Source organism: Equus quagga, chromosome 2 (assembly GCF_021613505.1).
Source record: "Equus quagga isolate Etosha38 chromosome 2, UCLA_HA_Equagga_1.0, whole genome shotgun sequence".
In the NCBI taxonomy this organism is placed as follows: domain Eukaryota; kingdom Metazoa; phylum Chordata; class Mammalia; order Perissodactyla; family Equidae; genus Equus; species Equus quagga.
In genome coordinates this window covers 135,731,961-135,876,139 of record NC_060268.1, presented here as the reverse complement: position 1 = coordinate 135,876,139, position 144,179 = coordinate 135,731,961, and the positions used below count along the sequence as shown (strand labels likewise).

Sequence of the window (144,179 nt, the reverse complement as noted above, 5' to 3'; positions counted from 1 at the left end):
AGAAACTTGGCAGGTCAGGCTTATGAGGCACAGAACTGGACAAAGTGAACTTTGACTGAAAACAAAAACATATGCTTTGTCACAGATGGTCAGTCAGCAAGGTGGAGTGGGGAGAGAGTAGGTTTTGGAGCCAGATGGAACTGGTTTTAGGTCCTGATTCTGGCTGATCTTCACTCTGTAGCCTTGTACCCTGCACTCAACCTCACCTACTACCTCATCTGGAGAACAGAGATAATATCTGTTTTGCAGGAGTTTGAAAGGATTTTATTTGTAACTACAGTTAAGACGGGCCTACAGGTGCTTTGATTTTAATCTCATAAAACCTTATGAGGTGAGTTATTAACACTCCTATTTCCTTAGATGGAGAGACAAGACCAGAGGGGTTAAGTGAGCTCTTCAAGATCACAGACCCAGAATAACCAGGGATTTAAGTGGAGGTCTGTTTGGCTCCAAAGTCTTAGTCACTGCAGTATCTCAGGATTGACAAAAAGGTAAGCCAAGAGCCCAGCGTGCTGCCTGGTACTGGACAAAATAGTGGTTGGTACGATGAAGCAGCAGAATCAGAAAGATGCCACTTCTCTGCAGCCCAACTATCCCAAAGAGAGAAGAGTGACTCAGACGGATGAGAGGAAACAAATGGACTTAAGAGATGGAAAGCCCTGAGAAGCTGAGGCAGCTACACAGACATGGGGACAGCAGGGCGCTGGCTCATCTGGCAGCACTCATGAGGGTCCACTGATCACCCCATGTGGAACCACTCTTCTTCTCTTATCTTCAACTGTCCCTCTCATGCGTCCTTTCTGTGTCAACACCTGTCCAGTTTGGGCCTTCCTAAGCCATCTATGACCATAGCTCAAATGCTTTAAGTAAAGATTTTGGCCCTACAATGGACTATTTTTCTACACATGAACAAACATTTCCTTTTAATCATCTGCTACCAAGATGCCTAAAGGCTGAGATTTCCCACCAACCACATACCTGCCCCAAACAGGAGACTATGTGTCACCCCTAAGAAGACATCACTCAATTACCGGCACTTAACATTAAGAAATATTCTGGAACCAAATATTTAAAATGTTTTCAACCTTCTCCCTGCCAAGTTCCCCAACCCTCTCCATGAATCACAGCTGTAATGCACTCTTACAAGACCAAACCGGAAAGGCCCAGAAGCTCTGGAACTGCCCAGAGCCCTGGCTGGGGACCAACCCTGAAAGGCTTCAACCGGAAGCCCTAACACAGCAGGGTCATCCAACACTGGTCGTTTCATGATGTGAGGAAGCAGGAGTGGCACTGAGGGTGTTTGTTTGTTAGGTTTTTGCTTTTTATCTGCAGAACTCATACGTCCAGACAAGTGTCATCCCAGGTTTGGGCTTGCTGAGTAGAGGAGCATGGAGAATCTCCGGACCTGCTTGAGTTCTGGAAAGCAACTGGCAAAACCTTTTAAACTGTCCTCTTATTCTGTAACACACACTTCTCTCCATAAATTCATCAGCGAAGATTTTTTAAAATATTAAAGTGAAGATTTGATTTTTGAAACCAGCTCAATGTTATTTGGAGTTGTTTAGCTAAGGTGGATTGGAGGCTAGATTGGAGAACAGAATTTCAAGTTAAATAAAAGATTTTGACCTCTTTTGAGGCAGAATTATATTTCCAGCATTTAGCATAGAACTTGGAACAAAATAGGTGCTCAATAAAAAACATGGGGGTTGGTGGGAAGGATGAGATGTGACTTTAAGGTGCTGTTCTATGCCTCACAGGCTCATGACTTAGAAGGTGAACCCAAGGAGGAGCCCTGAAGATCACTGAATCGTTTTCCAAGAAAGTACACGCTTCCAAGGGGAAGTCTGACCTATAATGCCCATTTTCAGTGAGTAAGTTTTGGGTGTGAAGGCCCTGTGGAATACCTACAGTATCCTGTCTATTCTTCTCATAGACCATGGAACAAGCCCACTCTGACTCCCAATCAGACTTACCCATGAAATGACTTCTTTCTCCTACTACATTTAGAGTTTATTGTCTCTTTGTTAACCTAGCACTGTGACTTGCACACAGTAGATATTAAATAAACATTTGCAGAACGAAAGCTCATAAAGGACAACAAAAATCTCATCGTACCTCCTGAGTTATAGGGTAGCACTTTGGGAAGCAGATCTTCTCTGAGACAACCTTCCTTTCTGTTTCATCCAGATAGAGAATCGAATCTACCAGTCCTTTGGAACCATAGAAACACACAGGAAAAGAAAAATTTTAGAATGCTGATCATAGTCAAGAAGATAAGTTTATTAAGACTAGCTTATGCTTTGAAATTGTTTTGGGAAATTCCCCATCATCTTGGATCTTAGCTGTAGCCTAATATCCTGAACTGCTAACCACACACTATCCTCCAAGGCTCCCACCCTCAGCACTCACACAGCTTCCACCATCCTGAAGATGAACTTATTAAAAGTAGTAAAAGCCAATCATTGTCTCTACAATTTAGATCAATGTTCCCCATCAAAGACCACATTGGGGGCTCTAGATTTGAATTTGAAACAAATGAGCGATGATTAAGAAGATTTAGGAAAAATTCAAATGAAGGATTTCATAATTAATGTTACCATACTTGACCACTTATATACGGTAAGATTAAACCCCACCATGCTGTAAAACAGTTTATGACTCTCATTTCACAAACAAGGAAACTGAGGCTCAGAGAGATTGAGTACTTATTTAAGGGCATACAGCTTGTTAGTGGTCCAAGCCAGGGCTCAATACCAGGCCAGCATCTGCCTCCTTCCCATTCACTGTGATGCCTCCCTCACACATTTCAACAGAAGCCTAATGCGCATGTTCAAGAGAGTTGAATGTACGTAACCACAGCAGAAAACTATATGAGCCCATTGTCCTGAAGAAGGACCAAAGCATCAGGTTTCATCTCTGCCCACAAGGACCAAGCAGGGCATCAGTCTTTCTGAGCTTCAGGGTCCTCCTTTTCCAGACAGAAAACACAGTGACCTACTTTGCAGGACTCTCAGAAGCAACCATTATTTTTTAAAAGGCTGCAAAGACAAAGCCTTTGGCTAAACAAACAAACAAACAAAACAGAAGGCAATGAATCCGTGGAGCAGGACAGGCACCATCTTCCAAATCTCAAGAAAATGACAGAAAAATGACACAGCCCGCGTCTCCTGTTGAACACTCCCCTGCAGATACTTTCCGTATGTGAAATTTCTCTGAAATCACTGAAATCCTCTCTTTGGAGAGGAAACACCAGGAGACAGGAATATTGAGCACAGCCACAAGGTTTGGTCAAGTACTTTAGATATTATTAACCCCTTGCTTCTCCTCCTGCTTTTTTTTAGCCAGAAGGAAATGGAAGGAATAAAATTCTAATTCATTAATCTATCGTATAATCAGCCTTATAAAAATTGGAGAGATGTTGAAATGCAGGGAGGGGAAATAAGCTTTAGGAGTCTAAGTGTTGTCTTACTATATTCTCCCTCTACCAGAAGCAAACAAGAGTCACACTAAACTTCCCTCCTACATCAACATTTTAAAATGCCACATTTTTTAAAAAAAACTTACTGTTCAGGCGTTCAAAAAGCGAAGTTCAAAGTCAAGGAGATGATCTCTCTCTTTCGTGAAAACACCATATGCTCCTAGATGGATCAGGAGACTCACTGGGCTGTTATTAATAACTGGCTTAGAGCTTTTTGAAGAAACATGAGCCAGACTGTCACGGGAGGAGGCAAGTGGAAAGGAATTGACAGACACAGGTGGAATAAATTATGACAAAAATATACCTAGGCCCACAGAGGAGCTCAGATAACCCACGAGGAGGAGATCAGCCCCTCCACAATCAATAGACCCCATGTCAAATGTTCTAAGAGTTAAACAATCAACTCATAAAAATACGCTTACTTTTACTCTCTTGAGAAAGGCCATGACTCATGTAATGTTATACTCTGCTTTGTTCTTCTGAGCAATTCTCTTCCATGGATATCTGAATATCTCTCAAATTTATACACTTTTGTCTTCTTTGCTTTGACTTCCCCGTTTTTAAAACATATAAACAAATGGATTTTCAAATGTACATTATCAACTTTTTGAGATTTGTTTACCTGTGAGCATTATTGATCTCTCTCCCTTAAGATCGCAAAACAATTCCTGGAAGTACCTGTATGTGTTGGGGGGAGGGGTGTGGGTCTTGGGATTGTAGCGAACATAAAAGGGAACCTGTAGAATCGAAATCTGAAGAACAGAAGCGTGATGATGACCTGGCTCCTGGTGTGTGGTGGCTCTCCTCTTTTGAAAATCTCTATTTCAAAAAAGTCCATGTCTATGCCTGCTCTCCCCCAACAGTTGACATCAAATTGTTCAGACCATTAACAGCATGTCTTCAGACCTAAATTATATTAAACACTAGCTCTGTTTGAAGTATCAAAAGAAAACTGATAGGGGCCAGCCGGTGGCATAGTGGTTGAGTTTGCGTGCTCTGCTTGGAGATCCTGGGGTTCACAGGTTTGGATCCCAGGCATGGACCTAGTGCCTCTTGTCAAGCCATGCTGTGGCAGCATCCCACATAAAATAGAGGAAGAGTGGCACAGATGTTAGCTCAGGGTCAATCTTCCTCACCAAAGAAAAAGAAAGAAAAGAAAGAAAATTGGTGATTAGACAAAAGCTATTGAAATATATAAAGATACAAATTGAAGGGAACAAATGCTTGTCAAATTCCCTCGTTCTTAAAGTTCCAGCTGCCTATCTCCCTGGTTCAGGCCTGGTAACTGTTCTTTTTTCAAACTAAACCCTTTTTCAAGTGTTTAAATACTACAAGTGGGGAAGCCAGCACACCTTACTACAAACGTCACACAGTGGAGTGTTATCCTGCTGAGGCAGTTGATTAAGAGAGAAAGTAATACACCAGTCTACTAGATGGGTGAGAGGGAGAAGAGTAGGTACAGAGCCTTAATTGTTTTTTTCATACTCTGATCAGTTTAAAATTTTTGAGTATCCCCTGAATATATATGTATCTGGATAGAACATATTCATGTACTATTGTAAATATATTATGGGCATTGTAAAACATAAGTAGAAATTTTTAAAAGATATAATTTAAAAATAGACATTCTAATATTCTCTTAACACTCCCAGTGGGTCATTTTTACTGGTTCCTGGGGCATGAACACCCCGCTCTGCAGATGACTAGGGGGTGTTCCAGAACCGTAGCTCCACCACTTATGATCTGTTGTGGGCTGAATTGTGTCCCTCAGAAAGATATGTTCAAGTCTTAACCCTCCGTCCTAACCTGTGAATGTGGCCTGATATGGAAACGCCATGTGACGAAGGAAACAGACACTGGAGTGATGTGTCTACAAGCCAAGGAATCTCAAGGATTGCTAACAACCACTAGAAGCTAGGAAAAGGCAAGGAAGGCTCCTGCCCTACAGATCTCAAAGAGGGACGGCCTGTTGACACCTGGATTTTGGATTTCTGGTCTCCAGAAATGAGACAATAAATTTCTGTTGTTTTAAACCAGCAAGTTTGCGGTCATTGGTACGGCAGCCCTAGGAAACAAATATATTAGCTATGTGATGTTAGCAATGTGACATTAGTCATGTTGTTTGCTCTTCTTGTGCCTCAGTTTCTTCATCTGTAAAATGGCAATTAAAACCTCTACCCACTTAATTGGGTTATTTCAAGCAATAAGTGACAGAAGGCACACCGCGTCCTCAGCATGGTGTCAGGAACACAGAAACAATAACACATTTATTAAGCCCTTATGAGTAGGCTGAGGCTAACCAACTTTGGTGGAGCACTCCTTCAAAGACTCACAGCTGAGGAACTTGCTGTCAGAGTGAGATTTGGGCCAGGGAGGGAGAGCAGTTGCAGTGGGGGTGACAATGTTGAACTTACCTGAATCCTGTTCTCCCAGAAAACAGCACTGTACAAGAAATCTCCTACCCATTGTGTTCCAGGAACAGGCTTACAGAAAAGGACCACGCTTCCTCAAAACCATGCTTCCCTGGATTACCTAGGACGAGGCCAGACACAGACCCTCTAAGTTCTCTTTCTTTGTCTCATAAACGAGCAGCTGAACTGTTTGTCCTCACTGGTCGATGTGGACAAAATACCCACTAACGTGTCTTGACCAAACTCTACTCAGGCTTCTCCTCTCCAGACAGGCCCCTGAACTTTGACCCACCTTCAACCTGAGCCAGCATCAGAACACAGAGCAGCCCTTCCTTAACGACCCCTCCCGAAAATAAGCTGACCACAAAGACTTTCCCTGATCAGTTGTCCAGTCACACACTCACTCACTCCACTCCCAAAATTCAGTTCCTTCTAGCCTTATTTACTCGTTTTTATAAAAGAAAAAGCCATTTTGTGCCTGATTTTTGAGATGCTTGCAGATCTTGTGGTCAGAGTGTTCTCTGTATTGCAATAGGCCCCCTCCTCATCTTATAAGTCTTTTCTCTTTTTTTGTAATAATTTTTTTAATTGTGGTAAAAAACATATATCATAAACTTGACCATCTTAACCATTTTTAAGTGTGCAGTTCAGTAGTGCTAGGTATATTCACATTGTTGTGCAACAGATCTCCAAAACTTTTTCAGCTTGCAAAACTGAAACTCTGTACCCATTAAACAGCAATTCCCACGTCCCCCCTCTCCCCCATTTCTTGGCAACCACCTACCATAGTCTTTTCAGATAGTCTCCCCTTACCAAAATCTGGATTTGTTTTTCTTTGACAATTTTCTGGTGCCATGGCTCACGTGGAGTGCTGACTGTCCCCTGGACCCTGCTGTCTTCCCCCAGGTATTTGTGCCCTTTGTGTCCTGGGGATATGGGATCCACGATGGTGAGTCACAGCTCCTGAATCCAGCGCTCTGGACATTTGTCTGTTGTAACACACTAAGAAGTTACATTGATTCTTTCAGGCAGGCATTTCTCTGGCTCTCCTGCAAGGGTTCCTCTAGTGGTGTTCCCTTGGCTCCTCAGTTAAGGATTGAATGAGGGAGGATTCTTTCGATTGGGATTAGGCAAGGAGCATTAAAGCAGTAATGCAAGGAGTGTTGTCTTTCTGTCTTCTTGAAGGTTTTATGTCTGATTTCATTATCTAATCCCACGGGTTACTAACTGTATTAGTTTCCTAGGGCAGTCACAACAAAATACTACAAACTGGGTGGCTTAAAACAATAGTGATTTGTTGATTCACAGTTCTGGAGGCCGGAAGTCTGAAATCAAGGCGATAGCAGGGTGACTTTCCTCTGAAGACTCTAGGGAAGACCCCTCCTTGCCTCATCCTGACATTTGGTGTTTGCTGGCAATTCTTGGCATTCCCCAGCTTGCAGCTACACCACTTCAATCTCTGCCTCTGTCTTCACATGGCCATCTTCTCCCTGTGTGTCTCTATCTTCTCTTCTTAGAAGGATACCAGTCGTATTGGATTAGGACCCATCCTAATGGCCTCATCTTAACTTGATTAGACCGGCAGACTCTATTCCCCAATAAGGCCACATTCACAGGTACCAGAGCTAGGACATCAACATAGCTTTTGGGAGGGACACAATTCAATCTGTCACAGTAACTCTTTCTCTGTCTGGCACTCTCCCTCCTCTTCTCCCATACTTCGCTATTATGGCACAATTCAGTTCAGTATGTTCAGTAAAGGCCAAAGTTTACTAAAGACCACTTGAAACTTCAGCGGCCTCTTTGAGAAACTAGGAAACTCCCCAATCTGGGTCTCACCTAGAATCCCTCCCTTCCCATCACACCCTGCCCCTCGCTGCTCCTTCTCCCTCCTTCTTACTGAATCTCCCCTTCCCCTAAACTCCCTTGAACTGTTTGATCTGCTCCCCTTCCTTCCACCCGTCTATCCATCCCTGCCATACTTTCCCCTTCCCACTCTGGCCCCTCAACTCCCTAGAGTCACTTGGGCTCTAGGTGGTCCTCCCCTTGTCAGGGGTTCTCAAGATTCTCAAGGACCTCAAGAGCAATCATCTGAGGCTGGAAAAACTAATTGGAAACAGTTGGATATTTTATCCACTTAGATGCGCTTTGGAGACACCTGGATGGCCACTTGGTCCTCCTCAGCTCCTTACCCAAAATTCAGTTCACAGCTTCCATCAGAGCACACATCAGGGCAAAGGAAATCTTAAAGGAGCTCCTCTACAAATACTGGTGGGGACACTGCACCTCTCATGTCGAGCAGATAACTTCAGCTTGCCCCATCTGCCAGGAACACAATCCTGGTAAAAATATAACGGTGGGACAAAGATAGGAGTGCACTCATTTATATGATGAGTTGAATTGAAGCTATAAGCCCTCTATCTGTGTCTGTATATATGTGTGTATGTTATGTGTGTGTAGTATTTTTCTATTTCCAGATAATATTACCAAATTACATTATAAAATCCTCTAAAGAAGCTTTATTTTGATTGGTTTGAAGTTAAATAAGCCCTTATATAAATTAAATATTCCTAAAATTTCCAGAAACTAAGAAAATTGAAATTCTAATGCTTTCAAAAGTATTCGTATAAAAACTAACCTAAATGTATTAAGAATTTAAGTTCACAAAATTTAGATAAATCTTTGGCAAATAAGACTAGTTTAATATTGTTGGCTTAATAAAAACAGTCGTCTTCTGAGTTAAAGTATGATACAAGCATACATTATATTCTTCCTAAACTTATACAGGTTTATTAATTAAATAAATTAGCATTATGTCTACCAAATGTTTAAGATTATGAAAACTGGGGGCCAGCCAGGTAGCATGATGGTTGAATTCATGTGCTCTGCTTCGGTGGCCCAGAGTTCACCGGTTCGGATCCCAGGCACAGACTACACACCACTTGTCAAGTCATGCTGTGGCAGGCGTCCCACACATAAAATGGAGGAAGACGGGCACAGATGTCAGCTCAGGGCCAGTCTTCCTCAACAAAAAGAGGAGGATTGGCAGCAGATGTTAGCTCAGGGCTAATCTTCCAAAAAAAAAAAAACGATTATGAAAACTGTAAATTTTTGTTTAACCAAATTAAATCATTATTCAGACAAACCTTGTTTCAACAGTAATTATGTTTTCTAATATGTGTCAGCTTGAAGATAGTCTCCAAGATCTTTTGGTAATGAAACTTATGCTAGTGACCTAGATCTTTTTTAATAGGACAAAATGCTGCAATATTAATTGTTAAGCGTAATTTTAAGGCTGTACATATTTTGGTCTGTTAATGAATGTGTTAATTTTTGCCACATTGAGAAGTTGTACTGTAAGGATATATATGGCTATAAAAAGTTGTGAGATGTAGTTTCATAGGTGCTGCTACAAAACGTTGGTGTATTACACACAGTTGACAATTATCCACTTCATAATTATCTCTGCAAGCTACAAGTTACTGTGGTTAAGAGTTGTGATCAATATATGTGAATGAGAGTCTCTGGGAAAAATAATTGCAGAGAAAAATAAGTGCACGCAAGGTGTTCAGGATGTGCTTTTGTTAACAGAAGGAAGAGTAGCTTTGTCCTAAAGTAAAGTGACTGGATGTTCCAGAATGAGGAAGAGGAATGCGTAGGATAAAATCTGAATGGATATAGAAAGTCGTAGAAGGTTCAGAGAAAGGGAATTTTATTTGTCGTGGTCAATGTTGGCTAAGGTTTAATGGGATTCTTATAAGGTTTTCTTTAAACTATTATACTGATGCAAATATTCTACTGACACAAAAGTAAAATTTTATTTTCTCTTTGCTAAATGACAAAATATTTTTAGATTATTGATCTGCTTCTTAAGAGGTTGTAAACGGTTTTTCTTTACCTTCTGAGAAATCTGCTTAAAAAGGAAAGATTGTGTGTTTTATCAGGATACTTTCCTGTGCTTTCTGTTGACTTTATCATGTCATTGATTGCTTAAAGGAACAAACTTCTTACTTTTGGAAGAACTAAGGTTCTTTACAATCATGTTATCTCCCATTTTTTTTAAATCTTTTTTTGTCACTTTGATTTTAGATTGATTTTATTTTGTTTTCCATGCCACGGAAAAGACCATATTTCCTTGTCAACTGCATTATTTTTGTAATGAACTCTTATCAGATCTTTCCCTTTTGAAAATCACTAATAAGCTAACCACAGTCATTGTAAGTCTTTCGTCATCTATAGACGTTTTTTTTTCACTCTGATGCTTCCCTGAACACATTTGCTTTTTTGTTTTTTGGGGGTTTTTTTAATTTTATTTTTTCCTTTTTCTCCCCAAAGCCCTACGGTACATAGTTGCATATTCTTCGTTGTGGGTCCTTCTAGTTGTGGCATGTGGGATGCTGCCTCAGCGTGGTTTGATGAGCAGTGCCATGTCCGCACCCAGGATTCGAACCAACGAAACACTGGGCCGCCTGCAGCAGAGCACGCGAACTCAACCACTCGGCCACGGGGCCAGCCCCTCCCTGAACACATTTGTAAATCTGCGACCGGGCAGAGTGCTTTGACTTTAACAAAAGATGGTCTCAGAGCCCCAAAGGAAAGTGCCGTCAGGTACTCCTGAGCATGGGCTTCTGATGGCATTGCCTAAACAACTTTGAGACCACACCACTAGACTGAGCCAGGATTGCCAGCAGTCCAATGAAGCAGCTCATGGATTCAGGAGACAGCTAACCCAGGTGGAGCAGAACAAGAACTACATAGAACCGAATTAACTGACGAGGGGTGATTTGGGTTTTCTTTGGAATGTTGCTGATACTTAACTATTCTATTTCTGAATATAAGAAACTCCTTTCTCTTTTCTCTTAAGCTATCTATAACAATGTTGATGACTAAGCTTTCAAAAATTAGAAATGAAACATTTATCATTTTCTCCCTGTCTGATTCCTCCAGAATTTGGAAACTCTTATGGAGCATTCTTATTTTCATGGGAGTATAATTATTTGCATAGATTCAATGAGATTCTGACCTCCTTATTAACAGGATATAATAGAAAATATCGTTTATACAACAAAGACTTTGTCCAGGATGTAATATTTGAGAATGGATTAGATATGACCAGTCAGTTTTAAGGAAATAAGGTTGATTTTATGGAGCCAATGCTTACAAAGCCCCCTTGGGAAAACCAGTGTGGTACCTGGCTTAAGGTTTCCCAGCCTTACAGGGGAGTAAGATGTTCTCTTCCTGGCAGGCCAAAGAAACTTGGGCTACGTGAGGGACCTCAAGAAGAGAGGAAATCACCCAAATCTTTGGGTAATACAGGTGAAACCTGATGGTGAGTTCTTGGCTTGGCTTCCCAGCCTCAAGAGGCTTTTATAGATCCATTCTGAGATTCCTTATGAAAACTTACAGCAAAACAAACTTTAAAAGGCCTGTGTGTTAAATCACCATTCTTGCTGTACCTGTGTAAATAATCAGGCCATATCTAATGAGACCAGCTTCATTTTATGAGCAAGAATAATCTTTCTTTGTGATTATCTTTGGTCAAAAGAGGGGTAACTGTAGAGAGAATTTTTGTGTTCCACTGGAAAACTATAGCACACCCTTGTGAGCTATCAGATTCTAGCCCTGTTCATCATTTTTGAGCTAGCTTGAGCCTCTTTGTAAATTGCAGGTAACTGATGGATATGAACACCTATAAACTGGACAAGATCCTGTCATCTTGCACACATTGTCAAACCTTATTACATTTTCAATTCTTTCTATTTTCCTTCAGTATCTTCCTACAAGCATCCAAACTAACATTTCCAATTTTTCTCTCTCCCTCTTGCGTTGGGTTCACCAAGAACTAAAACATGACTGCCAGATCCTTATCGGGACTCTAGGTTGCCTTGTAGCTGGCTTTTTCCCCTAGCATCTGAGGAAGTACTGCAATCTAAAGCCCCATTGACTTGATATATGCCTCAAAGGACTCAGCCTCACAGCAGCCCAAGCAGGGGCCAGATCTTGCCCTGGAAAAGGCACTGTCTGGGCTGCCACGTGAGAGGTAACCAAGACCCTGGACAGCATTACCAAGAGCCCTGACATCTTAAGTCCAGCAAATTCAATGCACGGTGCTGCATTACGAAAAGGTTTTCATCCCCCTACTTCTTGAAATCTGCTAGACTGGATACCCCCAGGGTCCAACTCCTGGCTCTTTACTTTAATATAATCATTTATTCTTGTCATCCCTCACATAAGGCGCCTAATCCATAGGACTCTAAAACAACTGATCTTAGCTACCACCTCTCAAAAGATGGTTCAGCTGACTTTGCAGGAACAATACCAATAAGAGTCCTCAGGATACTATTTCTTAGAAGCTTCTTCACACTCAGGAGATTTATGATCACTTCTGAGTTGTTCAGTGATGAATTCATCACTGAACAAAGCGGGGACTGACAATGCTGAATTTTTAAAGATTTTTAATTGTGGTAAAATACACATAATGTTGCATTTACTATCGTAATCATTTTTAAGTGTACAGTTCAGTAGTGTCAAGTACATTTACATTGTGCAACCAATCTCCAGAATTCTTTTCATCTTGCAAAATTGAACTCTATACCCATTGAAGAATAACTCCCCACTCTCCTCTCCTCACAACCCTTGGTAAGCACCATTCTACTTTCTGTTTCTATGAATGTGACTACTTTAGATAGCTCATATAAGTGGAATCACACAGTATTTGTCTTTTTGTGACTGGCTTATTTCCCTTAGCATATTGTGCCCAAGATTCATCGATGTTGTAGCATGTGTCGGAATTTCCTTCCTTTTTAAGGTTGAATGATATTCTATTGAATGTATATACCACGTTTATCCATTCATCCATTGATGGAGGACAATGTTGAACTCTACCTGAGAACTACATTCCTAGAAAACAGCAAACAAGAAACCCCTCTATCCTTTCAAAATGGCTTACTGCTAAGAACCACCCTTCGTGTGACTCAGCTAACACTTGTGGTTGCTCTTTTGTTTACGTAGGACATGACCAGACACAGACTCTCCAACTTCCTCTTCTTTGTCTTGTAAATGATGAACTGAATTGTTTGTCCCCAGTGACCAATCTGGACAAAATACCTGCTAACGTGACTTGACTACACTTTAGTCTGACTTCCCCACTCCCCACAGGCCGCTGAATTTTGTCACCTTCACCCTGAGCCAACATCAGAATACAGAACAGCCTTTCCTGACTACACCTGTCTGCAAAAAGGTTTCGAGACTCCTGCAGTTCTTGTGTTCAGAGTGTTCTCCGTATTGCAATAGTCCCCCTCCCCCCATTGCAATAGTCTTTTCAAAGAAAGTCTCTCCATACCTTAGTCTAGATTTGGGGTTAGTGAGAAAGTGCTGAGAGGTGCCTCACTCTTTGCAAATCTTGAGGACGTTGGGGTGTGGTCCCAGCACTTAGCAGACAATAATTTCTTAGTCCCATTTTACAGGCAAGGAGGTGGAAGATATAAGAAGGCTAAAGGACTTGCTGACTGTCACAGCACCAATGGCAGAGTGGGGAAGCCAGGTGCTATCTCTGATCTCATAGATGACAGTGCTCTTTCCAGCACAAACGTGCCCAATCCTGGTCATTCTTTGGGGTAGGTTTGAGGAAATTCTTTAAAAACTTCTCCAATGTTCTAAGAAAAGGAAATTGGATCCAAGAGTTAAAAAAATAGATGGAATACCCAGAGGTTCAGGGAACCTCTCGTAATCTGTGGGAAAGAATAGAGAACACCCAAATGAGAAGAAGCAAAGGCTATTTATTCCGAGCTTGCTCTAGCAAGGGAATCTGCCACCATCACATACATTTGGCAGAGACTCAAAGGCAGGGAGAAGACTGGGAAAGCTTTTCAGCAGAAAAAAGGGAAGGCTTCAGGCATGCCCTGATTGGAGGCTGTTGGCATGGGGAAGCTGTAGGTGGGCTAACTAGAAGTGGGGCATCCTATGTGATTTGTTAGGGGTGGATGTTGGCTTTCTCCTGTTGGTCCTAAATTAGAAATGGATGCAAAAATTAGGGAAGCTGTCATTTACTAATCAAGTCCTGGCTGTTTTGGGCAGATTGTCACAGGGGTTATGATTTGGCTTCCTGGGCTGATTAGAGTTGCTAATAGCTTGGCTTCCTGGGCTGGTTGCCCCAGGTTGTGGGTCAGGGTTGTGTTTTCATGTATGGTCTGGCCATTGTATATTCAGTCTTTCAGGTCTCTAATAGGGACCTTGCCTCTAGAAGAGGCTTCAGACATCTGATCAGCCCTCAAATGATTCCACACTCAGGCCAGGGATGACGGCAAGAGGCATTCCCATTCCACTTCCCCTCTGTAGGAGAGAAAGTATGTAGTGGCTAAGTTTATCTCAACTACCATCCTCCCATCACCCTCTTTTATTCCCCAATAGTTAAAAATCAGGGCCTCAGCATCCTTTCCAGCTTCCCAGGATTCAGAAAATTCTGAGACTGAGGCCTCTTGTCTGCCTTCTTTTCCTTGTGTGGTTCATAGAATCTCAGAAAATCCAAAGGACTTTAGTAGTATCCTCACGTGGCCCTTACATTAACAGATGAGGAGACAGGGACCCAGAGAGTCCACTGTTTGGGTTCTAGTCTAATGTCCACTGAGACCTCCTTGAGCCAGGCAGAGTGGATTGACATCCGTAAGGAGCTCTGCCAAGTAGGAGAAGCAAGTACAGATCTTCCTGGACTTATGGTGGGATTATGTCCCAATAAACCCATCATAAATTGAAAATATCGTGTCAAAAATGTATTTAATACACCAAATCTATACACCAGACATTATGACTTAGTGCAGCCTACCTTATATGTGCTCAGAACACTTACATTAGCCTACAGTTGGGCAAAATCTAACACAAAGCCCATTTTATACTAAAGTTTTGACTATCTCATGTAATTTATTGAACTGTACTGAAAGTGAAAAACAGAATGGTTGGATAAGTACAGAATGGCTGGAAGTGTGTCAGTCGTTTACCCTCGTGATCTTACGGCTCCTTGGGAGCTGTGGCTGCCACTGCCCAGCATCACGGGACAGTATCATACTGCATATCACTAGTCTTGGAAAAGATCAAAATTCAAAATTCAAAGTACAGTTCTTACTGAATGTGTATCCCTTTCGCACCATCTTAAAGTTGAAAAATCTTAAGTTGAACTATCATAAGTCAGGGGCCGTCGTAAATAGATGAACACACTCGACAATTTCCCCAAATCTAACATGGGTTGTCTTCGCTCTGAGCTTGCAAATGCCATTCCTCCTCTCTAGAAAACCTTTCCTCTCCCTAGTTCCTCACTGTGACTTTCTTCCTTCCATGAGTTCCTGGTTTAACATCACCTCCTCTGGGAAGGCTTTCCCCACCCTCAGGCCTGGATTCCTCCACCCGAGGATGTCCTCCCAGAGTGCCCTGCGTTTATTTTCCTGGACTACTCATGTTCTTCTACTCCAGGATTTTTTGCCTCTTTTCCTCAAATGACCATAAGATGCTTAGTACCATCTCTAGTTCTTGGTTTCCATTGTCATTGTCTGTCTCATTCCTACCACAAAGCAGCTCCTCAGATGTTTGCAAGGGTGCATAGGAAGACTGACTGAGGGAGGAGCTGACGCCAGAGCCAAGTCTGAAAGGACAAGTAGGAATTTGCCAAGAAGTCAACAGGGAAAGGCATTCCATAGAGATATTAACAGGAGCCAAAGCACAGGGAGGCAGGGGAATGGATAGGGGTGGGGAGAGAACAGCATGTAGCTGGCCTTGCTGGAGGATAAAGAGCGAGATAGAAGTGGCCAGAGATAAGACTGAGACTAAGCAGGGATACAGAAAAACTTTAATATTCTGCTTGATCACTTACTAGCAGTTTAACTCCAAGCAAGTTATTTAACTTCTCTATGCCTCAGTTTCCTCACCTGTAAACTGAAAAGCATAATAATGATCCTCATGGATACTTGTTTCAAGGATTAAGTGAGTTAACATGCGTGGAACATTTAGAAGAGCACAGAGTAAGAACTATGAGAGTGCTTGTAATTTTTATAGACTTCATCCTAAAGGCAAGAGGTGGCTAATGATTCTGTTCTAAGTAGGGCCCAGATATGGTCAGCTTTGGTTTAGAAAGATTTGTGTAAGAGGTGTTGGTGGAAAAGGCCCTGAGGCCACGAAAGCAACTAGGAAACCATTTCCTACAACAGTCCAATGTGCCGTAAGGACTGAACTGACCTGAAGCAGGAATAGAGAGGACGAGCAGGAGTAAGCAGCACTTAGCAGGTAAAATTGGCAAGATTTAGTGCCTGGCTAGAACTGGATGAGGAGAGACTGCAAGAAGTCCAGGACACCACCCAGATTCCTGGTTTAGGCAATTTGGGTGGGTAAGATAGAGAAACACAAGGGGTTTGTGAGCGCTTCCTATGTGCCAGGCACAGAGCTAGACAACTGATGCCAAGAAATGCTGAGCAACTGGTCGCAAGTGAGTGGCCCAAGGAGACTTGAAACTCTGTCTCCCAATGCCCAGTTGATGCCCTTTCCAACACACCCCACTGCAATCCGAGAATTAGGTCCTTCCCAGGGAGAGGCATTCTGCCTCTCACATCACAGCTCTTAACCTTTAAAGAGGACCAACAAGGAAAATGCAGGCACCAAGGGAGGTGGGAGCTGGGACTTTTGAGCTGCTGGGGCATTGGCATTCCACACCAAAAATAATCAAATAAAAGTGTTTTACCTCAAGCCACCTCCCATGGCAAATTCCTCTTATTCCATTCATTTTGATGTAATCTGTGTTATACAAACTTAAATACTTTGCTTCTAACATCCATTTTTATTGCTGGAGGCGGATCTCTCATGTTTATTTCTTAAATTTCAAAAAGGGTTGTAGGTAAAAAGTGTCACTGAGTATAAGAAATGAAAAAACATCTTATGGGGGCCAGTCTGGTGGCACAGCAGTTAAGTTCACATGTTCTACTTCGGTGGCCCAGGGTTTGCCAGTTCGGATCTTGGGTATGGATCTACACATGGTTTGTCAAGCCATGCTATGGTAGGCATCCCACAAATGAAGTAGAGGAAGATGGGCATGGATGTTAGCTCAGGGCCAGTCTTCCGAAAAAAAAAATCCTATGGAGTTATGTATTCAAACTGGTTTTCAAATGTTTTTTCCCCAATTTCATTTCAAGACACTGGTTTGGGGTTTTGTTATTAAGTAGAACCTGGCTTAATAAATGTGTGTTGAATGAAGGAGTCAGCAAAGCTAGTAAGTAAACTAAGCAAATCCTCAAACAGTAAAATTCAAGAACCAGCACATTCCTTTCTCACAAACCCACGGCCCCTCCAATCGCCCTCAGAGCAGCGGAAGTGTTTACTGAACTCCGGCTCTGAACATCCCTTGACATACTGTCAAAGTCCGAGAGAGCCTGTTGGTGTTTTTACTTAGCGGAATGCACAGGGTCCCATGTCAGTGCAGCTTGGTTTGAGGAAGAGAGACTGGCTTCTTGCAGAAAGGGTCATCCAAAGTGGAGGTAACCGGCCACACGCACGTAAAGCCCTGCCCTTCAGTCCCTGATGATATTTATCAGGAAATTAACTTCCTGTCCTAATCAGCCCAGTATTTTTTTAAGGGATGAGAATGATTTGGGCATGGAGGGGGACAGTAGGGTGGAAGTGACAAAGAGCAGGAATCAAAAGCTGTTGCCCAGTGTCTCTGCCCCGTCCGGCTCAATTTTGGCCCAGTTTCCATTTCTGGGCAAGTTGGGGAAAGCTGTGTAGCTGATGCAGGCAAGAGGTGGAGAGTTCCGCTCAGTTTTCCAGCCTGACAGATATGTCATCACATTTTCAAGGTGGGAACTTGATAAGAATCAAGCACGTAAGTAATTCTCAGGAAATCACAGCGTTCTGAAGGAGATTATACAAAACTCAGAAAAATTCTGAAAGGTAACCTTGTATATTTTAGATGTGGCATTCACGCACCACTGCCAAGAAAAGTAAAATAACTCGGTTTTGAAGAATGCAATTTTCTTCCTTTTTTAATTGAATTTTCAGAAAGTGAATATTGGAAAAGAAAAACTTAGAGATATGACAAGCTAAGGTGATGTCTATCATCATCAAGCTCAATATTATAACACTCCTGGTGCGGTAAAGCCAACAAACACAGGAATATATAATAATAGCTCTCATGTATTGAGAGCTTAACTTGTCCTAAATTCTAAGTCCCTGTTCTAAGAGATTTACATATAGTAACACATTTACTCCACACAACTCTGTGAGGAAGATGAGAAAACGGACTCCGACTGGTTATGCAATTTCTCCCGGGATCTAAGTGTCAGAGCCAGTACCTGAAGTCAGGCGCTCAGGTCCCAGTGCCCATCCTCTCACCCATGCTCTCAAAACATACACAAGTAGCTACAACAAAAGCGTGAGGGTTTTTTGTTTTTTTTTAAGATTGGCACCTGAGCTAACAACTGTTGCCAATCTTCCTTTTTTTTTTCTGCTTTTTTTTCCTCCCCAAATCCCCCCAGCACATAGTTGTGTATTTTTAGTTGTGGGTCCTCCTAGTTGTGGCATGTGGGACGCCGCCTCAGCGTGGCCTCACAAGCGGTGCCATGTCAGCGCCCAGGATCTGAACTGGCGAAACCCTGGGCTGCCCAAGAGGAGCACGCGAACTTAACCACTCGGCCACAGGGCCGGCCCTCAAAAGCGTGTTTTGATGTGGAAAAAAAAAGGGGAGCTACACCCGATATCAACTGAACCATTTACTCTGGTCTCTCTGTAGCCAGATTTGACAAGAGAGTAAATCTTGGTGAAGTAAAATTCTCAGAAACTGATTAACTTGGAGAATTCTAGATGGATAAGTGCTAGCGCCCTCTTTATATATAGGCTAACTTTCTTTCAGAGACACAGGGCTGATCCAAGCTTACAGACAATTCCACTTATCATGCAAAAACAAACAAAAATGCAGCTCAGGGTATGGGTTCATAGATACTTCGGAGTTTGAAATGTGCGTATTTCCCCCTCACCTTTGGAGGGACTCAGTGAAGAAAAAAGGCCAAGAACATGAATAATCTGTACTTGGTCTGAATGGTGATAAAGCTGATTTAACAACTGAGGATCTTAAGGCCAGTTTAAGGCGTTTGTTTTCCTGAAGCACGCAGAGAGCACGTAACATTGAAAAACACTTGGATTCTAATTGCTTTACAAACAAAATCACTCCTTTCTCCCTCCAAGATCGCTGAGCTGAACGGGTCTCTGAAGAATATTTTCTTTAGGGCCAAGGAAACCAAGGACCTCTTTTCTGACGAGGGGTTGAAACTTCAAGACTGGGTTCCTCCGATTAGGAAAGTGGCTGGAAATCTGGGTACCAGTTGAATCTAACCGAACCTTTGGTGGTTCCATAGCTCAGTTGTCACCATCCTGGACTCTAACCCAATCAGATTAACAAATTCTACCTTTGTGGGGAAGTTAGGAGGAAAATAGAGAAGTTGGAGTCTTCCTCCACCCTACATTTCTTTACATTTAGTTCTGTAAAACCATTTGGTTTAACAGCCGAGACTAAAGATATGAGATCCCCTTGGAGAGGGAGCTCAGAGTATCTGAAATGTGCTGCCCATACCCATGTGGCCATTCAAAAAACAATTAATTACTATTCCTAAGTACTGACCTAGTGCTAGTGAGAGAAGCAAGTTAGAAGCCGCTTCAAAGGTCTGAAATTGGTCAACAGGACATTAAGCACACCTCAGAGGACTGACCCCCTTATTCTGCATTTCACCTTGATTTATGCCCAGTTGTGCTTCCCACCCTGGGGTTATACATTGTATCACCTGAAAGGCTTATACAATGAGCCATGAACCTCTACCACAGAGAAAGGCCAGCAATTTAAAAGCACCCAAAAGTTGAACCGTATATTTGCACAAAGAGATTGAACAGGTAAAGCAAAATAAAGCCCAGTGACCTCTTCTCCCTCGTCTCATTCTTAAACTCAGGCATACCGATGGCGGTCTCACTCAATACTTGGTTAAGGATAGACTATTTCTTTAGAAGCCTCATTACTGATGGACCTTCTTCAGGACTCTCAAGCCTTTTATGGTCCCAAAGTTCCATAAAGTCATTCCAAAATGTAATGCCAGCAACGTCACATCTCGACAAAAAAATTAGAACCCCATGGGACAAATGCAAAGAGCAGCCTTTCCCAAGCAAAAGGGAAGCCCCCACCATGCCAGCCCTGTTGTCTGTTAAAATCTGTGTATGGGAACAAAAAAGAGAGAACATTCTCTTCTGTTTAACTTTACCAGGATATCAATCACTCCAATCCAGATGCCCAGGGTCCACAACTCACAAACCCATAAACGTATGCTCAGTTCAGAGCAAATTCGCATCATGCTTCTCATTTTGGAGGGTGATGTATAAAATACTCCTGCCTCCTTGCAAAAATTAGAATTTTCTACGGTGGCATCTCTAACACTATCTTTCCCATGACTCCTTTTTTCCTTAAAATCTGTTCATCCCCTCCCCTCCATTTCTGAAAATTTTACTGTGAAAATCTTCAATATACAAAAGCAGAAAACAGTATAACAAACTCTCAGGTATCCATCACCTAATTTAGGCAATCGACATACTGCCCGTTTTGTTATCTCTATACCCACATCTACCTCCCCATCCCCTCATGAATTATTTCAAAGCAAACCCAAAATATCATATCATTGCACCTGTAAATAATTTATTTATAAAATTCTAAAAAGCCCAGATCTTTTAGAAATATCATTTTTATTTACAGATAAGAAGTAGGCTGAATGCACCTTATATATCAATGAAAAGTAGAAAAAATTAGTTAAAGAGGGTTAGAGAGATTTAGGAACTCCCATAAAGCCATGAGTCGGGCAAGAGTTAATCCACCTCAAACCCTCGTCTGCTGATGCTTGGAGTTCTGCCTTTTCCAGCCATACTCTGTGACCCCTCAGGCAACCCTGTCATCTCCCTGATGGATCTGCTAAGTAAGACTTTGAACTCACGTTTAAGGACAAAGCTCCCCCAGATAGATAGTCTGCCTAAAACCCTGGAGAAAGGTTTCATGGTAAACGTGGATTTCTGTCTTTGTGGCCTTCCCCAGTGCCTTCATTCCAGGGTCCTGACATTTCTCATAGATCTGGGGCCCGGGTTCTCAGGGAAACAGCCATTGACTAGGATAAAACACTTAAAAAAAAAAAATTAACAATAATTCTCTAATACCAACTATCCAGGGAGTGTTCAATCCACTTCGCCTTTGATCTAGGTGTCCTGGCTCTCTCAGGTGATGGGCTGAGCGTGGAGAGAGGCAGACCTCTCCTTTGAGGGCACCACACACCAACACAACATATACACATGAGCAAGTTGGGTGGCTCTCCAAACAAAATTCACAGGCTTCCTTTCCCTCCCATCTGAACCAACCTGCCTGCACTTCTTTGCTCCTATATCCCCAACCACTTCCCAAGGATTTTGTGGCAGTGCCAATGACCACTGGTCTGGAGTTCCTGAAGTCTATGAGGCCTGCCTTGTTACCACACTTCTTTCCCACAAAGGGGTTAAGATCACATGTTCTGGAGCCAGATGATCTGGCCATGCCACTTACGACGTGATTCTGGACAAGTTAGTTAAACTTTATGAGCCTAACTCAGTTTATAGTCCAACCAAGACAAAGAGGAACAGGATGACGGGCAGCCAGTCTAGTCTAGACTCCTTCCCAGCAAGTACAGTCGAGGGAAAAACAATCACCCGGGAGAGCTCCTCAGCCCCCCCTTGCAATGCTGATACTTCTGCGGAATGAAGTTCTGGCCTCTTGTCCCGGCTGAAAACCAGGCTGATGGAGAAGGAAAGTAAAGGCAGAGTGGGTGGAAAAACTGTGGTTGCAAAAACTGTGCCGCCTGAGCGTGCCTGAGAGACTGCATGCTCGAGCTCCGGAGGGGAGCGGGCCCAGCTCCAAACAGCAGTCTTGCACTTGACTCACGCAATCCTTCCCACGAGAACGGCTGCCTTGAGATTCCTAAGGGAGTCTCACCTGACCTCTTGCCCTCTGCCAAGTCCAGATCCAACCTTGCTCTGAGCCTGCAGCTGTGCTTGGGGTCTGAGGGCCCAGAAATAAATCACTTTCCTCACTGTCACCACTGCCCTTGCAATGGGAGATATAAACACCAGAGGCCTCTGATATAGGAGCCTCCGCTGACCGCCGGCGCAGAAGCATCCTTGAACTGGGTCAAAAGGCTCACGAGAGCTGATTTTTCAATTTCCAGGAATTTTGTGAGCTGGTTGTTAAACACGGACACTACTAAAAACTAAATGACATAAACTTGTAATTTAAAAGATTCTATTAAAAACAAAGGTAACAAATACTGAAACCACCGCACTTCCTATTTTACTATGATTATGCTTTCAAGGTTATTTACATGGAATGTATCTGTGTGGTAGAAATCCTATATAACGATGTGCTACTGCCCATCTCTCTCCAAGGGACTTCATCTTGGTGGCTTGAAATCAATCATGGCGGGGCGTACTTATACCACGAAAACTGGCAAACAATACAAATCAGGGCTTATTCTCCCACAGAGGAGATGGATAAACACTAAGCAACACACCCCTGTCTGACTCATCTCCTCTATAATTCTAGACCCAGGGACACATCCTCCTCTCAGCCTGCTGAAACCATGCTGTATGTTGAATTTGGGGAGAGCCAGGGGCAAATCAGACAGTAACAGAGCTAGGGGAATCCAGGGGCACTTTAATCCTATCTCAAATCTTGGCCAATTTTCCATATGAGGCTCATAAGAAAGACGGATTTACCACAGTCCCTTGCATGTTGACATACCACTTTCTTCTTCTTAGCTGGACTTGTGCTAGGAACTTCTACTGTAGGCCTCTCTCCAAACGGGGCTTCGATTTTCACCTCTGGCTCCTCTACTCTTTCCCCCCCTCTCTTTTTCACACATACACATTAGCTTAGATCAAACCTCCTCCACTCCTCAAATACCCTATGGCAGGGGTTGACAAACTCAAAAGGCTGCAGGGATCACACTGCAAAAGCCTGAGTGGTGGGCAGAGTGAGCAGCAGGCTCTCAGAGGGGCAGGTGTTTTCTGCTCTCCCAGCACAGCTCCTGTTCAGCCCCAGCTGATGCTGCAATGGAGGCAGGAGGCCCTGCTGTGACCTTCTTTTTCAAGAGAAATTAGGAATCCGGATTTTTTAAAATAAAAATCTCCATTTTAAATTAAAAAGTATTTCAGATTTTCATAAATTCTAACTATGCGAGGTGATGGATGTGTTAACTAACTTTAGCGTGGTAATCATCTCACTATATACATATATCAAATCATTAAGTTGCACACCTTAAACTTACAAATGTTATACATCAATTATTTCTCAATAAAGCCAGGAGAAAAAGAAAAAAGGAAAAAATAAAACATTATATTTTTCCACCCTTGGGAAAAAAAAAATTTTTCATGAATACTTCAGGTGAAACCAAATGATGGTGATTTAGCCCCCAGGTCACTTGTAGCAGCCCTGATGCAATGCATCCCACCCCTCTGGCCCACCTGATTTCACTATGAACACTCACACACCTTGCCAGCATCCCTCATCAAACATGGGGTGGCCACTCTTGGCTTTGCTGCCTCAGGTCTTCGAGGAAGCCTCACACACAGCCCAGAAGATCTGAATGTGGGAGTCCTTCTCCCCAGGGGCACCTTCAACCAACAGGTGAATGGAGCTGGTGAATCCAAGTCCTCGCATTCCTGTCCTCTGCTGGGACAATTCTGAGGCACGTTCTAGATTATTCCTTGGGGAGACCCCATGGGATTGAGCTTCAATTGCCCTCAATGCTAACAGGCTCATCAACACACCTTTCCCTGGTCTCACTTTCTCCACGTCCTCCTTCTACTCCTGGAGTCACCTCCCAAGTAAACTTCCTGTACCCAAGTCCTTGTCTGTTTGCCTTCAGGGAACCCAAACAGTCACCTCCTGGATCGATGCTCTTACTTACCTCCAGGTTTTCTCCTGTGCTGTTCCCTCTGTTCCAAACACTCTTCACCTAATTCTCACCTGTTCTTCAAGAATCTGCTTAAAGGGCAGTTCCTCTGGAAGTCTTCTCTGCCCCTTCCTCTCTTCTAACGCTGTGGGGTCCCCTGTGCAGCTTTCCCCCATCACAACACGTAACCACCCTTGTAAACTGTCAGCACCCAAAGAGAAGGAACTGCCGTATTCTTGCCCCGACAGCATTCTCAGTACCGTACACAGTGGCTGGCATAATTTGTATTTTAAAAATATTTGTAGGGGCCAGCCTGTGGCCGAGTGGTTAAGTTTTCACGCTCTGCCCAGGGTTTCGCCGGTTGGGATCCTGGGCGCAGACATGGCACCGCTCATCAGACCATGCTGACGCGGCATCCCACATAGCACAACCAGAGGGATCCACAATTAGAATATACAGCTATGTATGGGGGGCTTTGGGGAGAAGGAAAAAAATATATAAATATTTGTAGAATCAATGAAATGATATTAGAAATAGTTAAGTTACAATACAAAGAACTTATACTCCCTGAAGTTTTTACATTATGTTCACTGGATCCTAATGACCCTAGTCTCTCATTCCTATTTTATAGGTGAGGAAATAAAAGCTCAGAAAGCTGGCCTTAGACCAGAGTCGAACTCACACGACTTCCTACTGTACCTGGCTGCCTTAAACCTGAGGCTTCATGCCCAACATTAAAGAGACTAATAGGAGTAGTCCCTCAGTTCCCAGGGTTAATAATTTCCCAACAGTGGTTCAGCAGAACCCAGGCAAAGCTGTCCCCAGTGGGGCAGGGGAGGGCGAGAAGTACCTCAGCTAGGTTTAACTCGAATCTCAGGAGCTGGCTTTTAAAGGCACAATTAAAGAGCACAGATATAAATCCACAAAAGACTTAAAGCCAGCTTTTTGTTGTTTTAAATTTCAGAAATGGTATTATTTACCTCTGGAAGTTCAATTTGGGTCATAGTTGCCATTTTTCTCACGCTTCCTTCTGACTTCTTGAACACACAGAGAATGTTTATAACAGCTGTTTTCACATCCTCATCTATTACTTCTATCATCTATTTCATTTCTGAGTCTGGCTTTTCCTTTTTTAAGATGAAAAATTTTAAGATGAATTACTAAGATCTCTTTTTGGGATAATTTAGTAACCTTGAAAGTTGCACTAAATCATTAGTAGGGTGCAGAAAATAAGATCTTTAGGCAAGATCTAAATATACTTAGTTCAATAGCATTCAGTGTATTATGAAATTAGGCATGGTATGCCAGACAGAACAGAAAACCTGAAGGGACAGGAACTCAATCTCTTGTGTCCACATAAACATCACACACAAACTATAATTTACCACGCACTGACTTCTTCCTCTCCTTCAGAGGATGTCAAAAAGTTTGGGCTTGGATTAGACATTAGTGATTGAATACTACTGCATTTTCACAAGTATGTTTTAAATTTAAACAGCCTATACATTAAAACAAGGACCCAGACTTACACGCAGAATTTTACCTAAACACAAAAAATTTTCTAAACCAACTGTTTCAATTTTAGAAGCACCATGGGGACACACAGAGCCTCTAAAAGGTATTAAAAGAAAAAAAAAGAAACGCATATGCAGCTTAAACTTTACTTCTTGTTAAAGTACTTTGTTTAAACTGTTTTCTTTCAACTCTACCTGAAATAAAAATGGCTATCCCCATTACACAGATTAGAAAATGGACGCTGACAGATGAAGCCAAGACTTGAACTCAGAGGGCCTGGGTAATTTCTTAGTCAAGATTTTCAACAAGTTACAACTGAAACCTACCTGCCATGAGGAGAGAAGCATTTTCCAATTTGGTCCTTTCACCAAATGATTAATCAAATCAAAAACTCTTCAACTAATAGTTAACATGGAATCTTGCTTAAGTCAGACGAGTCTAGACTCATTCCAGGTTTATTTAGCCCTTTTATAGAGAAAAGGGTCCAGATTGAGTTTGCACTCTTAAGATAGTGTCACAACTGGGTTCTCGAAGACTAACTCCTAAGACAGGATCCTGTAAGTACTGTGCTCTTTCCTCTCAGAATGTGGACTCTTAATTGCTAGGGTCTTACTATAATGCAAGCGACGAAGCATATACCTCCCAAAAAAGTAAAAAACATCACTCCAAACATTCATTCTAACTTTCTTCCTAAATAAATGGATGTGGAAGGCACTAGTCTGTGTCCTACTGTGTGTGTGAAGGACTGTCCTAGAGGCTTTCATCTCAACTTTCTCACTTTAGCAAGGCATATAATATTGCTATTTTACAGGTAAGGAACTTGGGTTGCAGAGAGATTAAGTAACTGGCCCAGTGAAAAAACTGGTACTCGAACCTAGAACTGATTCTAAAGCCTTGCTTCGTACAAGGTAGGAAGAGAAAACCATACAGATGAATTTAAAAATTGAAGAGTAAGCTCACTAATACAACAAATGTAATATCCAGGGGGGCTGGCCCGGTGAAGCAGTGGGTAAGTTTGCACCTTCTGCTTTGGTGGCTGGGGGTTCGCCAGTTTGGGTCCCGGGTGCGGACCTACATACCTCTTGTCAAGCCATGCTGTGGCAGGCGTCCGACATATAACATAGAGGAAGATGGGCGTGGATGTTGGCTCAGAGGCAGTCTTCCTCAGCAAAAAGAGAAGGATTGGGGGCAGATGTTAGCTCAGGGCTAATCTTCCTCAAAAATAAAAATAAAAAATGTTTCGAAATGTAATATCCAAAACCTGAATATATATATAGATGTCTATACATATTTGCTTTTATGTAACATGGTGGCAATGAGTGTGGCTTTCCTTTCCTTCTGATAATCTCCTAGGTTTATGATTTTAAATTGAAATACAATACAGATATGAAACAGTGCACAAATCATAAGCATACAGCTCAATGAATTTTCAAAAACTGAATACATCCAGATAACCCGCATTCTAAGAAACAGAACAGTACCAGCTCCTTTTGTGTCCTTTTCTTAAGTTTTTCTTCTAAGGCAGTCTTTAGTAATCAGAGTCTAAGTCAGACGTCTATCAGAAGCAACAGGGAAACAACATTCATTGTCCAACTCAAAGACCAGAAAGAAAGAGATGGGGTTTAAGACTCAAGAGGTACATTTTAAAAAATTATCTTTATTTAGGTTTCTGATTCAGCACATGTATCAAAGACTAATCAACATAAAGAAGTAAATAAGACATTAACTGGAAGTCTTACATCTCTCTAAACTCTGACCAAGAATGTCAAGATTGCCACTATTACCAGAACTCCAACCTAGTCAAGTTGTAGACAAGCTACCATGAACAACATACAGTGTGCACGGATATGCAGAGGCAAAAGACATGCTCGCCCTTGGCTCTCCTCTCTTCCTTGTTGATGTCTTTCTGTTTGACAGTCCACTTTTGCTTTCCATGCTAAGTTCCAAATAAAGTCCAAAGAAGGCTCAAGGTCAACCTGATCATAGACTCTTCCGGAGGAATGCATTCTTAGACTGTTATGCCTGCAACTTTGTTTTTGCCAGGATGAAGTTTAGATCGAGATGTACAATACAATCTAGATGACGGTGCAGACTAAGTCAAGAACTAAAGTTGAGTAGTAACCCGAGTTAAGGCATGAATGCACACACACAAATGCACACACACAGCACCCACGCTATCATGAACATAGGATTCCTTCCATTGCCTAACAAAAGGCAACCAGGGCTTGGCAGTTACCACAACCCCGGAGCACTCTGGAAAATGCTCCCTATAATCTAACACTAACAGCTGTGTGTGTATGTTTTATCAAAAAAAATTAAAGAGGAAAAAAGAAAAAAAAACAAAACAAAAACCTAAAAACCCCTTAATCTCTTACAATGGCTCTTGAGCATGGAACTCATGTAGCAGCGTCAATGGCTGGCTCTTTAATAATTTGGAAATAAAAGGTTGTTTTACTATGTATTTCTTTGGTAGTCATCACTACAGAGTTTTCAGTGTTGGTTACCTATACGACAAGTACTAGACAGAAGATCAAGTTACATGGAAATATTTCTTCTGTGCTGATAAGATAAAAATATTGAGCTCTCAAAGCACAAGTTAGTATGCTTTTTCTTGCCTTATTGGGCATCCTCTACAAGCAAGGCTTTGTGCAGGAAAAGTTCATGTCTATCTAACATAAGGTGGTACATATTCTATTTTCCTACAAGTGAACGGTTAACAAAAATTCACATTATTACTTATTTCTGGTCAAATCAGTTAGAAGCCAATTATAACCAACAGCAGCACTTGGTGTCAAAGCCACATTCTGGTCACACATTCATTCCATGGTTGTGGTCAGTACCTCAGGAGTTCAGAATGGAAAACTCCTTTCAACCCACAATGAGTGAAATAAATTCAATCTTAAATACTTCCATCATCTGCCAAATCTCTACAATTCTGTCTAGAATGCCAGCATGCTTGATGAGAGAAAGCAGTTCAGAGCCCAGAGAGGTGTCAGGTATTAGGTGAGTTAATTTGGTTCTGTACAAAAGGCATGGTCATCTGGCAATGGAGTACTTATCCTATTAGCAGCACAGTGGTACCCAAGGGTCTCTGTCAGCAAGACAGGAAAATGAAGCTACTGAAGGTACTGTTGCTCCCGCCTGCCTTCGGGATGGCTACTGACTTTACAAAGGCCTTCTGGGAGTCAGTCCAGGGTTACCCTGGGCGAGTGGGCAACAGGAACAGCAGTAACCGCATTCAGTCCCCATGAGACGTGCCAGAGGTAAGTCAGCTTCCCCTAGGTGAGGGGGCTTTTGCCTCTATGGGCTCAGGGTCTGAATCTTACGGGTCCCTGGTGGCCGAAGAATTGCCCTAGCAGGTACAGCCCAAGTGGGACGGGGTTATAAAACACTTGAAAAGGACATGAAACAGCATAACTTCAAAATAGTAGTGTTTGATCTATCGATTCTGAATGTCCGCAGGGAGCAAGTAGATCTATGTTGAAAAAGTGCTGTTTGGAGGAGCTGGGTTTTATTTTGAAATGAAATGACGAGTCTAGGGGAATGAGCACTACATTCTGCAGAAGTCTGGATGTCAAGAACCTGTCTCTAAAAGGCTTTTACCAGGGACTGTTTGCTCACTGCAAGTGCTTTTGGATTCACCAAATGGTGATGTTTCAACTTTTGTGCTTTCAGGAGGTAACTAAATTGACAGGAAGCGGAGGGAAGATCATTACATTACAGACTTCCTTGTTTGAATGCAAGACACTGTCCAACAGCACTGAAATCTATAATCTCGTAAAAGAGTCTTGTAAACATATACCATATTTCTCCTATTAGAAAAACCAAGAACTGTACCATGAAGGCAGAATGCGTTTGCCTACTCTCAGCATTACTTGGAAGGGCAATGGACCAGGAGGGACAGTGAGCTGTGGGTGAAATCCCCGGGTTTGATACGACCCCATCTGGTCGAATTGAAAACCTAAAGCCTCAATAATTACGTGCCAAACTTCTTCCTCATAGTTGAGAACTGTACTATGATTATGTATATTATACACACATTATAAATAAGATTTATATAGACATGATTTCTTCCAAACAATGGAGGAGTGACGTTCTCAGTTTGGGGCTGGAAGCAGGAAGAGGTGAAAAACCCTATTGTTGCTTTTACTCTCAAGTTCTTAAAATGCTAGTCAAACACTATTATCCAACAAGACTTTTTTTTCATTCTGTAACTCTTAAATATGCATTCGAAGGCAAAAATGGAGGTTTCTAGACTGTACAATATTAAATATCTACAATGTCGTGGTTCCTTATTTTTAGGAGTGTGTTCAATAAAGAGCTAGCTAGTAGAGATGGTTGTCACAAAACATGGTCTCTTAAAAATTACCGATAAATTAATTTTCAGTTCTCTGATTATATCCAACAGATACACATTCTCATCATAAAATATACATTCTCTAGGAAGTTATTTTCGTCCACAGCATATATAAATATGCAAACACAGGTGGTAAAAATCACTTTACTACCAAAGTACAAAGCAGGAACTGCTAAAAAGCAAAAATAAAGGTGTTGCAAGTATTAAGAAAAGAGTGACTCACAGTGTTCCACTTCAAAGTGAAACCAAACGATTTATTTGTGCTAAATGAATGGAAATAACGTATTCAGAATATACTTCTTTGTACACTGCAATTGCTTATACTGGGCGAAATAAGCAGTCATCAACCTAATGTGCTACTTTCCTCTACGCCTCTTTTCTTTTCTGCCAAGCAATAAAGTATTTTGTGGTCATTATGCCAAGATATTCCTATAATGCTCATTTCAAATAGTATTTGCTAATAGTATTTTGCACCTTTAAAATATTTGTTCGAACTCTATTCGAGGGGAACACAAATAAAGAATGCAAAGGGAAAATAGCTGTTTTTGTTACAATCACATTGCCTTCTGCAGCAGAAATCAAATAGCACGTTCTAATCAGCCATCGCAACCACTGGTGGGTAGGACAACATTTATCGACTCATGTTAGAAGGGGTCAGTTTGGGAAGATTAACATTAAGGATAAAGAAAGAATCACACTTCAATATACAATAATTATCCATCCTACGTATGCGGAATAGAGACAGCCATATGATCCATTACTTTAGGCTGTTTTACAAGAGACACGGATGTTGATATATACTGAAAATAACCTATAAAAAGTATATCTGTAGAAAGCTCTATTAAACAGTATATTGTGTTGGGCACTGATCCATCTAACTTTCCATTCTACACTGAAAGCTAGATTTTCAAAGGTCTGAATTGTAGTGCTAAATTATTGGTATGTTTGGTAAACACCATTATAATGGGGGGAGGGGCAATAACAGCTCAGTAATTTTCTGCAAATTCATGGAAAAAAATATAAAAAAGATATCCCTTTTTATTTTACAAACCTAAAAGCCAGGAAAATGAAGCTCTGGGGCCAAGCAAAAATTGCACACTGCTGCTGAATTACCAAATATTGAATAGCGAATGTTCCAGCCAGGGAATGGACGTACGTGTAGATTCAAGTAAAACACTGATGGAAAAAGTCGTCTGTTTAGTGTTGCTGACCCACAACACTGGCTGCGTTTCCGACAAACATTTACAGCACAATTAATAGTGAAGCTTAGATAACCTCAGTGCAAATAAGTCAGATCCAAATATGCCAGGGAAGGAAGCCTTTGGCATTGAGTAGACGGCTCCACTGTACGAGTCCCAACGTGAGATTCAGACTAAGCACATGCATTAAGGCTGGGAGGAGGGGTGCACCGAATGTTGCGAGGGGGCGGGCTGCGAAGTGGCTGCTGAGGGGACCGCAGGCTGCATGGGTGGCGGAGGCGGAGGCGGAGGCGGCTGGACTGGGGTCTGTGTGTTGGGAGATGGAGGCGGCGTGGGCCGCTTGAATTTGTCAGGACTGTTGCTTCTCCGTGGTGAAGGCCTCTGGAGAGAGGACAGAAACAGCAGGTCAGTCTAGGTACAGATAGCGCCTTTCTAACACAGCCCTGACCTGGAGCTGAGGCTAGTGGGAAGCTGACCAACAAAGACAAGAAGCAAGTGATTTCCTTGTCCATTCCTACAAGATTCTGAACTAGTCATGAAAGCTTAGACAAGGTGGAGTTTACACCCGCACCGACGCAAAAGCCAGGCAACATTACTGTGAAACTTGCATTGACCAAACTGCTGGACTTGGGCCCTTCAATGAGACAGCACTAAAATTTAAAAACAGCTGTCACATCCTCCCCTGAAATCTTTTCCATCCATTGTATGTTCCCCCGTTCCTTCTATCACTCAAACAAGTTTTCAATATTCTGAAAGCTACAGCTCACCTGAAAACACTCCTGCTTTTACACTAAGCCCATTAAACCAGCAAAACAGCTTCAGAAACATCTTACATCTTCTCTTTTAAAGATTCCCTTATTGGGAATACCCTCAATTCTCACCTATTCTCAAACCTCTTTTAGCTACATTTCCAAGTGCTCTATTAGCCAACTAAATAACCAGCTCTAAAGAAAAACCTCCCACTGAGTGGAGTTTGAACCAGATGCACTTAAGCTTCCTTCTAATTCCAGGAGAGAAAGTCCTGAGTAGAACTAGCAACAAGGCTAATTTCAGGAAGAATATCAAGGGCCAGTGAACTGTGAAGGTGCAGACAATAAATACTTTAGACATTATGGCAACCAACAATAATTTGTTATGGCAAAGAGCTGGCCAGAGTTCAAGAGAGGCATTGGCCAGGGTTCAAATTACATTTCACAAAGGGCAATTTTTCTCAGTAACTGAAGTTGAAGTTTCGCCTCCTGGGAAGGATTTTAGTTTCAACAGCAGAATTCAATAGCAAACTCTTGGGAAGTCTGTAGTTTTAAGGTGAACTGATGGAGGGAGGGAAGAAGACAGGTTAATGTCTAAGGGCATCAATCTTAGTCTCCCAAGGACCAGTTGCTGCCATCATCAGGAGTCAAGTGCTGCTTCCCGCACCATGGATACTTACTGTGATACCATGGGATGCTCCCATATGCTGCACATGAAGACCTGGGGAATTGTAATAAGACATTCCGGCTCTAGTCAGTGAAGTTGGTGGCGTGAAACCAACTGTGTGACTTGCATACGATAGACCTGAAATAGAACAGCAACTTGTAAGTATTATTCCAAATTCATTTATCTGGTGTCTTCAACCATCTAGGCGGCTTTAAAATGCAGAAGTTCTCAGTTACCCACAAAAATGAAAACAGATGAGAAGAGTAGCGGGCTCACCAAATGACCTGCTGGATAACACGGGATAAAAATGTCAAGCCCTGGAACAGAAAAGAGAGCCCAGAAATACATCCACGCATAAATGGTCAAATGATCTTCAACAAAGGTGCCAAGAATACACAATCGGGAAAGGATAGTCTCTTCAACAAACAGTGTTGGGACAACCGGATATCCACATGTAAAAGAATGAAACTGGACCTCTTTCTCACACCATACGCAAAAATCAACTTGAAATGGATCAAAGACTTGCACATGAGACCTGAAACCGTAAAAGAAATTGTTGAAGAAAACACAGGGGAAAAGCTTCAGAATACTGGTCTTGCAATGATTTCTCAGATATGACACCAAAAGCACAGCCACAAAAGCAAAAATAGACAAGAGGGATGATGATATCAAACTAAAAAGCTTCTGCTCAACAAAGGAAACAATCAACAGAAAAGTAACCTATGGAATGGGAAAAATTATTTACAAACTGTATATCAGATAAGGGATTAGCATCCAAAATATATAAGGAACTCCTACAACTTGATAGCAAATAAACAAATAACCAGATTAAAAAATGGGCAAAGGACTTGAAAAGACATTTCTCCAAAGAAGACATACAAATGGCCAATAGGTACATGTAAAGATACTCAATATCACTAATCATCAGGGAAACGCAATTCAAAACCATGATGAGATATCACCTTGCACCTGTTAGGACGGCTATTATTAAGGAAAAAAAAAGATAAGCATTGGCAAGATGTGGAGAAATTGGAACCTTTGTGCACTGTTGGTAGGAATGTAAATTGGTACAGCCACTATGGAAAACAGTATGGATGTTCCTCAAAAAATTAAAAATAGAACTACCATGCGATCCATCAATCCCACTGCTGAGTATTTATCCAAAAGAATTGAAAGCAGGATCTTGAAAATTTGCACTCCCATATTTACTGCAACATTATTCACAATAGCCAACATGTAGAAACAACCTAAATGTCCATCACAAGATGAGCAGATAAAGAAAAGATGGTATATACATCCAATGGAATGTTCTTTAGCCTTTAAAAAGACGGAAATTCTTTTTAAAGAGAACATGGATGAACCTGGAGGACATTATCCTAACTAATATAAACCAGTCACAGAATGACAAATACTGCATGATACCATTTATATGAATGTCTAAGTCAAGCTCATAGAAGCAGAGAGTAGAATGGTGGCTGCCAGGAGTTGGGGGTAGGAAGAAATGGGGAATTGTTGTTCAATAGGCATAAAGGATCAACTATACAAGAAGAATAAGTTTTAGAGCTCTGCTATACAACATTGTGCCTACAGTTAACAACACTGTACTGAACAGTGAAAAATTTGTTAAGAGGGTAGATCTCCTATTAAGCGTTCTTATCCCAATTTAAAAAACAAAGTCAAGCCCTGCCAGGAGTCCAACTGAGATGTAGGAAAGCAGCAGGAAGATATGAGAAGAAATGAGAATAAATGAAAAAAACAGAGCAAAGGGGTAAAAATCAGATCCAAGAAAAGAAGTGTCAAAAGATACACCAACAATCACGAGACAAAACTACTGTGTGTGTGTGTGTAGGAGCCATAAAGACAAACAAAAACCACAAGGGAAAACTCTGCAACTTCAGGATATTCAATGAAGAAAATAAAATCCCTATGTATGCCGATGTTCCCCAAAAGAAACTGATAGTTAAGAAACAAGCCCCAGCCCACTAAAAAGTTCTAAGACCCTAGGATCACCTCCAAAGAATTTTAAAAGTATACATGCCTAGCCTCTCCCGACTATTAGAGAGGTCTGGGTTGGGGTCCAAACAGCCATATTTTTCAAACATTCCAAAAGCGGACATCACCCATGCGTAGCCTAAGCAGCCTTGGTCTCTGCCAGTTCAGTGCTGATGGTCCAGCGGTCTGGGGCATTGCTTATTTATCACTGCGTAAATGTGGCTATCTTACCATCTTTGAGTTCCTGGGTTCTACCAGGGTATCTAGCAGGCACTAAATTCCACTTGAATGAACGGAGTGAAAATGGAAACAAACGAGCAACTTGGAGAGTTTGGATAGAACTCTCTCTTGTCAATCACTTTGTATCTAAGATCAGCTGTTAGGGCTGCTTTTTGATTTGACATATTTCCATTTCCAATTGTGGATTTTTGGTGCACATTTACAAAATGGAGGTCTTAGCTTTGAGAGCTAAGCGGTTATTTACTTGATGTTTATCTCACAAGGACTTCGTTCACCTGGGGAAGCAAGAAAGGGTTTTCTTTAAACAGCTTTGGGGAATACAACCCTAATCCTATTTCTTATGAAAGTGATGAAACTTAACAGAAAGGCTATGAAAGTGGATCCTTATCCCCAGATAGAGAACCTCAGGGAGTTCAATTCATAATAAAGATAAATAAATAAAAAGATCTAGCCTACTTTCTAATATTACAAGGTTAATTATTAGTATGTTAAACTGCTGATCAAGAATCTTCAGGCTCCTTACTGCCTACCTAATAGAAAAAAAAAATCCCTTCCCTGGCTATTATAAAGGCCTTCTGCATTTGGCTCCAAACTGCCTGCTGATGTTCCAAGTCAGTGGTTCTCAACACTCAGTGTTAAAGCCCTCACCCAACCCCAAATCAAATGAATCAGAATCTATGGGGAGCAGGGCCCCAGGGCAGCCGGTGGTAAGAACCACAGTGACCTTATCACTCTTGACTCTGACCTCCAAGTCCTAGTTCATGCCGTGCCCTTTGCCTGGGATGCCGTCTCTTTACCACAGGGCTTGCTTCTTCCTTCCCCCACCCGCGTGTCAGTCAGGACCTCACTCAGCCTTTGAGGCGGCAAACAGCCCAGACTCTAGAGCCGACTGCCATCTTATCTCGGACTCAGTTCTGCCACTTGGCACTGAGTGACAGTGGACTTTAGATCCCAAGTGTAAACGGGATTACCATAGCGACGTCACAAGACTGTTGTGAGAATGAAATGAGTTCATATCACAAAGTGCTCCGAGAGTGCCTGGCACAAGTAAGGGCTCAGAAAGTTTCAGTTCATTAACTCCTCCTTCAAGGCCCATCTCAAAACTCTCTAGGCTGCCAGCTCTCCTTTGAATCTCAATTTAAACCATTTTTTAAATAGTTCTTTAAATTATAATAATTTAAAAATTACAACTTTTTATTTTGAAATAGTTTATGATTCACAAGAAGTTACAAAAATACTATAGTGTTTCCATGTATGTACCCTTCACGCAAATTCCCCCAATGATATCTTAAATAACCATGGCACCTTGTCAAAACGAGGAAGCTGAGAGCAGTCCAATACCAGGGCCTGAGGTACAGACTTCATCTGGATTTCATCAGTTTTTCCTGTACTCTTTGTGTGTATCACTGCATACAGCTCAATGCAATTTTATCACATCTGAAGATTCAAGAAACTGTCACCACAATCAGGATACAGAACTGTTCCAGCGCCACAAAGAGACTCCCTCACATTAGACCCTTGAACAGTCACACTTTCCCTCTAATCTTAACCCCTGGCAATGACTGACCTGCACTCCATCACTCTAATTTTGTCACTTTGAGAACGTTCTAGAAACGAAATCATACAGAATATAACCCATCGAAATCAGCTTTTAAATTCATCATAATGCTCCTGCAATCCATCCAAGGTGTTGCATGTATCACGTTAACTCCTTTTTATTGCTGAGTAGTATTCCAGCAGTAGATGAGTGGATGCACTGTGGTTTAACTACTTAACTTTGCAAGGGATTTAACATACATAAAATTCATTATATTTGGCCCTGTATTAAGAGTTTCTTGATTCTTGTACTTTTTTCCCCACTTCCCCAGGTCCTATTGTTGATAAGCAATTAGAGGCCAGAGACCGTCTGACTAATTGTTGTTTTTCCTTAAGTTGGCCCAAAGCACACAAAAGCTGCCACGCTTTGTGTTGGACTTTCTTTTGATTTCTCCTCTTAAAAAAAACCAAAAAACAAAAAACAAAAAAATAGTCACAGCAGCGTAGTCCTGGGGTGGATCCTGACCTCACAAACTCAAGTCACTTCTACCTCACACTTACTCTATGGCAACCTGCATTACTGCAGCATTTTTCTTAGTCAACCTGAAGGGCACCCCTCGTTTTTAATTATTGTAACAAACAAAATGAGATGTCCCTAACATGAAGCTATTTTACTTTCCAAAACCACAAAGCCTTTATTGCTGCCACCCTTCCAAGCAGTCCCTTCACTTCATTGTGCTGTGAAACGCTCCTCCACCCCCTCCCCCACACACTTTTTTCCCAACTCTGTTTCAAATCTGTTTACCAGCGAGCACAAGAACATCAGTCTCATCCCTTCGGTCACAAGACGCAATCCTTGGCCTGCTACCTTTTCTTTCCTCCCTCCACTCCACTTGCCAAGCCCCTGCCCCCGGCTTCCTCCTTATTCCTCGCTGGATCATTTACTTGCCCTCCTGGCCTGGGAGCCCCACGCTGTGCTGCTGCTGAGCCAGAGACCCCAGGGAGAGAGTTTTCGGGGTCAGATGAAGACAAGCATGCCTTTGAGGGAAAGGTTTCTAAGGAGCGAAGCCAGGAGCAGAAGCAAAGCCAGTTCCTTCTTGCCCGGACTGCCTAGCGGGGCCGAGTGCCACTCACCAATCACTGGAAGGATGAGGAGGCAGCTGGTGCTCGAAAGAACACAAATTTTAGAAACAAGACACGCCCTGCCTTGCCACTTCCTGGCCATGTGACCAGTAGCTACTGAACCTCTGAATCACTGCTTCCTCAATTTTAACATGGGAAAATTATTAATTATTATATTTATATACATATCATAACGTAATAATACATTAATTATTCTGAGGATAAAAATGAGATAATGTACATACAACATAATAAAAGAAGCATAAGAGATGTGCTGTGATGCATCTTAAATAACCAATCTACCCAAGGTTGTTGTCAATCAATTGGCACTTAAAATCATTGGCAAAGACAGTCTCTCTCTCTTTTTCTTGGTTGAGGAAGATTCGCCCTGAGCTAACAACTGTGCCAGTCTTCCTATATTTTGTATGTGGGTCACCACCACATCATGGCCGCCAATGAGTGGTGCAGGTCCGTGTCCCAGAACTGAACCTGAGCCGCCAAGTGGAGCATGCTGAACTTAACCACTAGGCCACTGGAGCAGCCCCAAAGACAGTCTTTTTAAAAAGGTTTTTCAGAGTTAAATTTCTTTCAGGTTAAAAAACATTTAACGAAAAACACCAGCTGGCACTATAACATTTATGCTTAAAATTTTCAAGCTCAGACAGTCTTCGTAGTGATTTGTTTTTGTGTTTTTGATGTTTCTGAAAAACACATGACTGCCTTCTCTGTTTACAAGATTCTTACATGCTAGCAGGGAACACATTTGTGGATGCCTACTAAATGCATCAGAAACGCGTCGCAGAAGTAGCAGAAAGCATGTACTCACCGGGTGATATAGGCCTGCTTGAACTCGGAGAAGGCGTGTAAGGGATCGGGCTAGACACAGTGCGAGGTCTTAATCCTTGTGCAGACATCTCGTTAAAATACCTAAGAGAGACAGGGGAAAGGATCAGAACCGCCTGCACATCAACAGTTCTTTTTTTTTTAATTTTTTAAAATTATTTATTTTTTTGAGGAAGATTAGCCCTGAGCTAACATCTGCTGCCAATCCTCCTCTTTTTGCTGAGGAAGACTGTCAACAATTCTTAAGAGAGCTCCTTTGAGAAAATGTTTGGGGTTCACCCCTTAAGGTCAAACTCCCGAATGTTTAGAGCGTGATGCGGTTGCTAGGAGACACATACAAAATGGACTCTGGAGTTACCCTGCTCCAGTGCTCGGCAAACTCCTCTCCCCAGAGGGTATAGATCAGGGAATATGGGATGTTCTAGCTCAGGATGGAGGCCTAGTGACAGAGCTGTGCCACACAATAGAGAGGACTGAGCTTTCCTCCATCATGCAACAGCTGTGCAGAAATTCACCTCCACTATCCCAAGAACTACAGACACAGCCACATTTTAATGGCTACATTTCAATTGTTATTTGAAACTCAAACCCAAACAAGCCCTGTGAGATTTATGTCATCACATTAAAGCTTAAAAATAGGTATTGCTGTACACTGGATGTCACTGGTTTACAAGACAAGCCTTGCTTAATAAATAGTCACACGTTGGAAAATCATAAAAGACAGGAGCACTGAGCATCTACTGCAGGTCACACTTAGCCACACCATGCTGGGTCCTGACTTCGGAAGTCACATCACACCTGAGAATGCTCAAGTGTGATCATCAGGAACACCAACTCTCACCTTGGGAACAAGCACACAGCGCTGACGAGGAGAAAAATCGCCTTGAAAGACTTCCTAATAAAAGCTGTCCTTCGCAGGCCTTATGACCAAAGGAAGAACGTCCACACATGCAGACACGTTTGTCCCAGCGAAGCCCTTGGCCCTGACAGCCAGTCAGTTTACACAACACAGCCATTTCGACGCTGGTTTATTCGACTCGAAGGAAACCAGGCTCCCAAATTTGACGTGCATCTCTCATCTAGATACCCCACCACTGATTCTTCCTCCTGTCTTTAGAGCAGCCCACCATGGTGGTACCAGGTGGGACCTCTCCTTGTGTTCCACATCCAGGTAGGCAGCTAAGACCACCTCTTGGTCTTTAAGGAATAAACACACTTACAGACATCTCAAGTGTCTGACTATTTTCTTTCTTTCAAATGTGACATCATTCCCAGGAGGGAGAAAAGTCTTTATTGGGTGGCTGTACCCTACTGGGATAATCTGACCTACGAAAGGTAAGGCAAACCTTCTCAAGTAACTACGAGTTCTGTTAAAAAATAGAAGAAGTCTAGAAGCCTGAAGTAGTTTCGGTATTGTCACCACGGTCAGAAGAAATTGTCCCTCAGAGCGTGTCTTACCCAAAATCAAGTACAGGGTGCTGTGTGTGTTAATACACCATCTGCTCCACGTCTTAGGTAGTTAATAGAGTAGTTAGTAAGTTATTTAGTATTCTAGCTGACGTTTTTAGTCAAACGGTTTTCAGAGGTTAAGGATTTCAAAGAGAGTGGGACACTGTCAGAAAGATATAAGTGAAATTCAGAGTTAAGGATGACAATTTTATAGTACAAACTTTTGAGAAAGCATAATAGTTATTCTTTTCAAATGAGGACACACATATACAGATATTTTAAATAGGATGACCCATTTTCCTATTTTATAAAGTCTTTCAAATTATAAAAAGACCTTCATTATAGAAAATCTCACTTTTCTTGAAACGATAATACCACTTTCCAGAGCAAATCGATCAAAAGCCTTGTTAGCCCACTGGATCTATTCAGCAACAGAAACAAAGTGCTGATCTGCTAATATTGCCCACATGTTTCTAAAACGCATGTTTTGGCATCAATAGCCAGTACTACTCGTCACAGCCCCTAGGAGACCCCGGTCTCAGACAGTGGCTGCCTGGTCCTCTCGGCGGGGCTCCCGAGGAAGCTCTGTCTCACCTCACACTGAGATACTGAACGTGTAAGGCCAGGGCAACCTTGATCCAGAACAGGGAATTTCCCAGCAGAAATGATATGGTTCAGAGAAGGCTAATTCCCTAACTGCTGGGTTTCTCTACTAATGGAACAATCTTTTCAATTTGGATTTGTTGCATATCTTAACTACCTTACTCCCAAGTATGGGGGAATGGGGGAGAGGAAGGAGGAGGAAGAGGAGGAGAGGGAGGAAAATTTGGATGAGAGAAATACTGAGACCGTTTCCTCTAGTTAACCAAAAGATAACTGTCCTTTTCCAGCCCACTGCTCAACGTGACAACGAGGGGGTTTGGTGTGGAGGCTTGAGCAGATAAATGCCCTGCATTCATTTTGTTTTTTAAAAAGTGGCTGTAGAAAGGCTCACAAGTTACCAAGCATGTTAAGGCCAGGCTTCTGGCTTTCAACACCCTCCTAGTGTCTCCTGCTGATTCTTTCAACCTCTACACGCATTTGTTCCCTTAGGCTGTACTATGGCTTGCTTATTTGTATCTATGAATTAAGATGCTGCCATCCTTTAAACAGACCTAACACAGGATTAGACTAATACAACAACAAATGCAAACTCTGCCTCTTTACACGTAGCCCCACCTCCATCTCTCTCCCCACCAAATAATTTTGGATAGGCAACCTTTTCACCTTTTTTGTGTTGAAAGAAAACAATCAACTTCTTCATTTATCCCATTCTCAGCATCTACTTTGATGCAGTGGTATTTATCATCACGATAAATAACTGTTTAAGCATCACCTTCCATATCTAACAGAATGTGAAGAGAGGCCTCTTAGAGAACCTGTTGTGGTGGTGGTTGTTGTTCTGAGGCTTGTAAGACTGCACACACCTTTCATCATCCATTTCCAAGCTGGACTCGCTCTCAGAGAGCTGTCGACAGAGGGCTTCTCTTCTCTCCATCTCCCTCTGCAGCTTTCTCTGCAGCCTCAAGTTCTCTTCCCTCATGTGACGTTCCTCCTCCAGATACTGGGCCATTTTCTCTGAATCTGAAAAACCAGAGTTCTCAATTAAACCAAGTTTCATATTCAAATTTTAAAAACAGACTACAGTCCAGCTCCTATACCACAATGGGAACTCTTGCAAGACAGGAATTGTCACTCTTCCATACACGATGAGATCTGAGTTTAAAGTTTACCCCAATTACCAAAGTTTACCAACGATTTGCACTTAAGGAAAAAAAAAAAGCCATGCTGAGAAGTTAGGCATCTTCACTCCCACTTCCTTCCTTCCAGAGTGCTTTATGAGGAGGAGGAAATGGTGGAGTTGTAGCTAAGTCTGCACTTAGCAGGTACGAGAGCTCTCTCTATATTGCTGGAGCCGAGAGGGGAGGGGGCCCAGCGGAGAAACAGATTCAACCATGGGCTCCTCTCTAGACACCAATTCTGCTGCCCCTCAACTCCAGACACCACATGGCAAGTCACCTACAGGAGCCTGTCACACTTATTAACACACTCACGGTGCACTGTGGTGAAGGCACACTGAGAACCAGTGAACTAGAACACGCTCAGTAAGAGTTATAATTCTTTTCATAGAAACAGAAATTAACACAGTAAACAACTTTAGATGAACATCTCAAATAAGTCTCATTTTTGGTGCGTGGGCGTGGGTGGGTGGGTGGGTGCATGCGTGTGTGCTTGTGTGACTGTTTCTCTGACTCATGCACAGCCTTTCTGAGTCAGACAGCAGGTAAAAACCTATATGCAACTAGGCTCTTGGGATAGCATCTTGCTTATGACAAACACCCCTTCCTCAGGAGCCGTCCCTGCCACAGCACGGGTCTCCCAGGCCAGAACTGACTAGCCCACGGCTAGATGCTGGACCCAGGCTGAGCCAGTCAGATTCTCTCTCCCAGGAATCTGAAATGTGGAACTGACATCCTCATGGGGCTCTAGAATCTCCTTCTGCTGAGTTCCCTATCATAACTCCCGCCCTTCTGAGGTTATTCTGTGGCAGATTCGAGCACTATTCCAATAACTGGCAAAACATGACACCCCCTCCTCCTTTTCTGGTTTACCTTAGACAGAATCTGTTGTTACTAAGTAACCAAAACAACCTTAATACAAAACTCAGTGTCTATCCATCTTCTTACTTCCTTCTTTTTCCCTATCTCAGCCAAGGAATTTGGGAAAAGTAAAATCTCTATCTACTTCTTTTTTCTAAAAAACAGCTACAAATTCAGAGTGGCTAAGATCACATCTAAGAGAGAGTCCCACAGCTTACTGCTCCATATTATTAGGCCCGTCCAAATTTAAGAAAGAAGGAAAGAGCTGAATGCCACATTGACCATTTCTCTCCCACAAACTGACCCTATTTCAACTCCCAAATTCATCAAATCAGTTTCAGTTTTAAGCAATTCTATGAAGATCTGACATTTTAGCAAATAATGACTTTTGATGATAAGTCCTCAATGATTTCCTAGACAGCATAATCACAGAATATAAAAAAGCTCTTGAATATCCTTATTTTAGAAATTCAAATAAAAATAGCCAAATTATTAAACAATATTACATGCACTAAACACTAAATCCCCTTGGTTGTTTTCCACATAACCAGAAACCCTGCTGTCTAATCCAGATGCAAAAATCTCTTTAATTGAAGGCATGCTGGGAAAATATTTACAAAGACACTTTTAATAGAAATGATTTAAATTATTTCATCTCAAATGTGCAAGCGTGCAGAATTTTTCACTAGCTCTACAGGTTACACTAGATTGGCCCATTGGAGTACTTACTGTTTCTAGAACTAGAAGGGCGGCTGTCAGAGCAAGTTGCCATTCTTTTCCATAAATAGGAAAGCTTCACAGAATTGAGGACTCATGAGGCTTCAAGAATAAGCATTTAAAAAGAAACATCGTCTTTCAAAGAAAATGGCAATCCTTTAGCATTTGGGGAAACCAGCAGGGGGATCCTTAAACAATAATCTATAGACACGGGTGATGGCTGGAAGACTTCCTGGCAGTTCAGCAATTAAATTAGCCCAGAAAGCCAGAGGCATAGAGAAGGCACCAGGCCCAGCACCTCTGGTGTTCCAGACCCAGGTACAGACAGCCGACACCATGACATTCCTTGGGTGCCCTCTGCTGGCACACTGCCACACTGATTTCAAGAGACTGGATTATTCCCATGAATCATTCTCTTGCCTTTTCTCACACAGAGCTCTCTAGGATTTAGGGGCTACAGCTTATGTCACTCCTATCTTCGGCTATCTCGCAATATTTCGTCAAAGACACCATCAACTGAGGGTAACTTCCAGACAGACTCCAAAGAGGTGAGTCCCAAATGATCCAAAGGTGGCCCGTACATTTTGTGCTCCCTTTCAAGTTTATGGTTAGAAAACACTAATGCCTGGACTCCATTCCTACCTAATGAAATCGGAATCCCAGAGGATAAGGGCTATCCATATTAAAAACTCCCCAGGGAGTTCCAATGTTCAACCAGAGTTAAGAACTATTCAAAGAGAGGTTCAAGTCCAGAAACAGTTGGACTGCAAGGGTGAGGATGAGGCATATGGATGAGGAACAGCCTCTAAACCGGACCCAAGCCCACTGTGAACAGCTAAGTGCCAGTTGCTGCTTCTTTAGTTCAGATTTCTCTGTCCTCATAAAATCAAAACGACAATTATGGATGCCTCTGTTGGTATCTGCAAATATCTGTTTGCTCTTCAAAGACCAAACAGTGCAGTAGGAAGGAGCTAGTGAGAATGGAAAATTCTTTCCAAATTTCTTCTAAAAATTTTGTCTGGGGCAGAAGGCAAGTATACATGAGAAAGAAAACTGCAAACTAACAGTACTGGAAAGAGCACAGAAAGATGTAAAAGACACTTGTCTGCCCAACACAGCAAAAACTCAAAAAACATCCTAAAAAAACAATACTTGAGAACTCCTTGATTTGTTTTCATGGAATATATGTAGTGATTCCCAACCTGGGAGACACATCAGAATTAACTATATAAAAAAAACAAAAAACAAAAAACAGAAGACCAGGTTCCACCCCTAGAGTAAGCCCAGAAACCTGTGTGAGAATAATGGCCTCCCAAAGAGGTTCACATCCTAATCCCTGAAGCCTGTAAAGATGGGACCTTAAATGGCAGAAGGGACTTTGCAGATGTGATTAAGTTAAGGGCCCTGAGAAGGGGATTTATCTTGGACTATCTGGCTGGACTCATTGTAATCACAGGATCCTTATAAGGGAGAGACAGGAGAGTCAGAGTAAAAAGGAGATGTGACAATGGAAGCAGGGGTGGCAGTAATGCCAATGCAAAGAAGGGGCCATGAGCCAAAGAATGCAGGTGGCCTCCAGGTGCTGGAAAAAGCCAGGAAACAGATTCTCCCTTAGAGCCTTGTAAAGGTAACCGGCCCTGCGGACACCTTGATTTTAGCCAACTGAGACCTGTTTTGGAATTCAGACCTCCAGGACTATAATATAATAAATTTGTGTTAAAAATAAATAAATAAATTTGCATTGTTTTAAGCTACTAAGTTTGTGGTCATTTGTTACAGCAGCCACAGGAAGCTAACCCACTGTATTTTTTAAAGGTTCCAAGAATGATCTTGATGCACCATCCCAGATGCACCACCGGACTAGAACTTGCAATGAACTTTAGAGAAGAAAACATAAAGATAAGAATCACTGAAATTTTAAACACACGTTCCATTCGACTCAGCAAATCCACCTCCTGGAATTTATCCTGAAGGTGTTTTTGCACAGGTATCAAACGTGTGTACAGAGATGTTCACTGTGGTTGCAGCATCACAAACAAAAAGGGTCCATTAAATAAATTAAATAAATTATGGCATATCCATATAATCGAATACTACACAGTCTTTAATAAAGAGAGTAAGGCAGCTCTACACGTACTGGCAAGGCAAAAAATTACAACATACACTAAGTGAAAGCATAAAAACGCAAAAGAGTATATATTCATTTTGCCACTACTTGTATAAAAGAAGTTTATACACACAGACACATATACCTGGAGGAATATATAAGAAATATAATCGTGAGACCTGGGAGCCTGGGGGTCAGGAGAGAGAGGGAGACTTATTTTTTCCCTACACATCTTTCACTATATTATCTATTCAAGTAAATTGATCAGAGACCTGAGCAACGGCACGGTGACCTAATCAACTGTTCAGAAATCTAGTCCCTTTGATCTCCAACTCAACATCTTGACCTTTTCCAAAATAATAAGTATAAATTCCAAAAGCATCTAGTCTTCAAGTACCATGAACAAATGTTAGCTGAAGCTAAAATTTAGTAGTAGGGAAGTTGAACACTCTATTCTCTGTCTTCATGCCCCAAAAGTATGTTGAGGTCTCCTGCACAATCCTAGAGATGAACACATGGAGAAGATTTAAAATATTACCTGTGATTCTGGACCCTTCTGAAATTATTTGAATTATTTTCTAGACGTATTCTGAACTATTTGCCCTGCCCTACCATAATATTTTTTTAAAAATTATCTACTTCAGGAGGACAGACTCATGTATTGTCATTGAAATACAATAGGATTTGATTTACGGAAACTCAGTGGTAAATACCGGTAAAACCCTGTATTTGGTAAACGTATTAATTCTACAGACAGAAGACCAGTGAAACCGGAGGCTACATACGCTGTAACTGAGCAGCTCTCAGTTGCTTCTTCAGCCTCTCCACCTCGTTCTTTAAAAACCTGATGTGGCGCATCATGTTTTCTGGAGAGTCGATCTCCATGGAGATGTCTCTAGGTGATGGGGGAGCGGAGACCGGCTGGTCTAATTTCTCCTGCAGGATTCTTCATTAAAAAAGAAAAATTCCAACAATGAGAAACAGTTTGCCTTTAAAAGACAAAACAACATTCTAGCTGAGGGTCGTTTTACTAGTAAGCTCCTATTAATCGCCAGAATTCACAGGGTGACTTAACTCCTCTGCGGTTCGTTTTACATCAACTTCTGGTCGTCCATCCCTGGTATGCAGGTCAAAGGGCAGAGCTGAAGGAGCCAATCACTGTTTTTTCTTTTAAATGACCCTAGCAATTAAGCATTACTGAAAAAATATTTCTAATATTTGCTTCTGTTTATTGTACCTGCCTTATAGCAGGCACTCAGAACTATCTGCTGACTAAATGTCCAGCATGTTGGTTTGAGGGCATGGAGGTAACTAAAGGAATTTGCCTCTCTCAATGCCATCAGTTGAAATTTATGAACTATGAACGTGGAGGGGAGCATCACATAAAGAGACTCAGCTTATAAAATTCCTTCCTGAGACACCAATCCCGAGGGTGTGGCAAACCGGACTGAAGGCCCTTTACTTCTGGCCATAGCAAACGTAAAAAGATTTTTTTAAAAAAATTATTGGGTTAATAACTGGTGGTGCCACCTTCTCTACCGATTATCAGTAGTTCAAACCACACAAAATGCTAATCTTCAACAGCTTCTGACCTGCAAAATGACAATTTCATACTGTCCAATGCAGTAATTCAGTACTCATATAAATAAAACCTCCGATTGCATTCTGCACAGGAAGACAGACTGGCAACAGATGTCTACGTCCCCGTTCATAAGTTGCTGGAGTTTTTAGTTTGGTTTTGTTTTTCACTTTTTTACCATTGAGTTTACTCAAGTGCAAACCGTGAATTACCTTCAAGCCTGCCCTTGTGGAGAAAACTAGTATGTTAAGTATTGTAATGGGCCCTACATTTACTATATTAAATAACTTGTCATAATTCAATTTATTAGGACCATTACCATAAATGCAAAATATAGCTGATTTCACATACAGCTTGAATATTTCCCCATAGATAAACCTCGAATTTTCACTTTTCTTAAAGCCTGTGGTATGACTATATTTTGCAAATCCTGAGATGAACTCAAAGTAATTTATAGATGTTCATCCAAACCAAATACTTATGGCAAATGGAGTGGTTAGCCAACAAAACATCCTGGTGAAGTCATTAATGAGCACTTTCAAGAAACTCCCTTTCTACATCCATACACACACCCTGAACACAGCACTCCCTCCCACTCTTAAAGCCCTGCTCCACCCACCCCGATGTACACAGGACTGAAAAACAAGGGCCTGACAGTATCTTGCAGAGGGGTTCAAGAAATGTTTGCTGATGAATGACATTTCACATCCATGTACATGTATTTAACACAAAGAATCCTAACCTTAAATATATCTAAGTATTTCTTTACAGCGTTTTAAAGCAAATAATAATTTTTCTATTAAAATCTCAGCTCTCCTAATGAAATACATTCCGGAGACGTGTAATAATAACAGTACACAGTACATATCCTAAGCACTTTAGAAGACAACTGGGGAAGCCGGATCAATAAGGTAAAAAGTCCAAATTGCAACCATCCTTCAGAACAATTTAAAGATGAACAATAGCATCTTGACTGATTTCATCATAGCCTTGTAATGCCAAATGAAAAGAAATTCTACGGGGACAGGAAGATAGAGAAGAATCGAGAGAGACCAATATGAGACTAGTTCAGAAGGCTTTCAACAAATTTTTCCTTTGGCAACTCAAAATGACCTGCATCAATCAAGGAATTAAATTGTCCCATTGCTATTCCTCAGCCACCTCCAGAACGGCACCCTGACACATACACCCGCTCCCCCATACTGAGCAGCAAGATTAAACAAACCGCTTTTCAGCTTCAAGTTTATCCATCCTTTTCCAGAGACGATTAACTAGTGCTTCTTGTTCTTGTTCCAAAGTATTTTCAAGGTCGATCTTCTCTCGTCTCAGCTAAAGGAAGGAAAAAAGTTTTACTGAGAATAGCAGGCCACTTAAAGTTTGTTAATTAGGTTTTTTTGATTGGACCATTAGGATCCCATTACTTGGAGAAAGCTGCAAAGAAATGGCCAATTTTCTGACAGAGACACATTAAGTGCATCTAGTTCTTAAATTTTATTTATTTTTTCGGTGAAGAAGATTGGCCCTGAGCTAACATCTGTGCCAACTTTCCTCTATTTTGTATGTGGGATGCCGCTATAGCATGGCTTGACTACACCACCGGGCCAGCTCCTAGTTCTCTCCTTTTTTTTTTTTTTTTGAGGACGATTAGCCCTGTGCTAACTACTGCCAATCCTCCTCTTTTTGCTGAGGAAGACTGGCCCTGAGCTAACATCCATGCCCATTTTCCTCTACTTTCTACATGGGACACCTACCACAGCACGGCTTTTGCCAAGTGGTGCCATGTCTGCACCTGGGATTTGAACCGGCAAACCCTGGGCCACCGAGAAGCAGAATGTGCCAACTTAACCGCTGCACCCCCTGGCCAGCCCCCAGCCCCTAGTTCTTAAACTTTATAATAGAGAAAACTGAGACAGGTTCATTCTTTGATGTTAAAGCTTAATTGTTGTCTGTACGTGAATCACATTGTTTCGGCGTTTATTCAAGGCACATGGAAAGTCTTCCTTAAAGAGGGTTTGGGGGAGTTCTGTTTACTAGTCGTACCAGGACTTATCTGGGTTTGTGCCCCACTAGTCCCCAGTAGTTCAACATTAAACCAGAAAGCTTATGTTACCACTTATATAAATAACTCAAACACCTGAAGACAATTCCACATACCAGTTAATGGATGCACACAAATATGTCCTAAAATATAAAAACATGCATGAAAATGATAATACCCAATTCACCATACTGGTTGCCTCTGGGGAGGTAGGGAAGAAGGGAAATTTGATTTCGGGGAAGGTATGCAGTTGCAGAGGGAATCCCAAATTGCATTCTATTTCATAAAAAGCAAAAATTCATTTAATCAATCAATATTGAGCAATTTGCAATAAACGCTAAGAACAATGGCAGATACTAGATAATAGGGATGTAGCAGGGAACCAAGGAATCAGAAATTTCTGCCCTCGTGGAACTTACATTTTAGTGGGGTCAAGAGAGTAAATGAAATAAGTAAATTATATGCTTTGGTAGAAGGTGAAAGAGACATGAAGAAAAAGGGCTGGCAAGAAGGACATAAAGTGCACTGATAATCAGATTTCATAGCAATGTGCAGAGGGAATGTGTTATATTACTCCTTCTACTTGCCTACACGCTTGAGGTATGAAATAATTTTATCAGGATTTTATTTTTAAAAGAGAGAGGGGCTGTTACTGCCCCTATGCTGTTTCTTCAACTGATATCAATTCACCTTTTAAAAAATCATTGAGTCAACAAATTATTTTTGATTTGCACAACTGCAAAGACATCAAAGCGGCATATATTACTTTCCTTAGCAGGTCAGAGGCATGTTCCTCATTGATCAAAGATCCTTGTGCATACAGTAAAGTGAGCCCAACATCATGTATGAAATGCAGTCTTATAAAGCAACCAAAGCAGACCTTAGTCAACAAGTGAATGAGCCAAAATCACAGTCAACTCAAAATACAGCTTCAAAATATTTTCGGCGGGGAGGGGCTATGGGCAGGTGCCATGGGGAGGAGAATCAGAATGAGTCAGAAGCCTTTTGTGCTATGAAGTTGGGAGCAGGCTAATGTTTAGCAGAATGCTAAACAGCTGCTACCTGCAGCAATGAGGAGAAATGCCAGAATACCCCTTAGAACTCCTACTATTTTCTGATTCTCTGTGCTGACCACGTTTTTGGCCAAGCTTTGAAGTACCATTCACAGCCATTTTTTTAAGAAACAAACTTCCAAGGCATTTACCCTTTCAGGACCCTGTTCCCATGTTTAACTAAAAGAGGGTTAACTAATAGGGAGTACTTGTCAGCCAAGAAAAAATTAAAGTGAGGCATCATTTTCTAATAGAGATGCCTAGTAGAGAAACTTATGCCCAGTTATGTTTAATTTTAGAGTAATTATGCATAATGCTAATCAGTGACTCTGAAAAGCAAAATCAAGACAAAGCCGTCCTTACCCAGGTTTAAGTTGCTGGGCATGTGGCTTTGAGCAGGTACTCACCTGCCCTGAGCTGCAACGCCCTCATCTGTGAGATGAGAAGGCTGGCCTTGACGACTTCTGAGATCCCTTCCCAGGCCACCCATTCTATCGTTCTCTTTCAGTCTCAAGATGTCAGCAGTCTTCAGGCTGAGCTAGTTTAGAGCAAGAGAAATTATCTAAATCCATCCTTTCATTTTACAGCTGAGCAAACCCTTACCCTGGGAGATGCTGTGACCCAGGCCAAGCAGCAAGGCCAGGAGAGGAATGGATATCCGTCGCCATGGTGGCCAAAAGAGCTGGGTCCTGTCCAACCGGCAAGGACAGAGGATCTTGAGGAGAAAGTAGGATTGGGGTAAATGACGCTGTGTTTGTGAGCCTGTCCCTTTGCCAAGAACTCTTGGGAGTAGCAGAGTAGAGGGTAGCTTAGTGAGTCTGAGAGTATGCGGATCCAGACAAGAGAACAGGAAACACAGGGGTTGAAAACTTCCATGAATCTCAGCTCCTTCTTGGCACCTGCTGGTAGAGCTACCAGCTATCAATTTACTGCCCACTTCAGTGAACCAAGGCTTCCCGGGGTGAAACTGGGGTTTGCTGTACCAACCTGCTCTACTAATTTATTTCTAAGAAGCAGACAACACAAGAGACCCAGCTCAGCAGCTTAGATTTGGATGTTTCATTACATAGGCTGGCAGTGCTAGAGGAGTCCATGTATCTTCAGCCTTAGAAAGAGCAGGGTTTCCTGTCTGGTTTCTTCAGTTGTAAAAATCTCAACTTTTCAGCATCACTGGGGAGCTCTCACTAACGTTAAAGGGCAGAGAAGTTGGAGGAAATCTTATTATGATTATGATTACGATTAATTATGATGAATTCTCCCTTAAGTTCTTTATCAGAGTTGCCCCTCCACCTCCTGCCCACCTAATTCTACAACCTGTATATTTAGAGCCAAAGCGTAGGTATGAGTTCTTCCAATTCAGACAGAAGTAGATTTTCAGTGCTTGCACCATCCTGATATCAAACAATCCTCAAATCTGACAGTATGTTAAGTTTACAGGGTAGTAAGTCAGAAATTCTTGCTTGAATGGAAACAGCCCAGTAATGCATGGCTCTCATTATGCTGGTCTCTATCTGTAATACTCTCCCCCTACCTCCCTCTTAATAGTATCTGATCCCTTTTTTTACTCAGTGTTCATGCAAGAGGCACCCACTCATCTATTGCTGAACATCAAATTCTCAGGCTAACGCAAGCTCCCGACTGCTTATCCTGCAAGCACCCAGCACCAACGGATACAGCCAATTTGTAGAATTCACGTGAAAGGCTGCTCTGTAATCAAGTCAGTTCAATGGACTACCAAATTCTTTACTTCTCTTCAGTAGCTCTCCTTCTCATTGCAGGTTAATTAACATCAGACCAAGAGTGCTTATTATGTTCCCAAAATAAAGAACTTCCTCAATGGATAAACTTAGTGTATAAAAATATAACTGGCTCATTTGAATTCACAACCCGTCCTAGCTGTGTTTCACAGTCGGCAGGTACTGACCACCACCAAAAAAGCAGAGAAGGTAGGAGGCAGCAGAGAAATGGCTCCCACCACTACCACATTTCTTTCTCACTGTAGCATTTTCCCTTTTAAGGAGAACTGTGATGCTGGGGTGGAGGTAGAGGTGGGAGAAAGGAATGCTCGGCAAAAAAGCCTGATGAGAACTTTAGCCTAACCATTGTGCTCAACTAGAGAATTCTGAAAGGTTTTAGTGGATCTTTTCAATCTACTTTGAAAAGCTTTAGTCTAAGCATCATATTATCATATGGGAAAATATATTTTGAACCTCAAACATCTGACTTTAAAAAGTAAATTTTGGGGAGCCAGCTGGGTGGCGTAGTGGTGAAGTTCGTGTGCTTCGCTTTGTCTGCCTGGGCCTCAAGGGTTCAGATCCCAGGTGCAGACCTACACACACCGCTCATCAAGCCACGCTGTAGTGGCTTCCCACATACAAAATAGAGGAAGATGGGCACAGATGTTAGCTCAGTGACAATCGTCCTCCAGCTAAAAAGAGGAAGACTGGCAACAGATGTTAGCTTAGGGCCAATGTTCCTCACCAAAAAGAAAGAAATAAGTTTTGGAAGGCAGCCCATTTCAACTAATCCAAGATAATAAAGAGAGAAACGCCCATGAAATAAAGCCTGTCCACAGACACAAAGTTTGTTACGACATATAGTAAAAAGCACTTAGAATGATGATGATATAAGGGGTGTACCTGATGTTTAAAAAAAGAAATAGCAGAGTACTCTAAGATCTACATTAACCAAACTCCTAGTGGCTAGATTTTTTTTTTCTAAAGAGAAACAGGCAAATCCTAAAAAAAAAAAGGGGGTGCTAGGGATTAATATAACAATCTCCCAAAACCTTCCAAGTTAGGTAGTATCTGAAGGCCATTAACAGTTCAGCCCAATTTCCTATCAATTTATTACATAATCCTATAGATGTTCAAACTGGTGACCCTGGAGGTACATCAGAATCACCTGGGAAAATAAAAAGTATAATATTCAGAAAAATGACAATCAAAGTCAGAAAAATGAACACAGTTTTTGCAATGGACTGAATGTTCGTCTCCCTTCCAAAGTTCATCTTGGCTGAAGCCTAAATCCCCAGTGTGATGGTATTTGGAGGGGGCGCCTTTGGGAAGTAATTAGATCCAATGGATGTCATGAGGGCGGGACCCCTATGATGGGATTCGTGTCCTTTCTAAGAGTCATGAGGGACCTTGCAGCTTGCTGCTCTCTGCTCTCCGCCATATGAGGAGACCAAGAAGTCAACAGTCTGCAACTCACAGGAGGGCACTCACTTAGAACTTCCTCAAGCTGGCAGCCTGATCTTGGACTTCCAGCCTCCAGAATTATGAGAAACAAATTTCTGCTGTTTATAAGCCAGTCTATGCTATTTGCAATATGCTATTTATAGTAGCCCAAATGTGCCTAGACAGTTTTGTTTCCACCGCAAGAGTAGAGACAATAAAAGATCTTACCTCACTCCATCCTACTTTGCCAATACATCTGAGCTAATCCAGGTTTCACATATACATAGAAAGAAGTGACTAATAGGATTCATGAGGGGGCTATTAAAATATATCACGTGCAAGTGACATGAAAAGAGCTGAGAAAAATGCACAATACTCCTTGTTCCATGGCAAAGCCTTCACAAATCAAAGCAGCAGAGACAAGTAAAGTAAAACTTAAACACTGACTCTCTTGGTGTCTGCTCAGAAAATTGGAATTTTGCTCAGCCCTGGCAATTCTCCTCCTAGACTGGAAGACATCCGACCCTTGCCTTCTGGAAGAAAAAAATTTTAAAGAAATCAAGCAGCCAATTTGTGTTACAAATGAGTTAAGACAGGTGTTCATAGACCACAGAGCCCCCAAGGTACTCATTTGATTAATCAAGCTGCAGCTGGTTTCAGAATTAAAAACAAGTTCTAGGTCATCACCCTGGCTCGTGCAATGCTGAACACAGAAAGAGCCAACGGAAGTACGTCAGGGAAGAGCAAGACCCGGCAGTGCAGCAGTTAAGTTCACGCAGTCCGCTTCAGCGGCCTGGAGTTCACCGTTCGGATCCCAGCTTATCAAGCCATGCTGTGGCAGGCTTCCCACATACAAAATGGAGGAAGATGGGCACAGATGTTCGCTCAGGGCCAGTCTTCCTCAGCAAAAAGAGGAGGATTGGCAGCAGATGTTAGCTCAGGGCTAATCTTCCTCCAAAAAAAAATAAAATAAATAATATACAGGGCTGTCCTTTGGGTGAAAGTAATACTGGTGAAAATTTATCTTCCTTACTTTTCCTGCCCCTATCCAATTTTTTAATAAACATTTTCCTTTTTTCTTTTTTTTAAAGATTGGCACCTGAGCTAACAACTGTTGCCAATCTTTTTTTTTCCTGCTTCTTCTCCCCAAAACCCTCCAGTACACAGTTGTATATTTTAGTTGTGGGTCCTTCTAGTTGTGGCATAACATTTACTATTTTTATAACAGAAAAAATTTAAAGACACCTAATGCTAAAAATTGACAATTTTCTAATATAACTTAATGGTTCATCCATTAATTTATGGTGTTAATTTATGAATATAAAATACAGAATGAGCCAATAAACTCGCAGAGGATAAATGACAGTCAAGGCTTAGCTATCCGGAAGATTCAGAATTTTCCAGATAGCCCAGGGTTAACCTTCTTTACCAATGCTTACGACTTTTTTCATCTCAAAAATCGGGTTCCTATTTGTTCTTTGAAATGGACATAACTTCAGGACAAATATTAATATCCCATTAATATTAATATGTGAAAATGACACTATTTCATAGTTTACCAGCTCAATAAATTTTCTTTTGTTCAATGATGTTGAGAAATGAAGGCCTTTCATGAAATAGACACACATATAATTACTCAGATTTATACAGTTTCTGTACTTAAGTTTCCATCACTTTGACATCAGCACAGTATTATACAAATTTGCGTACTGGGTTCATAATTCTAGGGGACTCATTTATCAAATAATTACCATTAATGGAAAGCAGGTTTCGAGGTACTGAGTGTGTATTCTTTTGCTCCATGAAGAGTACATGGAAGAAGTCCTTGGGAAAGAACTCATATCATAGTGTATGTTGCAAATATGCTATCCCAGTCTATAACCTAAAATAAGCTTCTTTAAGAAAATAACATTACGGATACTTCTCTTGATGTACTTTAACCAAAACGGAAGTTTCCTTAATAAAAGAAATCATTTCTTTCTAGTCATTACCACATCCATCCACTTCCTTACATAGAGATTTTGGATTTACTGAGCCATTCATTCATTTGCCATGTACATTCCAGGAGAACACCTTTTCTAAGTCATCAACCAAATTCTCGTTCTGGTGATAAACAAACAGACTCTGTGCATTTCAAAATTACAAGCAACTGGAAAGTCTCAGTACAGTATCTCTGGATTTTATTGCCTTTACTGTACACCAATATCCTTCAATTTAACAGGCAAACTCTTTACCCCCCAGTGCATGATCAGAAACGTGCACTGTTGGATCATGATGAGGTATCTCCTTCTTTACATAGGAAACACATTTTGAATTTTTTCCCTGCTATCATGTAACATCATCTGTACAAACTGATCCACATGTGTTATCTGATGCTTCAAAATAAAGTCTGACAAGACGGAACACAGTGAGTTTTTGTACTTAATTGAAATGGGGTCTAGGGAAGGAGTTCTGGGGGATTTCTTTTTTTCTTTTTCATATCCTGCAGACTTATGTGTGTCCCTGACAGAGCTCAGTTACTTTCACAGGTCGGAGTTGGGACCTCTCCGTTGGCTTCATGACATCCTGACAGCTCCTGAATTACAAAACAGATCAACTGAAAAAAGAGCCTGCTGAGGCTTCTTTGGGGTAACGCATATGGCCCCTAGTGTGACTACTTACAAGGCACAAAATCCCATTTATTTTTTAGTTAGGCTCTGAGACCTTTACTCACCTTTCCCCAATAAGCAGTAGGTAGGATGCTTGTCCCCAAGCTTCTCAAGGGACCCAAACATCCACAAGGATTTGCTACAATCAAATTCCTACTCAAGCCGACTTCACGGTTTACTATGATTATGTCTGGCTGTGCCCCAAGCAGCTTGTCTAAATGTGAAGATGTAAGTTATGATGTTTTACAAAAAAAATTTTAAAGCAAGGCAGCAAATTATAATATACTATTGTTAAAAAACAAAAGAAGGGCCAGTCCAGTGCTGCGGCAGTTAAGTTCACATGTTCTACTTCGGCGGCCTGGGGTTCGCCAGTTCGGATCCTGGGTGCGGACCCACACACCTCATATCAAGCCATGCTGTGGTAGGCATCCCACATATAAAATAGAGGAAGATGGGCACGGATGTTAGCTCAGGGCCAGTCTTCCTCAGCAAAAAGAGGAGGATTGGCAGCAGATGTTAGCTCAGGGCTAATCTTCCTCAAAAAAAAGAGGAAGGAAGGGTAAGATGAAGAAAAAATATGAATAGTAGTTGTTATGGTTAAGCATTTAGTCCACCTGCTTATGGCTGCTGTTTTCTTCCTTCCCATAGAGATAATCTTCTGAGCCAAGTGCACAGGAGGTTCTCATATCTGCTGAATTGAACTTCACTTAATAAAGAAGTTAATGTGTCCCTTTTAATGCTAGTTTTCCTTCTCCAAAGAAGTAAGGAAAATCAGTCCTCGTTGGCAGAAAACATTCAGATCAAGAGATCTTGACACTCAGAGAATATTCCAAATTCTGTATGTTTTTACCATCACCTAAGAAATGTGAATAACAAATAAGAGACTAACAGTGACTACATTTGAACAAAAATCTTCAAGTAAGGGTTTATAGGCAGCACCAACCGCTGTTTGTTAACAAGAGCCCCTAAGAGCACTAAAGCCACGTTGACTAGACTAATTCAGTTTATTAGACTAATACTAATTACTAGTGCTGCAAAGACCTCACAATTTTACATTATTCTGAACGTGCTTTTTTACAGCTGCTTATAAAGTTGATATCAGCTCAACACAAGGTTGACATAAGGTACGCCATATTGTAGAAAAGAAACCACATTGTAACTGTGAATGACCTCTGATTAAGTAACCCAGACATGCTCTGTAGATTTTAGGGCCACTCCTAGCTGCTGTAAGTTGATAGCTTTGTTCTTTTGAGTTCCCTAGGAATGTGATGAGCCCAGTCAGAGAGCCTATGCTGGCAGCCATCATCAATGACAACCGAAAGATCAGGATATAGGGCGTTGCTCCGGTTGCTGATGCATATCCAATAAAACAAAAGACTATCAGGAACTGGGACCAGATGTCTGTCCCCACCCAGAGACCAGCCCCTATATAACTGTCCTGTAGTTTTTGTTCTGTAAGATGGTTCTTTCAGACATTAGTCAGCCATCTTCCCCCGTGCTAGTAAGCTATAACAAAATGGGCTTTCTCTCCTACCACTTTGCCCCTTGACGACTGGCATGTTTTGCCGTGGGCAGACGACCCCACCCTGGATAGTAACAAAGTGTCTTTTGGAGTTAAGCATTAGAAATGCTAAATAAATGCCAAAAGGGTAACTAAAATAAATGATTAAGAACTCATTAGCTGACTTGAGAAATTTTCTCATGACTTGAGAAAATCCTCTTGATCTCTCTCTGGGTTTCTATTTCTGAAGAAGCAGTGTGAGCAGGTTGGGCCACCTACAGGCCAAACTGGTCTATCATCAAGCAGCAAGTCGCACCAAGCCCTACCCTCTACAGCAAGTTCTGGAAGGAGAGGAAATGAGAAGAAGGGGCTGTTGTCCGAAATCCCAGGAGCTAGATGTCATGCCTCTGCCCCTGGATTTCCTCATGGTTTCCCCACTGCCTCACGTTCCCACTAGGGTCTGGGGACAAAGGTAGTCTTCCCTAAAACAGCCTTTTAGCTCTAAAATGCCACGAATTCACATACTGTAAAACACCAACAGACCCATTTATAGCGCAGAGACCTTGATGATCAAGCTGTTAACATTTCCTATTTAAAGAATGAAAGGATCCCAGATTCTGGGTCTAAGAGAAGAATGAATGTTATGTGACAAATTAAAGTGTCCATGCTGAAGTCCTGACCCTTGGTGACGTAATCTTAGAGTGAGGACCTCGGGCACGTGAGTTAATTGGGGCCCACTGTCAAAGGAGCTTCAGTGTCAAACCCAGGTAAGTTCTACTTTACAGAGAATAGGCAGATGCCTTCTTAAAAACCTTTATATCCCAAGCTACACCTTCAAAACAAACATGTTAGGGCCAATACAAATCCCTGGCAGAAGGCCTTCCAACATCTCTTCTGCAGGTTCAATCTGTTAGGTTCAAAATATGGACTATTTTTAACTTAACAGCAGCAGCTTCCTCATGTTGAGTGCTTATGTAGGAAGCATCGTGCGAATCACCTCACACTCTCTCCCATTCGCTGTACCTAATGTAAGTTTGCTATTATTATCATTTTACAGATAAGGCAACTGAGGCTCAAAAGTGAACTGGTTGGGACAACTGGATAGCCACATGCGAAAGAATGAATTTAGACCTCTATCTCACACTAGATACACAAAATTGGCTCAAAATGGATCAAAGACCTAAATGTAAGAGGCAAAGCATAAAACTCTTAGATGAAAACGCGTAAATTTTCATGACCTTAGATTTGGCAATGAATTCTAAGATATGACACCAAAGTATAAGCAACAAAAGAAAAAAATAAATTGGTCTTCACCAGAATTAAAAACATCTATGCTTCAAAGGACACTATCAAGAAAGTGAAAAGAACACCCACAGAATAGGAGAAAATATTCGCAAAGGATATATCTAATAAAGTACTTGTATCTAGACTATATAAGGAACTCTTACAATTCAATAAAAAAGACCTTGAACAGACATTCTCCAAAGAAGATATATAAGTGGCCAATAAGCACCTGAAAGATGCTTGACATCTTTAGCCATCAAGGAAATATGAGCGACAATGACACACGACTTCACATCCACCAGGATGGCTATGATCAATATGGTGCAGCCACTTTGGAAAACAGTGTGGCATTTCCTCCAAAACGTAAACAGAGTTAGCATGTGACTCAGCAATGCCACTCCTAGGTGTATGCCCAAGGAAAATTAAAACACATGTCTGCACAAAAAAACCGTACATAAATGTTCATAGCAGCATTATTCATAATAAGCAAAAGGCTGAAACAACCAAAATGTCCAACAAATGAGGAGTGGATAAACAAAATGGCATATCCAGACAACAAATTATTATTTGGCCAGGAAAAGGAACGAGGTACTGATACATGCTACAACATGGATAAAAAGATTATGCTAAGTGAAAGAAGCCAGTCACAACAGACCATATACTATGTGATTCTGTTTATATGAAGTGTCCAGAGTGGGCATAAATACAGACACAGAAAGTAGAGTAGCAGTTGCTTTAAGGGACCAGGGGATTGAGTGCTAGCTGAAGGGTACAGTTTCTTTTTGAGGTGACGAAAATGTTCTAAAGTTGATTGTGGTCATAGTTACACAACTCTGAATATACTAAAAACCGCTGAAATGTACGTTTTAAATGGGTGATTTATATGGTATGTGAATTATATTTCAATAAAGCTGCTACCAAAAAAAAAGTGAACTAAGATATTAAGCAGAGGAAACAGGTTCACATCTGCTTCCTTCCAAGTCCTGTGCCCAGGCCCGAACACTTCACTCGTATTCCGTCTTCCGAGATACGATCACTCTCCAGTCACTTGTCCAAATCCGCACAAACTCTTCCAACAAAGCAGTAGTAGCGCACAAAACACAAAGATAGCTGCCTTCAAATAGCTTATAGTTTAAAAAATATGTTTACTGTCAGACAGGAGAGTAAAGGGAGGTACTACATCTATATCATCATAGTGCAGACTATAGTACCTGCCTTTACTCTTCTCATAATAAGCTACAGTACAGGATACATCATATAGATGATGACATACAGTATACAACACAGATGATAATCCCAAGAGATGACCACAAGAGACAATCAGATCACACCCACGAAAACACGGAAGAGATTTCTATCTACTGGAGGAAGAAAACAAACATTCCCCCTAAACACTGACTAAAATTATTTGTAGCTAAACAAAATAGAGAGTAAAACCACCAGCATTTAATCATCCTGGACATACCCAAAACAAAGGTGGGGGGGGGGGTTTATGATGATGTTAAGTTTCTCCACCGTAATTAAAATAGGGACTTGATATTGGATCTGAGGTTTATTTCTAGTATAGGGCTTTGCAATGGACATATTCCACTGCGGGAATCCATTTCTTTCCTCTTGAGGTCTGAAATAAGCCTAGAAGTGCAATAAGCCATTAAGTTGGAGAAAATGTATGTCTTGGACCTCACTTTAAAGGGTTCAGTTATTAATGTCTCCAGAGTCTTAAATTCAGACAGTGCAGCAATCCATCCTCTCTCCAGGGACAGTACTATCAGACTGCCCTTCTCTTTCTGACGCTAGGCCACTACCACCACCTTGTGGCTATAGCTAAACCCTGGGGGTCAGCCCCAGTCACAAAGCCTCCTTAGGAGCCGGTGAACAAATACAAGACAGAGACTGCTAAATTATTGACTGCCATCATCGCGAAGGCAAGTGAAGTTCTCACAATACCAACCACTGTGAGAATTTCACTTGGTCACTTGGGTTAACTCTTGATTAACAAGTACCAACAGCAAGTACTTGGTGTGTCAGGACTTAAGCAAGAATCTTCAAAGCTTTAACTTGAACAGAACTGGCTATTGCCTATCCTGGGAATTAAACAGGTGAACTTCAGAACAAAATGTTTTTAAACTGGGGGGGGAGGGTAGGGGATTCTTCTAAATTTAGATGAGGCACCTGAACTCTGAAGATGAAGGGTAAGAAGAGATTACTCAGATACTTATAAAAGAGCCAACCCTTGGAAATAGAATCTTCTTTTTCTTTCACTTGGAAGAGATGGAGAAAATTTTGTAGGGCCATTATTCATAGTCTTGGCAAATCCAGTGACATTCTTCCCTTTGATGTATGTAGATACAAGAATAACACAAAAAACAAATCAGTTAGATTAGCTTAAAACAAACCCTGATTTCCTCTCAAACCTCACATTCCCATCACTGTTTCCTTCTCAGGTACAATGATGAAACTAGAGCAGTCCGGAGGGTGAGTTAGGAACCCGTCACTATGGACTAGGGCACAAAGAAAGATCCTAAAGTTGGCATAAATCAAACAACTTTGCACGAAAAGCTTAGCCAAATCATCAAAATAGCAATCAAGATCCAAAGTACAAAGAGTTGGAAGATATTAATCAATGTATTGAATTTTACATGGAAACCAGATAAAAGTGCACTACGATCAGCTCAGCCTCTTAACTTATCTTAGGGATAATAAAATTGCAGGACACTAGAATGAGAAAAAAGCATCTGGAAGTATCTAGGCCAGGGATAACAGGTACTTTTCTCTTGACACACCAACTTGGATGGACTGATAATAGCTGTTCACAGTCCTCTGTGTCAGAGGAGTATAAGGACCAGTCTGCACTCCCAAAGCAAGGACTTTGATCAAATACCAATGTCTGCCAAGGGCAAGGGACAAGGGGATTGTGCCCTATTACTTTCCACCTTTTGTACCTTGTTAAGATTGCCATTCTTGATTTTAGTTTGTCCTTCACTTTCTACAAATGCAAAATTAGGCCCAGAAAAGTTAATGAAGTTAATTCAAGGTGATACAACCAGTCAGTGGATGAAACAGAATGCACAACCACGTCAAGACTCCATATCTGTGTCAACGAATTTAGTTGGGAGAAGATAAGGTACATATAAGGCTGCTAATAATTCAAAGAAAAAAAGTGCGAATTGTTTGTTCTGAAGAACCTTGAAAGAAAAGTTTTAGTTCCACAGCAACACCATCTCAGGAACTTTCACAGAAACTATCCTGTGGTTAAAAACATATTCTTCCCCCTTTGCAAAAGGAACCTAACATTTCCTGCCTATAAATCAGTACATTACAACATATCTCCTGAAACTTTATTAATTGTGGTTAAAAAAAGAGAAAGCGTGTGAGAGAGCAAGCAGGTGCTATGCACACTTGTCAATGCTTACTTCAGAAATGAAGTCTCCACTGTGGGAAAAAAAAAGCTGAAAAATATTTTTCACTTCTATTCCTCTGGCATCCTAAAGCCTGAAAGAACAGTTGATGACATGAGGGAAAAAAAATGCAGAGAGAGCGCTATAAATTCTTACCTGCTCTAATGTAAGCTGCTTAGAAATCGTATCGTTCTCCAGTTTTTTAATTTTCTTCATCAGTTTGTTCACCTGGAATTCCTGCTCCTGTTCGAGATGTTGTTCTAGTTCGGCTTTCTCATGCTGCAACTGGAAAACAAAAGAACCACAGATGTGGAGAAGAAGACACTCAAAAGCCATAGCAACAAGGGCTCCAAAAGCTGGTTACACTGAGTAAGAGACAGCATCACAAAAGTTACACTACTCATTTCTGCTCCTATACCCAAATGTACACCTAGTAACCAGTTCCTCAGTGGTTCCTCTAACTTATAACCTGAAATTATAGTGCAAATACCTAGGCACTGGATCTTAGCCAGGAGGCCGAGAACTGACAGGGCAAACACACATGAGCATCAAACTACGATTAAACACAGATTTCAACTTTAAAAAACATATATGTGGTTGCCTCTGTAGGGAGGAAGTGGGAGACTAAGGAATGAGGAAAGGAAGGAAACTTACTTTTTAACATAAATATACCCTTCGGTACTTTTTAAGTTTTATACCATGGGCATAAAAAATAATAAATTAAAAAAGAAATTTCGTACTGACTTTTTACTAAATGAATTCGTTTACTCAGGTTTACATTAATGTACGTAGAGAGGGGTAAGATGTTACAATCACAAAACATACTTGGTAAATTATTCCAAATGCTATTTTCCAATGTACTAGTAAGCATGCTTTGGCAAAAATCAGCACAATTAATTATCTTTCTATAATGAGATCATACATCTCATCTCCTTCCTAAAAACCAAGGAGGAAAGGCTCTGATTTATACAATTAAAAGATAAAGTTATGTTGCCATTGCAAGAGAAAACTTCTTAAAAATTTACTCCAATCTTCAAAACCATAAGGGAATAAAAGAAATCCAGTGGATACACAACAACCAGGGTTCCCATTAATAACTATGCATTATTTCCAACATTCTCAATTGGGGGGTTTTGTTGTTCCATAGTAGGGGTTGGAGGGAATGACAGCCACCCGGCCTGATATTTTCAGAACCAAGGAAAGATTAAGTAAAAGCTATTAAAAACAATGAAGCACATGGTTTTATTTTGGGGTCTAAGATGATACTGCTCCCTAATTTTACCCTCAAAACCATTTCTTTGGGTAGACACTGTATACCAGGTTCTTCATGTGTTAGGCAGGCATGATAACTCCCCTTTTATATGTGACAAAATAGGTTACTGGACCAACGTAACTGAGCTGGAAAGTGGCAGGGCTTGGGACTCATGCCCTGCTCTGAATCACAAACCAGTGTTCTCCAGCTGGATCCTGATCAAACCTAGGAGGGGGCAACTTCAAATTGCTCCACCCATAGTGCCTAATGCAGCCTTGACATTTGGAAAGTGAAATGATTAAACACAGAAAACAATAAGCCATGCACACTCACCCAGGGATGCTCCGTCTCTCTGAAAACCCTGCATAGGATGTAATGGACAATGGAGAAGGCTCAGCTGGGCCTGATGAACCTCAAAATGGCTACACCTAACCCACTCCACGTTTGATACAATTTCCACCACTCTCAAAGCACATACTTAGTAAAAAAAAAAAAAAAAAGTTTAAAATCTGATACAGTCTTCTAATACTGGAAATGTTGACTGCACAGATGCTGTTTTTCCTCCAACTGTTTTTGATGTGCAACTCCAAAAAAAAGTTGATCAACCTTGCAGGGACCCAGAAAAAAAGCAGATGTAAGGAGGTACTTACACTGACAAATCTATTTTTAGCTAGCTCTTTAAAACTCAGGTTCTGCAAGACCAAGCAGTAATTAAAAGAACTAAGAGAAATGGACAGAGAACAAGAAGAGTTCCTGGCATTTCAGACACAAAAGACCCCAATGGGACAAATATTACTTATGAGGAAAAAACAGCAAACTATGGACATATTTATCTAACACTTTTATTCTATAAACATTTGCTGTATATCTTCCATTTGCAGGTACTGTGTTAATGGTGGGTGAAATCTATAGTTATTATCTTTGCCCTAAAATAGTTAATGAACACTAGACTTAAATGATATCTATTGGTTTTAGAAAAATAAACTTTAGTCTTAAAACTTGTAAGCTATTTGCATAAAGTTTTTTTTTCGGTAGCTGTGTCTTCCGGCAATATGTTTTCAATTACTGCCATTTTTATTTGAAAGACCCTCCCCCTCCTTTTTTTTAGCATTATGCTTCTGCCTTGAGGTAAATTAAAACAATAAAGGATGCAATCTAACAACGAAAAATCTCTTGCCCATCAAGGAACGTTTGTCACAGACTGCTAATCTGAGAAAAGGTAAGGTCTCATTGGCTTACAGGAAAATATTCCTATTTAGACAGATGGGTTAACATTGTCAATATCTGATGGGTTAACACTGTCGATATCTGATGAGGTTACTTCCTTTAAGAATACAGATTAAACTAGTAATGAAATCTATAAAAGCTCTCAATTTTAAGAGGCTTTTTCCTTTCAAGAGCTATGCCCTGAGGAAAATGTGATGGTAAAGTTGTCATTACCAGAACTCAAGGAAGGTCCCTGGGTTACACTAACCCATTGGAAAATATCAAGCCATTCTGAGACGTAACTCTGTTTGCCAAAGATTCACAGTTTTCATCATCCCCCAAAGACAGAGCTGCTGCCTGCTTTGTTCAGGCATCTCTCAGGCGACACAATTTAGGAGCTGGGAACGGAGTTTCTGAACAAAACACTAGAAATAGAAAATATGGTTCTTCCTTGGAACAAAGAAACCAGCATAAAAAGAGAAACACAAGAGAAATTCAGAAATCTCCCAAAAAAATCACGAGACGAGAGTTAAGATGACCAAGAGAAGGAGGCAGGACAGGGGAAGGGATCTCGAGAAACAACCAACCATAGAGTTGGCCTCATAACAGTTTGCCTGAGAAAAATTCAGAAATGTTTCTGTTTTAAACAGATACCATGTAAATTCAAGCCATGTGGCCCCAAAAGGGCTTGAACTAACACCCTGAATCTACCTGCCTATTTTAAAGCTGTAGCTCAAGACACCACAAACAAAAAGCCTAAAAGGAAGCCTGGGGCAGGCTGACCCAAGACTAGCTACCAGACATAAACTCCAGTTGCATCTCCGTCTGAGTAACATCTTCAACATGGGCATAAAATTCAAGGCATGGTTTTAAATTTCTAATCACAGGTCTTAATGCTGTACAAGCAATTTTAAATCTTCCAATAAGGTCAGAGATCCTGAACAAGAACAAAAAAAATTCAAACTAAGAAGTGAACAGTCAAGCAAATTCTATTAATGTGTTTGAAATAAACTCATGTGCATCTTAAATATACCTAAAGCAAAATACCTACATCGATTAAGTTTTTTTCAAAATTAGAATTTTCTGTAAATATACTTTTTATAAAGTCAATCTCAAAGGTTATAGAATAGTTTTATAACTGTTATTTGTGCAATATATTGTTAACATAAAAAAAAAAACCCTGTAGAGCTAAAATCACATTATGTAACAGATGATTCACCAGCAGCACATTTTCAATGGAATTAGGGTTATACAAATAAAGGTTTGTTCTCTTAGGATTTAGCATGAAAAATATATTAACATAACTGAAAAAGCCATAAGCAATGATACAATTATAAACTTATAAAATTCTAAGTACTAAAACTTGAGCATTTTCTTATTGTACCCACTCATTATATATGGAGGCCCAAAGCAAAATTCCAGCCCATTAAAAAATACAAGTGCAGCATTAATTTCATCGAAAACAGGCTAGCCTTAAGCATCGTTCAATTACCAATAATTACTGTCTTATAATTCACAAAGGCTTTCTGGAATCACTTCAGTGAACCAGGCCTCTTAGACAAGAGATTCAAGAACTCTTCATTGAATAACTTTTTATGCTGGGCAGAATTCTCTCTAGCAGGTAGAGGCATTGGAAATCGTTCACCTGAGAGAACCACCATAGGTGCACATGTAGGTTGGCTGTTGAGCCAGTTCGCTCACCAAGCATGCAGCTGGTTTGCCAAATCCCAGGCTGGGTGAAGTGTGTTTACAAGTCTGGGCTTGTTGTCAATCCAGCCCATGCCAAGGGAGACAAGCCTTCTGGCCACCAGCCCCAGGACCCAGCTTTCTCAACGCAACTTGAGAATAAACCCAAGATGCCCCCACCTCTGTTTTCACTAGTCAACACTAATATTTCTCTCTGTACTACATACAGTCTCGCAACCCAACATCCCTGGTCTATTGACAACTACCAAGGACTAGAGCTATCTGTATTGGACCAAGTAAAGGCTACCGGAGGACAATAACTTCATTAAGTCATTGGACTGTCAAAAGCAATTATCATGTTATTAACATGAACTTTGAAAAAAAAGTTCAAAACTATCACTCAGAACATTGAGTTTCCCAAGACTGCTCGACTGAGCAGCCTGAGCACAAAGTCAGCCTTCCCACCTCAAACTTAGAACATCACGACTAAACGCCTCTTGGGCCCACACTTATTCCCACCTCCTTCCCCTCTTCTGTTACTGGTACCATTATTCTCAGCCAACACCTCATATCTCGTCAGTTACCAAATGGCATAAGTCAGCCTCCATATCAGCTGTCAAACATACCCTCCTTCTATGCTCATGGCCCCAGTCTAGTGCAGGTCTTTTATTTCTCTTCACTGGGACACTGCCAAAGCTCCTAATGGATCTCCCTGGATCCACCGTACGCCATCCTAGCAGACAAACCCTATTATTTCAACACCCTGCTCAAAACTCTTCAAGGGCTCCGTACTACCTGCAGATTAAGTCCAAACTCATCTGCATGATGTTGGTGCAAATCCACAATCCAGTCCTTATGCAAGCTTCCCATGCTTTCCTTATGCTATTTTCACACTTAGCTCAAGTAACAGTCTAAGTTTTGCAAACATAAATGCCTTCAGGGTTCAGGCTTCTAGCAAACAAAGAATGGATGAGTCTAAGCACAGAGAATGGTAGCAATTGCAGTTAAAGGGAAAGTTGGTATCTTTTCCAAAAAAATTAAATTTTAAAAAATCAAACTCAACATGCTGAGTAAACACTTCTGGAGGCAACTCTGATCAGGGTCTTACAGACTGCAAGCCCTGCTGGTCACACTGGACCACTCTAACACAAGCTGCTGCACACTTCCTGCCCCCTACCCCTAGTCACACTGCGCCCCCTGCCTAGAGCGCCTGAATCCCTCCCTCCAACTTAGTGAAACTGGGGTAGGGCTGAGAAGACATCTTCCGCAGTGCCTTCCCACACAGCCTCAGTATGATGTATACTCCCCCTCCTCGAAGCTGTGATGAGCACACTGTGCTTCATGCGCACTTTAATGTCTAGTTCATGGTGTTTTTCATTTCCTTTCTACTATTAGATACTTTTAAAAGCAGCTAACACTTCAAGGCACTTAGTATGTACCGAGCACTTTATGGGCATCAATGCACTCAATCGCCATAACTCTATGGTAGATACTATTATGTGCATTTTACAATGGATTTAGCCACAGCTGAGAGAGGTAAGGTAACCTGCCCAAAGTCACAAAGCTGGCGAGGGGTAGACCCAGGGTTAAAACCTAGGTCTCTGGCCTCTAAGCCTTTGCCCTTATCCCTGATGGTGCTGCCACCCTCAAGCACCCGGGATATATTCTCAATCACCCTTACAGGACTGCAAGCTCCACAAAGAACAGTGAGCAGGACTTACTCAGTTCTACTCCAGAGCATCTAGAAAAGCCTTATCTAAGCAAAGACTGATTGGACAAATGATAATATCCTCACTTCCTAAGAACTGTTTCCCTCCTAGACGAAGCCTCAGGATGAGCAAAACAACTGGGCAAATATAAAGGATACCATTAGCGTATGTGTGTACACACATATATATAGTGCTCTCAGGTGACCTCACCCAATTAAGAAATATTAACATCACCAGCTCCCCCAAAGCCCCTTCATAATCATAGCCCCCCCATCTGCTAGAGGTAATCGCTCTCCTGATTCTTATGGTATTCACTTCCTTGCATCTTTTTCCTTAAAAAAAAATTTAATCTATGCATTTATTTCTAAACATTAGTTTTGCTTGGTTTCGTATTCTTTTTTGTCTAGTTTCCTCTGCTAAATGACCTTGTGATCTCATTCACTTCTGTTATTGAGTCTAATTGTGGTTTGTATTTTTATTACCTTATGATATCCCATTGGATGAGTATATTACCATTTATCCACTCCAGGGATGATGGGTATTTGGGTCATTTCTAGTTTTCCACTTGCCATAAAGAATATTCTTCTACACATCTAGCACATATGTGCACCCATTATGAAATATAGTCAGGAGTGGAACTGCTGGGTTATAGATAATGAATATTCCCAACTTCGTTAGGTAATGTCAAATTGTTTTCAAAATGGTTGAAACCCTTTCCATTCTCTGAGAGCAGTGCAGGAGAATTCTCTAGTAACATCTTGTGGTTTATTTCACCTTTCCTGATTACTACCGGGGTTGCATACTTTTTCATTTGCTTACTGGCCATCTGGCTAGCTGCTTATGTGAAGAGTCTATGAAAGTCTCTTGGCATTTTCCTTCTGGGTTGTCTGTTTTTCCTACAAATTTGCAGCTTTATGTTGGTTATATATGTCGCACATGTCTTCTCTCACTCTGTGGTCTGTCCTTGCATCCTCTTTCCATGATGTCCTATGATATGTCTTTGGTTCTATTCTCTAGGCATTAATTAATGACAACACTCCCAAATTTACATTCTAGCCCAGACTTCTCTGTTGAGAGAACCTCTGTCCAGCTGCTTATCTGTTATCTCCATTTGGACGTCTAGACATTTTAACTGAATTTTGACCGTCTCACTCCAAGTCTGCTCCACTTGCTGTCTTTTCCAACTTAAACGATGGTAACTCCATTCTTCCACCCATTGAAGCCAAAACCTCTAAGTCTTCCTTGACTCCGTCTTTTGTTCACGTCCACTTCTAATCCATCCTCAAATCCTATAAGATATTCCTTCAAAATTCATCCAGAACCCAGTGGTCACCATCTTCACTGCTACTATCCTAGAACAGTCCACCTCATCTCTTGGCGTGGATTATAGAACATCCTTCTAATAGATCTTCTTGCTCTCACCTTGGCCCCCACTCCATAATCTCTTCTCAACACAGCAATCAAAGCAATCAAAACAAGATCATTTCATTACCTTGCTCAAAACCCCCAGTGGCTCCCATCTCAGAGTGAAAGCCTAAGTCCTGATTGTGGCTCGAAAGGCTCCACATGATCTGCATGCTGGCCATCAAACCCCAGACCCACTGCCTTCCCAATCTCATCTCTTCCTCCTCTCCCTATAAGGCTCCACTGCAACCACACTGGCCTCTCTGCTGCTCCTCCAACATGGCAGGTACAAGTCCACCTCACGCCTTAGTACTTCCCTTTTCTCTCTGGCATCAGTGCTCTTCTCTCAGAGATCCACATGGCTAGCTTTCTTTTCTCCAAGATGTGTTCTACTATCATCTCAGTGATTAACTCATTTAATATTTCAACAGCCCCCATAACCTTTACATAGATCTATTTTGTTCTGTAGCACTTAATACCTTCTCACGGTTTATGAAGCTATCTTCTACATTTTCATACTTAACTGGTTGTTGCTGGTATACAGAAATACATTTTTTATGTGAAAAAACGCAATTCTAGTTATTTACTGTAAGTTTTTTAAGATTTTCCAATTATAAGACCATAAATAAGTGGCAATCTTAGTTCCCCTTTCTAATCCTCGTATATATTTTTTTTTTTTTTTTTTTTTTTTGCCTTTCTCTACTGGCTAGGAATCTACAACAATGCTGAACAGAAGAAAATACAGCAGACATCCTTTTCCTGTTATTGATTTTAAAGGGAAAGTTGTTAACTTGTCTAATAACATCATGTTTGGGTAGGCTTTTGGTAGACACTTTTTGTCAGCTTTCTCTCTTTTTTTTTCTTCTTCTTTTTTTTTGGTGAGGAAGATTTGCCCTGAGCTAACATCCATCACCAATCTTGCTCTTTTTTTGCTTGAGGAAGATTAGCCCTGAGCTAACGTCCGTGCCTATCTTCCTCTATTTTCTATGTGGCATGCCTCCACAGCATGAGTGATGAGTGGAGCAAGTTCCCACCTAGAATGTCAACCCGGACAACCAAAGCGGAGCATGTAGAACTTTAACCTCTCAGCCACAGGGCCAGCCCCTTAAGTTCTATTCTTGGTTCACTATGATTTAGTAATGAATTGTTACATTTTAACAAGTCATTTTTCTCCATCTATTAATATGATCACGGTTTTTTCTTTTTATTCTGTGAATGTGGCAAATTACACATACTGATTTTCCATTGTTAAATTAACCTTGCGTAAATCCAACATGGTCATGAAGCATTATCCTTTTAATATATTTTTGGCTTCATTTTCCTTATAAAATTTTTGTTCACAATTGATATTTCACTATAATTTACCTTTCTAGTACTTAAGTTTGAGCATTAAGGTTATATTAGCCTTAAAATAAGCTGGGAAGCGTCTTTTGTTTCTTTTTAAACTTTAGAGTTAATAGAAGATTAGAATTATTTCATCCTTAAATGTTTGCTACAACTCTTGGCGAAACCACTTGACCTGGAATTCTTTTTCTAGGAAGGCTGTTGATCACTGATTCAATTTCTCTAATGGTTAGAAAGCACAGGTTTTCTATTTCTTCCTCATTCGGTTGTAGAAAGTTAGAATTTGTCTACTTCATCTAAAATTTCAAATGCATTGCCATGTAGTTACTCATTTATCCTTTGCATGTCTGCAAAAAAAGCTGGGATATGCTTCAATTTCCTAACAAAGATTTCAAACTTGTCATTTATTTCTTTGACTGTAGTAAATATGGCTGCTTTGTAGTCTATGCCTGATAATTCCAATATCTAAAATATCTGTGAAGTCCCTTTCTATTCTGTTCTTTCTGCTGGTTTACATTCATGAAATCTCCTATCTCCATGTCCCTGGTTCTCCTCATATGATGGACAACGTACTCGAAATTTTATTTGTAGGAGAAACTTGCGGCCTAGGTGAGTGATGGTATCTTCCTCCAGAAAATTCCATTTTCTTCTTCTAGGCACCATAAGTCTGGATCCACCTTAATCCAAAACCAAAGCTTTATGTTCTCTGGCTCTCCCAGATGATGCAAAACTGGTTCATTCTTTTTTTTTTTAAAGATTTTATTTTTCTCCCCAAAGCTCCCCGGTACATAGTTGTATATTTCGTTGTGGGTCCTTCTAGTTGTGGCATGTGGGATGCTGCCTCAGCGTGGTCTGATGAGCAGTGCCATGTCCGTGCCCAGGATTCGAACCAACGAAACACTGGGCCGCCTGCAGCGGAGTGCGCGAACTTAACCACTCGGCCACGGGGCCGGCCCCAAAACTGGTTCATTCTTATCCTGAGGGTGTAGCTCTTCATGATTCCAACTTAAAGTGGGGGTGATTTATCATTGTCCTCACCTTTGGCCAGCCCTGAGCTTTGACTTCTGGAACCCCAGCTCCACACAGCTACCAAAAACACAAGTCAGTTTCTCAGCTGTTTCTCAAAATGAAGAGCAAATGCTCTCAGGACAAAAGCGGCCTTGGGTGCTGGGGTCTTCTCTCGATTCCCATCTTCCCCCCGATCTCAGCCCAACAGTTCTTCACTGTCTTCTTTGTTCTTTAATGCTTTTAACAAAAATTTAAAAGGATTTTGTCTAGCTTTTACTTATCCTCAGTGAAGCTTGTCTACATTGACTCTATCACTTTCTAGAGTAGAAGGCACATACAATTTTTACAAAGGAAAAAAATAGGTAAATCCTTCTAGAAAATTAATTATTTTTAAGATTTTACTTCCTTGTCAACATTCTCAACACCAAGGACTAGAGTCGAGCAGCCACTTCTGAGCAGACGGCTCTAGAACAACATCAGGCATCCCTCCACTGAGAACATCTAAAGGGCTAAGTTTGAGTTTGCTAATTTCAATCGCATGATGCTGCTGAAAGCATCACCACCTTTAAAGAAATCCCCGTTGTTAAGTTTGCGCACTCCGCTGCGGCGGCCCAGGGTTCACCAGTTCAGATCCTGGGCGCAGACATGGCACCACTCGTCAAGCCATGCTGAGGCGGCATCTCACATGCCACAACTAGAGGGACCCACGAGTAAAATATACAACTATTGACCAGAGGGCTTTGGGGAGAAAAAGGAAAAATAAAATTAAAAAAAAAAAAAAAAAGAAATCTGGTTAGGAGAAAGGTTAAAGAAAGATGCTCCAAAAATAAAATTAAAAAGTCCTTTAGGCTCTGGAGTCAGCCTTCCCTGTTGAACATCCATCGTGCAAAAGCCAGCAGTTTCTTCTGAAGAATAGTGTTTCACCCAAGAATTCATTCTAAGCTGAGTCATGATCGCAAATTAAAATGAAAAGACTCATCTTTCTTATCTGGTTTATGAAGAAGAGGTCAGAGGGAGGTGAAGTCAGCAGCAGGACACACCTCTGCGTGTCAAGGGAACTACAGACTGGGCTGACTGTGCCCCGTTTGGAAAATGAAAAAGAACCCACCCGAGAAACGCAAACGTTGCAACATTTTTAACAGCAAAGTTTTAAAATCTTTTGAAAAGCATTTCCAGGGATGGCTAAAGTCCATCTACGGTGGAGCCAAGTATCCTTCAATAACCAAGATTCACCTTTTCAACTAGAAATAACAACGCGTACCCCTACTCTGGTGAATAAGCAACCTCTCACTCCAGCCTCATCTAATTATTTTTCATTTCATGTTCCTTCTACTTTTCTTTTCTCTCTACCTGCATTTTCCCACATTTTGTCAAAGAGGTCAGAATGGGAAGGTTCTAGGCCCTTACGTTTTTGGCAGTCTATGCTGGTACATCAAATCTAGCCATAATCAACACACATACACACACTTTGAAAGAAACTCAGAGACTTCTTAAGACTAAAGAACTGCGTCAAGTTTATTGTATTTTCTAATCATAATGCAAATTCTGTTGGAATGAGAGGTTTTTGGCATTCTACTAACAGGAAAATTCTGGCTTATAATTTGGTCCCTGGTGGTTGCAGCATCTAAAATGCATTAAAAACATCCCAGGAGCCGTTTGCAGATGTATCGTGAACACAATGTGTAAGCCTCTTGCTCCATAAAAAGAAACAAAGAACAGACAAAGCTGAGGTTTAGATAACTTGGAATGAAAAACAACATTAAAAAAAAAAAAAATCCCTGCTCCAACTGTTTTGTAAACTATTAGGGGATAGCAAATTTTTCTGGCCAGCATTAAGAGCCCTGACAAACTAAGAGGCAAGAGGGCTACTGGTCTAGCCACTTTCATACAGAACATATTGCAAGGTCTCTTCTCCCCTGCCGTGGGGAGAAACAGGTTTTCATCTGAATGGATGTAGTGGCAGTCTTAGCCTAGTTGCCTTTAAAATTAACCAAACAGAGCTTTATACATATTTATCACCCTGGCACGTGATTTTGCTGCCTGCACAGATGAAACGACTTCATGGCCATCCCAGCAACATGGAAAACTTTGGGTAAAAAAGGCAGCCTCAGATTCTGGTGTACACGCTTGAGGAGAAGGGAACTGGGAGTCTATACTCACTTCTAACACCCGCAGAAACGCCTGCTACCCAGAGACATAGCCTTTCTGTGGTTAGGGAAGCGTACACTCTAAAACACTGAATCCATCAAGATAGTATTGGAAGAAGAAACTCCTTCAGAATTGAGGGGAGCAGAGGGAGAAGGTAAATGAAGTGATAAGCCTTCGTCTAGATGAATAGGCAGATTCAGGGGCTTATTGAAACTGTTCCTCCTGTGCCAACGAGATGGAAGAATAACTCTGTTGCGTGATAGCCTCTGAACTGCTCAGCTATAAATCATTTGGTAGTGGCAGCCTCAGCTGTGGTTTTTGCCCACAACTTCCTTCCTTTCCTCCATATATCATCTTTCCAGAGATACTAGGAAACTTCAACTATTTTAATTCTAGGAGGCATTCTAATCTCAGGGACCAAGTCAATAATTATAAAAATAAACCATGCCACTTAACAAGAGATCCAGAAAACTTCTGCTCTTAAGCACTTTCAATCATCAATAAGGATGTGCCCCCTCTCATAAGGACACGAGTATAATAATTTCTATGATAGCTATAGTGGCATTATTTTCTAAGGACCAGATCCAATTTCAAATGTGAATCAAAAGTACAAAACTATAAACCTATTTGTTATTTTAGGTCTAAAATTTGGAAGTTGGATTAGCTTGAAAAGATTGAGTGACATATGTAATACCTGGTACTCTTCTTACCTTAGTCCTCTTCCAGGGTTTAAAAAAAACACAAGAAGTATTAATTAAGTTTTGGCAGTGGCATTGGTTAAGAAGCATACAGGCAACAACTGAACAGGGCTTCTCAAAGAGCAGGATGCTTCATAAAAGCAAGAAAAAAAATCCACAATTGCTAAAACTATTATCAGTCTCAGCAAGGACAGGTCTTCCAGTTGGCACTGGTGATTGGTGGGTAAGAGTTAGCCAGGGGAAGTAGGAATTTTTTTAAAAAAAGTGTTAAGACTGAGGGCCAGTGGAATGAATCATATGGAGACTGACAAGACAGTTAAGCTAATCATGAGAGAATTCTGATTATACTAGCTCTTAATGATTTGGGCAGTCCAGAATCTTCTATCACCTGCAAATAAGCCCGACTCTGCATCGGACTTCAGTGGGGGCATTGCTGTCCATGACAAACAGATGCAACTATGACAGTAGGACCCTGAGCTCTCAAACTCAGTGACAGAGAAGGAGGTTTCAAAAGGTAAGAGCCAAACAGGCATCAGAAAGTTTAAATTTCCTTTTTAGGAAATAAGATCTTCTCTAATTACAAAAGCAATGCACGTTGCTTTTACAAAATGAGAAGGTAAGGGACACAAGAAAATTAACATACCTGTAAGCTCAGCAGCCAAGCTAACGTTTTGGAGAATAGTCTTTCAGATTGTTTTTCTAACGTGCACGTTATACATCAAATCCTGATGAAGAGTCGGCTCACAAAACACTTCTTATAAATTTTAATTACAATTATGATTAAACTACAAACTGTCTTCAAGGCATTCCAGAGCTGAATGTGGTTCTGATGCAGGCCTGTGTTGGACTTAGTGAAAGTACTAGAGGGTTCTTTTTAGGACAATTCTCACCAGTCAGGTAATGAATCCCATGGTCTAGGCTCAGAAGGATGCAGATTTTTCAGACAAGAGTTTTCACAAAAGGAAGACATAATTTTCTGTCAATCCAGTGGATATATACAAAAACAAGGGAGAAAAGCTGCATGCTCTTTTTGGGGTGTGTTTTTGCTTGTTTCACAGTGAGGATTAACATATTTGGAAGTGTTTAAGCTATCTCCAGAACTCGATCTTCTGAAAGGGCAAGGGATTCCTTCTCATCTGTACTTAAATAAACTTGGTTCCGTTTTTAAAGATCCAAAATACCACCTCTGTCAGAGCGGATGGGAAGGGAGGTGTCTCCTCCACAGCAATAATCTCATTTTGTTCTGAGGACCAAAGAATTCCCTTGAAATGCACATAAAAGCATTGTTCAATCACTATACCAGAGACGACAGCCAAAGCACAGTGACAAAACCAAAACTGTTCTATAAATAGCCTCTCGGTGGCCTTTGGGTGAAAAATGCTAAAGGCTTTCAGGGTGAACAGGTCAATTCACTCATCTATCAGTGACGTCTGCAGTTCAGTTTCTCTGAGCAGGCTTTTCATAACAAGGTCCTATCCAGAAGCAAACATCCTACAGAGTCATGTTAAAGTAATTACACAGTTGGGAAAGTCTATTGGTACCAATTACTCGAAAAATGTTCCAGATGGAGATCAGTTCTCCACACTGGGTGGCAGAAAATGTGAGCCTTCAAGAAAGGACTGGTTTAAATCCTTAAGGAAAGCCTGGCGGATGGGTAACATGGGCCTACAACCCTTGTTCCCTGTACCTGTATCCAGATCCCTCCAACTGGCTAACAACAGAGGACTTCTTGGGTATTTGCCAAGTGTCTAAAGTGAGAGATCACCTATCCTGCCACAGAGTAGACATAGCTAGAACTTGCCAGAGACCTCAACCTCAAACTACCTACCGTCCGACTCCTCTCAAAAATCTAAGAACTGGGATGAGGGGAATGAGGAGTTATTGTTTAATGAGTACAGAATTCCAGTTTGAAAAAATTCTGGGGATGGACAGTGGTGACTGCACAACAACGTGCATGTCCTTAATGCCACTGAATTATACACCCAAAAACAGGTAAAATGGCAAATTTTATCTTATGTCTTAAATTTTACTACAAAATATATATAAAAAGCCTAAGAACCCAGCTGGGATTCATGTGAGATTATCTCAGAGACAAGCTGACCATCCGTTTGTCCAGATTCTACAAGTTACATCCCTAACAAGCCACAGACCCACCCAGAGCTCCCCAAGCAATGGGATGACACCTTCGCCCTATATGCTTTACTTTGACCGAGGATAAACGTAAGACTTGGCCACATGAAGACTAGTGCTACACATCATATACTACTTTTGGCGAAAACAGTTTATTGTGTTGTTCAGTTTGTGTATCATTCAGTCTCTTTAGAAAGAGACATGCCCCTCAAAAAAACAAGTTTTTAATATACGAAAATTTTTTTCTCCTGACCAAGTAAAACTTTTTTTTTAAATAAAGAGTTATGAAAACAAGAATCACTATACTTCTCCAGGTTATAGCTTTATTTATAGGATGTTCAGAGCTTAAATTTGAAGTTCAAACCTTCTTATGCCACATGTATTACTATAACTTCCTTTTCTGTCGCATGTGGCTCTTATGTTTTCACTCTTATTCAGTACCTTATTTTAAGGGACACCAGTGTCCCTGGAAAGTAGGTGGGTTTGATGATAAGTGGATGAGAGGCTGTTGATAAATTATACACTACAGAGCCACTCACAAAGAAGATGAGTCTTTACGGAGAAAAGGAACGTGATCTGGCTCGGTTTTCATTGCCACATAATGTACTTTGGTCAAAGACTCCAAATACTAACAACCATGTTTAAGTTGAAAACAAAAAATGCTTCTTGCAGCGTTAAAAATTAGGGCACCTGATTATACACTAAACAGAAAAACAAACCATAATTGCATCCCTATAATTTTAGAAACTACATGCAGAATCAGCCATCTAATGCTGCCAAGGTGGATATAGTCAAAGGTCAAACTAACCTCCCTGGTTCTTTCTCAAATCAGAATGCACAAATAAACAAAAAGTTCCAGTGCAGAAATTCTGCCATAAATCTCTGCTAGACAATAATGCCTGGGTACCTGTATTCTTCACCTCTCAACAGCTAATATAAATCAAATTTTGTGCAAGACTGTAAACAGTATCTTTATTTAGTAATTAGATATAAAAATGAGAATAAAAGAAAGATGGAGCACAAGTTGCCTGGACCATTCTATGGTCTTAACATTCAAGTTTCTACACCAAAGCTTCTGGTCTTTTCTTACAGTATTATCTATGTTGGATGATAAGAAAAGAATTTAGGAAGTTTATTAAAAGTCTCAAATATCCTTTTATTATAACCTCATAAAAATGCATACTTTAACCAAATTAACAAATGAAATCGTTAGCGATGCCAGGGAAAAGAAAATACAAAGGAGTGTTTCCACCTTTCACAGCCATCTGATAAAACAGCAATAATGGTCCTCCTGGGAGAATTTTATACCTGCTCAGTATTTTGGACAAATACTGTGTTAAATAATGAAAATGTATTACCCTACTTATTCTTAAGTTTACATTAAGTAACCCATAAAATATTTGCCCTAAACAAATTTTACTTTTGTACTTTACTAGTAAGCTTTGAGAAAAAAGAAAAAAAGGAGGAGGGAGGGGGGAGAGCCTCTGAACTAGGAGATCAAACCTTCCTATAGGTTTTGTGCGGTGCCTTCTAAAACTTATTAGTGATTAATGTTAAGTTTGAATAGTCTGATATTTGTTCAGTAACTATTACTCACTAATCTGAACACAGTTGATGTGTGTAATTTTAACTGTCACGGATACCTTTTATTTTCCCCCCCGAATTGACACTTCATATTTTAGTGCAAAAGAGCCGCTTCCAGCTGCCAAAAATGTTTATGTATTCATTACAGATTCGACATAAAAGGAGAACGAAATCTTACATTTGGTGTTAATCCTCATATTTCCAAAATACTACATCCAGCATTTACTCTCATGCTAAGGCCTCAGGCTCACCAGCAATTCTTTGAAATGCTCGGGGTATAAAATGTCTTATCTCACCTAAGCAGATGAGCTACAAACCAGTCTTGAGTATCACACTGCTGCCATCTTTACCTGGCATTTTTTATCTCCGAAGAACTTTAGCTACAACCTCATCAGCAAATGTTTCCAGCAAAGTGCTCTATCAAAGTCGTTTTTTCCTAGAGAGGAAAACACGCAGGGAAGATGAGAGGACAGAAAAGATCATTTACCTGCATCAACTTTCTGGAGAGCTCATTAGTGAGGAACTCTTCTTCTTTCTCATAGTTTACAGCAAGGGTTTCTTTCTCCTTCTGCAAAGCCTGAATTTTCTTGAATAAGGTGTTACTGATGAATTCTTCTTCCTGCTCAGCCCTGGCTTGCTGTTAAAAAAAAAAAAAATTAAAAAAGAAAAAAAAACACATGTTAAGGAAATTTACTAATTGAAATATAGTTCTTATTTCCAGAGAGGGTGCCCATTTTAATTAGAATTCTTAGAACTTATAATTAGAATTCCAACACAGCCCAAGAAGCACAAAACAGAGGAACTCAGTAGCCACCATAAAAGTCTGACTATTACTGCAAAGGGCCTCCCTGTACTATATACATGGCCCTTCTTCTTAAAGTGATAGTTCAAAGAAATTAACAAAGACTGTTTCCCAATCCAATGTCAATCACCAGAACACAGAAAACTCCTTCTCCTACGGCAGACGGGTCCAATTCTGGCATATGTGCATCAATTCATGATAACTCTCTGTAGGTCGCTACATCTCAATGGTTTATAGTTAAAATATCTAGGCAACATTTTTTTCTGGAGCAGAGAAGTTCAACTCACTTAAAAGTAAAATTATGTCACCTCTTCAGGATGTTACTGAAAGGTTTTGGCTGGCAATTTAAAAGGCGATACATGGGGCCAGCCCCATGGCCTGGCAGTTAAGTGCACCTGCTCCACTTGGGTGGCACAGGGTTTCGCCTGTATGGATCCTGGGGTGGACACAGCACCGTTCATCGGGCCACGTTGAGGCGGTGTCCCACACGCCACAACTAGAAGGACCCACAACTAAAACATACAACTATGTATTGGGCGGCTTTGGAGAGAAAAAGCAAAAGAAAAAATTAAAAATAAAAAAATAAAAAGCAATACAGATACACATGGATTCATTTACATGTTCATTGAATATTTAGTGGAAGAATACACACCAAACGGCTAAAAAGTAGTTATTACAGAGTAGAGGGAACCCAGGAGGTAAAGGGTCAATGAAAGAAGTTTCATTTTTTACTTTATTTCCATACTGGGAAATTTTTGGCGGTGAAGGCAAGGGCAGGCATTACTGAATTTTAAAAACAGAAGAAAAGGAGCCCAGGCATAATTCAATGGAGATGAAAATACTCTTCTGTAGATCCCTCCCCCCACCTATGTTTTAACAGAATAAACAGAAAAACCTAACCCTCCTTGAAAGAAATGAATCTTGTCAGAAAGAGGGTAAGTGTTTCGAATGGACTCAACTCTATTCAAAGCAGTTTTTAAACCGCAACATTTTGATGCGTTAATCCCAATAATGCATTCCTGTTTCATCTGCCAAGTCAGGAGGAGGAAGAGCTGCATCAAGTCCACGCCTTCAGCACCTGTCACTTACAATACTACAAGAGAGCCAGAGGGCAGGAGACAAAGGGCACCGGCACTAAACAATTATCACCTTTTATTGTGAAAGGTCCAACAACCACTCCTGACCGGTTGTTTAGAATTCTGTACATATTCACTAGCGTCCCCGACACCCACACCCTGATAGCCACGGTTTCTACAGAGTCCATCTTCCCTGCTCTCCATCACAGTGGCCCAGAGGAAGTACCAGCCCTGGGAACCCTTTGCCAAGTAATTCTACAAAAGAGAGCCACGTGGAGGACTCAGACAGAAAAACAGAGCTACACAAAAAGCAGAAACTTAGGGAGAAGGTCCAGCACTCAAGTTCTTTAAGACACCATTTGGGATTGGCCAGGAGAGTTGAGCAACAGAGAACAGATAGCTCAGCTAATAAATTTTTATTACCAGCCAAGAGCACCCAGTGAGCAGCGCCAGGTCTCCAGTGGTTTCCTTAAGCACTTCGTCCTTGTTAGCACTTCTCAATGCCTTACTCTTCGCGCTATGGTCAAGGAAAACTGCCGAGGATTGGTACATCCCCTCCATCTTCAAAGCAATCCCCACTCATCTCCAAAACTCACCTACTTCAAGATCTCATACGAGCACAGTGGGCAGAAATCCAAAGTATTTATTGAAGGCATATTTTACACATATATCCCAAGCCCGCCATCTGTTTAAGCTACCTGTTTTTCTGGTTTTGACTGACAAAGTCCTATATGATTTAAATTCTGATTATTTTAAAAGGTACAGAACAAAAAGGCAGAGAGGAACTACAATGCTTCTGCTGGTTATTCTGCACTCAGGATTCAAAAGGGTGTTGGCCATAAACTAATTTCATCAGCAGGTCAGCCTCAACTTCTCACATGTTATCAGACATTCAATATTTTAGACAACTGGTAAATTTAATCACAAACAGTTAAAGAGGACCAGACTCAGGGGCTCAGCAGACCATCCTCCCCTTTGCACAGGGGCCTAGAAGAGAGACGTTGGAAAAAGAGGCTAGGCCGTAAAAGTTTATTCATGTAGCTTCTGCCCCCATTCCCCTCCCCAACCCCATTCCATCAAACCAGTAAGTTATAGGGACAATAGGCTTCAGTATAATATAAAACAGAATTTTGAGATAGAAAGTAGATTAGTGGTTGCCAGGGGCTGGTAGGGAGGGGGGAATGGGGAATGACTGCTAATAAGAACAGGGTTTCTTTTTGGGGTGACGAAAATGTTCTGGAATTAGTGCTAACAGTTTACACAACCACATGAATATACTAAAAACCACTGAACTGTACACTTTTCAAGGCTGAATTTTATAGTATGTGAATTATATCGCAATTAAGAAAAAGAACTCCGATAATTAGCAGTGCCTGTATTTCACAGAACACCTGGTTTCCTTTGCAAATTCTTCCCAGAGAATGTAGCAAAATTTTAAAAGGATGGGGGAGGGAGATGTTGACGTCTCTAGACTTGCTCTAAAAGTGCCTTCCAAATAACCGACATGTCCGGGTTGAGAGAGGCTGAGGCTTTAGCAAACAAAATTATTTACTATTTTAGAATAGCCATTTATTTCTAGGCAAAGTCCATTAATAGAAAATACCACTCTCAGAATCCCTGCGGAAACATTCTGTGGAAGCTTGTCAGAGCCTATCTGACTTAACAAGGGGCTAACAGGAGCCAACACACATTTCATTAAAGGCCTCCTTTAGCTAAGTTTTTGCCACTTCTCAATTCTAACTGGGGGCTGTTATTCTGCCTCCCACAGCACCTGAACACGCAGAGAAAAACCATGCATCTCGGGAGGACAAGACTCCAGGTCCCCAAAATGGAAAACCCTAGGTCACCCTTTTTCCACTTGGTCACAGATCATTTCAGGAATTAAGCCATAAATGAGGAGAAAAGACAAGATGCTGTATCCAATATTGCCTCAGAGAAAATTGTGTAAAAAGATCAGATATAGCAGTACTAACAACCACGAGTAAACTGGATTATCAGACATGAGCCATGCATCACAGAAGAGCAATAAGGATCCATTTTGATTTCTCCCTACAGCTTTCTCCCCATTCTATGTGCATTATCGTCTCAGGCTTAGTCTTAGTCCTGGCTTTTTCTTCCCCTAACTCAAAAACAGGCCTTTTGTTTAAGCTATAAAACAAATTACCTTTGCAATTTACTCCCCCCAAAGCCAGGAGCCAGGTAGACAGTGGCCTAGGAGCAAAGAAGTAAGCCCCAGGCACCACTTGGAAGGCACTGGGGGCCAGATGGACAAAGATGCACAGAGCAGAGATTAAAGATAGGACAGGGTACCTTATGAAATCTCATCAGTTTTATCAATACATTTCCCTTTTTTATATGAAATGCTTAAAAAATCTCAGCAGAACCTAAACACATTCGAATTCAAAATAAAATTGTATTTCAAAAGCTAAATAAATCAATCAAGGTTTACCTATAACTCCATAAACTCTCAAAAGAAAATGTTAACAGAAAAATTAGAAACTCTTTGAAGGAGGAAACCTTTCTTAGCATTTTGCATATGTTTGTAGAGTTGAAGATTGGGAAAATCAAAAAAATCTGTGATTCTATTTTCCTCTTCAATATGGTTCTAGTTGCTATGCTTAGAAATAGAACGAGGGGCCCACCTCATGGTTGAGTGGTTAAGTTTGAGCGTTCCACTTTGGCGGCCCAGGGTTTCACCGGTTCAGATCCTGGGCACGGACATGGCACCGCTCATCAGGCCACGCTGAGGGGGGCCCCACATAGCACAACCAAAGGGACCTGCAACTACCTGCAACTAGAATACACAACTAAGTAGAGGGGTGGGCGTGGCTTTGGGGGAGAAGAAAGAAAAAGGTTTTTTTTAAAATAATAATAATATAAATCAACAAATAAATAAAATGTCTCACTATTTAAAAAAAAAAAAGAAACAGAATGAATTTAGTACAACCATATTCTCTTATTCATGTCTGCTATTTTGCCCCTCACCCAGCAGCCATCGCTCAATGTCCGCTAACGTGAGGACTAGAATATAAAGCCTCTCTCCATCAATTCTTTCCCCATCCTACCAAAGTCCAACAGAATAAAAAGGGAAACAAAAAAGAAATGGGGCGGGGTCAAGGGACAGGAGAAATTTGCCAATTCCTCTGGGAAAAATAAACACCAAAAAAATTCTTAGAAAAAATCCTTTTCTCCTGAGTCACCACATATTTAGGCAACCATACTCTAAGTGAGAGCAATTCTTTGCAGATAAGGAAAACAAGTTCGTTCTGACCCACTGCTATCATGACCAGGGGACAAATATGAATAGGAGATTCCAATGTGACTGTTTAGTGTTTTCGCTCTTTTAGTGGCATTTCGGAGATCAAGGGACAGTACAGAAAGGAGAGTGCAAAAACTCTCAACAGTAGCACTCACTGCCAACGAGAAAAATCCAAGTGCTAAAACCAAAATCATGCAGGATGCTGCAATTCACCATCTGACAAGCATAAGAAAAAGGACAGCTTTCCAAAGCAAGAAATTCAGGCAATATCTATTTGATAGCAGCTGTAGGTAAAGGATATAATTAAGAGAAACTTCAAGTGACCACCAAGACAACACACTTGCATTTGTTTTAAAAAATTACTTTTTAAGTTGATTGCTGACTTGTTTTAATAACAAAAAATCATAAAACTAAAATACTTTGAAGCTCTAACGCTTAAGAATCCAAGCAGGCTCTATTTATTATTTAAATTATTTAAACTAGGAATCTATTTAAATGTATTATTCTAATTATTTAAATTTATTATTCGGTTGCCTAGTCAATTAAAATTCAGATTTTAATGATCTTAACATCTAAGTTTGAAACAGCATCTGAAACCAAATTGTTATAGCAGGAACCACCCAACACAAAGCCAGGCAAACTGAACAAACCTTGCTCTTTCTCCATTGTCATTTACTAGGTGCACCACCGAACATATCTATTGTTCTGAGGGAGGTTCAGAGTTCAACAGAACTCATGACTGATGGCTGGCACCTCTTATAGGATTAGCTCAAATATCGGTCATAGCAATGGCTTTATCAACACCAACCACTATCCTGCAGTGGTCCTGCACTGTCTAACATTTAAGTGCTAGCAACGCACGGGTGGGCGGCTGGAGATGCATGCAAGAGCCCAAAGTCCAAGCCTTCATTTCTTCTGTTAGAAGAAGTAGGGAGATGATTTCAATTACTTGCCTAAGCATTACAATTCTCTGTTTAGTCTGTGGAAGCACTAAGTTATACTGTGCTTCCTCCACATATTGCACACTAGCTTATAGTAAGAGCAATTAATAGTCAATAAATGAAAGCACTTATATTATTTATTCCATTCCAGTATTGCCTGCAAATCACTAAGCACACAGGGATCTGGTCATTATTAGGCTTTGCTACTGTGCTATTCTGCCCCAGATACTATACCTAGGTCATTGTTACAGGAATGCAGGACAAGAGAGAAAACAGCACCAAAGGGTGACTTTCAGGGTAAGAACTTAAGAGAATCCTGATGTTAACAAGGATCCTAATAGTGCCTCTCAAACCAGCTTTAGTGGCCCTCACCACCAATCTACAGTAGACCAACACATATTCCTCTGCACATGTCCTTATTACCCATGTCCAGAACACAGCTCCACATAAACGCCTCACTACATTCAACACCACCCAAACTGGCCCATACGCAGTTCAAGGAGATGAGTTCACTGGTCATTTGCTTGGATGAAGAGCAATGAGGAATTGCTAGAGAAGTTGCTAAATGTTTACACTAGATTACGAACTTATCTCCTCATGGGCCAGTGACAGAGAGAGAACTGGTCCATAGACCAAGCTTTGAGTAGCATGGGTTTTGGGAGAAGTTCTTATACACCATCAGACTCTAGAGACAGACTGCCTAGTTTACAGGTGGCTGTACCCTCCTCCAGCTGTGTGACTCCAGGTGAGCCATGTGCCCTCTCCGGGCCACTGCTTTCTCCTCTGTAGAGTGACAAGAATGGTATCTCCCTCTGGGTTGGTTGTGAAAATAAACTCAAATAATTCACATAAAGAGTTTATCAGAGTACCTTGCATCAGTAAACACTCAAAAGATACTTACAGAAAGGCTTGGGGAGGGAGCATATTCAGGAGGAATATTGAGAAAACAGTCAACACTTCTGGAGTTTCCCTTTTATTTAACTAAAAGGGAAAATGGACAGAATTATGGTGAATCCATAGAAAAAGATATAGTAGGGCCATTAAAAAATATATGGTTTGTGGGGCCGGCCTGGTGGTGCAGTGGTTAAGTTCACACATTCCACTTCAACAGTCCGGGGTTCGCCAGTTTGGATCCCAGGTACAGACATGGCACCACTTGGCATGCCATGCTGTGGTAGGCATCCCACATATAAAGTAGAGGAAGATGAGCTCAGGGCCAGTCTTCCTCAGCAAAAAGAGGAGGATTGGCAGTCGTTAGCTCAGGGCTAACCTTCCTCAAAAAAATAAATCTTGAAAGAAAATATACAGTTTGTATGTACTGCCATGAAAAGATGTCCACCAACAAATGGTTAAGTGAAATACTGAAGTTGAATGTACATATATATAGAAGGTGGAAGGATCCCATGTTGAGCTCCCAAACAAAAACCCATCAAGGACACAAAACCACTCTGAAAGGAGGTTAGCAGAAACAATCTATTTAGGATTCCACACACATGTACTAACTACACCCTACCCTCACGATCCACAAAGGCTTCAGATACTCAAATTCTCACAAATTATAAAATAATTTTATCTAAAACATTAGAAAGAAATAAAATATGGGAAATGAGTGGCAAGGGACTAACAGATCAGGCAGGTTTAAAAAAGACAACAGAACTTCTTGAAATAAATGTTTAAATTCATCTTGCATTTTGTATTTCAACAGCAAATCTGACACAGCTGAATAGCAAGGTAAAGACTGAAAGAAGACCTAAGAATTAATCCAAAGTGTAGCACCAAGAAACAGTAAGATGGAAAATGTGAAAGATATCAATAGATACAGGAAGGAAAACAAAAAGATTTAACACACATCTAACTAAAGACTAAGAAGGACAGTAAAGAGAATAAGCGGGGGAGAGCATGTGAGGAGATGATGGCTGAACATATCCAACCTTCATCTCTACAAACATACACAGTCTGAGAATACCCCCGAACTAATGAAAGACATGAGTCTACAGATACAGGAAGTACAAAGAATGGGGGAGGTATGGGGGGAGGGGGGACCACGCCTTGATATATTTTAATCAAACTGCACAACATTAAGACAAAATCTTAAAAACATCCTAAAAGAAAAGACAGATGATCCACAAAGAAACAAGCAGACTGACAATCACTCCACAACATCAACAGGGAAAGGAGATGGTAGAATATTCTCAAAATGCTGAGAGAAAACAACAGGCAAACTATACTAAGATATCAGGAAAAATTGTCTTTTGAGAAAGATGTGGGGCCAGCCCGGTGGTGTAGTGGTTAAGTTCGCATGCTTCTCTTCGGTGGCCCAGGGTTCACGGGTTCAGATCCTGGGCAGAGACATACATACTGCTCATCAAGCCATGCTGTGGTGGCATCCCACATACAAAATAGAGGAAGAGTGACAGAGATGTTAGCTCAGCAACAATCTTCCTCACCAAAAAAGAAAAAAAAAAGGAAAGAGGCAAAACCCACATTGTCAGTATAAACCAAAATTGAGAGTGTGTCACCAACAGACCTACAGACTAAGAGAGCTTCTACAGGATGGGCTTATCCCCGAAGATATATCTACAATGCACAAGAAATAGTGAGCAAATAAAATGGTAAAAATGTAGGAAAATCTAACAAAGATAACATCTAATTTGGGAGGTTAGAACTGAAATACTGAATAATAATAGTGTAAGTCAAAGGAAATAATGAGAATTAAAATATTTTAAGGTCCTTATATTGTCTAAAGAAAAGATCTAACATATTACTTTTAAATATGCATGGTAAAATTTCAAGAACTACTAGTAAAAGAACATAAATGGAGAACTTCTAATCCAGTAAAGAAACTTAACTTAAAAAGGTACAAAAAGAAAGAAAAAAGATGACAGAAACAAGAAAAACGTATCTGTAATCACAATAAACACAAGTAGACTAAGCTAGCCAGATTGTGAGATTGAAGGAAAAAAAAGCAACAACTAAAACATATGGATATAAGAGTTGAAAGGAAAAAAAACAGATACACCATGCAAACAACTTCACACACTGCAAAAGGGGGTAGTTATATTAATATAACACATTTTAAGGAAGTTCTAGCCAGCACAGAAAGAAAACAAAATAAGGAGTGTAAAACTTGGCAGGGAAGAAACTATCATTATTGGCAGCATTATTTGAAAACTTACGTTAAAGCTCTATCGAAAATTTAAATAATTAGGAAAAAAACAAAGACTGTAGCATTTTGTACATAACAGCCACAAAAACTTTAAGGCACCTAAGAATAAATTAATCAAAAGATGTCAAAGATCTATATGAAGAAAATAAGTCTTGACTGAAATATACTTAATAAACAAAAATATATAAACATGAACAGATATAAAAAACTTACTACTGTAATGATGTCAATTCTTCCCCCAAACAGTCTATGAATTCAATGTAATTTAATCAAAATATCAACATGTTTTTTGGAGAAACCTGACAAGCTGGTTCTAAAATTCATGTTAAAGCGCAAGGACCAAAGAGAGGCAAAACTCCCAAGAATGGGTATCAGGAAGAAACTTGCCGTAGCACAGATTAAGACTCATTATACAACTATAGCCATCACTTCAGACACTGCTGGTAAGAATGTAAAATGCTGCAACCACTCTGAAAACAGTCTGGCAGTTTCTCAAAGTTAAACCCAGAGTTACCTTATGACTCAATTCCACTCCTAGGTATATATCCAAGAACACTGAAAACCTATTTTCATGCAAAAACTTATTTACAAGTATTTAGAGAGCATTATTCATAATAGTGAAAAAATGGAAAGAACCCAAATGTCCATCAATTGATGAACGGATAGGGAAAATGTGTTACGGCCATAAAAATGAATGAAGTACTGATACGACAACACGGGAGAAGCTTGAAAACTTTATGCTAAGGAAAAGAAACCAGACCAAAAAGGTCACATATTCTATGATTCCATTTATATGAACTGTCTAGAAGAGGCAAATCCAAAGGGACAGAAAGTAGATTACTGGTTGACTAGGGCTGTAGGTAGGGGGGAAATGAGAAGTGATCACTAAAGGATATAGGATATAGGGTTTCCTTCAGGGGTGATGAAAATGTTCTGCAGTTAAATAGTGGTGACAGCTGCATAACTTTATTAAAAACTACTAACACGTACATCTTAAAAGGGTGAATATTACGGCAGCAATGAGCAACAGCCAACAGTGGTCTGTTGCTGACGAAGGGGCAGGAGCATGAAGATGATACCATGGCCCAAGCATTCAGGCACTGCTAAAAGCTGAGAAAGTAGAGCCAGAACACTGAGGAAAGTGGGGTACCACAGGCCCCACGCTAAGAATACGGTAGTAGCAGCCCACCATGGAGGACTTTAAAGTTTGTGGTACAATGAGAGAAATAACACCAACAACAAAACACAAACTCAGCTCAATTACTGACTAAATTGACTCAATCCACACTAATGGCCTAACGGAAAAAGACACATGCTCATTTCTGGGCATAAATACTATTTATCTCAGTCTTCCACATACAATGTCTGCAGTCAATCAAAAATTACAAAAATCATAAAAATGCATGAACAGAAAAATCTGTTATTCAATAGACAAAGTAATCAACAGAATTGATTCAGAGTTGACCTAGATGTGGGAATTACCATAGAATTATTTTAAAATAACTATGATTAAAATGTCAAAGGATTTCATGGAAAAGATGGACAACATGCATGAATATTTCGGGAATTTCACTGGAGACGGAAACTAGATGAGTTAAATGGAAATGTTGGGAATAAAAGAAATGTGTTAACAGAAATGAAGAACCCCTTCAATGAGATAATCAGTAGACTTGGTGTGGCTTAGGAAAGACTCATTAACTGAAAGATAAATCAACAGAAATTATCCAACCTGAAACAAAAATTGAAAAAAAAGAAAAGAGGGAGAGGAAGAGACAGACAGAGAGATCATCCATGGAATAATATCACATGATCTCATTGTGTAATTGGAGTCCCAGAAGAAGAGAAAGAGAACAAGGCAGAAGAATTATTTGAAAAGATAATGGCAAAGAATTTTCCAAAATTAACCAGACAACAAACCATAAATCCAAGAAGCTCAGAGAACGAACCCCAATTAGGATAAATACAAAACAACAAACAGAAAACAAACACATACCTCTAATAATCATAATCAAACTGCTGAAAAATCAAAGAGAAAAAGAAAATCTTAAAGGCAGCCAGAAAAAAGGACTCCAGAAAAAGAATGAAAAGACAGCCCTCAAACCTAAGGATACTTGCAACACATGTAACAAATAAATAGTACCAGAATAAACTATTATAAAGAAATATAACCTCCAATAGAAAAATGACCTAAGTAGGAATTGTAGAAAAATCAAGATTTGAATGGCAATTAAAAAAATTTCATAACCAACCTCATAAGTAATCAAGAAGGTGCAAATTAAGATCATCATTTCTACACCCTAGATTGGCAATAATTAAGAAGTCTGATAATATCAAGTGTTCAGGATGTGGATCAGTGAGAATTCTCATATAATGCAGATGGAAGTGTGAACTGGTAACGTATTTTGAAAGATTAAATATTCTTATACTTTCCTATGTAGCAATTCTACCACTAGGGTATAGGCCCTAGAGAAACCCTTCCACATGTGCAGGAGGCAGTTCAAAAATATTCATTGCATTCTTATTCTTAATAAGTGAAATACTGGAAACACCCCAAATATCTATTCAGAAGAGAAATACATTCACACGGAAAACTAAAAAGCAGTGAAATCAAAAGAAGTACAAGCTAAACACAACAGGAAGGAATCTGAGAAACATAACATTCTGTGGGGGAAAAAGCAGCAGAAAAATACACATATTTTTATTAAACTAAAAAAACAAGCAGAATAAATGATATATTGGATAGGGATACACTTGCAAGATAAGAGGTGAGGGAACAGGATAGGAATGAAATTCCTGGGAGAAGCCATAGTACCAGGACCATTCTTGTTCTTAAGTCGAGTGGTGAGAATCCAGGTGTTCATTTTGTCACGTTTTATAACTTACATGTGTCACGTGGTCCGTTTACTATTTTTGTTTGAATAAAATATTATGCAATAAAAACATTAAACAATGGTTATAGATCCATGGTGGATAAATCATCTTCCTTCTTAGTACTGATACATGCTACAACACGGATAATAAACTTCCAAAACATTCTGCTAAGTGATAGAAGCCCCATGCAAAAGATCACATATTATATGATCTCATTTATATGAAATGTCCAGAGTAGGCAAATTTATAGAGACAGAAAGATTTGTGGTTGCATAAGGCCGGGGGTGGGGGGTGGCGGGAGGCAGCAGGTAAGGGGAGAGAAGAACGAGGAGTGACGACAATGGGTACAAAGTTTCTTTTTGGGGTAGTGAAAATGTTCTACAATGAGATTATACTAAAGATTGTACAACTCTGAAAATATACTAAAACCAATGAATTGTACACTTTAGGTGGATGAACTTTATGGTATATAAATTATATATCAAAAAAGCTGTTTTTAAAAAAAGCATTCTAACAAGCACGTTTTTCATTTATAGCAGAAATATCAATGAAATATAAGAATGCTAAATGACCTTAGAAGGATAGAAACAAAAGAGAAGCAGACTTGGAAACAAAGCTATAACTAATATATATCATATATAACTATATAATTAAATATGAAAAAGCTCTAACTTTACAGCACTATAACAATTCACTGACTTGAAAAATAATTATTAGGCATATCCAATATTTATCATTTTGATAAATTTAGAAAAATAGCAGCCCATTCTTCAAATATCAGCTCTACTATGGTTCTAGGCAGGCCCCAACTTACCAATGCTCTAAAGCCATAAATGTTCTAACTTACAAGTTGGTTGTTAGAATAACATTTTCTGTTGCAACAACATAAATTGTGGTTAAATTCCCAAAGCCAGCTTTCAAAAACTCATTCATGCCATCATGCAACTGAAAAGAAGTAGCCTGAATCTGGATTCTAAAAGCAAAGAGATCCGATACAACACAAGTAGGATAAAGGAAGGTATTTTCTCCCCTCTTTAAGTATGGAGCCAATTCAAGGCACAGTTTTCAAAAGTTTCTCTAGTATATTTTCATTTTTCCTCTCAGAATTCTTTATCTCCTATTGCTACACTCACTAGACAGATAACACACTCAAACTGCTCTAAGTCCCTAGCCCAGTACAGCATAACTCCCCAAACACTCCTTTCCCCAAAATCAGTCATGCCTCCAAATCAGCTACTTTTCCTCCCTTACCAAAACAAAGTTGTGAGCAACTAACAGCCCTTTCAGCTAGCAACTGAGAAGAAAGCAACCAGATTGATCTAAATTATACTAAAATGTGAAAGACTTTTTTCCTAATCCTAATGACTTTTTTTGGACAGGCTAAGAGGACATAACAGGATCCCTGTCTGAGTATTTTCATCCAGAAGAAGTTCATTCTATCAGTTATCTATTGCTATGTAACAAACCATCCCAAAACGTAAGGCTTATGAACAATAAAAATATACTATTTGTCATCATTCTATGGGTCAATGGGTGGCTCCTTGGCTGGTTTCACTGAGCTCACTCATGCAGCTGCATTCAGCTGGAGGTTCATCTGAGCTGGATGATCCAAGATCAAGAGGGTAAGATTCAAATAGACTCCATCTCTTAATGGAAGAGGCAGCAAAATACTGTGCCTGTGACTTTTAATTGACCACACTCAACCAGGACACTTCCCTTTTTCAAAGCTTCTTCTCTTCTTAAGGGCACAGATTTCCTAAAATCTCGGAAACTTTTTCCGTAACTGATCAGCATGGGCGAGGAACAACTCTAGAATTTGGTTAGTGCTTTAGGTCAGGTGTAAGCAGCAGGACCACCTGCAGGGTAAATGACCAAATATTAAGCAAAGTCAGAAGCTTTTCTCTTTTTAATCTTACATGATATATTCGCACTGCTAAACTTATTTCCTCCCTTGTTGACAGCACTAGAGAATGTAGTCTCACAGTGGAGTAACAACCCATCCCCCCAGTTATAAACACAGGAACTGGTCATGCAGCGTCATGATGGGTGATCTCAGATCTATAAGCAACATATAAAAAGATCAGACAGGGGGCTGGCCTGATGGCGCAGGGGTTAAGTTCGTATGCTCTGCTTCAGCAACCTGGGGTTGGCTAGTTCAGATCCCAGGCATGGATCTATACGCCGCTTATCGCACCATGCTGTGGCAGGCATCCCACAGATAAAGGATAGGAAGATGGGCACGATGTTAGCTCAGGGCCAGTCTTCCTCCTCAAAAAGAGGAGGACTGGCAGCGGATGTTAGCTCAGGGCTAACAGAGTCTCAAACCAGACACGTTTGTAAGAATGAGTGCCACAAACTAGACAGACAGACATGGAGATACACAGATAGAAACACCAAGGGGGAAATGACCACATCAGTGCTCTGTGTTGGTGATGCACATCCCTGATTAACTTAAATCTACGATCTCTGCATTGATGAAATTGCTACCTCCAGGGTCTTGGCTCAGAAGCCTTGGGGGAAGTCATCCATGGCTCTTGGAACACGTGTTCTTAAAACTGAGGTCTCTATCCTTTTTTCACAAGAAAACCACCAATGCCACACCCTCCATACCTCTACCTATCCCTAAAAACCCAGAGGTTCCCAAATTTGGTGCTAGGGCAGTGACTGAGGCCTGGAGAGTAGGGAAGTGGAATGTCCACAGCTCTACATGCATAGAAACCAAGTGTTCTACTCAGTCGCCACCAGGGCAGAGAAAAGGAGTCAGGCGAGCCACTCTACTCCAAAGAATCAACAGGGGGAGCTGTGGTAAAGTGACCTCTTGGGAACAGGAAGGCAGGCCACTTACAGGCAAAAAGACTGAGGAATCTTCCTCTCCTCCCGTTCTTTCCCTGACAAGGTACCCTCCCAAAGATGGAGAAATCGTTAGGAAATTAAAAATGACAAAACAAAAATTTGAGCAAAGAATAAGCTCATTGGCAGTCAATTTCACACTGGAGGTAAAGCTGACTGCAAATGACTAGGATTCCAGATTGAACACTGGCCATCCACCATTCACATGTGCCTAACTCGAAGCTCCCCTATACCAGGAACCCTGCACTTCTAAACATGTCCCCACTATTTCTGACACGGGCAGGGGTGAGCCTCAACACTACTCCAGGAGGTATCCCCCATCTGCTTCCCCCTCAGGAAGTTCCCAACCAGAACAGCTGACAAGTAGAAGCAGCAACTACAGTCATTAGATTTTTTTTTTTTTTTTAAGATTTTATTATTTCCTTTTTCTCCCCAAAGCCCCCCGGTACATAGCTGTACATTCTTCGTTGTGGGTCCTTCCAGCCGTGGCATGTGGGACGCCGCCTCAGCGTGGTCCGACGAGCAGTGCCATGTCTGCGCCCAGGATTCGAACCAACGAAACACTGGGCCGCCTGCAGCGGAGCGCGCGAACCTAACCGATCAGCCACGGGGCCAGCCCCTACAGTCATTAGATTTTTAAAATTTAATTCCACACACATCACGGAGCATCTCCGACACAGCAAGCACTGTGTGGATATGGCAGTGAATACCACAGACATTGTCCCTGCCCTGAAGGGGTATATAATCCTCCTAGCAATTAAAGGAAAGTAACATCATTAACCCATACATTTAGCAATTGGCCTTGAAATGATCTTGGCTGCATGAAATAGCCTGAAGAATCAAGGGATCTAAAATGAGATTAAGCTGCACAGAAGAAAAAGCTAAGTATTTTATCCATTACAGTAACAGAAATGGTCCAGCACATAAGCACTCAAACACCTGCTGAATAATGAGGAGCACAAATGTACACAAATATACAAACTGTATATTACATGCATTTATGTGTGTGTATATATATATACATACACCTGTATATACATGTATGTGTGTATATATACATATATGTATATACATGTATCTGTGATGTGTTTGTGTGTATATATATATCTATAGATGAATATTTAACTCTGTGGACTCCATTCCTGTAATAAATGATAATGGCAGTCAATGTTTAAGTACTGATTGTACTTCTGGCACTGTAGTATGTTCTTCCATACATTATCTCATTTAACCCACACATTGGCTCCACACATTTCAGCCCCACATCCTACACGGGGAAACGGGCTGAGACAGGTCAAGCAACTTGCCCAAGGACCCAAGCTACTAAGTATCAGGGCTACAATTCAATCCTAAACCCAGAAAGTCACAGAAAAGAGCACACTTCGCATCTATTATGCCCTAATGATCTCGGTGGAGCAGTGTAAGCTGTAACCCAAAGTCCTGAATTTAAGTGCAACCTCACTGAGAGAGACATGAGACCACTTAACCAGGAAAATCTCCCAGATCTCCAGACTCTTAACCAACTGCCTACTTACCAGTTCCAACTGGAGATATAAAGGCACCTCACACATAACCAATCCCAAACACATCCCTTGAGTGAAACTTGGTTTTCCTTTCCCTCTCTGCCTCATGCTCCTTCAATCCACCAAAAAAAAAACCCATTTCTAACTGAAAAAGATCCAGAATGGTTCTTTCTGTTCCTCTCACTGCCTCTGTTCCAGCCACCATCATCCCTCCTCAGGCTTTACAACAGCCACGTAACTGGCCCTGCTGATACTTCCACTCTCGCTCTCATACAGTCTATACTCCATTCTGCATCCAAAGCATTTCAGAGGCAGAACACTGATCACTTCACTGCCCTGCGTCAAACCCTCCAACGGCTTCCCATCCCATTCAGAAACAGCAACTCCCTCCCATAATCCACCAGCCCCTCCCATGCCCGAGCCCTTGCCTGCCTCTCCCATCCACGCTCATACACTCCAGCCACCCCAGCATATCTATTCCCACACGTGCGAACTCATGATTCCTGCCATAGGACTTGGGCACTGGCCAGACCCTCTGCCACATGGCAGGCTGGCTACCTGTCATTTCATATCCCTGCCACCAAACCTAAAGCGAGCCTTCAGTCACTTGCCATCCCATTACATCACTTTCTTTCCGTCAGAGTATCCACTGGCACTGCAATTTATCTTATTAATTTATATTTTACTTCTCAGTCTCCCTGACACTCTTCACCAAAATGTGGGTTTATGAGGCAGAGCTGGGTCTCCTGGTGACTAGTGAAGCTTCAGAGCTTAGAAGTGCACCTAGTGCATGGCAAGCACTCAAATACGGGATAAACAGGCACTCACTAAGATGCAGGCAAAGCCTTCTCAATCTCTGAACCTTTTCTCGGTCTCCTCCTCCACTGGTTCGCTAATGGTCAAAGCGCTGGGTCAGGTTCTTGTGACAGAAAAATGATTAAGGTCTATGACTGCTCTTGGAGGAACTCAGTCTACTCATTCCAGATCCTTCAGACTTTCACACCCCCACAACACTTCCCAGATGCTGTCAATACCAAACCATAGCCCTGTGCTCAGCAGCTCTAACTTCCATTCTTCCATCCGATCGCCACCGCTGGATAATGTTCGAGCTGTAGCAGATGGTAAGTGATCGACCCCTGGCACTAACTTTCTTCCTCCTCCTTTTAATAACGGGACCCTCTCATGTTCTAGTTGGACAAATGACCAGCTGGACTACATTCCCTAGCCTGCCTGTCCACTAGGCAAGACCATGAGACTAATTTCTGGTCAACAGGAGGTGCGTGGAAGTGGCATGTAACTTTGGGGTCACATCTTTAAAAAGAAGCAGCTGTCATCCATGCTTGTTCCTCTTTCCCACAGGCTGGAATCAGACCCGACAGTTATGAGCCAGCTCCTACCACACAGGCAAGGTGAACCCCCCAGGAGATGGCAGAGCTATAGGATAGGAAGACCCCAGGCCAGTCAACAACCTCATGGAGCTGCTAAGGGAGAGCAAAGGAAACTCGGAACCACTGTATTTTGGGGTCTCCCTTTCAGCAGTTTACCTTCTACCCTAACTAACACAATTTCTAAAATGAAAACTCATGAGTATGAGAGGAGAGGCAGATCTAAGTTTAGAAATTAAAAGCTCCCGCAAGATACAGTAAATCAAAAAGGCAAAACGCTAGAGTATGTGTAGTAAGATTTCATGAGTACAGTTTTATTTAACAAGGATATATAAAATGCATTCATTTAATAATAAATTATAAAAGTTTATTATACTATATAAATGTATATAAACATCATGTATATAAATCATTGTAATACATTAAAAACTAATAGAACTGTACCCAAGAAAAGTTAACAGTGCCTCTGTTAAGCAAATAATTTGTCATACAACATCCTCAGGACTGAGAACATTGCTTTGTACATACTAAACACTCAAGTACTGTAAAAATGAATATTCACCTTGCATTTATATGTGTGTTCACACACACACACACACACACACACATCTGGGAGGGACTGCCTTGTATGCAAAGATTCCCAAAGCCCAGTATCAAGATTGCATTAGCATCACTGGATATTCATTTTGGGCCAGCTCTGACGGATAGGGCCCAGCGGTTCTGATGAGCAGTTCGGCTGGCAAACCAGAAGCAGATGAAAGGCCACGGCACTCGCGATTGGGAACCTTGGCTCTGGTCCTGGCTTTGCTGTTAACCCCTAATTAACCTCGGCAAGCTTCCTTCTTCCCTAAATCTGCATTTCCCCATCTGTAAAATGTGACATAATCTGAAGTCCTTCACGACACAGCAGCTGAGAAAAATCAGTCACATACTCAAGAGGAACTCTAGGGAAAACCTGTTATCATCAAAGGACACTGAGGCCAAGGAAGATGTCTGTTGAGCAGAAAGTGGAACTAGAACTCATGTATCCCCATTCAGTGCTCTTTCCACATCATCTTCTTGCCCTGGGAGGCACAAGGGATCTTACTCTGCTTTGAACAGCAACTCCTGTGAAGTGTCCCCCAAACTCAGCTGATAACTGGCAGCAAAAGAGGACAGTGCTCTGATTAAACAGAAGGGAACACAATTCTTCCCTGAAAAGCATAAGGCCTCTGGATCAAGGGACTAGGGTGGGTGTGGGGGTGGGGAGGGAATGCAGAAAAGAGAAAACTCCCAATTACAAGGAAAGTTAAGTAGTCTATTATGAAATGCACTGCTAACATTGTTATCCATCCCTTCTAGATTCTATGCAAACTTCTATTTGACAAACTTGTTCACATACAGGCACACTGTATCCCTTCACTCTACTTATTATATGGTAAGTATTCTCTGCCATTAAATGTTCCTCCGATTTTTGATGTCGCAAATATCCTATCTCACTGATGTGCCCAAACCATCTCCCTGACATTCCACATGTTTCCAATACTTCTGCCATAAGAACTGTTACAATGAACATGTTTGAACAATGTCTGACACTGTACTAGTTGGATGCTCCTTCCAGCAGATTCCTCAACCTTGGGTTTTGGTATGCAGTTAAGATATGGGGATTTAAGCAAACCGCTTCCTACATTCGCAGCTAGACAGCTGGGTCTGTTTCCTGGGCCGCTGCAGGTGAGAAAGTGGTAGCCAATTTACTTCCTGTTCATCGGCTGCTTGCTCATTGAAAGGTGCCCAGGGGTTTGGCTTCTACACTGACTTTCTTAGGAAGCCAACTCCTCTGAAGAGGGAAAAGGCACAATGCTTTGTTTAAACTGGAAGATTGGCTTTGTGATTTGGGGGTTGGTGATGTATGGAGATTCTCCATTTTTCTGTGAGGAGGAAGGAGAGGTTTAACTTCTAGCAAGGGTTTAACTTTCAGCATAAAGTTTCTCTTCTGATTGGACATGAGGATACACTGGTCAAACTACATCACGTCCTTGATACCTGGGGCTGAGTCTGTGCATCTAGTCAAAGAGGATAACTTCCCAGAGAGGGGAAAAAACAAAAAGAAGATATAACAACATTAGATAGTGCATGAGTAGTAACGCTCCTGATAGAACTTCCAAGAAAGCTCACTAATCCACTGTTAGGAATTAAGGTGAAAACCTAGCACAGATCCGCAATCCTTTAGACACAACTCCACATCCAAAAGTTTGTGAAAATCAAAAGCTGCAACCACTTGGCAGGAAGCCAAGCAGCTTGATCTGCATTCATTTGATAGCAAAGTCTGATCTGAAATGACATGTGGCTGTTTGCAGCCTTATTACCACACTCAGTGTGACTGTTCACATGTTTTGCTGATGTGTTTGATGATGGACTGCTGTCCCAACCCACTGGAGGTGTTATGTTATGTGGGGCATGTGCTCGGTATTACCTCTCCATACCCCACCTCGTTATGGATTGAATTGTGTATCCCCCAAAGATATGGAAGTCCTAACCCCAAGCACCTGTGAATGTGACCTTATTAGGAAACAGCATCTTTGGAGATGTAACCAAATTAACATGAGGACATTAGGTCATCACTAATCCAATGACTGGTGCCCTTCTACGAAGGGAAAACAGAGACACACAGGGAGAACGCCATGTGACTGCGGAGGCAGAGGCTGCAGTGCTGCGCCTGCAAGCCAGGGGACGCCAGGGACTCCCAGAAGCTGGCAGAGGCACAGAAAGATCCTCCCCCAAAGGCTTCTGAGGGAGCACAGCTCCGCAGACACCTTCATTTCAGACTCTAGCCTCCAGGACCGTGAGAGAATAAATTTCTGTTGTTTTCAGTCACTAAATTTCAGTCACTTTGTTACAGCCCTAGGAAACCAACACGCCCCCATCCTCACCGCCAAAAACCTTAATTCTAAAACACATCTGGCCCCACGGACAAGGGACTGTGAACTGTATTTTAATGCATCATTTTACTCTGCCTATTTCAAAGCAGCTCTAAGTTTCATTCGCTGTTTCTGGCAACTGGTGTTTATATAAATTTGTGAAGATTTTGTAATAAACTGTTTTTGTATTTAAAAAAAGGGAAGGAGGGAGAAAAAGAGAGAACACAGGACACACATGTAGCCCTTAAGAGTAGCAAGACAGAATAGTTAAAACCATCCAAGTCCGTCTTAAAGGCTTTATACAAGAATAAACGTCCTCCATGTCAATGATGTTGAGGCAGTTTATTACATTTAAACATAAAACAGCTGTCAACATCCAACATGCTGCAAAATTAACCATGGTTAGTAATTCAGACAGAATAGCTCTTGATGCTTAATATTGGAAAGGAAGCAAAGTGAAAGAAGGCGTTTAGTGGTGAAGCGTCTGTGCGTAATAAGCATATACCCTCATTTCCTTATGCATTTACCCAGCAAATATATACCAAGGAACCTGTCTAACATCTGTCAGAAGGCACAGGAATATAATAAGGAATAAGGAGAGACAGAACCTCACACCCCAACAGGAACGCAACAAAGCAACAAACTGGTCTCTTCTCAGTTCAGGAAGTTTCTCTTTGGCAGTAAACTTGCCTTCTGTTATCCTACCCAACCAAGACTGGAGTTTCAGTGATCTTATAATTTTAATGAAATGTTTGACAAAAATTACCACTTTGAAATGTTCCATTACAGAAAGGTGGTGCATGGATTAACCAAAGACACACAGAGATCCATGTATGAAGGTGTTCACTGAATTGTCTTCCATACAAGTGCAAACAACCAATTCATCAACAATAAGAGGCTAGTGTGGACAGGATAACAGCGCCCTTCCAAAAGACATCCACGCCCTAAATCGAAGAACCTGTGAATATATTACTTACAGGGCAAAGGGGAATTAAGGGAAGAGATGGAATTCAGATTGTTAATCAAGGGACCTTCAAATAAGGAGATTATCCTGGGGTGTCTGGGTGGGCTCAATGTAAGCACCAGAGGTGCTTTAAAATGGAAAATGGAGGCTGAGAGGAGCTCAGAGTGATGCCATATGAGAAGGCTTTGAAGATGGAGGAAGGGACCACCAGCCAAGGAACACAGGTGGCCTCTAGAAGGTGGACAAGGCAAGGAAATGGATTCTCCTCCAGAGCCCTGCCACACCTTGATTTTAGCCCAATGAGACTTGTGTTGGACATTCTAACCTACAGAACTAAAAGATAATAAATTTGTGTCATTTCAAGCCACTGTATGTGTAGTAATTTGTTACAGCAAAAACAGAAAATACAGGCACTGATAAATGTTAGTTTATCCTAACAATGAAATAATTACGTGGCTATAATTCAGAACAAGTGACAATTGTCATGATACATGTTCAAAAGGAAGGAACAGGCTGGAAGCCAGAATATGACCCCAATTTTGCTTGCTTAAAAGATTTACACCAACTCTCAGATGCCTTAGAAATAACTAGAAGCACATAAACCAGAGCAACAGAGGTGATTCTGGGGAATGGCACCGATGAGAGTCTTTGTATAGTGAATCTGTTTTTTCAAAGTTTCTAAAATAAACAGTTGTTTATCATCAGAAAAAAAAAATATTTAAAGTCTGGCAGAGATCTGCTCATGTAGGGTGGCTGTGACAGGTTCCTCAGTGACTGAGCCAGGTAAGGCCCAGAATGAACATACTCCTTCTGAGGGATGAGGAGGAAGATGCAGAGGAAAAAAGACGTTAGAAGAGCATTGCAGTTCAAAGATTCACCCCCAGGTGAACTTCAAGGACAAAGATCTTTTTTCATCTTTCTGTCTCCAAAGGCCGAGTCCTGGGGACACAGCGAGCTCTTTAAGCATCGGCAGTTCATTTGAAGGCTGCTGATCTGTTGAAAACTACTCTACTCGTCCAAGCTGCATCTCCCAAGGTACCAAAAACAGTTTCGTTAGTTCTCTAGTTACAACATCACGTAGTTTGAGTGAGTGGTCTGCCCTGACACTCTTGATCCCTTCAAGCCCTAATATTTTATGTGTGATTTTGCAGAACGTGGTTTCTCAGGAATACATCTATTGTGTTAGGGCAGAAACCCCTGTAACTCAGTTTGATGTTTTAAGACCTACATGGGCACCAAACTGGCTGAAATGGTCCAAGCCTGCCACATGGCATTCTGAATGCGTTTGCTAATATCATGCAAAGAACACTGATAGCTGGACATAATTTGGTACTATCTACTCCCACTAAAACACTAAATTAAGCAATCCGGGAAAAATAATAGTTGCTAAAAAATCTTACGGAGCAATTTCACAATCCCAAGCATGTGTGTGAGCAACACGCACACACAGACACAAATGCGTGTACACATCTTTCATTTTTTTTTTGAAGCATCAACACTGAGGTGTGACATGCCCAGCTGCCTCATTAAACAGGTTACTTGCCAACACTGTTCTCCCATCATGAATGCTTCTGACATTCTTTAAAAGCCTGCTCTACCTAGAAACGATACCAGCCCCAGATGATTTTTTTACAGGCAAGTTCCACCAAATATTTGGGGGAAAGATAACTGCCATGTTATATAAACTATACCTGTTAATTTAAAAAACAAAATCAAGGAAAGCTACCCAAAAGTGACCCTGCTTCTAAAACTGTATAACAAAAAAGCCAAAGACCCATTTTACGTAATAGATGTATAGAAACCTTGAATAAAATATTAGCAGAATGAATATGAATACAGCAATGTATTAAAGTAAAATAAAAATATTACTTAGTAGAGTTTATCTCAGGAATAAGTGGACAGTTCAACACTAGATGATGTTTTATTGTATTTCCTTACATTAAGATTTTTTAAGGGCCAGCCCCATGGCCGAGTGGTTAAGTTCGCAGGCTCTGCTTCCACAGCCCAGGGTTTCACAGGTTCGGATCCTGGGAGTTGACATGGCACCGCTTGTCAGGCCATGCTGAGGCAGCATCCCACATGCCACAACTAGAAGGACCCACAACTAAAAATACACAACTATGTACCAAGGGCACTTTGGGGAGAAAAAGGAAAAATAAAATCTTTTAAAAAAAAAAGATTTTTTAAACATCACCTCAACAGATGCAAAACATTTGACAAAACTCTGCTCAGTCGTGACAACAAACAAAACCAAGCAAACGTCCTATATCCAAGCTTCTACCAAAAGCCTTCGCCAGGAGACATGTTTAAGAATAAAAGCACTAGAAGCACTCCCATTAAAGTGGGGAACGAGAGAAGAACACCTGCTATAATCAATATTATTCAACACTGTACAGAACGTCCTAGCTAATGCAATAAACAGAAAGGAAATACAGTGGAGGTGCTGCTTACGTTGGGGTTAGCTTCCAAGGTGAGCACATAAGCGGGCAATGGCATAAAGTCAGTTTCCCTTTCATTATGATACGGTTGGGGTAGAGCCAGGCAATCCTGTTCTATCAAAAAAACATGCACCAGTGGAAAGGTACACAGAAAGGTCTGTAGCCAACTGAGGGAAGGAGAGACAGACCCAGAGCCTGCAAACGCTCGTGGAGTAAGAGAGTGGAGGAGCCAACACTGTTTAAATTAGTACTCCCTTCTGTTTACTAGGTATAAATAGCTGAACATGTTAAGTTAAATGTGAGTATGAGCTGATTCTATGGCAAGAGATTGGAAGATGCTAGAAAGGAAGCGACACAAATCTGTCCTTCTAGATGTCATCCACCTAGAAAGTGCAAGAGAACTAACCAATAATTGTTCAGCAAGATAACCAGAAGTCAAGCAACATATTAAAAACACAAAACAAAACTCCTAAATATGAGAAAGTAAGATAAAAAAATCCTACTTACAATGGCAAGAAGAAGGTACCTAAGGAAAAAAAAATGAGAGCCTGCAAATCCTATAAGAAGGAAAGCATTTTTAGAAGTCTCATTAGAGGGTTAAAATAAAGAAATATGAACCTTAACAAATGGATAAACAGGAGATTTTTAAGACATAAATTTTCCCCAAACTAAAATCCCCACAGGATTTAAGGGACGTGACATGGGGCATGGGGGTTAGAACAGCCATGACAATATTGAAAATGATGTGTCAGCACTTGCCATTTGGCATAGTAAAGCCTACGACACAGTTATAATAATCAAAATAGAGTTGTTAACACAGGAATACAGAGATTAAGGAATCCGAAAAGAGTGCAGATAACCAAATCTGGGTATTTACGAAATTCAGATGCCATTCCAAAGCATTTCATGGGATAAATGGCTATGTATTTAGACAAAAATAAAATCAGACAGTACCTCAAAACATGTACAAGAAGTGCCACAACTGAAGGCAAAACTATCTACTTCCCAATCCTCTCGTTTTTTTTCACCCACTTGCACTGGTTTGAAGTTCTTATTCAATTGATTTAAACACTCCACTTCATCTTTTTCCCTTCCTTTTCTTGCATATCGTCAGGCTGGATGTTGCAAGGTAAAACTCCCCGTTCTCATTAGCCAGTTTCACATTCTGTTCCATGAAACCGGATAAGAATTCATACACAGCTGCAGCTCACAGATAAGGCTACATTTACAAGCATTCAAGTAGCAAAAAGGAGGTGCCAGAAATCAGAAGGTTAAATGCTCTGTTAGACAAGAAAATGAGAAAAGCGTGAGCTGCTCCAGTCCCATTCCTAGTCCATGTGAAAGGGCCAGAAGTCTAAGGTAACTCAGAACGTGACACACAAGCCCCTAACTCTTTACACCCAACCAGAACACTGGGCCTGCCAAAGCAAAGGTCTTCTCCTGAAGCCCTGCTTTAAAAAGCAATCACAATGAGATATTTCAGTATCTCGATGGGGTAACCCTAGAAGAAATTTTCTTAGAAGAAGCCCCCCCCCCCCCCCGCTTTCAGAAAATGTTTTTCTTTGTGGGCAAGGAGTTGTTTCACAACTGTGTCTGCTCATTTAGGCCAAGCCCTGAGGGAGAGGGAAGGAAAAGACGTGGTTGGAGTGCTCAGAGAGAAGACATTATCTTGGCCACCTCGAATCCTTTTAGGAAGCAGGTTCGGTATAAATTAGTAGATATCATCTCATTGTGAGATCAAACCATTACATCACAAGGGGCCCTTAAGAAATTTGGGTCATTGTTATAATTATCTTCACTCAACAGGTAAGGAGAGAAGGGTCGAGTGTGATTAAGCAATTGCCAAAGGGCCAGGTGACTTCACAAGGATTACCTACAACCTCTAAAAACCAGTCCACACAGGGCAACCCCAGTCATTTAAGCCTCAACACAAGGATCTAAAGGGTAATGTTCTAAATATACTTTCTGTTCAGAATTCTTATTTAGTATCTCAAGGAATAAGAATCAACTAAAGGTCAATCCTATTTTAAGAACACCCATATTACAAAGTATAGATTTATGAAAAACAAAAGCCTAGAAATTTTCCTTGAGAAAGGGAAAAAAAACAAAATAGCAGCAGCACCCCTTGATATTCAGGAGCTGATCTCATGCTTACAGCTAAACCTCAATATTATTACAAACTGATCTGATACTTACAGCTAGGTCATGTCGTTCTCCTGCAGGACATAAACAACATCACAGAACATCCACATCAAACAAGGTCACTCTAAGACCACGACAAAGTGAGACAAAACAAGATCACTGTGAAACCCACAAAATACCAAACATCCCCCTCTCTCCCTCTCTTGGCTAAAATGAGTGACTGCTGCTTCTTGAACAATTACAGCTTTCATCTGACTCTCATCTGCTCTCTCTATAGCTAAGATTTATTGAGATAACCCAATCAGAGAACTGCCTCTCCTTTTTGGAAAACACCCAATCTAGAGAGAACATGTGCTTTTCTAGACCCTCCCAAGATCACCCAACCAAAACCCAAACCCTATACTAGGTTCTGTCTAACACCCACTTACTCTCCAGGGAGTATTCTCCCTTGCTGCCATGAGTAATAATACTCAACCTGTTCAATGACAGGTGTGTTCCTGGTTGGCCTTTGGCTAAAAGGCACAAATTTCACTTTGCAAATTTCCAATTTCTTCCCACAAAGATTCCACATACGCTTCCTTCTTTTTTTTTTTAAAGATTGGCAACAGATGTTAGCTCAGGGCCAATCTTTTTTTTCTTCTTCTTCTCCCCAAAGCGCCCCCCAGTACATAGCTGTATATCCTAGCTGTAGGTCCTTCTGGTTGTGCTATGTGGGACACCGTCTCAGCATGGCCTGATGAGTGGTGTCCAGGATGTGAACCAGCAAAACCCGGAGCTGCCAGCACACAGCACCATGAACTTAACCACTCAGCCATGCGGCGAGCCCCTATGTTTGCATTTTGATAAAACCAAATCTAACTTTATATGCAAACAAACTTTTCAGGATCCTAGCTATTGCATAAAAGCACGTTACACCTATAAGACAAAACGCCTCTGGCAGAGACTGAGTGGATCAAGGTTTTTATTCCCTTCTTTTAAAAATACCAAAAGGCCTTTCTCATTAACATAAAGAATCCTTTTGAGCCAGCTTTGATGGCCTAACAGTCAAAGTTCGGCACACGCCCCTTCAGCGGCCTGGGTTCGATTCCCAGGCATGGCACCACAGCACTCTTCTGTCAGCTGCCATGCTGTGGTGGCAGCTCATAGAGCAGAATTAGAAGGACTTACAACTAGAATATACAACTTTGTACTGCGGCTTTGGGGAGGGGGAAAAAAAAGAAAGAGGAAGATTGGCAACAGATGTGAGCTCAGAGCGAATCTTTCCCAGAAAAAGAAAAGAATCCTTTATATTAAGGACTTTGAAAATCCAGACAGCTTTTTTCTCTTTGAAAGTTCAAAGCATGGCAAACTGTGATGACACCTAATAGACTACATTTTCCAAATTTACAAGTTTTGAAAATATCAACTGTACCTTAAGGGGATTTTATAGTCCAAGAGTATAAATGAGTTATTTTAGACACTCTAGGGCCTGAAACCCAATCTCAAAAAGGAAGAGAACAACACAGATGAATCTCACAGTCATAATGTTGGGAGAAAGAAGCTAAACACTAAAGAGTACATACTGTAGGATTCCAGTTAAATAGAGTTCAAACCCAGGATCCCTCTTGGAGGGATGACGATGGGAAGGGGGCAAGGCAGCGTGCAGAGTGGTAGTAAGGCTCTGTTTCCTGATCTGGGTGCCGGGTGTAAAGTGCCTTCAGGCTGCTAAAATTCATTGAGCCGTACACTTAGCATACGCATATGTTATATACTTCAAAAAAAGTTTAAAAAAAGAAAGGGAAGGATGAGGTAGTAGCATGTCACAGAGCAGCATCCACTTAACTGAGACTCTGGAGGTAGCATGTGTCCCCAGTTGAGGCCAGTTTCTTAACCTCTTTGAGCCGCATTTCCATCTGTAAATGAGGATAACTGCTTTTATACTTCATGCAGTTCTTTTGAGAGTTACATGAGACAATGTCTGTACCTAGCCTGGTGCCCAGAACACGGTAATTCAACCAGCCCAGCGTCTCCTCTACATAGCTCAGGGAGGGGTGGTCATCTCTGACACAACCCAAGATGGCGAAGAGCAGGCCAACATCTGACTGCTTCCACGCTCCCTTTATCTCCTCCTTCCGCAACCTGGGCCCTGTAAGTCCTGTTCAGCAGGTGTCACCGGGCTCCTCCAGCCTCACATGCCTTCTGACCATCTTCGTAACATCTACTACTTCAGATAACACCCATTTCCATTCTCTAAACTCCAACAGCGCTGTCTGTACTGCTCAATCAATACGCTTTCTACTGTCTTCCCTTTGTTCTCACAGACGTAACCATTTAAGGGGTGCTCACTTCCCACCAATGTCACGGGCCCCTGGCACTGAAAGTCACACCAGGTCAGAGTAGGCAGAGCTATCCCTAAGAGAATGTGAGGCGCAGGGCACTCCCTGAGAAGTGGGTGTGAGCTGGAGTGTGACACGTCCTGTAAGACGTCAGATGAAAACGCATTTAAGATGCATATCAAGGCAGCATATTCAAAAGAAAAAAGAAAGTATTGGGGCTTGAGGTGCGGGAAATTCCACTTGCTTTGTGTTGGTGACCCAGAAGGGGCATAATGAGGTGAGACAATTATGACCCACTCCTTTCCTAGGGGCCAGCTGAGGGCCAACTGCAAATTTCAGATTCACTTTGAGCTAAATTTTATAGACCAATTCATTCTAAAATTCATTGGGGTTCTTTGCAGAAATCTGTAAGATTTTTAAAGGGGAGGAGGCATAAACGGTGAGAAGGAAAAAAGTCTAATAGCCAAATAAAGCTAAAATACACAGATGCTAATGACTAGGTCCTACGCATTTTGAAAATTTAGTTCTGAGTGTCCTAACAGCCTAGCAGTTTTTGTTGCCCCAAAACTGAGGAGCTTTACCTGGTATTAAGACCTAAGAAAACAGTTTCCTCTATGGGTCCCCATAAAGGGTACAGTGGATGACAGGGTGGATGGCAGCCTCAAAACTCTTCTCACTCCCACGTCCCTGCCCTGGGAGAGGCACACTGAACACTTAGGATGAAGTGATCTGATATCTAAAATCCGCTTTCAGATGGCTGGGCAAAAGGGAACAGAGAGAGACAGAGAGAGAAAGGAAGAGAGGGAGGGAGAGGTGTGTGTGATGTGGGAGTGCTGTAATGTTAAAAATTGGTAAATTATTAGGGGCCAGCCCAGTGGCGCAGTGGTTGGGTTCACATGTTCGACTTCAGTGGCCCGGGGCTCACCAGTTCAGCTCCCAGGTACAGACCTATGTATCGCTTGTCAAGCCATGCTGTGGTAGGCGTCCCACACATAAAATAGAGGAAGATGGGCACAGATGTTAGCTCAGGGCCAGTCTTCCTCAGCCAAAAGAGGAGGATTGGCAGCAGATATTAGCTCAAGGCTAATCTTCCTCAAAAAATAAAATTGGTAAATTTAGGTGAAGAGTATAAGGGTACTGATCTGTGTACATTTTAATTCAGTAGCAAAAATTTTTAAAAAGACATATGTAACCCCCAAAGCACAGTGAGTAAGAGGGATTCTGAAGGGTCCTATCAAGTTAAGTAATCAGCTGGGTCCACTGCCCACTGTGATCTCTCGTCTCCATTTCTCTGTACTAGCAATGGCCCCCAGAATCCCAGTCGAGTTAAACACCACGTGTCTTTGTAACAACCATACAACATATCAGTTCTGCAAAAGACTAAAGTAGAGCGATGAATGAAACGTGATATCGGAAGATGGGAGCAGGAAACCAGGAAGGGAAATAAACTCTCCCTTTTGTGACTTCCAAGTGAGATGACGGCATCAAGACCTCGCAAAGGATGACAGGGTCAAATACTAAAATGGACTCGGATGTAGCAGAAACCAAATCAGCACAAATGATACTGGAAGCAGTGCTCGAATTTTTCGTGGGAGCCATCACCTTCCTCCTGAGGCTCTGCATTTAGAAATCCAGGCTTGCTTACTTCTCTTTGCTCTTTCCTATTCCATCAACTGAACCTATGTAAGCAAGGGTTAATGATAGGGAAAAAACCTAACAAATTAGTACGTTTTATTGCAGGTTCGCTCAAATTACAAATCCTGTCCAACTGGACCATAATATTAAAAGCTTGCATTCCCTTTACTGGTTCAACTTACATAAATTGGAGTGAATTCAATTGATGATATACTTAATGAGGAAATCCACTTTACTCTTTTTTTTTACGATTGGCACCTGAGCTAACATCTGTGGCCAATCTTCTTTTTTTTTCCTTCTACTTCTCTCCAAAGCCCTCCCAGTACATAGTTGTATATTCTAGTTGTGAGTCCCTCTGGTTGTGCTATGTGGGATGCTGCCTCAGCATGGCCTGATGAGCAGTGCCATGTCCGCGCCCAGGATCCAAACCAAAGAAACCCGGGCGGCCAAAGTGGAACGCGTGGACTTAACCACTCAGCCACGGGGCTGCCCCCTGTAAGACACTAATTAATTTTTCCTCCCCGCTCATCTTAACCTCCCCTCTGGCCCACCTTACCGGCAGTACCAGTGAATCCACCTTTTATTCCAGGCTCCTTTTCCATCCCTGATAGAAGTAGCTAAGATCTGAAATGTGCACGTAAGACATGTCAGAGACAACTACGACAGAAAAACGCACAGGCTCCAGTAAGGAAAGGTCTGGAGTCTCTGACTCACTCAAGGTACAGGTTAAAGGACTCCTCGACACATTAGTAAGAGGCCAAGAAATCCCACTGAGGACAGTAACAGTCTACCAGCTAAGGTACTAAGACTCCAACAGATGTGAGAAGAACATACCCTTTACCATCTCCCCCTTTTTAATTCCCTTGTACAAAGAAAGCACAGAATGGGCCGCTTACCTTTCAACTTAGAATGGGCACAGAATAAAATGCGACCCAGGGAAGGAAGGGAGAAAGCTATTTCGGATACATTTACTATATATCTACAGTCCTTCTATCTTCACTCCTTCAATTCCCGAGCCAAGTCAGGAAGTTTGCTTAACAAGTGGTAAATCTTTTTGTCACATTTGGATTTTAAAACATGAAGACTATTGGCAAAAACACATCCTAGTGAAAAACTAAAAAAGAAAGGATTAAAATGCCATTTTTGCAGGCCAAATTTATTCATCTGAAGAAAGTTCTAGATTGGCATAGTCACTAGAATAAAAACCTATTCCTAATTTAAAAGGCACATTTGCCAGCACCGCTCCTTGCCCTAGATACTAAAGGGTGTGCAGAAGCTGCAGGATTAGCAGCATGGACGGTGGTCTCAGCAGACCCCACATTCGAGAAGACAGTCTCCACTTTAGTGTGATTTTTTTAATAAATGTTACTCAACAGAATTCTTAAAAATTTTAACTTTAATACTTTCGTAAGATTTCTCACGTAAATCAGGACAAAACACGCATCACAACACATTTCAATTTTTAGTCAGAACACATGTTTTCTGAGGGAAGAGCACGTGCAGAGTACAAAGAATATAGTCTACAAGCCAGGAGACCTGGGTTCAAGTTCTGACACTATTACTGACTACTATCACGGAGTTCGGTAAGTCATTTGATTTCCCTGGTCTGTCATCTGTGAAAACGAGCATTAGACTAGCAATAAGTGACAGTTAAGGTATTCTCAGCTCAGAAATATGAAGACAGCAAGGGAGAAAGCTAAAGAGTAGTTCTCTTCCCTTCAAATGGATGTCATATATTTTACTAATGGTTCAAGGTCTATTCACAGTTAAACTCAGTAGCATCAGAGGATAGACTATAAACAGACCCCACCTACTTCCAGATCCTTCCTCAGGCCACATCCAGATCTACTCTGACCACACTGTCTTTCAGTTCCTCAAACCTGCTGTGCTTCTGCTGCTTTCAGGGTTTTTGCATGGCCTGTTCCCTTGGCCCAGAACACGCTTTTACCAGTCTTCTGCATGGTTAACTTTTATTCATCATTCAGACAAGAGCAGCCTACACGTCACCTCAGGGAAGTTCTCCTTGGCTGCCCCAAACTAGTTCAGTTCCCCTTTTATCACATCCTCTCAGAACCATATGCATATCTTCTGAAGCATCTACCACAATTTTAATTCTGTAACTTGAAATTAGTTGTCTGATGTCTACTTCCCCCCACTAGAATATAAGCTCCAAGAGGCAGACACTGTCCCCCAGACCCTAGCACAGTCCCTGGCACACAGAATACCCTCAGAAATATTTGTGAGATGAACAAAGATGACTGGCTAATTGGTCAGTACGGAAAAAAGATTAAATTTAAGGTCCAGAGCTTTAAACTTATCTTTAAGCAGGGGAAATGGAAAATACTGCAGAGTAAAATAAAACCACCAGATAAACAGAGTCTGAAACTGAACAGAGAGAGAAATAATGCCAATTAAACTTAAGTCCATTTAAGAAGGTTCTAGAGAGAGGAAAAGGCTACCATCATAGTACCCAAAATGCAAACAATTCTGTAACTGATCAATTCATCACAGGAGATTTATCCTAATTCAGGATCTTATATGAAATATACAGTGATACTGCAGAGAGAGATGAGGGGGAAAAGGACACCAGGAGATGTGCTTCTAACATGCAGCTATGAATTCAAGTAGTTTAAGGCAATTTAAAAGGATATCTAGCATCATTACTTTTATTATTTCTTCTGAATCTCTCTTCTGTCATATATTTTTTTCAAAAGAGTATATACACAGTAAGGTTTTACCATAACATGGTAACAATATTTCCTGTAGATCATAAATGACATTAAGAAAGCATAAAGAAATTTCGTGTGGCTAAAAAAAAAAACTCCAAAAGCCAAGTCAAAAGATAAATGACAAGCGGGAAATTTTTTTGCAACTCAAAATTAGAAAAAAGGGCAAGTCTCTGTAATACATAAAATTACTGAGAAAAATGGCTAAGATTAGGACCAATGTCCCAACAGACAAACGACAAAGACTATGAATTAGCCATGTACAGAAAAGGAAATACAAACGCTCTCACAGACATATGAAGAGATGCCTACCCATCCCCTTGAGAGAAATGCAGTCTACACTAAGATGCCATTTTTCACCTACCAGATTGGCAAAATGCAAGTTGGATAAAAGTGTGGTATGGGGCCACACGTACTCTCTCTCATACCCTGCTAATGGAAGTGCAAATTAGAACAAGTCCTGTTGAGAGAAATTTGGCAATATCTATTCAAATTACACATATGTACTGCATCCCACCCAGCAATGTCACTTCTGGGAATTTACCCAGAAAGGCAATATCTCCAAGTGAAGGAATTCCTCTGGAGTCAACTTGCCTGGGTGTGAATTCTGGCTCTGCCACTCTCTGAGGTGAGACTTTGGGCAAATCACCCAATCCTCTCTGAGCCTCACTTTCCCCATGTGTAAAATGGAGATGATAATATTGTCTACCTCACAGGACTGATGTGAGGATTGAGCCAATATAAGGAAATGGTTTAAGAGAGAGGCCAGTACACATGTCCAAAACAAAAGAAAAAACAAACAAATGGGAATTCATCAGACTAAAGAGCTTCTGCAAAGCAAAAGAAACTAGAATCAAACAAAGAGACAATCCACCAATTGGGAGAAAATATTTGCAAATCATATACCTGACAAGGGATTAATCTCCAGAATTTATAGGGAACTCACAGAACTGAACAATAAAAAAAGCAAACAATTCGATCAAAAAAGAGGCAGAGGAGATGAACAGACATTTTTCCAAAGAAGATATACAGATGGCCAATAAACACATGAAAAGTTGTTCAACATCACTAATCATCAGGGAAATGCAAATCAAAACTACACTAAGATACCACCTTTCGCCTGTTATAATGGCTATAATCACTAAGGCTAAAAATAACAAATGTTGGAGAGGTTGTGGAAAGAAGGGAACCCTCATACAGTGCTGGTGGGAATGCAAACTGGTGCAGCCAATAAGAAAAACAGCATGGAGAGTCCTCAAAAAACTAAAAATAGGGGCTGGCCCCGTGGCCGAGTGGTTAAGTTCACGTGCTCCGCTGCAGCTGGCCCAGTGTTTCGTTGGTTCGAATCCTGGGCGCGGACATGTCACTGCTCATCGAAACCATGCTGAGGCAGCGTCCCACATGCCACAACTAGAAGGACCCACCATGAAGAATATACAACTATGTACTGGGGGGCTTTGGGGAGAAAAAGGAAAAAATAAAACCTTTAAAAAAAATCAAAACCTAAAAATAGACCTACCATATGAACCAGCTACCCCACTTCTGGGTATCTACCCAAACAATTTGAAATCAACAATCCAAAGTAACTTATGCACCCCTATGTTCACTGCAGCACTATTCACGGTAGCCAAGACATAGAAACAATCCAAGTGCCCATGGACTGAAAATTGGATAAAGAAGATGTGGTGTGTGTGTATGTATATATATATATATATATATATACATACATACACACACACACACACACACACACCATGGAATACTACTCAGCCAGAAAAAAAGACAAATTCATCCCATTTGCAATAACATGGAAGGACCTGGAGGGAATTATGCTAAGAGAAATAAGGCAGTCTGAGAAAGACAAACACCAGATGATTTCACTCATACGTGGAATATAAACAAACACACGGACAAAGAAAACAGTTCAATGGTTACCAGGGGAAGGGGGGTGGGGAGTGGGCACAGGGGTGAAGGGGAGCACTTATGTGGTGACAGTCCAGAAACAACGTACAACTGAAATCTCACATTGATGTAAACTACTATGAGCTCAATAAAAAAAATTAAAGAGAGTGGCCGGTACATAATATGCACTAGGTAAGCATTAGCGGATATTACATCCCCTTAGATATACTCGTCCACAACAAAATGATCCCTGTTCAAGGTTACTGTTACATTGTTTGTGAGACCAAAGACTGAAAACAAATCAGATGCCCAAGGGTAAGAGACAGCCACACAATGGATTACTACACAACTGTAAAAAACAATGAGGAAGTAATCAATATACTATTATGGAAAAATCTCCAAAGTATAATTAAGTAGGAGAGAAAAAGGGCACAGAACAAAGAATCATCTACACCACCTTTTGTGTAAAAAGGAAGGGAATAGCATGTCATGAGATGACTTTCCTATTCAAGAAATGCAATTAAAAAATAAAAGAACATTTTAAGTAATTATGTGACGTGATGCAGGTGTTAGCTAAAGCTATGATGGTAATCATTTTGAAATATACATCCATCAAATCAACACACTGTACACCTTAAACTTACACAAATATCTCAAGAAAGCTGGAAAAATTAGTGGGGAAAAAATATTTTAAAAGAGCAGCATTTTTTTCAAGCTTCAGGTGAAATTAATACATACTCACAAATGTATAGACCAGTGATTCCCAAAGTTTGTTGCTGGGTCAAAAGCAATTTTGGAATTACCTGGGAATCTTTAAAAAATACTAATGCCTGGCTCCTATCCCCAGACACTGAAGGATGTGACCCCAGGTATCACGACTTTTTAAGTTCTCCAGGTTATTCTGAGGGACAGCAAAGCCTGGGAACCATATGCTGAAAGGTGAAAGGCTATTGGCTACAGAGGTCAAATTATTCCTACAAAGAACAACGGCTCTGAAAATAACCAAAGTCCCAAACCCCCATGTCAGTGGCCCACTTTAAACACCAGTTGACACAGGCAAATGAGAGCAAAGTAAAATAATCTGGACTGTCCCTAGGAGGTAATTCCAACAGCTAGGACTGTCCACTTTCTTTTCCTAGACTCATGTAAGTGAAGGGCTTGGCCTTCCTGCCCCAGCCCCCACTGAGGCCTCATTACCCACGTGTACTGGCCCCATTTCACAGAGGTTCAGCAAGTATTTGGATAACTTCTGGTAAAAGGAGACTTGCTACCCTTCACCTCATTCTCGTTCATGCATTAACATTAAAGCTCCGTTCAGTCCCCTTTGTTTCTAAGTGTTGAACTACCAGATCCCTTTTTTTTCCTCTGCCAAGGAGCTGACAGAGAGGAAAGAATCCCCACCTGGGAGTCAGGTCATCTGCCTTGCAATCCCACCTATCCCATTTACCAGCACTGTTCCCTGGCCAATAACTTACTAACATTTCACCTGTGCCCCAGATCCTTTGTTTTCAAGGTGAGGCTCCCACTACCTACCCCATACACTTGCTGCACGACTCAAATAAAATAACTGAGTTGAAACCATTCTATAGATGCTGCACAAGCTGCAGATTTCAGAGCTGAAGATTCTGGGCAAAAAGGCTCATTTTTCTACCTGTCCAAAAGACATCTGTCTGCACACCCTGCCCACAGCTTCCTGTCTGGTGCTCTCCAGGCCTGTGTGGCTTCACACACAACACCGTACCAGACTTTCTAGAAGCCCCAGATGCCAGCCCATCTTCCTACGGCATGATTCCTCCAGGATGTTCATCAGACATTTCGCAGCTAAAAGCTTCCGGGGAAGACTGCAAAGGAACTTCAGAGTTCCTTGCAGCGGAGCCTGCACAAGCCAAGGTTCTTGCCCCACGTGCACGGGGTGGTGACCTGAGAGTCATCCGGCTGTGTGCCACGGGGGCTGGGAAGCCAGTCTGCATACCTTCCTAAGGGCAGAACCAGCATGACTGGGATGCTTGGGGGACTAGGACCAAGAAACAGGGCAGCGGGTAAAAGGTCGCCCAGCCTGCTGTCAGCACACTAGGGGGAAAGAGGCGATTTAGATCCGGGGCCAGCAGCCTCAGGGCACAGGCTTACAGCAGTGGGGAAGCAAGGATAACACATTTGACTCCAGAAACGCCTCTGCTGTTCACCTTTCAAATATGAATTTACTAGGGGTAATATTACTATTTTCTTTAGATGAGAGAATGGCATGGTGGTTATAAACTCCTTAGAGATGCAAACTGAACTATTTATGGGTAAAACCATTTCAAGACTGACCGTGTGTTGAGTGTTGGTGAAGCTGGGTGGTTTGTACATTCACGGTACTTTTGTGTATGCTCGAAAATTTCCGTAATAAAAAAAAAGTTTAAACAAAATCCTCCATCATCATAAAAACAAATTTCACAGCAGGGGAATGTGAGAAATGTATTCTAACAGCATGATCGAGAGCCAGACGTTCGGGGCTAGGAGACAGGGCCAGTAAGTCACTAACTTGAGCAGCTATTTCTCCTCTCAAGGCATCAGCATCCTCAGCAGAGCCCTGGGGCATGATGGGACGCAGGCCCCAAGTGTAACTGGCACTGGCCATGAACTCCTTTCTGGTGCTGGCGAGGCTTCCCAAGCTGTTCACCACTGTTAACTGACACACGCTCTGTGTGAGAAGCAGCTGGTCTTGAGACTATTCGGGGTACAGAGCTCCCCACCTGGCTTTCCCCTGTGAGAAAATTCCTATCAACCATAAAATGACAACATGGACACATTCTATCAAAGGGGCTTCTGAGGCAGAAGAAAGAGGGACGGGAAAGAGCTCAAGCGTCCATTCAGCCATTCGGAGCTGCATGTGATGCCAGAAGTGGAGCCTGCTGTTTCAAGCTGCCATGCCTTTGTCCATGCACTTCCTTCTTCCTGGAACGCCCTTCACTCACATCCTTTTGGGGGAACAAAAACCTAAAGTCCTCCAACATTCTGTCTGTCATTTGTGAAGTGTTCAACGACTGACCAGGCCATGAGAGTCATTTCATCTTCATTTCCTCCTGCGCCAGTCCTGGGTCTTTCTGGCCCAAGAGCCCTCCTTTGCCCTTCTCTTGCTCTGCAAAGGTAGGGGTGACCTCTGCAGCCTGCATCTCCCAGGTCCCTGTCAACTAACTTTCAACTGGATTCAGCCAATGAGAGGCACTGGCAAGAGACTGGAGGGTGGGAAGAAGGGAGAATCAGGGTGTTTCTCCTCTTTCTTCCCCACCTTGGGGCAGCATTCATGTCTCAAGGCCCATGTGGTTCCAGCTTTCTCTGGGTACCCCCTGCCCCTGGGCTCTGATAAGACCACCTCCTCCCTCTGTCCTCCAGAGGAGGTGTGGGAGTGACATCCTGCTGTTTCACACTCCTGGGCTGTCTCACTGCACCTCCCAGTGAGTTGTATTCTTGGCAACTCTACCACAGGGATAACCAATTTCCTGGGTTAAATTTTCTTCCTGTCACTCCTCATGGTTCTGTTTTCCTGTGTGAACCCTGAATGGTCAACTTACCATCTTCCTTCAACCACAGTGTGGTCACTGCTTTCTCACCTGCCTCTCCTACCAGCCTCTGAGCTCCTTCACGGCAGGCCCAGGGTCTTCTTGGGCTTCAGATGGCTTTAGCCCAGGGCAGGGCACTCGGCTGTTATTTATACCCCACCTTGCTCCTGAAAGGACAGCTCAAGCATACAGCTGGCACTTAGTAGTTGTCCAAACTGTTGAGTTAAATGAACGCCAAGGATACCTCATAACCTATAAAAGTTAGAGAAAGGCCAAAGGAGAAAAAACTCTCGGGAACACCTTTAAGGGACAGAAGACAGATCCTTTCCAGGGGAAACTGATTATAAGGATTCACTACTCAAGAATTAGAGCAAGTGCTCAGAAGACAGGGCAAGGACTTAGATTATGAATTTAAAAAACAAAACTATGCTATATTCTGAATTCCTACAAGGGATTTCATAGAACCTCACAGCTGCAAATTGTCACAGAAATACAAAACGGGTTAAGAACAGGGCCTACAGAGCCAGGCTCCCAAATCCTGGCCCCACCACCTCGCAGCTGAATGACCCTGGCCAGTTCACTTCTCTATACCTCGGCTCTCTCAATCTGTAAAGTTGCAATAATGGTGCCCTGCGGTTTTGTTTCAAGAGCTAAACCAAACAGTGCACATTGGCTGCATTAGTCATTATCTGCAGCCTAGCTCCAGGGGTCTCAAATCAACTGCCATTAGAGCGGGAAGTAATAAGCACGGGAAGCTGCGGGGGTGAGAAGCAACAGAGAGGCAATGCCCCAGACAGACGGGAGCGACAGTGCCTTTCCTGAGACATTCTCTTTCAAAGGTCTTTCAAAACTCTGAAGCCCAATCACTCGCCCGTAGGCCAAACGCAGGCTGCCAGTTTGCAATCCCTCAGTTCTAAACAAGCTTCCTCAGTGAACTGAGGAGAAAATGGAGGCCCCGAAAGGCTGTGTGATGGTTGCCTGGCCCTACAAACAGTGAGAGGCCAAGAGGCCTTGTTCTCCCTGTGCCATTTCAGGCTCAAGGAAAGGAGAAACGAAACAAAAGGGTTGGTAACGTGTGGCCAAATAAAGGGAGACACCTGAGACATACAGACAAGATGGCCTCCAAAGAGGAAGAAATAAGGAAGTTGGTGGTGGAAGGACAGAAAAAGGGAAAGCAAACTGAGAGCAGCTTGAGGAAGGAGAGGAGGTGACGTCCTGAGAAGACCCCAAAGAGCCGCAGTAAATAGAGGACAGTGGGTTGGCTTCACAAAGGAGAAAAGGAAAAGGAAGACATACAAGAAGTAAATCCTTAATCTTTGGATAAACGGAGAAAAAGAAAATGTGTACTGAATGAGTCCAGAGGGCTTTCATAAGTCACATCTTTTATCCCCCAAACCTGAGAGCTAAGATATCATTGATTTCCTTTTAGAGAAGAAGGCACGGTGGCTTAGGGGTCAAGGTGAGTTGTCATATGATCACAGAGCTAGGAAGCAGCAGAACTGAGATTTTTGTAAAAAGTCCTATGGGTTTTAGGATTGCCAGATAAAATACAGAATGCATAGTTAAATCTGCACTTGCAATAAACAGCGAATAATTTTTTAGTAGACGTATGTTCCATGCAACAATGGGGACATTCGTATACTCAAAAATTATTCATTGTTTATCTGAAATTCAAATACACTCCTCATTCTGTGTTTTTATTTGCTAAATCTGGCAACCCTATCTGGTTTCCAAGTCTCTCTCCATTATACCACCTTCTCTCAAGAACCCTGGGGTGGAAAACAGAAAGGAGTTAATGAATAAAACTGGAAGGAGGGATAATTCACACAGATGGCCTAACGGAGAATGCTAATCAGCAACACATACATTCAAAGGATAAAAACAAACAAAGGTGAGCAGTGGAACCCACAGGAACTTGAGAACTAGAGAAGACTACACTGTGCTTAAGAAAAGCAGCAGAGCCTACTGGTTTCCATTTGGGGGCTAAAAGTGAACTCCCACTGCCTTTTGACACCATCCATGAGGTACCAGTGACCCACAGCTGCGAGGCTCTGGGCCAAATAAGAACCAATCAAATAAGGGATTAAAGTCGTTAGTGCTAATCTCCCTTACCTGACAGAGTTCAATGGGAAGGCATTAAAGAGGCATGGGAGGGAGGCAGAGAAAAACCTAAAAGATTCCAATAGTCGTGGCTAGAGCCCCACCTCCCGGTGGACAGATGACAGCAAAAGAGGTAAAAGTTCAAGGGGCCGGCCCTGTGGCTGAGCGGTTGGGTTCGTGCACTCTGCTTCGGAGGCCCAGGGTTTCGCCGGTTTGGATCCTGGGTGCGGACATGGCACCACTCATCAGGCCATGCTGAGGCAGCGTCCCACATGACATAGCACAACCAGAGGCACTCACAGCTACAATATACAGCTGTGTCCTGGGGGGCTTTGAGGAGAAGAAGAAGTTTTAAAAAATTAAAAGACTGGCAACAGATGTTAGCTCAGGTGCCAATCTTTAAAAAAAAAAAGAGAGAGAGTTCAAGATAGCTTACCTTAACTTGTTTATTTACAATGCCAACTGAGTCACTGAATTACACAAACTGTCTTCCTTGCCCCCTCTCTTCACACCAAAAGCCTTCACACCAGGACAATAAAACCATGACTTAGCCCTAGTGAAAAGCATGTTCCTTCAACCTTCAAAAAGTCCCCAGGCTACCATTTCTATCGCCAGAGAAGATCCAGAGGCAACACAGAGAAAACAGGTCACTTGCGGAGTCCCCTGCAAAAAGAGAACACTCCTGGCCTCCCATCGACCTGCCCCTGGCTCATGAGCAGGGCTGTCCTTCCATCCTTTGGGTACTGCGAGCCTGCAAAGTCGGTCAATTTGAAAGATATCCATGTTTTGGTTTCTGTTCTTTAGACCAGCAGCTCAGTAGGAGTGGCGCTCACATTCGGGCCATCAAAGTCCACCCTCTGGAATCCATACCCCCACGAAACAGGGTCAAAAGTCACACGGCTTTAACTGTCTGCTGTCCACAGTACTAAAGACAGAAAACTGGGAAAAGACTCTCGCTGGCTGTTTTCAAGAAATAATGGAAAGAGCCCTACAACTGACCTACAAGGGAAAAACGGATCTTTTAGGAAATGTGTTTGCCTTCTGCTGTCCTGTTACTTTTACATGGCCACCCAGGCTGGTTTAATCCTGACTCACCAAACCCTAGGAAATTGGCCAAGCTCCCAGGCATCCCCAAATGCCAAAGAAACACAGGCTCTGAGAAGCCGGGCTGCAGAGCTCCCCAGCCTGAGGTCTCCACAGAGTCTGGTGCTTGCTGCCTCAGCTGCCCCTCTCAGGTTTCCAGACACTATTTTGCTAACATCATCTCAGAGGACTATTAAGAACAGTTCTGATTTTGAAATACAGTTTGGAGAATAGAAAGTGGGGGAGGGGTGGCTTGCTAATAATCTTTAACATCATTTTCTAGAGGAATAATAATTTACAAATTACCCAAACACTTTGATCTGTATTGTCTCATTTAATCCTCATAAGAACAGTGGGATGGAAGCAACACCGGTATTAACCCTTTAGACTGCAGTGTTCAATGGGCAAGTCCACCGAGGCTCAAAGGCTCTGAATGCAATGTGACTAGCTAGTGAGGTAGCTAGAACCTCAATTAACTGGAGCCCACATTCTACAGGGCCTTGTGTCCTCTGCTGTGCCACATTCCTTTCACACTGTCCCAATGCCCAGTGTTCAACACTGAGGGAAGGGGTGGGGCTACCCAGCAACAGCATGGATGCTGTTTACTACACACTAGTAAAGGTATGAACTAAGACAATAAGTCAAAGAATCTAGACACAAAAAGTACATTCTGTATAAAGCCCCGTATATGAAGTTAAAAAATAACCAAATCTATAGTGATAGAAGTCACAACAAAGCTATTTGGGGGGGGAATGACTGGAACAGAGTGCAAGGGAGCTTGAGGTGGGGCGGGGGGGGGTGTGCTGATAGTAGCATGGACCTTGAGAGGGACAATGATTACACTGGTGAATTCATTTGTAAATTCACTAAGCACTTTTCAATAAATTTGTGCACTCAAAGCTTGCACATTTTACTGTACAGTGTACTCCATTAGAGAGTTTATAAAAAGTAAACCTGGGCACCTCCCAAAATAAATGCCACAGACTCTATTGAGCAGCTACTGGGTGAAGGCTGTGGGAAAATGCAAGTGAGCCTTCAAATGGCAGGGCTTTTAGGTGCCAGTCACCACGCAAGGTCCCATGCCACTGCCTGGTTCAATCCCTGTTCTACCCATTACTGTGACCTTGGAGAGGCTGCTGAGACTCCCCTGCCTCATTTCTGCATCCGTGACGTGGAGAAAGCAAACGGCTGCTGTGAGAATGAAACAGAACTGTCCCAGGCACACAGTAAGACTGTGATATGTATTTACTATTACCATGGAATAAGACAGATCATCTTATAGGTGATAAGTGACAAAGTACCTGTCCTCAAATAGTACAGAAGGAAAACACAAATAAATGCCTGCACTAAGCAGCCAGAGCAGATTATTAATAGGCAGAAAGGCTCCTGTTGTCTCCCGCCCCTCCCTCCCCGCTTCTGCAGTAGCCCCCCCGATGGAACCAGGAAGAGAGCCCACCAGACTTGCTCACCTGGGCTCAGCTCTCCGCCTCAGTTTTCGTTCCTTCTTGACATTCAGGTTCTGTCCTGGTTGTGAGGAATGCTGCCTCCTGCCACCACCCCACCCCCACCTTTCTCTAGATTAACTTCACCTTATCCTTCAGGTCTTAGCTTAAAGATAACCTCCAGAGAGGGAGAGCCCTCCTTGACTCCGGTCCCCACTCCCAGATGGCATGAGGGGCCCTCCACCAACACCCCACGTGCAGTCTCATCCCGGTCCTTATGCACGGCACACTGCCTGGCATACAGCAGGCGATCAATGCATTTGTTGAAAAAAACTCCATCATGACTGTGCTAGTCAGACTATTTTTAAGTCGAGGTTATAACATAAGTACAAAGAGACTGATTCCAGACTGGGATGGGGCGAGGGGCAGCGGCAGGGAGCCCAGATGGCTGTGATGTAAGCACAGGTGGCCACTTACTCAGGTATCTGGGACAGGGTACCAGGGTGGAATAGACTATGGCCGGAGGGCGACAGAGCCAGAAAGGGATGCACAGAATGCCCCCCATGCACCAAAGGCCCCCTCTCCATCGTTGTTTCTCTTCCAAGGTAGGGAGTTTGCTACCCTGGAAACACTCCCTGCGGCCTGGCATCCTGGGAATTTGCTGCGGTAATGGGGCAGCCCTCACTGCTCTAACTGAACGAATAGAACAACGCAGGAACAACCCAGCGGAAAATGCCCACAACAGGATTACGATGAAACTGTTCATGAATTAATTTATATTCCATCCTCCCACAGGCTGTGTAGCCTTCTGCTTAAGCTGGGAGGCCAGACCTGGGTTCAAATTCCGGCCCCACCTGACAGCCACGGGACCTCAGACAAGTTACATAACCTCTCTGGGCCTAAATTTGCAAGTCTGTATCTATGGATAACAGTAGTATCGATCACACAGGGTGGGGGTGAGCATTAAAGAAGAGGATATATGCAAATCCACCCATAGTACCTATCCCATAGTAATCACTGGGTGAATGTTAGTTGTTACCACAGAAACACAAATGATTTGGAAGTGGGGCAATGCTGGCAAATAAGAATTGTTATTCATTTCTTCAAGCTTTTTTTTCTTCAAACTTTCTTAAACTATGGTTTCTTCAAAATGTTGTCAAGAAAATTGAATGCTTACAAGAGATTTGACTGAAAAAAAAAGCAATTGGGGCCATCCCGGTGGGTGTAGCAGTTAAGTTCGAACACTGCTTTGGCAGCCTGGGGTTCACAGGTTCGGATCCCAGGCACAGACATAGCACTGCTTGTCAAGCCACCCTGTGGCAGCATCCCACATAAAATAGAGGAAGATTGAGACAGACGTTAGCTCAGTGACAATCTCCCTCAAGCAAAAAAGAGGAAGATTAGCAACAGATGTTAGCTCAGGGCCAGTCTTCCTCACAAAAAAGAAAAAAAAGCCATCATCATCATCATTTATGAGGTGTTAGAGCAAAGTCATTTCTCTTTCCTGGAGGACAAGCCCTCACTGTGGGTCATTCCCTCCCAAGGTTCTCCACATCCGAATGTTTACTCTAAGCACAAATTAGGACAAATGGTGCCAAGCACAGGGCAGGGCATAGGGCTGGGGTGCCCTACGTGGCTGTTGAATGACGGAAAAGAACCAGATGTGGATTAGCCAATAGGCAATAAAAATTTAAGTTGGAGAAAAACATCCACAGCATTTTAATTAAAATGTTTTAGGTCCAAATTCAGAACTTCAATGCCAGGACAATAAAAAGCAGCTATCTGCTATTACAGAGCTAAATATTTCTTTTAAAAATAAAAATTTTAAGTCACTAAGAATAGAAGTTACCAGGGGCTGGTGGTAGGGGGGAAACGGAGCGTTATTGTTTAGTGGAGACAGAGTTTTGGTTTGAGATGACTAAAAACTTCTGGAAACGGATAGTGGTGATGGTTGCATAACATTGTGAATGCACTTAATGCCACTGAATTGTACACTTAAAAATGGTTAAAATGGTTACTTTCATGTTGTGTATATTTTACCACAATAAAAAGAAAATCAAAAAAGTCACTGGCCCTCTTCTCTGGGCACCTAAGCTATTTCTCAGTAATAAACTACATGCATTCAAGGTTCAAAATGACGTGCAATAGTTAACACACTTTCCAAAAGACACGGATCAGCCAGTGATCTGGACCTGAGGAAGTCTAAACCTCTACTTGATGGTGTATATACTTAAAATTGTACTCTTTGGTTAACAAAGACATTAAAATCATCTAGTAGATTTTTTTCCTCAAATTTTAGTGTTCCTATAATCAGGAGCTACTAAATGAAGCAGAGACACAACGTTTTGACTCTTAGCAAATGTGTTTGTTTAGATAAATTAAGGCTTGTCTAGTGAAGAACCAAAAAAACCCACCAAAATCTAAATAGAATAAAAGTTATTATTTGAGTTGGTGTATTAGGCTAAGCAGGGAAAAAAAATCACCGCTTACATGCAAATAATTTCATCCGTTGAGAAACTCTTTCTATAATTAAACACTAAATATAATTATTTTTCTCTCAGGTCTACATCAGTCCTTCTAATTCAATTTCAAAAAGCTGACAGCACAAAAGACTCAAACTATTCACTCATGAAAGTAACACACAAAGGGTTCCACGTAGGTACTAGATTTCTAAGAACTTTCTTTAGCCCACCCATACTCCATGTTGTTTTCATTCTTTCACTTTCTTCTTTCCTTCTATGGAAAACTCGTTTGAATTATGGCCTACGTCTGGCTGAGTAGCCCCAACGCTGCTCCTGAGCGACGGGTGGCCTCACTTGATCCTCAGCGCCCTGAGATGCCCCGGAGGGTATTAACCAGATCACTTTGGACACACACCTGGCACCCACAGAGGCTGGGCTGATCTGGAACAGATGCGGGCAAGATTATCCCGTCAATCAACGCTGTTTTTTAAACAAACTGGAATTTGAAATTGCCCGTAAAATAGTATCTCTAACGAATTTTAAAGCAAGAACTCTTTGCTTTCACACAGTTTGGGATGAAAAACTTAGGAAATTTGGTCGACCCAACAATATTCCATTAAGGGAATGTGGGTGGGCCCCAGAGTGTAACAGGAATAGAGGAAAAACCACCTAGATGATTTCCATCTACTGACAGACGCAAATTATGAAATTAAAACATCAATGACATTTCTTTTCAATCATCACCACATAAACAAGAAAATTAAAAACAAACAAAGGCCTCCCTGTGCCACCTTGACATAGACAAATTGAACAACAGCTCTCCCCATCTCTGCCTTACAAAATCAACTACAGGCTAATTAAACTGAGCGAATATGACACACGGTTTCCCCTCGAGGTATTCTCTGAGATAGATGGACTTCATTTCAGATCCTGAAAGGTAATGTGGCCCTCCCTGGGAACCCCTACAGGAGCTGGCCTGAACTGCCTTTCTTGCTTCCACTTGCACGTTGGTTATTTCTGGGCTTCACAACTCTCTGGGCTGGAAAGTACTGGAGAGGGAAAGCCCGTCCCTCTGCTCTGAATTCCCTCCAGCACACAGCCAGGGCCAAGCTGAATGAAAGTCAAGTGCAACCCCTGGTAGGCTGCTGGAGAAGCCCTTACATTCCTTCCAGATATTTCAGACTATCTGGCACACAGTAGGCTGTTCATAAGCACTTGTAGGATGAATCCTGCCCATTTCAGGCTGTATTTATCACATGCCATTTCGTGCTTTACTGAGGAAGCAAAGGGGGCGGGGGGAATCACAGAAAATTTCCCAGCATTAAACAAATGAGTATTACGATGAATTTTAATCACTGAACTGCACCTCATACATCAGATCTCGAAACTAATAATAAGTAAGGGGGTGAGTTAATCCTAAACAACCATCAATCCAACTATTAACTCTTCCTTTAACATTCTTCTCCCTAAAAGAGAATGCCTACAAAACAGTGACGTTTGCCATTTACTGGTTTGAACAGTGGGATAAAATTCACAGCTGTGGGCTTGACAGCCATAAAGACAAGAAAATCTGACAGTCTTAGAGAAGTAGGAAGAGTCTGCAAGTTAACACCACTCCAAGATCCTGACGATTAGAAATGTTTTCCAGAGCATTAGTTTCCCTGTCAAGAAAATTTCAACCACCACCAAGCGGGAACACACTGAACCTGTGAACATTTACTTCACCAGCTTTGACAATAATTCAACCTATCTAAAAGCAACTGCATTGTGATTGAAAACAAAAAGCAACACCTACCCACAGAGGGGAAAAGTATGCAGAGGGAACAAGGAAGAAAACTGTTACCCTTGCTCAGCCTGGCTGTAGTTTAAAAGCTCAGATTAGCATTTTTGTGTGTCAACACAATTATCTCTGCAAGGCGTGATTTAAGGAAGAAAAAAAAACAACACAAGTACACCATGTGTGACACTGTATCAACCCCCCACACTCCACTCTGCAGGCCACATGTGGACATGTACGAGGATTCAGTGAGTGTCATGAGTCTTTCTGCAGGTATTTCCCTAGTCAGAGCTTCAGGCCTCTGGTACTTGCTGTTTCCCAGAGGTGGCTGTGGGGCATTTTAACAATAAAGTCAGAGGCAACGCCTGAAGTGATCTGTCACCATCACCAAACCCGAAGTGGCAATCAGAAAACTTCCAACACAGTCACTTTTTCCCCTAAGCCTTGCACAAAAACTCTCAAAAAGGTGAACCTGAGGACACTTCATCCCCTTCCAGAGGTGAAATGTATCACAATGGTCTAGGTATATGCTACAAGGTAGCCTACAACATCACCCATGGTTAGAAGGCAAGGGCTTGGGGCACACCCTGAGAGCAGCTGACCCCCAAATATACAGTGTATCCATTCATCCATCCAGCCTGTTTAACCAACTCTGGCAAAGATGGTGTTTGCTGTGGTTCAGGACACAGGCAGGAGAGTGGCTCTATGAGCACAAGGTCAGGAGACAGGATGAGCACCCTCAACCCAGTAAAAAACCAAAAATACCTCATCATCCAATGCCTCTGGAGTCAACCCAACATTCCCCTGAGAGTCTACCGCATGCCAGCACTGACGAATGGGAATGAACAAGGCAAATTCTGTCCCCAAAGGAATTTACCCATCTACTGGGGGAGACCTATATGAAGGGGGCAGGAGAGTGATAGATGGGTCCTGTGGGACATGAACGGGCACATAACCCAGTATGTGGCTGGCAACGAGGCCGTGCCAGTGCACACTGGGGTGGGGGTGGTGGAGGCAGTACAGTCTACTTGGATTTACAAGGCAGAAGGGAGAGGAGGAGTAGGGAAAAACATTTAAGGGCAGGAGGTACATGCCAAAGGAGCCAGAGAAACCTACCGAAATTCCAAGAACTAGTAATTCAGCAGAGAGCTTCGAGAATGTAAGGGTTGTGTCTCTGAAGCAAGCAGGAGCCAAATCATGCAAAGCCTGGTAAACCACTAGAAAGTTTACCTGGACCCAGAGGGCAATGGGGAGCCACTGAAAGTTTTTAAGCAAGCAATGACTACTTTAGCTTTTTGCTTTAGACCAGTCTCTCTGGCCTTGAACAAGAGTCACCACAAACCAGATACTGGTCATTCTCTGAACTCTTCCCCAAACCCAGCAAAATAAATAAGGAGAACACTGTAAAAGCCTCTCACAACCTTCTGTATGGTTTTGTGTTTTTTTAACCAATACAAATAAATTATATGAAACACACAGAAGGAACAAATGTGAAGATTTGAACTGCAAAAGAAATCTAAGAATAGCGTCTTTAAGACTGGACCTATGTACAGTTAGTCCTAACAGTGAGGTCATACTTTTCTCAAAGTTGTGTCTACAGCTGGGTGTTTCCATAAGAATCTAGGATTTTTTTTTTTTAACCATGAAAAAAAAAAGACACACTGTACCTCTTTACAAGGGCAATGTTGATCTGATAGCTTCAGAGAGTCTGCCAAAACGAAGTCTTAAAAATGGAAAATAGTGTATTACGCTTCCAGAGTAAATAATCCAAAATCCACAACATTAACTATATAGAGGCTTTTATCGGTTAATGAAACCATTACCCTGTTGATGTTTAAAATAGCCAGGTTTTCTGATCATGCTATAGCAACATGTTTTTCGACTAGAACTTCAAAATGCCTTGGTACTTCTTTACTTCCCTAAACTTCTATAATGAAGGACTAATTTTGTAGTTAGAAAAAGACACTTAAATACTAGTAGTTTATTACAGGCCTTTATTTTCAAACTAAATACATGCTGAAGGTCTGAACTGGTCTAGAAAAGGCATCCACCTTAGAGAAGTAGCCACACCGGGGTGAAGCCCTGCTTATGCTCTGAGAACACCAGAAACTAGTGCAGAACGTTGAAGCCATCCAGTTACTGCCCACAATTGCATTTCCTCACCTTCTCAGAGACCAGCAGCTCTGGACACCTCTCACTACACTGAATCAGATAATCTCCAATTACATTTTCACCCAAAAGCCAGAGAGATAGTGCAAGCCAGATAGATCTAAGCTAAAATCTAGGCTAACACCTAAAAGCTACTCAAATAGGGTGAGTGAACATTTGTTTTTTGTTTTTCTCCACTCCAAAGTAGAAATTATGATCTGTAATCATCAGCCTGGATCAACTGCTGATTTACTGGGAGAAACTGGATAATCGCTCAAAACATTCCATTCTACCTCTAAGCCCCAAGTAAAATACACTAGGGACAAGCCATGACCCCCAGATGCTCTGGACACCTGCAGACATGGATGAAGGGCCTTGTCCAGTTGATGCTTCCCCATCGATGATGTTTACCTCTACCATGCAGATGCTGAGAACACAGACCATGAAAAAACACTTATAAACCAAAAGAGAGCAAAATGATCACTGGTTAAGAGCTTCTATCGGCTTTTGGACTCGGCTTAAAAAAAGAGGGCACAACAATGAGATCCCACTACACACCTATTAGAACGGCCAACATCCAGAATACTGACAACACCAAATGCTGATAAGTATGTGGAGCAACGGGAACTCTCATTCACTGCTGGTGGGAATGCAAAATGGCACAGCCACTCTGGAAGACAGCTTGGCAGTTTCTCAACAAAACTAAAAATATTCTTACCATAGAACCCAGCAATTGCGCTCCTTGGTATTTACCCAAATGAGCTCAATCTTCTGTACACAAAAACCTGCACATGGATGTTTATTGCAGCTTTATTCATAATTGCCAAAACTTGGAAGCAACCGAGTCGTTCAGCAGGTAAACAGATAAACACCCAGACAATGGAATATTATTCAGCCCTAAAAAGAAATGATCTATGAAGCCATGTAAAGACATGGAGGAGCCTTAAATGCATATTACTGAGTGAAAGAAGACAATCTGAAAAGGCTACATACTGTATGATTCCAACTACATGACATTCTGCAAAAAGCGAAACTATAGAGACAGTAAAAAGAGCCAAGGGTTAGGGAGGGATGAAAAGGCAGAGCACAGAGGATTTTTAGGGCACTGGATCTATTCTGTATGATACTATAATGGTGGATACGTGTCATTATACATTTATCCAGACCCATAGATTGTACAAAACCAAGAGTGAACCCTAATGTAAACTATGGACCTTGCGTGATCATGATGTGTCAGTGTCAGTTCACCAGTTGTAACAAACGTACCTCTCTGGTGGGGGAGGTTGTTATGGGGGAGGGCGGGGAGTATAGGAAATCTCTGTACCTTCTGATCAATTTCGCTGCAAACCTAAAACTGCTCTAAAAAATAAAGTCTGTTTAAACAAAAGCAAACAACACTGGCACCTCTCTCTTCTCCAGAGTGTGGCTGATTAGCAGTATACCTTCCTGAATATGTTCAGAGAAAACAAAAGACAGCCATAATCACCTTTAGTGGTCAAGAACATCAAAGTTAACATTGTAATAGAGGAACTAATAAGAGCCAGGAAGGCAAGTAATAGGATTATGGTACCATCTTCCCTTCAAATTAATAAAATAGTGAAAAATCTAGGAAGGCCTTCACTTAACTGAGTATCTAGGACTTGTCACAAACTTCCTAGGCAGCTACCAGCAAGGGCTATGTTTAAGTTAGAGTTGTCAGGGGCTGTGCAGCTTAACCTTAACATAAACTACCACACAGTGTTATTCAATGGACTCCTTACATTCACAGACCCATTTCATGGAGTCATACACACTTCTCCTCCCAAATTACATACCTAAAGTCGAACCCACCCCAACACAATCTGGGTCCTTGGTCAGTTAAAACTCTCAAAACCTTAAAGGCATCTCTTCTCTGCATTTGTCATACGGCTCCTTAATAACACCTGCCAAGTACTAAGGAACCAGGTAAACCACAAGCACTTTTATTTGGCTCCTTGCATATATTAATCAGAGATTAAAGCCGAACTGAGAAGTTCCTAGTACTTGTAAACTGTCATCCAAAACAATTTTAAAACTACTCAGGAGGGCGACAGAATATTTACAAAGTATATTTGATTGGATGTCAGTTTCAGGTGAGAGTTAAGTGCTAAGAAATAAAGCCACCACTTTACACACTCTTCAAACCAAGTATTCAGAAGGCCTCTGATCTTCTACACCAGGAATGAATGTGTCTGTGCAAAGCCAATATGTTTGTGTACAATTTACAGACCTACTTTTATTATGGTTAAAGTGTCAAACAGATAACCCTTTCTTAGTATCTCCACCCCCTTATCCTCCCTCCCAAACAAACAAAAACAGCCTGAAGTGCTCGCTGTACCCAAGAGGCTAGAGATTGTTTCATCTAAGTTTTACTGCTTTCCATGGTTCACATTCTCCAAGAAACTAACCCTCTCATTTACTAACTCAAACCTTAAATAAACTGCTTCCACCAGCTTCCCCCTCTTCTCAAACCCGGACTCAGCAGAGAGATCTCTCTCAGCCAAGAAAGCAATAGAGGAGGCTTGGAAGTGACTGCCTCTGCAAATTCCTCCCCCTTCCTACCAAAAGGACATTTCAAGAACTTTACAGTCTGGACATATGTGAATGTTGCTCCAATTCGATTCACCAGGACTAAATTCGAGCAAACTGTCTGTCTATAATCAATTTGTTTAGGGTGCCAATCACACTGACACTTGGGCGGAAACCTGCTTTTTAAGCAAATTCACAATGTCATCCAGTTCCCACGTATGCGCTAGCACTGAGGGAGCATCCACATCAACTCACACCTACACACTCACTCCTCCACTAAAGATTTTTTCTTGGGACAGGTGCATCCTAAACCTGCCCCATTCCACTTCCAGAGTGGGATCTTTGATCCGTCCCCAAATTTTTGTCTTTTTCTCCATCTGAAGGTTCAGTCTAATCAGTTATTGTGCGGCAGCTATGGGAATTTATCCCCTTGATTTCTGGACATTTTCTTCTCTGCTCCTGGCTCGGAAACCGTTTTGATCTGAATAGAGTTGTCTGTATGGGGATTCTGCATGTTAATGATGTGGCTAGCTGGCAGGGAAGTTAGGTGAGAGCACACAGTGTACTTTTTCCAGTTAGTTTAGCCTCATCACGGCTATAGTGGCCTTTCTAAATGCCTGCTACACTAGGAAGGAGACCTATGCATCTAATCTTACCCGCTTCGGGGAAGCCTCCAGGGGCCAGGTGGAAACAGAACAGCCAGTCTCCTCTCCCGTCAAGTCTCTGGGCTCAGAGGCAAAATACCCCTAGACATTCCACCACCAATGAAGCAAACACACGTACATCTGGCTTAGCAAGGGAGTCAGTCGCTACCCTTCACCCTGGTTTCAGCACACCCTTCACTCTGTCCAGGCCAGTATAGGATGCTGCATTCTCCTGGCTGTACACCGTCGCCGTCGCCGCCAACACCCCCCATCCCCAACCAAGGAAAGGACTTCCAACGGAGGTGGGAGCATCAGCTACGGTACCCGCCCTTCCCTCTCGATCCTGGCCAGAAAACTCCACTTCCCGGATTCCCGGCCACTCTCTCCCGCCCCCTCCCCGAGTGATCCAGCTAGCGCTGTCCTGATGCCAGCGAAGTGCCCAGCCCAGCTGCGCACCCCCCGCACCCAAGCCGTGCCCCCGGAACTGGCCCCAGCTTCCTCACTCTCCCTGAGCCTACGGCTCCCCAGATTCTGGGCGCACCCCTCAGGCGTACTAGGGCTGAAAAAAGTCCCACCCCGCCCCCCAGTCACACCGCCAGCCTCTGGTTCTGCCCGGGAGCGGCCTCCTCCCCAGAGGCGTTCCGTGCCTGGTTGTCCCAGCAGCCTTCTCCCGCACCCCATGAGGGGCCGAGACCCCCGGGGAGGACAGACCCGCATGGTCCCGAAGGGGCGCCTCCCTCTCCCCCACCCTCCGGGAGCCCGCAGGTCTCGACTGGGATTGTGCTCGCTGCGGCTCCTCGGGAGCCTCGGGGAGCCCGGGGGCTGCCCGGGTCGGGGTGCAGCCTCTCCCGGGGGCGGGCGGAGGTCGGCGCTGCGGCGCGCCCCCCGGGGGCACTCACGATGGTCACGCTGGCTTTGCGCAGGTCGCGGTTCTCCTCCTGCAGCGCCTTGCACTTGAGTTTGTAGGTCTCCAGCTCGATCTTCAGCACCTTGTTCTCCTGCTGCAGCGAGGCCAGGCGGTTGGTGAGCTCCTCCAGGCGGAACGGCGAGATGACAATGCCCCCCGACTTCCCACCGCCGCCGCTTCCCCCGCCGCCACCGCCGCCGCCGCCGCCCGAGGTCGACGAGCAGGACGACTGCATGGCGGCTGAGCCGCTGCTGTTGCCCCCCGCCCCGTCCGTGTCGCTCTCGCTGGCGCTGTCCGCCATGGCCGCGGCGGGCTAGGGAAAGGAGGAGGAGGAGGAGCAGGGAGGCGGCGGCGGCGAAGGCTGGGCTGCGAATGAGTGGGCGCCGGCCGAGCACAGGGGAGCGCCGAGCTGGGCGCCTGGCACCAGGGCGCAGACTCGAAGCGGCGGCGAGAGAAAGAGAGGGAGCTTCCCGCTGCCAAGGGACCTCCTCTGCCAGAGAACAGAGACCCCGCCCGGGCTCGGGCAGTATTGCACTGGGGCTAGCTCCAGCCGGGCCTGGCGCGCTCACTAGGCCATCCTGCAAAGCTTGCCGAAAGCTCCGGGACCCGCCCGCTGCCGCCGCGGCCCGCCTCCCGGCGTCGGCCGGCGGGCCAGGGACGCCCGGGCACTGCCGGTGCGGGAAAACCAGGCCAGTCTCAGCACCCGCCGCTCTCCGGCCGCACGTGTTCCGAGGGAGGGCCTCCGAGCCCCCTGTCCTAAACCCACGGCCGCCCAGCCTCTTCCGGGCTCGCGCCCGCTCTTGGAAAAAGGAAACCCAATGGCCCCCTGGCCTCGCAGGTGCTGGGCACACGTGGAAAGGTCAGCCCGGCTCCGGCATCTAGCCTCGGCCGAGTCGTGGCCCCATCTTCCGCAGACTGTGTGTGCTCGTGTCTCCCTCTGTCTGTTTCAAACATACACGCAGCCCTTTCAGTTTTATCTTCTCAGTGAGTTTGACTGGGAAGCTTTGGATAGGGCTAAGAGAACAGAAAGTTCCCCTGCAAGGAAGGGGGGGGGGGGGAGGGGGGGCCTGAAACAACAGCCACAGGTTAACCTCGTTAAGAAAGAATTTGCAGAGACACACCGCCCTCTGTACTGCTCATAATCTCACAAAGCACACAGCGTTCAATTGTTTAAACAAGGTGCAACTTTTTTTTCCTTTTTTCTCTTTGCATCTTGCAAACAGTGCCGGGACATGTCACGCAGTAGGATTAAGACACTAACATTTATCTAATCCAAAAAGAAAAAATGATAAACACTTTTTGTGGATTGAAAGATCTCTTTAAGCGCCAATTTTCCAAAGTATCTGCAGACATAGTATTACGCTATACAAATAAGTGAGACTGCAACATAACCATCGTCTTTCCTTACTGTCGTCTTGCCCGCTCCTAGAAAACTTTAACGGGTCAAAAATAAAACAAATTAATTACTCTAATGTAGTCTAATGCAGGGTTCTAGTTTTGAAACAAGAAATTCAAAATCAAAACTTGTATACCCCTCTCCCCTCCAAAAGAAAGGCTTGCAGGAAATTGGCCCAGCAGGTGAGATGATTCTAAACACTTTACACTGTTGACACAAAACAGCTTTCACTTACGTATAAAAATTGGAAAGTGAAAGTGACCAGACTAGTTTTATTATCCAGGGTTAATTAAGGGAAGAGCAAACATATGGAAACAGAAATTGGAAAAAATAAGTGTAAAAATGTTTCGATCGCTTTGAACTTTTAGAAAATTTTATAAGATGTTAGGCAGGATAAAGAGGTGGGGAAAGGAACAATTTTTATTCCCGCTCCTCCATTGTCTTTAAAGCTAAATTTGATCTAATGATTAAACTGTTATTCAATGGCTAATGGAAACTGGTAACAGAATAAACTAAAACTCCAAGTGTTCCAAATGACATCATCTTTTACCAAGATGGCTGCTTTTAGCAGACAGCTCAGAAATGCCAGCTGCAGCTAAACTAATTTCTCTTGGTTATTTTTTAGTTTAGCGCTAGAGGAATTCTGAACTTAGTCATTGTTGGTGTGGCAGGAAAAAACAAAGAAAGAATTGGCTTTGCTCTTCAGAAACATATAGCCAATGTAAATAGCTCTATTATAAGTGATCCAGTTTAATTTTCACTAAAATTTATGTCTCTCCCTGACTTTTCCTTTCGGGGATCGGGTACATGAGACAAGCAGCTCATTTAATTGGAAACGGCTTCTGGAAAACTCACTTGCTGGGTGAAATGGAAGAGGAACGTTAGCAGGGAGTAGCACCACAGGAGGAAACTCACATTTAACAGCATTCTTTCCACTTTATTCAGCACCGTGATAAAATCTTAAGAGAGTCTGGCTTCCATACTTCACAAGTTTCTATTGTTCCCTATGCCATAGTATCTTAAAGATTCCACTTTTAGAGCTTATTGCAACAGAAACATTCCTTCCAGGCAAAGCAGGGGGCAAGCTGGCTCACTCTCAGCTTTATCACCAACTGCCTGCCTCAGAAAGGCCGACTTTCTGCTTCAAGTTAGCAGAGGGGTGGGGTTTACAGCGCCTGGCTTTCTTAAAGGACCCATGTTGTGGCAAGCTTAAGAATGTATTGGTCTTGAATAGGATTTGAAGGGAAACTGCATTTTGCCATGGCACTTGTAGGCAGTAATCGTGTTTAGGAGACTTTAGGGGGAAAGCCATCTTCTAAAGCTTCCCTGCTGATACAGATGGGAATAAACTGGAGAATATTTGTTCGCTGTGGTTTTTATTGTTATTGCAAAGCAGAAGCGTGTCTAATTTTCTACTTCTTGTAAAAGTGATTCCCCTTGTAAACAGACCATTTATCACAACATTGGTTCAGTAATAGCATTACAATGGAAACACTAGTTACAAAACCAATAATATCATTATAAAACTCCTTCTCAGCTTTCTAGGGGAAATGAATCAGAAGAATAAATGGCAGTGTGTGCTGCCTGGAGGAAGAAGAGACAAATTTAGATAATCACTTCCATTGGAGAAATAATGAAATTTACCCTTGCCCTATTCCAGATTCGAAAACGTAACAGTAAAGGAAAAACATATCTTCAGTCTAATTGCAAGGCACAGCACCAAAATCTTTGTCTAATGCCCTTTGTGCAGCTGATTTACTCTATGGCCTTAGAACTTTCAATAGTAAAATTAAAATAATAGCATAAATCATAGAGGAAATTTGTTGTTTAATTTTTAATGGCTATAAATAAATTGCTGTACATATCTAGTTACTTTAATGTCAGATATGAGTGATGTTATTCAAACTCTGAGTGGATTTGGTGGTTACAGGAGCTATCATTACAGTTTTGAAAAAGATTGGAGTGAGCCAAGTATGAGCTGGCTATCATAAAATGTCAGCATTTGGATAGAATCATAGAAGAATGTGCACGATGGTGCTATCATTTCTTGAAAGGTACTTGATGGTGTTTACTTAAATACACTTTTGATTTAGAAGCTATGACTAGTCCTAGGAAGTACAGGGTTTCTCAACTTTGACATTATTGACACTTGGAGCTGGAAAATTCCTCATTGGCCTGGTGGGGAGGGGACTGTCCTGCGCTTGGTGAGATATTAGGCAGCATCTCTAGCCTCTCCCTCGAAATGCCAAGAGCATGCCAACTAAAAATGTCTCCAGATATTGCCAAAATATTCCCTTAGGGCAAAATTACCCCCAGTTGAGAGCTACTGGTCTCCTAGAACAATTACTTTTGCAGGGCGAAAGCAGGTGTACTTTGGAGTGGCTTTTCTGGCAACACATTGATTACATACATACCCCTAAACCATCAAGAGAGTCTCCTTCTCATTTCACATTCCATGTGTCAACTAGCCAGGAGATCCTGAACCCAAACAACCATATCCACACTTCCTACTATTGCTTTTCTTCAATGACTCCATTTCTTTAACATGCTTTTTCAATATTGTATACTTAACATCAAACTAGCCTTGCATATGCAATGTCCCACCCAAGCAAGAGACCATGATTACAAGATGGATTATGTGTCTCATCTCTACCCTCCTGTTTGCGTTCACTCGTTATTGGTTCACCAGAATCAAAACCATTTTCACAAATGGCAGTCTAAAGAAACAAGTCACCAGCTAAAGTAAATCAGATGAGAATCAAGTCAGAATTTCAAGAAAAAATGAAACATGTGACTTATAGGTCTGGAAATTTGGCGGCCTACAAAACCTAAAACTTGTCTTGACACAGATCATACAGAATTGCTGGCCAGGAAGTGCTTTTTTAAATCCTACTAAATACACAGCAGAGCTTGAAAGAGTAAAAGGAAATCCCAGGCTCCAAAAGCTAAGAGGAAAACTAGAAACAACCTAAATATCCACCTACAATATAATCCTGTCATATTCATGCAATGGAATACTACACAGGAATGAGAATGAACAAACCACAACTACAGAAAGCAAAAGGAGTGAGCCTCACAAACATAGTGATAAACAAAGGAAGCCAGATACAAAAGACTATATGTTGCATGATTGTATTTCTATAAAGTTTAAAAATAGGCAAAATTAATCTATTATGTTAAAAGTCAGAATGATTCTGCTTGGGAGGAGATAGTGTTTGGAAAGACTCTAGGAGATTTCTAGCAGTGTTCTTTCTCTTTATCTGGGTACTTGTTACATAGGTATGTTCACTTGTGAAAAGGTATTGACCTATATGTTTATGATCACTGTGCTTTTCTATATGTATATTATGCTTCAATAAAAGGTATGAATCAAAAAATAGGAGGGGTGGGGCACTGTAAACCAAAGTAGTAATCTGGCAGCTGAAACTGGGGCAGTAGCACTATGGGTCTTGTTAACCATGACGTTTGAGTTTAACACCTATCAGGGACAAGAGTTGAGGCCTAGGGGCCATACAAGGCAGGAATGTGTGACTAAGACACCTACAAACCATCAAAGAGTTACATGCATACTGAAAGGCTGGACTAGTGGGAAAAGTCTCTCTACCAGCAAACAGAAAAACAACAGGGAAGCTTGTTTGCCTTAAACTTTATTCCAAATTTTTTTTTAAACAGTTTCTTTGGAAAAGTTGTAACCTAGACCTAAGCTTCATGGAGCTAAGAGCTTCACATATATACGTCATACTACCTATAGGATCCAGAAACCCCAAAATGACATCATATCTTAAAACTTGGGCTGGGGGCCAGCCCCATAGCCAAATGGTTAAGTTTGTGTGCTCCACTGCAGTGGCCTGGGGTTTTGCTGGTTCAGATCCTGGGCGCGGACATGGCACTGCTCGTCAGGCCATGCTGGGGCCACGTCCCACATAGCATAACCAGAAGGACCAGCAACTAGAATAACAACTATGTACTGGGGGGCTTTGGGGAGAAGAAGAAAAAAAAAACAAACTTGGGCTGGCATGGGAACTCTTTGGGCGATAGAAATGTTCTATATCTTGACTGTAGGTATGGTTATACACATGTATACATTTGTCAAATCTCATCAAACATACTTAAAAAGGGTCATTGTACTCTATGTAAAATCCAACCAAAACAATAAACTAACACAAAATAGTGGATGCGGGCATGGAAATATCCGTAGTGCCCCTGGTAGAAGCAAGCACAAATTCACTCTGGAAGCAGTCTCAAAATGAAGATGAGGTAACAATTGAAATTTATAAAACACACAAAGAAATAATCCATTTCGAATGAAAATTAGAAGACAATTTAGAGCAGGATGGTAACCCTACAACTTCAGTTAGGACAAGTGTTGGATAGAGTTGGATTGGATAAAATGAAGTATGTTTGAAATAGCTAGAGCCATAAAAGTAGGACTAGAAAGCATAAGAGAGAAAAACACAGTCAGAATTGAAGACAGAATTACAAAAAAAAACAAACCAAAACACAAATAGAACATCTAGAGATTAAAAATATAGTAGGCTGAAGCCTATTAACCAAAGACCAGGAACACACTACAGTCAAAAAAGCTAGTTTTATTTAGCTTGCTGCAACAAAGGAGAATGCACCCCAGAGGAGTTGTGGGAGGGATTTATCCTAAGTTTTGTGCTTGAATCTAAGCACAGTTTAAGAAAGCAGGGGTCAGTTCTGGATTAGAAGTTGTCAAGAAGTGGAGAAATTTGGGATTGAGTATCTTGATAATTTTTATCTAAGAAGCAGGAATGTTAAAGTAGGGCTAGACTTTATCACTGACAGAGAAGCAGTAGTCACTCATGTTAGTCACTAATGTTTAGTCATTTTTGTGGCTGCAGAGTGTCCTTCTTTCTGTCTTGTTCTAACCGCTAACATGGGAGAGACTTATCTGATCATTGTTCTTATTCTGTTAGCATTGTCTTCTTTCAGTTAGGAACAAGTGAACTGCCACCTGAGCAGTTTTTCATTTTATTAAGTGATTCAGTTTTAAAACCCACAAGGAGTAGATTCATTAGCAAATTGGACACAGCTGCAGAGAGAATTAGCAAAGTAAAAGATAGATCTGAGGAAATTAGAATGCAATACAAAGACATACAGAGATATAGGAGCAAATAAGAGACTTAGAGAATAGAATAATAAGGTCCAACATACAGCTAATAGTTATTCAGGAATTTCAGGACAAAGAGAAGAATGGAGAGGCAATATTCGAAGTGATAATGGCTGAAAACTTTCTAGAATTGATAGAAGATATGAATGGTCATATTCAGGAGGTAAAATGAGAATGGTATAGGACAAATAAAAATAAAGCTGTACCGAGAGAAATTCAAACACATACTGGTAAGCATTCTGAAGAAGAAGTGCAAAAAAATATAAATAATCTTATATAAAACCAGATAGAAAAGAGAAAATAGGGGTTACCTACAAAGGACAATTACCTACAATTAAAGTGTTAACAGATTTCTTAATAGCAACAATAAAATCCAGAAGATAAGACAATAATAACATCAAACTCCTAAGAGAAAATAACTTACTGGGATTCTATGTACCACTATGCTACTATTCAAGAATAAGACTAAAATAAAGACATTTTAAGACGAATATGTTACCACTAACAGAGTCCAGCTGAAAGAATTTCTAGATGATCTTCTAGAAGGAGAAAGATACAAGAAAGAACAGTGAGCAAAGAAATTTGGAAGGAAGTGGATATACTTTAAAAAGTACTGACTACATAAATATAAAATAATAATAATGAGAAACGGGAGTTTAAAAACCAACAATAATAATAATTACTAATTAAGGAGAAGTAAAATACTGGAAAATAACAACAAATTGGTAGAGAAGAACTGGAGTTAAGGCATACTAAAGACTTTGTTATTTTCAAAAGGAGAGTAGAGATTATGACTCACTTCAGTTTTTGTTAATTTGAGTAACGCACATCAAAATTTTAAAGTAAACCTCTAAAGCAATAGAAATGGAATTTTTACCATCCAAATCAGTCAAGGGAAATAAAATAGAAGAGCAAATACTTGCTAAAGGCACTAGGAAGTTTAAAAAAATAAAAGGAGAAAAGAGAACCAGAGAAAATCAGAATAAATAGAAATCATACACACACACACAAAGATTATAGAAATTTATGCAAATATACCAGAAAGCATAGTAACTGTAACTGAACCTACTTATTAAAATACAGAAAGAATCAGATCGGACAAAAAGAAAAAAAATCCAGCCATATTTTTTACCAGACTATAAGACATTAAAACTAAGGACTTAAAAAATTTGAAAGTAAAAGAACGAAAAAAAGATATATTATGCAAATATCTACCAAAAGAAAACTGGAGAAGCCATATTAAAATAAGTCCCTAAAAGAATGCTATAAAATTTAAAAGAAAGTAGCTACCCAGTAATTAAGGGAACAAATAACCAGGAAAATATAATAATTAAAATTTTTAGGGCCGGCCAGGTGGCGCAGTGGTTAAGTTCACATGTTCCACTTCAGCGGCCCGAGGTTCGCCAGTTCGGATCCTGGGTGCGGACATGGCCCTGCTTGTCAAGCCATGCTGTAGTAGGCATCTCACGTATAGAGTACAGGAAGATGGGCACAGATGTTAGAGGAGGATTGGCAGCAGATGTTAGCTCAGGGTTAATCTTCCTCAAAAAAAAAAAAAAATTTATGCACCTAGTAATATAGCCTCAAATATATATATCAAAAATTAACAGAATTATAAGGATACATTGACAAATCCACAATTGCTTAGGTCGTAGCACATCTTTCTGTTGAGAGATTAAGCAAATGAAAAATTACTAAGAATGTGGAAGATTTGAACACAGTTAACAAGCTTGATTAAATGTATGTATACACAGAAAGAGAAAGAACCTTGCACCCAATAATTATGGAAGAATCATTCTTTTGGGGCACACAGTTTATCAAAACTGACAATGAACTAGGCCACAAGGCAGGTCTAAACATGTAATAGCTCATATTTATTAGGTGCTTACTTTGTGCCAAGCTCTGACTAAATGCTTTCACGCTTCACATGTATCAACCTGTTGAATCCTCACAACAACCCTACTCAAGCAGTTACTGTTATTATCCCTGTCTTAAAGATGAGGAAGCTCAGGCTAAAAGAAATTAAGAAAATTCCCCAGGCTTCGAAACCAGGGGTTCAAACGATTGCAGTCTACAGACACGCACTTTTCTTTTCTTAGAGAGAAAAATTTAAAAGATACACACAGGCACACATTCTCAACACCCTGAATTAATCAGTTTTGCTATTTGGTCATATTTCTTCTAGTCTTTTCCTTATGTCTGAAAGAAATTGAAAACTTAGAGTTACATCCTCTTTATCAATCACTCACAGTTTGATTCCAACACCTTCTCTCCATGATAGATATGTATCCTTCCAGTGTATATTTTATACATTTATAATGGCTATACTTGCCACCGTTAAAATGGATAATATTGGGGCCAGCCCTAATGGCCTAGTGGTTAAGTTCGGTGCACTCCGCTTCAGAAGCCCAGGTTCAGTTCCTCATTGCGGACATCTACTACTAGTCTGTTAGTGGCCATGGTGTGGCGGAGGCTTACATACAAAAAGAGGAAGATTGGCAGCAGGTGTTAGCTCAGGGAAATCTTCCTCAGCCAGAAAAAAGGGACAAAAATATGTGTAATATTGGTTTGGGTGAGTATGCATGTGCAAGTGTATGCATATACATGGGCGTCAATTTTAACAGTTATATGGATCAGGTAGAAAACGGCATTTTGAGTAGGAAAAAACATAGTTTATGGTATAGGCCAAAAACCAGTGAGAAATTTAGTGAGGCCAGAGCATAAGCTATAGGAGAGCAGGTGACTAGAGATGTAAATTAGACCAGGTTTGAAGCATTTTTTTATGCCACAGGAAGGAGTTTGGATTTTATCCTGTAGGAAATAAATCTGAACAATTTTTTTTCTTTCCAAGGAGGAGAGTGGGATGTACAGGTATTTTAAAGTAAAATGGAAACATCATAATGTTTCACCCCAAATAATTTTCCTATATAATTACAATGCAATTATTATCCTTAATAAAATTAACAGCAACTCCCTTAATGCCATATAATATCTTTTTAATATTAAAATTTTCCCACTTGTCTCCAGCATGTCTTTTACAGCCGTCTTGTTCAAACCAAGATCTAATCAAAGACCACACATTGCATTTCATTTGGTTCTTTTGTCTCTTCAGTCCCTTTAATTTTAATTAATCCCTCCTATAACTTTTTTCATGTCATTAAAACATTGAAGACACTTGTAGGATATCCCACTTCTAGATTTGCTCAATTTTTCCTATTGATATTTTTTTAGCTTTTTTCTCTGCCCTTTCTATGTCCTGGAAACCAGAATTTATGTCTAAATCTTGTTTAGATTCAGGTTAAGCATTTTTAACAGGAATGCTTCATGGTTGATGCTGTGTACTTCACATTGCAATGCATCAGGAAGCACATAATGTCTGGTTGTTGACTAAAAATGGATGCTAAGATTAAACCCTGAGGGCCTGGCATGGTGGCACGGTTGTTAAGTTTGCAGTCTCCACTTCAGTTGCCCAGGGTTCACTGATCTGGATCCTGGGTGCGAACCTATGGACCACTTATCAAGCCATGCTGTGGCAGGTGTCCCACATATAAAATAGAAGAGGATGGGTGCAGATATTAGCTCAGGGCTGATCTTCCTCAGCAAAAAAAAAAAAAAAAAAAAAAAAGAGGAGGATTGGCAGTGGATGTTAGCTCAGGGCTAATCTTCCTCAAAAAAAATAAAAAGATTAATCACTGAGTTAAAGTGGTGGCATCCAGGTTTCTCCACTGTAATGCTATGGTTTACCTTTTTCTCCCAGCAAATAATTGGTGGGGTAATATCTTGGCATGGGATACATTGTCATCCTGTCTCCCATCATCACTTAACCTAATGGTTTCAGCATCCATGGATGATCTTAGTTTCAATCAGTAATTTCTTTTAGGGTTCAAAATGGTAATTATCTAGTTCTGTCATTTCTTCTACATCTATTAGCTATCATTCTTTTGTAAAGAAGAGCTTTTCTCAGTAGCTGAGATTATTTATCCTGATATACAATTTCTATCAGAAAGGCAGGATAAATGTTTAATTATAGGGCATATACTGTTAACAATCATGATCTCTTGCCTCTCCAAAGACTCAGTATCAAGCTGTCTGATTATAATGGAATTAAATGAGAAATTATTAATAAGCAATAACTAAAATAACATATATATTTAGAAGTTTTTAAAAGTTTCTAAATAAGTTGTGGATCAGAAGTGAGTTAAATATGAAAATAGAAATTTATAACAACGATAATTTACAATCTACTTATTAAACGTGAGATGCTGCTAAAGTAGCAAAATGCTAGACAAACAGGTAGTAGGATTCAGCAAGGAAAAAAGAAGGGGGCAAATACCTTAAGCAATTTTATGGCAAGAAATAAAAAATATAGACACAATGTACAATGTTTGTAGAAAAAATTAGTTTGACAAGAACAGAAAGAAAACCTGAACATAACTATTGAACAAATTGAATCATAAGTTTAAAATGTTCCTCTCAAAAAGGAACTCTCCCCTGAGGTCTGAAAGATTTATAGGAAAGTGCTAACAAACAGTCAAAGAACAAGTAATCCCTGCCTTATACAAACTGTTCCAGAAAATGGAAAACAAAGAAATTACCCACACTGTTTTATGAGGGTTATATAAATCCGATACTAAAACCAGACAAGGGCAGTGGAAGAAAAAAAAAAAAGTTAAGAACTGTTAGACTGCTAAATATTCACCAAAATCATTCTCTCATTTTTTAGGCACAGGACCAATATAGTTGTTTAACCTGTCCTCCCTTGCAGTTAGGTACGGGCATATGACAGCGTTCCCCAGAGTGGATTATAAATGGAAGTGATGTACGCCACTGCCACACGTGGAGAATAAAAAATTTCACCCACAGTCTTCCATGTTCTTTTCCTTTATAACCCACTGACCTCCAAGGCCACGATAGAAGACACAAAGTCAAGATTGCAGAGCCTCGGTAAGCCTGGATCTCTGAAAGACTACCTGTAGCAGATAAGATACTTGCACCTCATATAACTGACAAAGGATTACGATCCAGAATATACAAACAACTCCGACAAGTGAATAAGAAAAAAGATGAACAATCTACTAAGGAAAAAAAGCAAAGGATATTGATCAGACAATTCAGCAGAAGCTAAAAACCAAACGGCCATAACAAATGACAAAATAATCTCACTAGTAGTAAGCGAAATCCAAAATAATGCCACAGTGAGATATCCTTGCAAAGTCTTCAAATTGACCACCAAATTTAATTCAAGTGTGGGTGAGATCATGAAGCAATGAGAACTCTCTTTTCCCATTCATTGCTGATGGAAATGTAAACTAGAGAACAATTTAGTAACATCTAATAAAGTTAAAAATGCACTTTTCTTATAATCCATCAATTCCATTCCTTAGTATACATTCTAGAAAACAATTACACATGTACACAAGGAGACATTAACAAGAATATGCAGAATTGTGTGAAGAGCAAAACAGGAACAAATCAATGTTCATCCCCAAGAGAGTGGATAAACTTATTCTATAAAGCAAGAAAAACAAATTCTGTAGAGCATATGTATCAACACGGATAATTCTCAAAAATATGTTAAGGGGAGACAAAATAAGTAGCAGAAACATAGTGCATATGATACAATTTACATAAAGTTCAAAAGTAGGCAAAACAATGATCAATTGTGAATACTTATATATGTAGTAAATATATAAAGGCATATTTAATGATAAACACCAAATTCAGATAATGTTTGTCTCTTGGAAAGGAGAGAAGATAACAAAAGTCTTCAGCTGTGTCTCTACTGTTTTGTTTCTTTAAAAAGCAAGTATATAGGGGCCGGCCCAGTGGCATAGTGGTTAAGTTCATGCACTCTGCTTCTGTGGCCCTGGGTTCTCAGATTCAGATCCTGGGTGTAGACCTACGCACTGCTCATCAAGCTGTGCTGTGGCAGCATCCTACATACAAAATAGAGGAAGATTGCCAACCGATGTTAGCTCAGGGCCACTCTTCCTCACCAAAAAAAAAAAGTATATAAAGGATTGGACATAGTAACAAAATGTTAAGATTTGACAAAGCTGGACTGTGCATGCCAGACTGTTCAATACTTTTCTGTATATTTGAAATGCAATTGATCCTGATTATTTGTGGATTCCATTGTTTGTGAATTTGCCTACTTCCTAAAATTTATTTGTTACTCCCAAATCAATTCATGTGGTGCTTTTGTGGTCATTCACAGACATGTACAATGTTGAAAAACTTGAGTTACCTGACATGCGTGTTCCT

General features: G+C 41.4%; 1 protein-coding gene and 1 long non-coding RNA gene across 2 annotated transcripts in view; both read right to left on the bottom strand.

The window, feature by feature from the left end:
* The window catches only part of LOC124235881 (uncharacterized), a 10,723-nt gene extending 7,023 nt beyond the window's left edge, over window positions 1–3,700 (bottom strand). Inside the window, exons 1-2 of the long non-coding RNA XR_006887594.1 lie at window positions 3,565–3,700; window positions 2,116–2,210 (exon numbers count right to left, since the gene is read on the bottom strand). This is a non-coding gene — a long non-coding RNA (uncharacterized LOC124235881). The remainder of the gene's footprint in view (window positions 1–2,115; window positions 2,211–3,564) is intronic.
* Window positions 3,701–27,013: 23,313 nt separating this feature from the next.
* CCDC6 (coiled-coil domain containing 6) lies at window positions 27,014–131,698 on the bottom strand. The gene is made up of 9 exons (XM_046653008.1): window positions 131,378–131,698; window positions 78,329–78,478; window positions 61,829–61,957; window positions 47,798–47,901; window positions 45,779–45,939; window positions 40,997–41,153; window positions 38,065–38,165; window positions 32,362–32,486; window positions 27,014–31,313 (listed from the first exon to the last, which is right to left on the bottom strand). Exons 1-9 carry the CDS (start codon window positions 131,684–131,686, stop codon window positions 31,119–31,121), a joined length of 1,431 nt encoding a protein of 476 aa, XP_046508964.1. The 5' UTR covers window positions 131,687–131,698; the 3' UTR covers window positions 27,014–31,118.
* Window positions 131,699–144,179: the final 12,481 nt, after the last annotated feature.

What these genes read in the sequence shown, in the direction of transcription:
- CCDC6 (XM_046653008.1), bottom strand. Translation starts at nt 131,686, where the DNA reads ATGGCGGACAGCGCCAGCGAGAGCGACACGGACGGGGCGGGGGGCAAC. An exon ending in AGCAGCTTACATTAGAGCAG is followed by an intron (nt 47,902 to 61,828) that starts GTAAGAATTTAT and finishes TCCTTCCTTTAG; the next exon opens with CTGAGACGAGAGAAGATCGA. An exon ending in AAACTTGAAGCTGAAAAGCG is followed by an intron (nt 45,940 to 47,797) that starts GTTTGTTTAATC and finishes TTTTTAATGAAG; the next exon opens with AATCCTGCAGGAGAAATTAG.